Source organism: Delphinapterus leucas, chromosome 8, assembly GCF_059928025.1.
Source record: "Delphinapterus leucas isolate spDelLeu-1000000601 "Yukka" chromosome 8, BTC_Dleu_Yukka2, whole genome shotgun sequence".
Classification (NCBI taxonomy): domain Eukaryota; kingdom Metazoa; phylum Chordata; class Mammalia; order Artiodactyla; family Monodontidae; genus Delphinapterus; species Delphinapterus leucas.
The window spans coordinates 25,402,014-25,523,909 of record NC_143136.1 but is presented as its reverse complement, the minus strand read 5'-3'; the positions used below and the strand labels follow the sequence as shown (position 1 = coordinate 25,523,909).

At 33.9% G+C, this 121,896-nt stretch overlaps 1 protein-coding gene across 1 annotated transcript; it reads right to left on the bottom strand.

Moving 5' to 3' along the window:
- Window positions 1-267: 267 nt before the first annotated feature.
- LOC111171792 (receptor tyrosine-protein kinase erbB-4) lies at window positions 268-97,598 on the bottom strand. Its single transcript, XM_089915909.1, has 15 exons — window positions 97,544-97,598; window positions 93,449-93,567; window positions 90,600-90,741; window positions 86,725-86,838; window positions 86,475-86,601; window positions 81,592-81,665; window positions 80,643-80,733; window positions 78,369-78,568; window positions 63,350-63,482; window positions 58,060-58,153; window positions 51,696-51,850; window positions 12,191-12,323; window positions 7,853-7,975; window positions 3,154-3,252; window positions 268-318 (listed from the first exon to the last, which is right to left on the bottom strand). The coding sequence occupies exons 1-15, from the start codon at window positions 97,596-97,598 to the stop codon at window positions 268-270; spliced, it is 1,710 nt and encodes a 569-aa protein (XP_089772035.1).
- Window positions 97,599-121,896: the final 24,298 nt, after the last annotated feature.

Here is a 121,896-nt window from a genome sequence, read left to right as displayed (position 1 = left end):
TTTGCCACACTCTGCAGGTAGCATATGCAGGAGAATAAATGTCTTTCTCTCCCAGTTGCCCTCAACCAATGACTGACAGCTGGAGTCCTTTCATCATCTCCCTTACATTTTAAGGTGTACATTTTAAGGTGTAACTCTGAGGTGTACGTCCAATGGAAAGAAGCTCCAGTCACTCATGAAGGCAGATGACTTTACTGATTCTCCTGTCTCATTTCCATATTCCCTTACTGATGAGTCCCTCACCTCCAAAAGAAACTATCAATACTTTCACTCAAATCCTTGTCTCAGGGTCAGCTTCTGCTTCTGGAAGAGCCCAAACTAAGACATATGTCAAACATGACTTTTAACTTAATAACCCTGAGAATATTTGCAATTTCAACTCAATTCTTAGGTCCAAATTGCAAATAATTTTGCTAACACAGACCTTTTGTGGTTTGATATGTTATTTAAGCACTTATAATGATCTTCACACATAATAGATGAGGTAAAACTGTAGGTATGAAAAGTAGGTATATGTTTGTATTAAAGTTATACCAGCCTACTTAAAATACTGAATTCACCATTAATTTTTCCAGTTCAGCAGTATTTTAATTGTTGTGAAGCTATCCTAATGTTTTAAAAGTTGAGAAAATAGTAAGAAGTGTTTCTGCTTGATATTTATTGAAACTCTGCCAATAGCAGTTCATCAATCTGTTAATCTTCTAGCAGTTATTCACCAGGTAGGAAAGGTGCAGTCAAAATATTTTCCCTAATTTTTTTTTTTTCATTTTTAAGATCAGACTCTTTAGAGTCTGTTGGTCACCAGATCCATCAACCATCTAGGAAAATGATGCCTTTCATGGCTCAATCAGAGCCTCATCTAAATTTCAGCAGAAATCTGTAACTTCAAGCTGCCACCCCTACTCCTGTTTCCATGGGAATAGACTTCAGATGAGGGAAAAGAAAAAATGGACGGGGTTAGGAGCTTTCAAATAGTCATTCAAAATCATGATGAGGTTTTCAAAGCTTCTTTCCTAGGTGATTATTTTGTAGCCTCTTAACCCCTTTTTGCCAGTCTGTTTCCATGGAAATATGACAAAAATGGCTGTCCAAGCCTCCAGCAGAGATTATTAGCATTCTTGTGAATTTCAGCTTTGCCTGCTGTCTAGACTAGGCAAGATCTTTTACTATCAGTTTTACATATTAACTACACTGTTTCTACTCATTGTCTTTTTTCTTTATCATTTTTATTTCTTTGAAAGTTCCCTTCACAAATTTATACTTATGATCAAGATCAAATTGATCGTGACATCACTGAAAAAAGCTTGTTTTACATTTTAATATTTGAACCGGCTGTAGAGAGCGTCGGAAATTTTAGAGACCGGCAGAAGGAACATTATTTAGTTATTGGATTCAATGTCTGTTAGATAGGTGTTGATAGATATGCAGCAAGAATCATATTTAAAATATTTAGCAACTGTTAAGACACAGCACTGAAACCAAGTGGGACACTGTGGGCTCCTGGGATCTGGAGCCTTTCTGTTCAGCCTCAGTGACCTTCCCTGCGTTCCAAAGGGCAGGTTCAAACAGTTGGTAATCAGGGAAGGGAGGGGGTTCAGAGACAAGGAAGGAGCAGGCAAGAAACAATAGGGTCCCGAGATACAAATAACAATATCTTTGTGCTCTTTACAGAAAGAAAACCCCCAACAAATGGAAATTGTTAGCATTCTTCATTCCAGATTAAAGGAACCAGAAAAGCTCTTCAAGACACCAACTGAGGCCAGATTAAAGGAATGGAGGCCCTGCAACACACCCTAATCTTATCAGCAATCCCACCCTTGAACCACTGCTATAGAACTCCTCACTAACCTCACTAAACCCTCGGGGTTGGGACACACAGTTCTGAGGGCAAGAGCCTGCTTTGCCCCCCTCTGCCAGGCACAGCAATAAAGCTATTCTTCACCCAAACTCTGTCTCCGAGGTTCGAGTCGGCACTGGTGCACAGAGACAGAGCTTTCGGCATCTGCACCAACCAATCAGAGCAACAGGTTGGTCCCACTTAAATTATCAGCCCTATTGTGTAACAACCAATAAGTTGTTAAACTAAAAGTAGCCCTATATAAGATGAGTATAGCATTAGACCCAAATAAATTATCCAGCGCCGCAAACTGAGCTCCTATAAAACTTACAAAAGAGCGTACAAGAGAAAAGGATAGAAAAACATAGCAATTTGTCTTTTTAAAAATCAAAGTGCATATTCTTTTATATGAAGGTCATTTGAAAATCAAAATCATTCTTATTACTGAAGACATTATGCTAAAAGATAGAGAAAGAATACATATGGGTCTTTGACAGCACCTCTGGCGAGATATCTTGTGTTGAATGTGAAAAAATAACAGCATGCTACATACATAGTTTCATCTGTTGTACCTTCTGAAATTTGCTGAGCAGCTCAATCTACAATTATTGCTAGGAGAAATCTTAAAGTTCTGGTTGACCTTATAAAGTACTTTCATTCTTCAGAACTCTTATTATTCTACAGTTGGAGCATTTTACCTATAAGGTCTTGTCTTATGAATTTGAATTGAAAAAAACAAGTTTCAATGTGTAATTATCTGAGTTAGTGGGTTCCTAATTTAAATTTAACAGCAACTAACTCACTATCAAAACTAATCCTGATTGATGTTTTCAAGTAATATATCATAACAACAATAAAATAAAGCAGTCTGATTTTCCAAATCATCGTCACTACTCTCAAATGCAGTCTGGCATAGTAGTTAAACACATGGCCGTTGAGGGCAGGATTTGGTCAGCAAGCCAAATCTGGCTTTTAGCTTGCTTGTGTAAATAAAGTTTTACTGGAACACATTCATACCCATTCGCCATTCCTGTGTTTTTTTGTTTTTTGTTTTTTTTTTAATTGTCTATGGCTGCTTATCTACTAAAAGGAGAGAGTTGAGTAGTTGTCACAAAAACCACATTGCAGGAAAAGCCTGAATATTTATTCTCTGGTCTTTTAAGCAAAAGTTTGCTGACCCTTGCTTAAGCCTTTAATTATAAAATTATACCATTTCCAGAGAAGACACTTTGAAGTTGAAGTCTTTTTGTTTTTTAATTCTAAAAGCAGTCTATTAATAATGGATAAAAACGTGATTGCCTGCTGTCTGTACTTACATCCATAAACTCCACATTGGCTTTGGGACCAGTTGTTTCATTAAGAATCTTAATAGCCACAGGAATCTTCACTGTTTCTCCTTCAGGGACCCAAATACCCTTGGGAGGAAAAAAATCACATTAAATCTATGTTAAGACATACAACATTTAGACCAGAAACAAAATTTGATTAAACACTTGACCTATTAATACCTTAAAAAATAATTTAGAAGTTCCATATTTTGTCATTCAATCAACAAATGTTTTTCAAGCACATGTTATATGTTACAAATTACTCAGCAACTTTGTTTTCTGCTTTCATTACCTGAAGGTGGATCATATGTGTATTCTGCTTTCAAGGTGTTTACGCTATTATCAAGTTCAATTTGTGTACATGAAAAAGGCTTTGAATAGTAAAAAAAAAAAAAAAAGAAGAAGAAGAAAAAGAAAAAACGTTGAAATAATAATAATATTTGACTTGGATGATATCATCAACTTCTCACAACTTTGAGAAAGCTGTTTTGATTTTTGAACTTCAATTGTCTTATTTGTAGTTTAGAAGACTGGGGTAATTAATGTTGGAGGTTCTTTTCAGCTTTGATATTATCTAATTATTCTGCAACTAAAAATAAAATGAAATAAAAAAGCATATTCTTATGTATCAAAATTCAGATTGATTTAAGAATTAATTTTCTAAGGTTGATTGTTTAAGAATTAGTTTTCAGGGCTTCCCTGGGGGCACAGTGGTTGAGAGTCCGCCTGCTGATGCAGGGAACACGGGTTCATGCCCCGGTCCGGGAAGATCCCACATGCCGCGGAGCGGCTGGGCCCGTGAGCCATGGCCGCTGAGCCTGCGCGTCCGGAGCCTGTGCTCCGCAACGGGAGAGGCCACAACAGTGAGAGGCCCGTACTAGGGAGTATTGAGCACATATTAATTTGTCTATATTATTTAACATTCAAGGATTTTTATTATTTCTGAAGTAATATAAAATATTTATATTAGTCACTGAAAGTTCTCTCTTCCTCTAGAGACATAATTATATTCAAACAGGACCTGTGCATTGTGGGAAAGTATAAAGTTGGCAGGGTTTGGGTAAAGTACAACTTTAGCTAAATAACAGCATTTCTGAGTAAACAATTCAATCATCTGAATGAGGATAATGATACTGATAATACAGGGGTGCAGAGAATATACAAGAATTTTTTTTTTTAAGTGTATCGTCCCAAAGGAACACAGAAGCAGATATGAGGTTACATGTAAAAAAAAATCTCAAATTTTAATTTATTAGCCTTGACATCAAAAATGTCTTCTAAGGACAGTTTTAACATTAAAATGAAAGGAAGAAAAAAAAATAGTCTACTATTCCTGAGCAGAACACCTCCACTTCCTGTTTTTCTTAATATCAGCTGGTTGTAGTTATAAAGAAAATATTTTTAAAAGTTTTTCACTTAGTACTTCTATGCTAAGACATATGTATTTGTGTTATCCAAAGTGGTAATAATATAAGAGAAGACCTAAACACAAGAATTATTAAAAAGTCAAAATAATAAAGAAAAAAAGACCTTAACCTTTAGAAGGTGAATTTAAGGGTTATGTTCTTAGAGTGAATAGGGAAATCTATATGTCAAATGCAAAATAATAAGCCGAGTTCCCTGCAGTATATTTTTTTTGTAAATTATTAATGTAAAAATGAGAAAAAAAAAGCCCAAGACCCATTTTCTTTTTGATGGTACTAGGGTGGAGAACAGGCTTACCGTTATTTAAAAAAGTAACAACAGAGGGGGTTACCTTATAAAGATATAGCATCAATATTAAAATATTCCTAAAGTATACTTTTGAAATAAGAATATACATTCAGTGTGAATTAATTTGCATTGCTTTTTAAATTAGTATAGTCATTATTTTCCAGGCTCCATCAGACCACAGTTCAACTATGCTGATACCATGATATTGGTTCAAATCTTTTATGTTTAAACACAGTGTATCTTCAACCAGAAGGAAGCATTAACCAAGTAATTGGCTAAGCCAACTTGAATTTCTGTGGTCAAGAATAATTCTTTAAAGTTTAAGACAGTATGTCCTTGTAAGAACTAATATATTAATTAAAACTTAGGGTCAACAATATACACTGTAGGCATAAATTTAAACATACTTATGGAACTTTCAATAAGCTTTTAATAGAGGTAATTTCAATACATGTGCAACACTCTTGGACAATGGGCAAATAAGTGTTGTTAAAAATATTAATAAAGCTTTATTATTAAATAATAATAAAATATTATTAATATTTTACCTTCTGAGGTCACTAGATAATATTTAGTCTTGAGTTATATGGTATTCATGATTTAAAATAAAATTCAATTTCCAGACCGTATCATCTTTAAAAATACAACCATGACTATATGCAAGGTACATGCCAAGATTGAGTTACTTTTAAAATGGAAGTCCATTTTTTTCCTAGCACAATATAAATAGAGAAACAGATAGGATACATTGTGTCTCTTTAAACATAAAAAGGATTTGAAGACTAGAAGGTATCAAGTCAGCCTAGAATAGTTTATATTCAAATTAGGTACTCAGCTAATATATATTTTTTAAATTTTTATTGGAGTATAGTTGCTTTACAATGTTGTGTTAGTTTCTACCATACAGCAAAGTTAATCAGCTATACATATACATATATTCTCTCTTTTTTGGACTTTCTTCCCATTTAGGTCACCACAGAGCATTGAGTAGTGTTCCCTGTGCTATACAGTAGGTTCTCATTAGTTATCTATTTTACACATAATATCAATAGTGTATATATGTCAATTCCAATCTCCCAGTACATCCCACTCTCCTTTCCCCCTTGGTATTCATACGTTTATTCTCTACATCTGTGTCTTGTCTGTGTCTCTATCTCTGCTTTGTAAATAAGATTGTCTACACCAATATTTCTAGATTCCATATATATGCATTAATATACAATATGTTTTTCTCTTTCTGACTTACTTCATACTGTATGACAGTCTCTAGGTCCATCTACGTCTCTACAAATGACCCAATTTCATTCCTTTTTATGGCTGAATTCTCCATTGTATATGTACCACATCTTCCTTATCCATTTCTCTGTTGACGGACACTTAGGTTATTTCCATGTCCTGGCTACTGTAAATAGTGCTGCAATGAACACTGGGGTGCATGTGTCTTTTTGAATTATAGTTTTCTCTGGGTATATGCCCAGGAGTGGGATTGCTGGGTCACATAATAGTTCTATTTTTAGTTTTTAAAGGAACCTCCATACTGTTCTCCACAGTGGCTGTATCAAGTTACATTCCTAACAACAGGGCATGAGGGTTCCCTTTTCTCCACACCCTCTCCAGCATTTGTTGTTTGTAGATTTTTTGATGATGGCCATTCTGACCTGTGTGAGGTGATATCACATTGTAGTTTTGATCTGCATTCCTCTAATAATTAGTGATGTTGAGCATTTTTTCACGTGTTAGTTGGACATCTGTATGTCTTCTTTGGAGAAATGTCTATTTAGGTTTTCTGCCCATTTTTGGATTGGGTTGTTTGCTTTTTTGTTATTGAGCTGCATGAGATGTTTGTATATTTTGGAGATTAATCCTTTGTCAGTTGCTTCATTTGCAAATATTTTCTCCCATTCTGAGGGTTGCCTTTTTCATCTTGTTTATGGTTTCTTTTGCTGTGCAAAAGCTTTTAAGTTTAATGAGGTCCCATTTATTTTTGTTTTTATTCTCATTACTCTAGGAGGTGGGTCAAAAAACATCAGCTAATAATTCTGAATTTAATTGAACAAAATATGCAGAACAAGAGATTAAGAAACTTTTGCATTTTGACCATAGAATAAAAGTTTTATTTTAAAGAGATTACATTATTTTTGGAAAATTCAAGAGAGAAAATTAAGGTTTATATTCCAATTGTTAATAATTTCCATTAAATAAATCTGTCTGAAATATAAAAAAAATAACATTTTAAGATGTAAAGTTCTTAAGATCTGACATATTTTAGCCAACATATTTGTGAAAATGTAGGCTTGCATATAGCTTTGAGAAACTTGTTAAAGCAAATTTTGGGAATTGAAGTAATGGACATTACAAGAAGGATTTAGTACTATCCCAACAGAGCTTTTTATTCTTGTTGTTTACCATTAAAAATAAATTTCATCACAATTAACCTTGGGCCTGGCCTTTGAATTGGTTTTGTAATTAAGTTAAATAAGTAAACATGCAAATGCTATCATTCAAGCTCTCCCTTTCCAGAAATATCTCTCTTATTAAAAACCCATGTTGTCACCCTCTCCTTCTAGCTAACCTGAACTTAGAGAAAAGAAAGAAAAGCACATTGCCCAGGTCTCTCAGGGATCTCCTCCTGTGTAGGGGTAAAGGTAAATGGGTTGGATCTGGGTATTTTGGAAAAGAACAAATTTGTCAAAGGGAGATGATATCAAAAGGAACTCAGAAGGCATTCAGAGAATGAACAATATTTTGGCTTTGCATCCTTGTTTCCTGCTTTCTCATAACTGTATCCAACCCAGTTTAGTCAATAAAAATTAATGAATTCATTTGTTCAGCAACTTCTCAATACTATAAAGATTTCTCCTCTCTGAATATTAAAGAGGAAGTTAGGTTGGCTAGAACAATAACTTCGGCTATTATTTAAAACAAGTCTGAAACAAAACTGAAAATAACTGAGTATGTGTTATTTTCTACTTACTTTATAAACAGTTCCAAAAGCACCTGAACCAAGTACTTTTACTCTTTTGAGCTCAGTTTCTTTCAAAATACGTAGTTGAGCTTGATTAGGCGCCGTACCACTGGGTGTTAAGGGTTCTACCAACTACAAAGCAAAAAGAGTACAGGTTACACAACTTTTGATCCAACAATCAGTGTTCCTCTCTTTTTCTCTCTGGTTCACTTTCGCACACATAGAAAACACACACAAGACCACTTTTCCTTGACAAACAATATGTTTGTAAAATGGATCACTCACAATTCCTTCTGACCCTACCCTTTCTCTTCTCATGCTATTCACCTGGGTGAACACAAGTAACAAATGTGTACCTACCTTGAGGCATACTAGTCTAGGGGATTTTTTTCCCACTTTTTATAGAAATTTAGAGACTAATTAGGGGCTCTTAATTCTACTTTTTCATGCTCCTTCCTTTTGGAAAACTTCGTCTAAGACTTAAGAGATTTTACTTAATGCCAGTGTACTCTATCAAAGTTTTTTCTCATTTCAGGAAATTCGATACATAAAAATTAAATAAATACAATTTTTAAAAATTAAAAAAAGCTACCTTCTTATCATTTAATACCTAGCAGGGAAGTCAGGACAGACATGTCAGAAGAGAAGAAAACAAGTTAGCACAATGTCAATACACCAAGACAGTGTTTCTAAATCTTTCATGTACATATGAATTACCAGAGTTTTTTGTTAAAATGCAGATTCTGGTTCAGTAGATATGGATTTGTCGCTGAAATCTGCATTTTTACAGAACTCCAGGAGATTCCTCTTTATGATGATGGTCCTTGAACACATTTTAAGTAGCAAGGCCCTAGAGCACCTTCTAGGTTAAAAATTCTAAAATGCTATAAATTGATTCTAGATCATAAATGAATTCTATGAAATGCAGAGGAATAAAATAACCACTGGGGAGTGAGGTTTGCTTTTTGTGGCTCCTAAAAGGAGGAACACTTTAAAATTGGTCTTGAGATAATAAAAATGGATGGACATGGGGGATGACACTGCCACCAGGAAGAACAGTTTGGACACAGCATCAGGGAGAAGGACAGGTCTGAAGGGTGAGATTAGGGTGGGAAATACCAGTTCCTAAAGTGGGCTGGGTAGCCAAAAGGGGTAAAATTAGGCTGATAATTTTAGATGTCATAGTTTAGATGCCATTTCCAGAGAGGATGGGTAAGCAGAAGAAAGGTATGTAAATGTGCCAATTTCTTGACTATGTGAACACAAAAATGTAGACAGAAGAGAGACTCTGGGTACCAAAAAGTTTAAACTGTATGTTAAAATTTTAGAGTTTTAACTATGCTTGAGGAGAAAGGCAAGTCAGAGAAACAAGAGCTTTTTTAAAATTTATTTTTAAGTTAAATAAAAGAACTAAACTTTAAACACAGACAAATAGCTTGTTCTCCCTCAGCATAAGGAAATAATTAAGGCCTACTCCTACTCACATTGTCTTGAAAACCACCACAGTATTTCAAAATGTCTGTTTATAAGGCTAACTGCACTGCGGTCCTCAGCTTGGTTATTATTATCATGCTTCTGTGAACATCATGGTCTACTTAATTAGCTAAACAGAATCTTGAATGTAGGTAAAGTTTAGGGATGTTAGCAAGAATTTGGGAAAGGTGATAAGAATTATAATATTCTTAAGCTATTTTTTAACAGTCTGGCAACTAATACACTTTTATTTCAATTTCAAATTTATCCTGTAACAATGCATATAACTGCATTCAAGTCCCATAAATCTCAGAAAGAGTCACACAATTCTTTAACAAATCTGAAAAAAATCTCCTGCAGAGGATCCCATTCATTTGAATCCTGCTGTGCAGGATTTCTTTCATAGATTTTGATACACATACTATGTATACAGTAAGAAACTTTCATAAAAGTCTAAAAGTTATAAAACTTTACAATCATATACAAAAGTCATACAAAAATCATATGCAAGATTGGGGACTGGATTTCAGCAGTTTAGGCTAGATAGACTTAAAAATGTATATACATGTATTATATATAGGCATATACTGTGCAATAATTTCATATTTTGAAAACTTTACAATTCTACCCGCAATTTTATTAAGTATCATTCAATTTATTTCTACAAACACATTTTTTCCCCCAGGAATTTGAGTATTATACCATTAAAAGAGCACAGTTTTATTTTATGACCCAGTATGGTAGAAAGACAATTGAGTTTAAATTTGTGGGTTTGTATATCATTGTTGCCACTTACAGGCTTAGAACGCAATTTGCCTTTCCTGGCCCTTCATTTCACATCTGTGAAATTGGTATACCAATAATTATCTTAGAAGATTGTTAAAGGATGAAATGGTATATACATAGGTGGAAAACTCTGGAACATTACCTGCCATAATATAGGCACCAAATCTGTCACTCTTCAAGGGATAGGATTATATCTCATTAATACATTTCTAAATCACAGCATCTATCAAAGCATCAAGCTTATAGTGCATCTCAATAAGTGTATATTGAAAAAAAGATTTTCTACTTTTATGCATGCAACAGAAAAAAGACAATCTGGGTCAACATGATTTTGTGAAGCGTATCAATTTTAAAAATCTTCCAACAACATATCATGTTTTAACAAAGTTTTCACATCTGAGGCAGATTTCTAGCTTCAGTATTTAAGAATTTAAGTTGAACCTGTTAAAAATTCCTCTTCTATTTAGATGGTAGAAAATCACAGTTATTTACTTTTACTGAGAGAAAGATGAGAATTCAACAATTAGCTAATTTAGTCCTAAGCTATAACTTTCTATAAAAAATAGAATATGCTTATAAAACCAATCAGTATGTGTTTATTTAGTAATGAAATGCCAATTTGGAGGGCATTATTAGAAGCACCATATTAACAGCACAAAACAAAACAACTATTTTCATAGCAATGAGCTTTTCCTACACGTAGTTAAGAGACAGAATTTGTCTTCTATTTATTCAATCACCTAAATATGCACTGCTATTCCAAACCTTTAATTCCGTTCCAACTCTAGTTTATTTACTTCACTTTTCAGAATTCTTTCAGTGACTGCTCCAAGCTGTCCATAAGGGAGAATTCTACCTGTCTCCATCATCCTAGCTAACCTGAAAATATGCACAGCACATGGGCTGTGCCCAAACTTTTATTCATGTTCACATGTACAAGGCTGAAAGTGATCAAGTTGATCTTTTGTAACATCCAGCTCAAGTCGGAATCATTACTATGTTCACTCTGTGTATATAACTACCATTTTTATGCTTGAACGTGTCTACTGATAAGACAGCCCATTTAATTTCAGATAACTTCAATCATTAGAAGTATCTTCTTATATGTAACTGTATAGTAGCTTTCTGAAACTTTCAAATAATTCTATCCAGATTTAACTTTTGGGGGAAAAGAGCTAAAATTTAATTCATTATCAGTGTGAGAAACATATGAATGAATGAATATTCCCATTACTTTCAGTGTTAAGAGGAAAAGTCAAAATGTCACACTGACAGTGAGACAGAAAACAAATGCAAAGAAGGCAGACTGTCTCAGTACAGATTTGCTCTGAAATGTTCAGATAGGCATGGATACGTGTATCAGGAGAAAGAGGTAGGATTCGAGTTGAGAAGGATATGGTAACACATGGTCTTCTGCAATTGTTTTACCCCTATAACCTTTATGGTGAAAACGATCATCTTGCATGCTAGAGAATTCAGTGTGGCAATACAAAAGAAATTATAGTATTTTATGGATAATTTACATATTCACAATAACTAACATGCATAATATTAAATGCACCTCATAAATAGTGTGATAAGGCCTATGTGATTACAAAACTAAGCTTTATCCTGAAGCTCATCTTTTCACTGCTGCTATAATGAGATCAGTGGCTACCAATTTAATGGCCCTAATTAAAGCATAAATTGCTTGCCAATCTGGCTTTATTTTAAACCAGAAAAATTCTATTGTTTTCTAACATTTTTCTAGTTCTGCTACTGAGATATTCTCTGACTCAGATATTTTCTAGTTCTGCTACTTGTATATCCTAGAGCTTGTTAATGGACCCCTGTCTCCAAAAGAAACAGATCTGGCCCAATATGATAATTTCCTTGACCCCTGCTATTTGCCCTCTTCAAGCCATGAGCCTGCCTTGACTACACTTATATACTCTGATTTTCCATCAACTTTGCATACCATACTATAAAATATAAACCTTCAGCAGGAAATTGAATAGAATTTTCTCTTGGATTAAAAAACTAAGTATCTAAACCTTCTAAACCTAATGAAAATCCCTAACACTTGAAGAGAAGAAATGAACACCTCACCTCTGTTTCCAGGAATCTTCTTAAGGCTCTTTTCTTTTTGATGCTCTTCCTTCTAACATAAACTGCAAATGTTAGACCCACAATGACCATGATGAAGAGCCCGCCAATGACTCCGGCTGCAATTAGAGGAGTCCTGCCAACCAGAATGGAAAAGTAAAGAAAAAAGTATGAAGGGAGAAAAGACAGAGGAAGAGGAAAAAGCAGTTGGACAAGCCATTATCCACATATCACAAGTCTAGTCAATTAGAAGAAATGCAAATTAAAAGTGCATTAAAGCTTTCACAAAACTTTTCTCATGGTAAAAACTGTACCTGTTTTTTGTTTTGCTTTGTTTTTTAGTAATAAACCATGCACAGACAACTAATCTTTGGGGATGAGCAGCCACAACATGCCATTTGATGAAAAAATGTAAAATTTGATAACAAAATGAAGAATGTATGCCAAATTTTTGATATAGGATAATTTTAAATCATTTTAATTTTACTTTTATCTATAAAGAAGTAGAAATGCATTTAAATAGTATTGTTGTGGTTTATAATATTATTTTCAACGTCTTCTCTGAAGCAGGCTTTCTCAACAGTGGCACTATTGACATTTGGGGCTGGATACTTGTTCATTCTGGGGACTGTTTTTTGCATTTTAGGATGCTTAGCAGCATCCTTGGTCTCCATCCACTAGAAGCCAGCAACACCTCCATCCTCTAGTCATGGCTGTCTCCAGACATTGTCAAACGTCTGTCAAAATCACTGCCAGTTGAGAACTACTGTTCTAAACCAAAAATGAGTGGTCTGAGGACCTATGAACCCCACACCTCTGGTATATAGAGATATCAACAGAGAGATGCATTGACAAAAGTGCTATTTCAAACTCTGGCAAGGGCAACTTTGCTGGGACAAAGGGTACGAGAAAGATGAAGACTGGGTCAGATGGGTTTTCAGAGTTATGATGACTGGAGTAAGCATTATTATTAAAAGTATGAATAAGCATCATATACCCATGAAAGATGTCTACACACTAAGTATTAAATAAAAATATGTAAATAGTATTAAAAAGGGATTAGGAAGAAATTGACTGGAGATTTTTATTCTTAAAATGTTTCTCTAATATATTGTTAGCTAATGTATAATTTTGAAACTGATCACTTTTTGTTTTCCAAGATCAATTTTTGCTTGCTTGAAAAGTAATGTTTATGGTCTCAACTTCTTGTTCTGGAGTAGAGTAGTATCTGTAAGCTTTCTGTAGTCAGAGCCCTGAAATATATTAATTTCATATGCCATAGCAAGCCGTTCAGAGTAAAACACATAGGTGTTGACTATGAAGTCATGATAGATATCAAAACTAAAAAGTAACTCCCTGAATGCTCATGCTTTCCATAGTAAAGTGTTTTATATTTTATATTCCTATTTATAGAAGAACCTACTCTATACAGCTACCCTCCTTCAGAAAAAAAAAAAAATTACTTGTTCTTGAAAGGTAAACTTTTGCTCAAAGACAGATCGGAAATAACGAGAGGAGATGATCCTAAATAGAATTTTTAAATTTTAAAGAGCTCTGGGAAAAAATCTGGGTAACTTCTATAAATTAAGTCATGTCTTTTAAACATTATAACTGTTATATTATTGTCATATAAAACTGCAAAGAAACCTTAAAATGTAGTTCATCCTAAAGGTTGTTTCCTGACAGCTCAAAGTCCTACAGCATACTGAAATGTTGCTATAATTCAACTAGATTTTCCTAAATGGAATTTTCTAAAGACTTAAAAATCTATGCTGAGAAAATTAAACTAAAGTATGGAAACAAACTCATCATTGTGATGTGTTTTGGTGTGTGTAAGATCACATTTTTGGTATGCCAGTTATATGTATTTCAGAAAATATTTTAGTTTTCAACCCAAGGCATAATTTTCAGCTCAACTGCCTAACACATCCCTGAAAAGCCACTACTATAAAAAGAACTGTATTTTTGTTTCCTGAGCCCAATTTTTTATTGCAAAGGATTTATGTATGATTGAGAATAGTCCCCAGTATTTTTTTAATTGTGGATTTGAACTAAACTCTAAACTTCCTCTGCTTATCTATTTTTCAAAAGAATAAATGGTATGTATTTATGACAATATTTGTCAATGTCACTGTAAATTAAAAGAAAATTCTTTTTTTTTTCATTTTAAGAATGATCACTTCCAATAGAACAAAACAAGGTCCCTGACTCTATTTTTTTTTCATCTAATTTGGATGGATATCAGTTATCATATCATTACTACTTAGTTTAGTCATGGCAATGAAAATAAAACATTCAAAAACTCAATAGACAGTAATTTCTATGATTTTTCTAGTTAGCTTTTAGTTTTGATATTTTCCCTCAGCAGTTCCTTGGTTGACTTGCATTCCTCTAGCTTCTTTCTTCTTTTACCACTCTACAGGAATGATAAAGGTACAACCAACCTGAAGAAATAAAGAACTAGAGTTTCTGCATCTAAAACTAATAAATAAATGATTTTTTGGATATTTTAAGAGGCCAAACTCTTCTTATTCCAGAGAAAGTTACTCTTGAAAAAGAACATCAACCACAAGGAAGCAACCAATTAATCTGAAAAGGGACAATGTTCTATAAGAAAACTTGCTTTTTCTCTTTAATGAGTGAGTATCATGAAAAAAGGTACTGATCTTGATTAAGAAGACTTAATGTTCACAAAACCAGACATGAAATGAAATCCTGGCCTGGACTCTAGCATGGACAAGCCAACTGTACAGAAATTTTTTAGATAACTTGAGAAATTAGAATATGGATTAGATAGTAGACGAAATAAAAATGTGTTGGCATGTAAAGACATGGACCAGAAATTGAAAAGACTGAGTTACAAAACAGTAGGATTTAATCAGAAAAAAGTTCATATACACATACACGTATATGTGTGTAAAAAGATCTGGAAGAATGTACAATAAGACACTATGACTCTAGTGTTCTTATTTTTGTATTTTTACTTTTGGGCATTCTCTAATATTCTACAATATATTTATTTTCCCTTTGAAATAAAAGTTAATTAAATTTAAGAAAAATACAGAAAAAATAAATCATTGTCTAAAAGCTTAGTTTTACAATAATGGCCTTGTTTTCTTTCTTTATTTTTTTTTGAATGTTTACTTTGCATCTTTTCAATTAAGAATTCATTTTGCTATTCCCTGTCCACTTTTCTGATCTAAGTGCTTCTGCAGATATTTTTTATTCATTATAGCTTAATGTGTCTGAGACATTTAATTACCACTATGTTTCTTATAATTAACATTATGTTTTATAAGACCACTCTAATCTGAAGTTATACTACTTACACATTTCCTATGCCCCCTGCAGTTTTGATGATTCCTAGGTATTTGTAGGTGTAGGATAGATGCCCTTTTTTTTTTTTTTTTTTCCTGAGAGTTAATGCTTCACTCTTTATGAGGATCCTTTGGATAAAGGGATATAGCTACTTAAGTTGCTTTTTTAAATTACTGTATATCCCTCCTAGGTCTCATGCTGACTATTTCCAACTAGGCTATATTCCTGAAAGAGTGTGTTCCTCTTATATGTTAGTCAGAGTAGCCTCCAAGAGGCTGAAATGTGACACTATTAATGAAATCAAAACCAAGAGACCTCGAGTACTCTGTAATCCCTTATCTGTAACAGGATTATTATTTGTTTCCTATCTTTTACCTGTCCATTAAAAATCGCTGGGATCCCCTAAAGTATACAAGATAGGACATGACAAGTGATAAGTGCAAGCTTTTTCTAAAAGGATGCTATCAAGTGATATTTTACCTTATTCTGTGATTTAGAAATAGTATAATGAAACTGATATTGTCTACTCATAGAAACTGATATAATAAGGATTCTGAATCACAAATGAGCTTGACTAATTTATATAAAAGCATGTAACTTGGTTTTCACAATTTCATTCAGAAGTTCAGAGACAACACAATGCATTATAATCTACTGCCTTGAATGTAGTTACCTATTTTAAACAGTTATATATAGAAGAGTAGTGTCTTCCCAAACCATACTACTCATATAATAAGATGTATTCTTATTATTCATTACTCTGTTGAACCATGCTTTTCCTCACTGGAGAATATAAAATGTGAGAGAATCATGGAAGCTGATTTTATAAACATCGAAATATTTTCTTTCATTGATCTGTTTCCTTCCAGATAACAGATCACAAATAAAATATAGTACAGTCAATATAATTTATGATTAAAACTCAAATGGTTTTAAAACTATTCCATTATACCAGTTTTCATTTAATGTCAAGGGCAGGCTATTCTACAAAAAATGTGCAGTGGTATTTTCTTTAAAATTGTAAACGGTAAAACTGGTAGTTTGATTAATATAGTCACCAAATCTAAATCTATAGGATTCCTTTCTATGAATTTCACCAAATAAAATGATTTTAAATTTGTAATATAGGTATATTTTTCTTCATTTCTTAAATACAGAATAATTTTCGGTTACAGATAAAGGAATCAATCAGCAGCCCTATAACACACTGACAGTATAGTTTGTAACTCACGGTATTGACTTTAAATCAGAGACCTCCATTTTTAGAAGCTTCTAAAGTAAATAGTTTGAAGATGGGTCATCAGAAGTTGCTGGATCAGACTTAGGGCTGCTTCACTGCTTATCTATGGGCACTAAAGGTTAAGCTGATTTTTAAAAAATGTACACAGAAGTAAAAACAAAAAAGAAAAGCTGCAGGCTAGTCAGATAATTTTAACCAGACATTTTTGTATAAGAAAGTTTAAATAAAATTATAAAATAGTGCCTCTAACATTATTATTTTGTGTTTACCTTCAAATCTGCACGCTTTTTCCTTATAGTGCTGTATCATGCTGGAAAGATGTTTTCACATCAGACCAGTCAGAGCTTCAATTATGTTGTGCCTCCACTGGTTGTGAGCAGTGCCTCTATCAGATGACTCAGCTGAGATGCACATAAGTACATGCTTCACGTAAGGCAATGAAAAATAAATATAGCAGGAGCCAGCTAATCTTTCTTGGATTCCTGAGATCTGATACACTTGCCTCTAGATCCTGCCTAGTAGTATTCTTAAATCAAATACCTTTAAGCACTGGCAAATCATATGCCTCCTGTAGGCCAGGACAGTCTCAGTTTGTACCACTGTTAAGTACCAGTAGAACCCAATTCACTCTCAAAAGTGCCCTGTGAGCAATAAATCAAATGTTTATCCTTAAATAAACACTTAGCCCGAGTTAGAGAATCTAGGATACCTTAAGATAACAAGTCTTTACATATATATGTATAAATAAACAAACAAATACATACACATTCATACAGGACTATCTAAGTATTAACAAGTTTCACTTCCTGGCAAGGTAAATTAATTACTGCCTGTAATAAACCTATATATAACATAAATGGATGTTTCCTAAATTAGAGTCAGATGTGATGATTCTCTGTAATCTTATATTTTCTTTTAAAAATATAACTAGATAACATTGGCTATCATCTTGTACCCTATCTTCCCTCTGAAAATGTTACACTGACCATCAGACAAAAGCATGAGTATATCATGAACCAGAGGTTAAATGTATCCTCAGTAATATACTTCACGTTTCCTAATTTGCTCTTGCTATAAGAAAAATGTAGTTGATCAAAAACATTTTGACACTTTAGTGAAAGAAAATTCTTAGAATCAGTTGCCAACTGAGATAAATAATGCAACTTTGCAAACAGGGACATTTTCAATATTATATTAATTATGTAAGTAAGCAGTTTAAACATAGCAAAAGTGCTGTCCAAATAAGAGGAAAACAAGATTTGACTGCCATTAGGTACTCATGAGTTTTATGGCACATATAGTGTCACAAAAAAATTCGTTTCATTTTCAATGGGAAATAATCTAATTGAAATGAAAATGTCAAAGATTTTCTATCCTGATATAGAAATATCCCCTTTCATAGAGGTAAACCAGAGATTTATTTGGTCTTATATACTACACTTAAGTTCAAATAATTTAAATAGATTGACTATGGACTTTTGATTCTAATAATACTTGTATATTTTTAATTAAAATTTTCTTTTTACATATACTGCATATTTTCACAATAACTATGCAACGTTGAGCCTATAACCTCCGTTTTAAAAATAAAGAAATAGACTCAGAAAAGTTAAGATACTTAGACAAGGTCAAACATAAATAGTAATGCTAACATTTTACGTCTTGTAATCTCAAGTCCATCAGTTTTTCAGCTATATATGCTATCTTTCTAAAGATGATTCATTAGAATTTTTTTAGGGTAGATAAATACAATTCATTAGATTTTTCTTTAATACCTAAAACCTATAGTAGAGAATACAAAATAAACATAAATTTATTCAGGGGTTCTCATAAACTCTTTGATTTTGTATTTAGTTATTCTTAATATTGTAATTCTCATCAGACTATCATTTTAGCTGAATTGTTATGTTCACTGTGATTTAAGTCTATTAAATCTTTTATGCTCTTATTGAAGTTTATAAGTGATCTTATACTTCACTGAGTTTCATTTTATTTTTTCAGTGAGAAAACAGTTAAGAGGATTTGGGGGGCTTAAAAAAACACTGGATTTCCTTTAAGAAAAGCAAAATTAAGCAGTATCTGTCATTCTAGTGATAGTCCCTACTGCATTGTTACTCTGTTCAGTCTTCCCCAAAGCGGCTCAGATTTGAAACAAGAGACCTTGAAACACTAGGAAATATTGAAATTCCCCAGAAGACATTTTAAGGGTTACTGACTAGGGCAAGGAGAGCCACATTCATGTTTTTTTTTTTTTCCCTCGTGAAAACTGTGCTTATTCTGACCCAGAATTCCACCTGCTCTATAAATATGACACATCTTTTCTTTTTGAGCAAATGAAAGTGATGTGGGTCAGACTCTGAGGTAGACATGAGTTGACAGTTACAGGTTTTATCTGATGAGACCTAGAGTATTACAGTATGTCTCTCTCCTTTGATTAGGATTCACAATTCCTCTATTATACCTTAACTATGACCAGGAGTGTTGAGTACTGAAGCAAATGAATCAAAACATACTGCCCCTCTTCCTAACTAAATTTAAATATTTCTTGACTTGTCTTCATGTGTTTAAATAAATCTTTTTCCCCAATGTTTTTTCAATATGAAAATGTTACATATTATTCAATAACACAGTGTTACGAAGTATTTCAGAAGAGACATTACCATTAAACGAATATGTAAATATCATTTGGATTATTTTATGTCTAGAATTAGCTCGAGAAAAATTTCTAATAGTTTCATGGTAATTCCTTCTTTCTATTTGTAAGTAATATTTACACCTATCTACGGGTTTTTGTTTGTTTGTCACAATTTTAGGGAAAGCATACAAACCTGTACATTTGATTTTTGAGGCAACTATTCTCATGATTAAATACACCATCCTGAAGACACAAATAATCCACCTATGAATTTTACACTTATGAATTTTTTTCTGCTTTACTGAGGTATAATTGACAAATACCTATGAATTTCTACAAATGAAATACTGAAAGGGAATTAGATAAGGAAGAAATTCTCTGTTAACAGATCTTTGTAAGAGCTCAGATGAATTTTTAGTCCTCAGACTTGTGTGTGTGTGTGGTTTATACCTATTACACAATATCATTAATGTTTATATTAGTAGAACACTTTTAACATCATCTTTATAGATTGAATATATAAGTATGTTTAATGAAACAGAAAATTGTAAATATTTAATTACAAAATATATAATCCACTAAGTACTACTCCATTCTATTACCCATTCATTACATAGACGGTAATCTGAAGCAATATGCCTAAGGATTAAAAAATTGAAGATAAAAATCTGAAAATTTCAGTTGTGACCTACCAAAATTGTTCAGCATGCTAGGAATTAATTAATTTCACAATAGAGCAGAAAATATTACATAAATACTTCTCTATGAAGTAAAGTGGGGCACCATCCAGGCACTATTCTTTGCTCTCCTATGTTAAAAATTTTCTTCACCTCAAAATCTCCATTCATTCTAATCACTGTAATCTCACATATCTATGTTACTAACAGGTATTATAGACTATGGCAAATTGCATTTACCTTTATCTATCAAGTCACTACACCACACATTTGTGTCATGTTTACTGGGTACAATTACATAATACAGATTTAAGCAGTCCCATTTTGAGAGGATTCACAAACTAATTTTTTAAGTAATAGTTTTTTTTTATTTGACATACAAATACGTATATAAAGCATCTTTGATTTCTTTTAGTATGCTTTTAAGGCACCCCAATCCTTGCCTTAGACTAAAAACTTTTTTTTTTGATGAAATGTTTACACACAGGCAGTAAGAAAGTGTCCTTCTTGAAAGAAAAAAAAAACAACAACTCCTTTTCATTCAAATGATATGTTTTCTACTTATTTTGCCCTGCTGGTACCCTTATTTCCCTCTGAGGGCACTTCCAAGTGTTAATGGGGAGTTGGATGAAATGAGAAGGGAGGAGACTTTGAGAACAGGTACAGCTTCAGGGAAAATGCCAGGATTTTGGACATCCATGTGGGGTCACTGAACATTTCTTCCAGGATTAAAAAACAAAAGTGACTTTTACCAGGTGTTTTATATGTCTTATGTCAAATAATTCTTCTGACATGATTATTTATGTATGATGAATCTGAGGTAGGTTATATAACTTGCCCCAGGTCATAAGCATTCTAAGTGGAGAGTCAAGATTTGAATCTTGGCATGGTTTCCTCTAAAATCTTTTTTGCTTCCATTAACATATGAATATAAGAGTATATTAGGGGGGCTTCCCTGGTGGCGCAGTGGTTGAGAGTCCGCCTGTCGATGCAGGGGACACGGGTTCGTGCCCTGGTCCGGGAAGATCCCACGTGCCGCGGAGCCGCTGGGCCCGTGAGCCATGGCCGCTGAGCCTGCGCGTCCGGAGCCTGTGCTCCGCAACGGGAGAGGCCACAACAGTGAGAGGTCCGCGTACGGCAAAAAAAAAAAAGAGTGATTACTCTCCTAATATACTAGATAAACAGGCCATGAAGAGAAGATATTTTCAAGACTGGTTAGCTATTTTAATAGTGCTTATTGGTGGCAGTGAGGGACATAGTAGGGAAGCATAGAGGCTGAGGCAGAAAAGTATTTCCAGCAGCAGAAATGATTCAGTGTATAAACCTGATGGTGAAGACAGACAAAAGAGGAGTCAAAGATGGCTAGGCTCCCGTGTCTGCGTGAGTGGAAGGCTGATGACTCCATTCATGGACTTGAGAAATCAGGAGAAAGACATTTGGAAGGAGAAGCGTTGATTCTTTGGGGTCTATGGATTTGAGGAGCAGAACAATATACAGGTATATTGTTATCTTTTCATTATGCCTTCAAATTTCTGTGTCCCCTTGTTCCTCCTCTAATATCAAGACTTATACCTGTGTTGATTTTAATAGCTTCTCATTTTTAATTGAAGAGAGCCATGGATAACATAATGTCATTTCCTTTAAATTTTTCCAATACTTTCTTTTTTCTCTGGGAATGCTAGAAATGCAAAAGAAGAAAAAGCTTGGTTCAAGGGCTTTTATTCATTTGTTTTCTTTCCTCCCCCTCTCCCTTTGTTTTCCTAAGCAACTGTTATTTTTCAGTTTGATTTCTTTCATTAAGTTGAAGTCTGCTGTATCAATCTATTTTTGTTCTGACCTTTTGAGACCATTCATTTTTAAGTGTAACACAACTCTAAAATAGCTAATATATTTAGAAATCTTATTTGTACTATTGTACATGGAGCTGCTCTTCACATTGGGTAACACATGCTGAAAACCTGTGCCTTTTTAAGTCTATATGGATCTTTGTTAATTTTGAGTCCTAATGACATCCCCTTTATGGAGAATTTAAAGTTTGGCATTAAACTTAAAGAAAGTTCTGTAATTGAAAAAGATAGCTAAACATAATGATCTGAAAGAGGCCATTTCATACTTTTTATTTTATGATTTGGTAATTTTCATAGCAACAACCTTATGTTCATATATAAAGGGCTAAGTGCTAATAAACGGCCTCAATTTTATTGCCATCTCTGTGATCCAATTCATTCCATTTTGCTATCATATTTACAAGAGTATCTCCCCTTAGCACTACGTGTCTCTTTTATACACTCCCAAACTAAACTTAATTTAGTTGTTTATAATTATTCTCTCTCAGATTCTTTTCTATTTCTAGGTAAATTATAAGCCCTGTAAGGTTAGGGACTATTATTTCTACTTTTATATTGCCCTATACCTCCAGTAATATTCTCTAAGAAGATTCTCAATAATTATCATTAAATAAATCAAACAGCAAATAGGATACTTTAGGTGATAATATATTTAAGAAAGAATGCAATTATTTCACTTAAGACCTTTATAGTATTTGGAACAATTGTGAATTGCTCAATTCACTTGTGCTCTATTAATTATTGAACTAATTCCCATTACAATTTAGTTTCTCCACGAAATCAGTACTTGTCAAGGTCACTAATGGTTTCTTTATTGTCAAATTAGTCATTTCTTAGATCTAATCTTAACCAATCACTTAGTAACACATCATGTGAGTGATCACTTTCCCTTTCTTAAAACACTGGCTTTCCTTGAGTTTCTCCTCTATCTGGTCAGTCCTTTTCAGTCCTGTTATTTGCTTCCTCCTTATCTCCCTGACCTCTAGAGGTAGAAAGGTCCCAGGACTTAACCATTGGATTTCTTCTCTTCTCTATTTACATTTACTCCCTAGAGATGATATCCTCCATCTCTTTATCTATGTAGTGATAAGCAAATCTATATCTTTAGTCCAGACCTCCTCTCCTCTAAATTTATATTTTAATTTCAATTTCAATTGATGTCTCCACTTAGATAGCTAATATCTCAGTCTTAGAAATTCCAAAATAAACTTTGATTCCAACAACCTTCTCCTCCCAAAAGGTATTTCCTGCTCCTCCCTAAGTCTCTTATTTTGGCAAATGACAATTTTATCTTTCTGTGTTCTTTCACATTCCACACCTATTTAAGCTAAGAAAAAGCTTACAAACACATAATTAGATCCTTGCTCATTACTGTTCCTTTCTTCTCTACTTAAGTATAGTCTATCCCTTTGGGGGCAAATATTCTTTTATTTCTAATCTATAACATTTAGTTCTAATATATCCCATGCTATCTACTGGCTTACGGTTTAATTTAGCTCATCTAGGAGTTCTACAATAGCGTTGCAATTTTCAGGGTCTTATTTTCATGACCAATATGTAAATTTCAAAATAAAATTAGGGACATGTACATATTCAGAACTTAAAGGTAAAATAATGGAATTTCTATTTTTAAAAGTACAAATATAAGCCCTTTAAGTGCTGGAATTGTGTCACAGATGTCCTCATGTTTTTTGGAGGCTAGTTTGTCTCATGAAAAGAATCATTAAATAATTATTACACAAATAAATAACTGAATGCATACTTTACTTCTGTATTTAGATACTTTTCATCTTAAATCAACCCTTAAAAGCACATAAATATTTCAACAATTTCAGAGTTTCCTATATATTTTTAAACTTAACAAAAGTGTAATTGTAAAGAATTTCTAGTGAAAAGAAAATGGGAAAAGTTATTTCATGTTTCTTGAACTGAAGCTAATATGTGTTTAATATTTGCTTATTTCTGATTTTTAAGTAATAAGTAAAATAATATTTTCTCATAAAAGCAATGAAAATAATCCTTGGACCAGTTGTTATTTTTGTTTGCTTGTATTAGTTTAGTCTATCTCTCACCCTCACCATATACTGTGTCAAAGTTTCTGGTTGACTAACCCAACTGTCATTCTTAATCCCCTGCTCCCTAAAAACTCCAAATCTAGGGATTTTTAAAAAGCTCAACAACTTCCCCAGTCTCTCTACATCTTGATGTGAATATACAACAAATTTCTAGCCAATGAGAGAAAAGCAAATTTCAGCTAGAGGAATTCTGGGAAAGGAAAGGTACAGCTGATGAAATCTGTCCCTCCTCTTGTGTCCTCAGATGTAATGCTTAGAGCTGCAGCAGCCATCTTACTACCAAAACAGAAAGATAAGAAAATGACATGGATTCTGACCCCGATGTTACTGATCCATAGAACCAAAGGCAATAACAGCTCCCTCACTTCTAGACTTCTGTATTTTAAAGAATAACACATAAAACTATTTGTCGAAGCCACTAACATCAGGCTTAATTTCACTTGTAGCCCAAGTAAAGTCCTAACTGAAAAAGGAACTATGTCCAGATTTTCCAAGTTTAACTTCTTTTCTTGCATTGAACTATCATATGCATTATCTCTAGACAATCAGATTTTTAAAAACAAAAGATGAAACAGATGGCTCTTCCCTTTTTCAGGTAACATTTAATAACCCTGGTGCTTCTATTATGTTTGCTTAATTATCACAGTCTCTTGGTTATTTACCAGGCTTTACCTACATCAGCCTTGACTGAACACTCTTATTGGGGGTGGGGTGGGGAGGTGCCCTACACATCTACAAGTAACACTAAGTAGAAGTTAGTAAAACTTCTTCAAGAATGTAGTTTCTGAGTTGTGGAATTTAAATATGTTGTAATGGACAGCCTATTCATTGCCATCCATTTTCAAATAGTGATAAAATTCAAAAGTACTAAAATGTTTTCATAATTTACGAACCTCAAGCAAATATTGTACTGGAAAATCAATAAAGAGAACATGAAGAAAACAGAGCTCTTCATTAGCATTTAACTTGGCAAAACATGAATATCCAATTTTTCTAATTCCTGGGCCCATAGCAGATTGGAAGTAACCCAAAGGAAAAAAAAAATGATAGGGTGAAGCTGTTTCTGTCTATCTCTTTTAAAATACTCTGCAGAGGACTCAGAGAAAAGACAAACAAACCCTCCTTGCAGAGACTTTTGGTGACTGCGCTCCACTTTAAATAATGTTTTTAGCATAGAATGGATAGCTTTTATATACTAAGGGGAGGTCTATTGTGACCAAACTCACAAGAACACATTTTAGAGCATCTAACAATGTTTAACAATATAACTCCTTTTTGAACTTATATAAATGCCCAATCCCTAATTAGAACACATTTCTAATTATGGGGAATCCCATTTTTTTCTCAAGCAATTGCTTAGAAGATGTTATGATTCTGCAGATGTTCTGAATACAGATTTAGAGCCACCAGATAACATAAACAAAGAAAAAAAAATCAAACCTAAGTCAATTCAAATAACATTGAAATAATATAATAGCAAGACAACTTTACACTTTGCCTGAAACCATTTCATTTACATGCAAAAGAAACCATTCCTACTAAGGAAAAAAAAATCCACATCTACATGAACCAGATTCTCTTCCTTCCCAGCTAGAATATTAATTTTTCAATCTGTTGTCTATTATTTTTTTATTATTGAAATTATGTACACTATTAACATTAGGCTATATTTGATAGTATATACTGTTTTAGGCATCCAGGGATGAATATTTTAAAATTTCTTTCTCTTGTAAATGATCATGAAGGAAATCTAAAAGCGTACGAAGTTGACTATTAATTCCTTTTAAATGTCTTGACTGACGCATATCTACAAAATTTCTTCTTCTCAGTCTTTTAATTTTTCAGATTACATATCTTTATTTTTCCATGTGGGAAATTATCTAAGCAAATGGATCACCTTTACTTATAATCATGCCACCTGAGTTAATGCAAAATTTCAGTTTTTCTTAGGGCAAATAGAAGAACAAGGGATAGCAGTTAATAGGACTTAACTTCACTACCCAGCAGTGAGTTGGTGACTGGAAAACATTATCTCTTTGGGACCACTGATATAGTAGTACTTCAGTTTTTTGGCAAAATAGTCAAAAACAAACAAAACAATCTAATTTACAATCTATTTTAAACAATTTACAACAGTAAATTTAGGATGATATGCAACAGTCACCAACCTGTAACATTCATTCTAGTTATTCTTTATTATCAGGTAATGATGTCTTAGTAATTAAAAGAGAGCAAGAGGTAGAGAGAGAGAGGGAGGGAAAATAAAGGGAGAAGCCCTTTGAAGAAATCTAGAGTTAGTATTTTTTTAGAAAGGTTTAGGCATTGCTAGAACTAAGTTAATTTTTAAGTTTTACTAAATTATTTCAAAACTATATAGGATCAGAGTCATCTTATGAATTTTTAAACCATTAAAGATCCATTTATGTATATCTGTCCATCTAGGATTACTTAAAACCAATTTTTAAAAAATCAACAAACTTTGAAAGAAGGTTAATTAAGCTTATTTATCCATCAAGTCCTCTCTATAACATGATTGATGACACCATAAAGAAAGCAATACATTCATTAGAAGAAATTTTTAAATCAGGCAGTCCTTGGCAACTTTTGGTGAAATCTTTCAGCCATACTTTGATGGGACTCATCTAATTTTAGATAGGTATAAAAAATTATGATATCAAATTATATATAAATATAAATGAGACTGTAACTCAAATGTTTTCTAACTCAAATATTTGTAGTTTTATAATTTTTAATATATTGTCTATTTGATTTTTTGAATAATGATTAGCAAAATGAATGATAAATTGAGTATTTTCCATGTATTTTAATTTATGCCTAGCTAAACATATTTTTTATAATGCCAGATATACACATATATGTTATTTTATAATTTGTGAAAGACACAAATTTGGAACAATCTATCTTTCAATATAGGATTGGTGGTACATTAATGGTAGGGAAAACAATGCAACCATAAAAAGAAGCTATTGATCTGGAAGGCTGTTCATAATGTACTGTTAAGTTAGTAAGGTAAGTTGCTGAATAATGTGTGGTGTTCCCATATCTGTAAATAAATGAAACCCTTTGTTATTATATGTATGTATTAGTATATGAGTAAATGTGTAGAAGGATAAACATACATATATACATACATATCTCTATATTTAATACACTGAGCATGTTTTACTTTTGTAATTTTAAATATCATTTTTAAATATATTGAAGATAATAATTAATCTTTAAAAAACAGGAAGAAGAAAAGAAAAAGAGATACCTAAATCCCAGCTAGTTTGCTCTAACCATCAGGATGGTGAATTCTACCTTTACTGGCTTTAGATTTAAGAGAGGCTCGTGGCACAAATTGCCAAGACAAGAACCATGGTTTGAGGATAAATTTAGTTACATCAATACAATCAGACGCAAATATATTTTATTTGTAAGGGATTGTTCCTTACAACGTAATTCCTTACTTAAGAGCATTTCAAGGACACTGAAATAGGAAAAAATATTCCTGATTTCCTGATATACAAATGTTCTCTACCTGCACCATTGCACACAAAAAATTGCTGATGTTTGTGATAATGGTGTAATTTGGAGTAATTGTTATATATCAGCATTTTGCAATTATCACTACAGGTGCTGAAATCTGTTAATTTCTCAGAACACACACAGGGTGCTGTTAGATTCTGATTAAATATTTAACAGTCTTCTAATTTAACGAGTCCGGAGTCATTGATAGCAAACCACAACCTGTTATTTTCCATACAAAAATAAAAAAGGGTGACCTTCAGTTGGATACACATAGAGTAACACAGTGCAAATTATTGATGATCTGTGACTTAGCATCAGAATATTTTAAATGCAAAAATTAGCACAGTTTATATTTGAATTTTAAAATCTCAGACCATTACTCCCTTCACACATTCACACATACTAAAACATACCCTTCCTCCTTCTTGGTAAGATGGCTTCATCTAAAACTTCAGAGAAAATACAGAACATTAAACAGAAACTCCCTCAGCCTTTATCTATTCATCTATCTGAATCTTCTCTACCCTCTATTTCTCTCTCCTGATAAAATGATGACAGGTGTCTTTTTGTCTGCAAGTCTAATCCTTTCACATTTCCTTTGCTCCCTAATTCTTCTAGATTTTTCAGGAAATTCCTATAATTGATGATCTCTCTCTCCTGTGTCTCTACCCTTTCATTCTCTACAAGGCCTTCCAAAACAGACTCAAATTTCATCTATCTTCAATATATCCTTCTCTTGATATTATTCCCTCTCCAACTATTTCCCTAACTCTCTCCTTTTCTTCAAGTGTAAATTTCTCAAAATACATCAACACTAGTTCTCTGTATTTCACACTTCCTATTCATTTTTATTCCACCTGTATATTCCATAGCTGCACATTAAATTTCCTACTTAACATCACTTGGATCTACCAAAATCACCCCAAATTCAACCCATCCAAAAATACATTCATGAGTTTATTGCCGCCACACAGTGCCACATATAAGTTAATGTTACCAACATCCATCCAACTTTCCAAGTCAGAAACCTAGTAATAATTATGAAGTTTCTTCTCTTAATTACTTCATATCTAGTTAGTTATCAAGCCCTGTAAAAAATTTTAAATTCTTAATATTTGTTGAGTCTTCTCACTTCTTTCCATCTTCATCCAGCTTCCTGACTTCCAATTCCCTGCTTATTCACGTCCCATAGCTTCAACCTCCCACTCCCATTCATTGTAATATTTATGGCACTACCTCCAGAACTTTTATTTCAAGTACACTGCTTTCAGGCTAGCAGCTTCCCTTTTTTTAGTTCACCTAGGCTGTTATCTCTACTTCAACAATATTTGATAATATTGGGAACTTCAGGCCATTGACCCTAATGTGTTTTCATTGTACATTCAGCGTCCCTTATGTGCCGACTTCCCTCATTACTCAACTTAATTTTTATGACCTTTGTTATTATCATTTCTTTTTCATATAGCCTTAATTCATTGGTCTCTACCTCCTGGCTCTAGAAGATACCTGGCAAAACTCCAATCCTGGGTAAACACAAATTTCCAAGTACCCATGCCTACATGATCTAAACAATCATAACATGGCTGAATAAAACACGGCAAAGGGATCATTCTAATTTATACTATACATCTAGTATGAGCTCCTTCTATCTTTGGTGGACTATCAAATCTTCTCTTTCTTAAAAATTCCAATATTGCCTCCCCTACGCTAATCTAAAATGATGACCTCATCTTACATTTCATTTAAAAAGATGATAGGTTGTGAATTGCCCCATCTTCTTACCAGCAAATCCACTGTCTACCTGCCTATTTGCCTATAATCTCTAAATTCCTTCCAGTTACAATGGATGCACAGTTCCTGCTCCTTTCTATGGCCAACTTCTTCACTTGCATACTGAATTCCATCCCTTCTGATAACTAAAGAAAATTTTGCCTGCAGTTGTTCATTATCTCCTGAAATATTTTTTTGAATCATTCCCATCATCTTACAGATGTTATAATGTTTCCCAACTTAAGAAAAATAAACAAAAAAAAACTTTATCTTGATTTCATATTCTCTATTTGCAGCAAACACCTTTTGAAAGCTTTCTCTGTACAAGTTGTCTCTATTTCTGTCTCCCAGCCTCTTCTTGAGCCACTTCAAGTCTGCTCTAATCTTTTCAAGTTTCACCCATAACCTCCATCCTGTCAGATAAGATGGCCAATACTTCTTCTCTATCAGCATTAGTCTTAGTCTCACTGCCCTTCACCTAGTAACTTTCTTCACTTGGCTTCCAGAATTCATTTTTTTCCTGGTTTTCCTCCTACCCTCAATTTCTCTCTCTTAATCTCCTTTGTTATATTATATCCTTCTCCACTCTTCTGTCCCTTAAATGATGGAATATCCTAAGGCTCATTGCTAAGTTTTCATGTCCATCTGCATAGTCTGCCTGTGCAATCTCATCCAATGTTATGGATTTAAATATTACTGATGATTCAGACCCCTCTCTTGAGCTCCAGAGTGTTACAACTATCTGCCCATTCAGAATCTTCACTCAGATTTCAAGTAAGCATCTCAAGCTTATCACACTCCAAACAGAATTTTTTATTTTCCCCATAAAATTTGTCCCACTTCTTCTTGAGTCTTTGTCTCAGTTTATGACATCACCTCTCACCCAGTTAACTCAGATAAAAAAACCCAGGTGTCATCTGTAATATTTTTCTATTTTACCATCCCAACATCATCCAATCCATTTACAATTTTCCTCATAGTAAATAAAAATGCAAATAATTATAAAATGATATTAAATATTTTATATCTTTTACTGCACTGTAAATTTTATATTATGGATTGTGTTAATTTTTTTTTTCATTCCCTCCTCAGTGCCTGATGTGTAGTAATTATAATGAATATTTACTGGCTGGTTATTGTTAAGTAGCATATATAGAAGAGTGGGTTTTTTTCTTGTTTTATCATTTCAAAAAAACAAATAAAATATGGTATGTTTGATTGTATCAATAGTGGGAAGACTTTTTCTTAGCAGAAATCACGTTTTACCTTATCAAACAGAATCAAATGATACACAATCTGGGGATTCATGCTCTACATTTTGTACTCATTACGACTTTCAATCAACTTTGCCCCATCCCACAAATCTTACAGTATAAACTAGAGAGGAAAATCTAAAGAAAAAGCCTGCCAAAGCCCAGCACTATATTGTCTGTTATTTTATTGCTGAGTGTCCATAAAGCTTGGATTCTTATTTCCACCTTTGGTAAGTGAGTCTGGGGGTGGCAGCATTAATGAAACTAGTGTCAGGTCTGATGGAAGCAGTTCTCATATGGAACCACAGTACTTTTACCAAATCCATAGAGAATTTATAAATAACTGCCACTATAGAAAAGATTAAAAAAAAAAAACTTCACCTATGTTTATTCATAAATGTCTTAGATTTGTCACTAATGTATTAATATATAAAAAAGTAAAAATATATTTATATTTTGTTACCATCCTACACAATTATATGCTTAGAACATGGGAAATATTGATATATTCTCACCAAGCAGTGCCAGGTATATTGTTAGACTAAAATATGCTGTGTGAGGACAAGCATTATAAAATGCTATACATCGGAGGAAGGCTAAATAGGTAAAAGTCAGGACTAAGGGAAAGACCACTTGGGAACCAATCTAGTAGAAAGAAGGAAATGTGGTTTTTAGAATCAATCACACACAGTTGAGCTCAAATCTTTGCGCTTCCACTTACAAGCCAAGTGATTTTTTGTAAATTGCTTAATTACTCTGAACCTGTTTCATTTGTTAAATGATAATGGTGATAACTATTTTATATCATGAAAGTTAAATGTGATAGTGTAGTGCACCTGATAGACATATATTAGAATTTTGTTTTTTTAAGGATGGCAAAAAACAAGCTCTAAGTCTGAGATTTTGGAAAAAGCAACGCTATTCTAAGAAAGAAATAAGGACTGTTGTTTTGATTTTTCCGTTGTTCCTTTCTTTCTTATTGCATAGAACAATGGTGGCATTTACTCTGGGATTTGAACTTGGGATTTGAACACTAGGATTTGGGATCCAGAGGTTCAAGAAACAAACAACTTTGGAAATAGATTTTGCTTTTTTCATTTAAAAAAATCGTTGTTGTTTTTTTTCCCTTCAACAAGTAAACTTTTTATGGTAAGGGGTTTGTTATTGCTGTTTTATTTTTAATTCTCCTAAAAGTAACTATAATTATTCCATAAATGACTCAAGCATATGGAATGCTTTACTCTGGGCAGAGGAACAGAATGCTATGAAAACTGCAATGGCTACAGGCATTCGGTGTTTATTAGAGGTGGGTTTCCCTTTCCTGATCATCCTTTCATTGGTTATGAGTTACTGTGAAATTACTAAAATGAAATTATATCATTTTTGGTTTGAGGGGCGATGGTAGCAAAGAATGAAATCACTGTGAGGAATTTCGTTGGTAAATCAAACTGCTCTCTGTTAATTAGCTCCCACCTACATACATAGTATAAAAAATAATTGTATTTTTATGAAAGAATAATTAGGGAATGTGCTGAGGTTAATAAGAAAAAATCATGAAGAGAGCAATTTAAGTTAATATCTACATATCATTTTATGTAACCACATCACAGGAGGGGGTCCCAGTTAATTAGATTCCTTTAGTTAAATAGGAAATGTAAAAAAAGAAAAGATACTTAGGGTTTAAATCCAATGTATGCCTGAGTTATATGGGAAAATAATTTTGACTCTTTTCTGAATAGACATATATATATATATGTCAGGCATAAAAATAGAAACTTTGACCTATACCTAAGAAATGTTTCTGCTTAAGTATTGTTCATTTATGACATATAAAAATTGAAACAATATTTTAATAGAAATATTGGCTACAAAATGCAATTTTAAGAGAGTCTTTGCAATATAATTCCATGTCTCGGAGTGATTTTCAATTTAAAAAGTAGACAATACTCAGAATTCTGAATGCAGACCCAGATGATCATATTTTAGTCTTCTCTTGTAGAAGTTTATAAGATCTGTGGGCAAATATAAATCTACAGACATATGCAATGGGTACAGGCAAACAGATGTTTCTCCTTGGCTCTGTCTGACTCATCCCATCTGCGACCTATCAAAGACGGTAAAATAAATACCCTTTCGTGAACATGAAAAACCATTCCCTCCATCATTCTTATTGTGCTCAAAACTGTTACCAAAATATTCATAGGAAAAAGGCCTACTATCTCTCCATCTAGATATCACATTCTAGAATCAAAATCTGTGACCTCCAAGGTGAGGAGGTAAGAAAAAAAATTAGTTTCTGTTTATATTAAATTTTTATTCTATCCCTTTAAATATCTATCATAAATTCTATTTATATAACTGCATAGATGAGTGTGTGATGAAAGGTTTTCATTGGTAAGAGTATCCCAAGTTTTATGATAACAGCTCTAGAGTAGCGTTGTGCAACAGATATCTAATGCAAGCAAATGGCTATTTAAAATATTCTAATAGACGTATTCTTAAGAGATGAAATTAATTATGATAAAATTTTATTTAACCCATATGTCCAAAATTATTAGTATTTCAACATGTAATCAATGCAAAATTTTAATGAGATATTTTACATTCCTTTCTTCATACAATGTCTTTAAAATCTGGTGTACATTTTACAATTACAGCACATCTCAATTTGTTTTAACCATATTTAAAGTGCTCAATGAGCACATGTAGCTTATGGTTACCATATTGAATGGGGCAGGTCTAGAGCACTCTTGGGGAAGACTCACCCGTCTGACAAATAAATGGAAAGGCAATAAACTTGGAGTTAACATCAGGGCAGTTTGATCCTAATTATACTATGAGTTACTGCTCACAAATGGAGTATTGAACACCTGGAGCCAATGTGTACATTGAGACCTTACCTTATAGAAAATAATTATACAAAAGAACCCTGGTTTTAAATGTACAAAAGAACCCTGGTTTTAGTTGCCTAAGACAATACTTTAATTGCTTGCTTTTGGCTCTTTTTCAGACAAGCAAGCAATAAATTATTTGAAGGTAGCAAGACAAATTTCTCCCAGACTTAAAGGTGTTCTTATATGGCAAAGTTGCATAGGACACAGAAAATAAAATTCTTTTCTTGCAGGACAAGAAGAAATAAGAAAGGGAGCACTGAAAGTGCTATGGTAGTAAAGTGGGCAGAATTCAAAGATGGCCCACAGGATTCCAGCCTGTAGTGTATAAACATACATTCACTCAGTTATTCAATCAAATACTATTCTGGGTGTGCTATAAAAGGATTTTGCAGATGTAATTAAGGTCCCAAATTACTTGACCTTAAGGCTGGGAGACAATCAGGTGGGCCTGATCTAATCAAGGTGCCTTTGAATTTGGGTCTAGAGGTCAGAGAGGTAAAAATTAAAAGATTCAATAATGAGAAAACTGGCACACTGTTGCTATCTTTGAAGATGGAACAGGCTGCATGACAAGGAATGCCCAAGGCAAAGAATAAGCAATGAAACAAGAGTCACAGTCCTATAACTGCAAGGACCCAGATTCTGCCAACCACCTGAGTAAACTTGGAAAAGGACTCCAACCTCTGGGTGAGAACATAGCCTAGACAGCACCTTTATTTCAGCCTGGTGACATCCTAAGGAGAGAACCCCGCCATGTCTATACTTTTTTTTTTAACATCTTTATTGGAGTATAATTGCTTTACAGTGGTGTGTTAGTTTCTGCTTTATAACAGTGAACCAGCTATACATATACATATATCCCCATATCTCCTCCCTCTTGTGTCTCCCTCCCACCCTCCCTATCCCATCCCTCTAAGTGGTCACAGAGCACCGAGCTGATCTCCCTGTGCTATGCAGCTGCTTCCCACTAGCTATCTATATTACATTTGGTAGTGTATATATGTCCACACCACTCTCTCACTTCATCCCAGCTTACCCTTCCCCCTCTCCCTGTCCTCAAATCCATTCTCTACATCTGGGTCTTTATTTCTGTCTTACCCCAGGTTCTTCAGAACCTTTTTTTTTTTTGGATTCCATATATATGTGTTAGCATACAGTATTTGTTTTTCTCTTTCTGACTTACTTCACTCTGTATAACAGTCTCTAGGTCCATCCACCTCACTACCCTCAGAATGGGAGAAAATATTTGCAAACGAAGCAACTGACAAAGGATTAATCTCCAAAATATACAAGCAGCTCATGCAGCTCAATATCAAAAAAACAAACAACCCAATCCAAAAACGGACAGAAGACCTAAATAGACATGCCTGTACTTTTACTTATAGAACTGTGTTTTTGTTTGTATTTCTGTTTTTAAGCTGCTAAGTTTATGGTAATTTTTTATATGATAATAAAAAAACTTATATAGCAGTTGAACAATTCATTCACTTTACCTAACCACAAAGGTTTTTTTTTAATCCTTACCATTTTAGTTATCAAATATATAATCTAGATTTACAATATTTTGAATTTCAAAATAGGTTTTGAGGGCAAACTCTGATAGGTTTAGATGCTAAATTCACTAATACCTTCACACTGGAGAAGTTTAATACATTCACTGTTATATAATTATTCTGATGTTTTTTTCTATAAAACACTGAAATCATTTCACACACATACTAAGCATGATTTTAAGGATTAAATACCTGGAGTAGGTAAATGATCAAAGATATATGCTATATGTGGTAACCCTCATCATTCTATAGCATATTAAATTCCAAGATATTCAAACACTAGTATTTGGGTGCTGACTAGATGAGAAGGCATTACCTTAGGACTTCCAAAAATTTACTGATAACTTTTGTGTCAGATGTTAGTAAGGGACCAGGTCAAATGCCATTTTTTACAATATATACAAACATATATATATATATATATATATATATATATATAACTAGTTGTTTAACATATTTACGTCTTAGTCATTTGAAAACATGAAGTAACTTTTCTTTATTAGGAATTACTTGTTCATTTTGCCATCTCTTACTTTTTCACTTCCTTTGTACCTTGTCAATGTATCTCTCTATATACCAGCTACAGAAATGTTTGTAATGGGTTTATATTTTTAGTTGGTTGCAATTTAGACAGCTCTTAGTCTGAAAGATATTAGAAATAAAATATTATGAAATAAAATTTAATATTCTAGTCTACTAAAATCCCGAATAAAACTCCTGAGTGATATCGATGACATACTTATACCTCTAAATTGTACTCTATATGAAAACAATGCCAGGGGTTGAATATTGGAAAAACACATGCAAAGTACTTTTAAAACTGTAAATATCTGTCTAAAGAAAGGAGCCGAGGCTTCAGGAATATCTTTCATTTAACTGCTTCCATTTTTAATAAAACACATTGGATTGTCAGTAACGGATTTCAGTGAAGCTTGAGATATTCTGAGATAACTGACTGAAGGCAGTCCTGACATCATTCCAGCTGAGAAATTAATAATTACAAACACCATAATTTCTATGCTGTAGCAAGATGCTTATGGGAAAGAGTGAAAAAGGATTCATAATGGTTCCCTCGATCCACTGAATTTTTGCTCTGACACTTAACTAGTATAATAAACATCTTCCCAGTTCAATAATGCTATCTTTAGATTTTCTATTACAGTTCTAAAGTCAATGCTCTTAAAATCTCTTTTGACTTTCAACCTTAACTATGACTTCTGGTCACATTTTTACAGTCAGTGGTTTTGAGTTTAATATTAATGTTTCCAGGATCTGTAAAAGCTTTGTAACAATGTGTGGGCATTTTGGTATCATTATAAAAGCCACTCATGCAACCTTGTGCCACTAAATACTTTTGTTTAAAAGAACCACTTGAACTGTATGAACAGGAATTAACAACAACTGATCTGAGATGTTTTACTCTTGCCTTATGCTTCTTTGACAATTTTGGTATTTTATGCGTACTGGGAAGTGTGGGACCCAAATCAGCTGGAAAAGAAGAAATTCACACACTCTCCTTCACCTCTTCGAATGCTCTTTAATTCAAAAGTAAATTTAGTGTCTAGAACATGGTGGACTAAGGATAGACTTATAATAAAAAGCCTGTGTACTTTTATTTATTGTACTTAGGGATCATAACACAACTGTCACTCAAATAAGGTAACTATCTACAGGCAACTTTGACCGTTCGATTTGGACATAAGAATTAAGTTCCTTGGAGGCAAAACAAAGAAAAAGGATTGTGCCATTTGTGAAAGTGGTGCCAACAATATCACATCATCTCTCTCATATATCACACATGGGTCACACTGCTAAAGAATAAGCCGTTATGTGACCTCTTAGGTAATAACCGCTATATCGTAAAGTAAAAGTGTGACACAGGCATTAAAATGCGACAGGAATATAAAACGTTTCAAATATCTGGCTATATGAGATTTAGGGAGTTAAACTAAGTTCAATTACCTTATTTCATATTGTGAAGCATTCAGGATAATTGAGTTGAAACAAACAGCCAGATTAAAATGCTTGAACATATATCTAGTAGTTGTTATAATGTCTGTCACAAATTCAATAAAAATTATTAGTTTACAGTCTGAATTGCTAGCTAACAAAAAAATGCTTTGCCAAATAGAGACTTTGCTTGCTGAGATGAACAAGTTTAGTCTCTAATGGAGTAAGGATTTTAAAAAAGCTTTGGATATATGTTCGACAAAGAAACTAAAATAGAATCGAATCTAATACATTGTTTATCAGAATCTATATGAAAACAGCATATATGCAAGCTAAAATAAATCGCATACAAAAAATAATAATAATATTAATAATAAACTTTTTGAACATATTTCTTCATAAGATCCTTGATTGGGAAGGAAGAGCATCAAAGCTAAATGCTATTTTTAAGGCATTTATTTCAGATAAGGAAAGAATGGAGACGTTTCAAAATATCAAGTATTATTTTCACTATAAGTAGCATATTCTAGGAGGCTACAGGTAAAAACAAAATTCTATATTGTCCTATCCAATCTTCCTAGAAGAAATTCCAGCAGCAGCCTATAAGGTAAATCGAGTGTGGAAAACCAATTCACAAATTACAGGCTCGGGAAAGAATAACACTGCTTAGAAAATGAAAGTCGATCAAGACTGGAAACATTTCACCTGTTTTCATTTAAATCTTCAATTTCTTTTCCTGCTGGTTTAGGAAATAGAATATAGCATAATGGGGCAGTAGGGAGTATGAACTCTAAATATCTTGAAATGGCCACATTGACACGCTCAATGTAATTTTCTGTAACTAAAAAAAAAACTAGGCTTTGGATAATCTCCCAGTTAAAGCATGGTTTATGAAACTTAAAACACTATTTTATATGAAGTTTTGTCCTCCTATTATGTAACATTTATTTTAATCAATTCAGACAGAAGCTTAAAGAAAACTGTGATGGAATTTAAAAATGGAAAATGATCTGAATATTACTAGACTAGTCACCTGCTTTCAATTAAATATATACCCACCCCATTTCAGAGAGGTAAGCATTTACTGCAATACTAAGGACCTGAAAAAGGAGGTACCTGTTACTTTTACTTCTCACCCAATCCATGTCAAAATGCTCTATGGTCATAAATACTTTTCCAAAGTGTCCAAGCTAAATCTTTCATGTAAATTCCAAACAGCCTCTGGCAAGTCAATCAAATCTAACAAGTCAATACAATTGAAGAACAGAGTCACTTTGCTTTAAATTTAAGTTCAAAACAGGTATTAATTAAAGATATCTAGAGTTTTGTGAAAGGAACAATTAGTTACCTACTACCAATTCTTTGAGATCATTATACTTAGAAGTGTGATAAAAAACTTAAGTACTTAAAACCTGAGAAATTTTGATATGTTAATTCCATAGCCATTGAACTATTGGATTAATGCCCTGATATAAAATACTAATAGAACACAACATCATGAGATTTTTAAAAAGACTGTTTTGCTAATATTTCAACTAGAGTCATAAATATCACCAGTGAACATATACTAGATAATGGCTCCTTTGCGTTATCCCATTTAATCTTCACACCAATGTTCTGAGGTATAAGGATTCTCATTTTATATATTACCATTATTGTCCCCATTTTACAGATAAAAAATATTGTAGAGTCAACACTTGAACTCAGGCTTTCACATTCAAGAACCTCTGCTCTTTATGGTCACCTATTTATGACAAAACTCATCTGAATTAGGTGTATTAGTCTGAGACTATACGGAATGGCCTGGGAATCTATGCAAGCAAGAGGACTGAAAATTCCCAAACCACTTTTTTTAAATGTTGCAAATATTAAATCTATAAGATACACTATGATTTTGAGTTATATAACCTCAATTAGTATCACTGAAAACCACAAGTCACCCATCGCTATGGTTTTAACTCTTTCTCTGTCTCTGCATATGCCTCTGCCTATGACCTACTGCCATTGGTACCAGTGGCCCTCGCTATGACAGTGATTCTCAAGATGAAGAAAGAAATGTCCTCCCTTCCTTCAAAGGACTATCAAAGAGGTAGAGGGACACATCAGAGCTCCCTGGGTGACTCTGAGAGACTTCCCTCCCCCTAGAGGGATATGTTCCTCCACCCTCAACGTTTAAAATATTTGATATCTAGAGAAATAATAAGTAATAGCATTTAATGAGTGATTAATTTAAACCAGGCACTGTTTTATAGACTCATTCAATCTTCATAGCCAATTTATGAATGATATTAATATTCCTATTGTATAATGAAGAAAGTGAAGCTCAGATAATATAAGGAACTTCCCCAAGGTCACACATCTAAAAAATGGTAGAACCTGACTTTGAACTCAGGAAATTGAATTCCAAAGACAGCACACTTCACCACCATACTACATCGCCTCTCGTTAATTGGCTGTGATAATTATTAAAAAATCATCAAAACAAATGTGAAAACATGCTTCAAAGTGATAGTACGGTGACTCAACCAAAGACTCAAGGAGGAAAAAATACTTCATGTATATAGGAACAATCTAAAATAGACGCTAGCTTATAAAACTGCAGTTTGGACCTTAGGTTCTCTTTCCCTCCCTCTTTCTCTCTCTGTCTCTCTCTTATTGATTTTTTTCCCCATAATTTGACCTTGCTCTGAACGACTGTACTAACTGGTCTTGATTATGCCCAAATGCCAAAGTGCCACTGTTGTATAAGTCAATTAACTCTATCACATTCCTTTTTTTTTTAGAGTTTAATTCTCTATTTACTTCATTAAAATAATTTGTTAGTAAGACATATCACTCATTTGACTTAAAAACATTTAAAGGCAAAATACCATATAACTGAAAAAAAAAACTACAACTAAATTACATGACAGACGAATCTCATAAATATAATATTTAGCAAAAGAAGCCAGATGTAAAGAGGACATAGTGTATGATTCAATTTATACAAAGTACAAAAACAGGCAAACTGACCTATGTTGTTAGCATTCAAGGCAGTTGTTACCCTCAGAATGGAGCACAAGAAGTGTTTCTCGTTCTGATACTATTCTGTTTCTTGATCTGGCTGATGATTACATAAATGTTTCATTTGGAGAAATTCACTGAGCTTTACACTTATGTTTTATGTATTTTTACACTATATATGTTATATTTCAATCAAAACTTTACATGAAAAGGCAGTGCTTTATCCAAAACAGTTGCTTTGCTAATTGTAATTTAGTACTACTTTCTCTCTTCCAAAAGATACAATTAACTTGTTTCATAAAGAAAGCTAACAATATTTCCACATAACATTGTAAAGTTACTATTTTCCTAAATATGAGATGTTTTAAAAGTCAAATTTATTGAGGTATAATTTATATACAGTACAATTCATTTTTTTAAACTGAATGACCATTTTTGACAAGCCCATACATTTGTGCAACCGTCACCACTATCAAGATACAGAACAGTTCCTTCATCTCCTCAAATTTCCTTATGACCTTTTGTTGTCCAACTCATCTCCCACCTCCCAGTTCCTGGCAATACTGATCGACTTCTGTCTCCATAGTTCTTCCTTTCCAAGAATGCCTTATAAATGGAATCCTATACTATGTATTCTTTTAAGTCTAGCGTCTTTCATTTAGCTTAATGTTTTTATTTTTTAATAGACCTTTATTGGAGTATAATTGCTTCATAACATTGTGTTAGTTAATGTTGCATAACAAAGTGAATCAGCCATATGCATACACATGTCCCCATATTGCTTCCCTCTTGAGCCTCCCTCCCACCCTCCCTATCCCACCCCTCTAGGTTGTGGCAAAGCACCAAGCTGATCTCCTGTGCCATGCTGCTGCTTCCCACTAGCTAAATATTTTACATGGTAGTGTATATATGTCCCTGCTACTCTCACTTCGCCCCAGCTTTGCCCTCCCACCCCATGTCCTCAAGTCCATTTTCTATGTCTACCTCTTTATTCCTGCCCTGAAACTAGGTTCATCAGTACCATTTTTTTTTTTTTTAGATTCCATACATATGTGTTAGCACACAGTACTTGTTTTTCTCTTTCTGACTTACTTCACTCTGTATGACAGACTCTAGGTCCATCCACCTCACTACAAATAACTCAATTTCATTTCTTTTTATGGCTGAGTAATATTCCATTGTATATATGTGCCACATCTTCTTTATCCATTCATCTGTCGATGGACATTTAGGCTGGTACCATGTCCTGGCTATTGTAAATAGTGCTGCAATGAACATTGTGGTACATGTCTCTTTTTGAATTATGGTTTTCTTAGGATATATGTCCAGTAGTGGGATTGCTGGGTCATATGGTAGTTCTATTTTTAGTTTTTTAAGGACCTCCATACTTTTTCCCATAGTGGTTGTATCAATTTACATTCCCACTTATTTTTATATTCTTCCTAACCTATCTGTTAGTTTCCTAGTCTAATTTTATTTTTTACTTTGTTACTGCTTTTTGTTTTTTTTTCTTTTGCTGCCTCAGGCAGCTTGTGGGATATTGGTTCACGAGCCCGGGGTCAGGCCGAAGTTCCTGCACTGGAAGCTCCGAGTCTGAACGACTGGCCTCACAGAGAACCTCAGACCCCAGGGAATATTCATCGGAGTGAGGTCTCATGGATTTACTCATCTCAGCACCAAGACCCAGCTCTACCCAATAGCCTACAAACCCCAGTGTTGGAAGCCTCAGGCCAAACAACCAGTAAGACAGGAACACAATCTCACTCATTCAAAAAAAAAAAAAAATGAGATGGCAAAAAAATATGTCACAGATGAAGGAGCAAGGTAAAAACCTACAAGACCAAATAAATGAAGAGGAAATAGGCAGTCTACCTGAAAAAGAATTCAGAGTAATGATAGTAAAGAAGACCCAGAATCTTGGAAATGGAATGGAGGCATGGACTGAGAAAATACAAGAAATGTTTAACAAAAATCTAGATGAACTACAGAACAAACAAACAGAGATGAACAACACAATAACGGAAATGAAAAATACACTAGAAGGAATCAGTAACAGAATAACTGAGGCAGAAGAACTAATAAGTGAGCTGGAAGACAAAATGGTGGAAATAACTGCCAAGGAGCAGAATAAAGAAAAAGGAATGAAAAGAATTGAGGACAGTCTCAGAGACCTCTGGGACAACACTAAATGCACCAACATTTGAATTATAGGGGTCCCAGAAGAAGAAGAGAAAAAGAAAGGGTCTGAGAAAATAGTTGAAGAGATTATAGTGGAAAATTTCCCTAACATGGGAAAGGAAATAGTCACCCAAGTCCAGGAAGCACAGAGAGTCCCATACAGATAAACTCTAGGAAAAACACACCAAGACACATATTAATCAAACTAACAAAAATTAAATTCAAAGAAAAAATATTAAAAGCAGCGAGGGAAAAACAAAATATAACATACAAAGGAATCCCCATAAGGTTATCAGCTGATTTTTCAGCAGAAACTCTGCAAGCCAGAAGGGAGTGGCAGGATATAATTAAAGTGATGAAAGGGAAAAACCTACAACCAAGATTACTCTAACCAGCAAGGATCTCATTCAGATTCGATGAAGAAGTCATCAGACAAGCAAAAGATAAGAGAATTTAGCACCACCAAACCAGCTTTACAACAAATGCTAAAGAAACTTCTCTAGGTAGGAAACACAAGAGAAGAAAAAGACCCACAAAAACAAACCCAGAACAATTAAGAAAATGGTAAGAGGGACATGCATATCAATAATAACCTTAAATATAAATGGATTAAATGCCCCAACCAAAAGACACAGACCGGCTGAATGGATACAAAAACAAGACCCATATATATGCTGTCTACAAGAGACCCACTTCACACCTAGGGACACATACAGACTGAAAGTGAGGGGATGGAAAAAAGATATTCCATGCAAATGGAAATCAGAAGAAAGCTGGAGTAGCAATACTTGTATCAGGTAAAATGGACTTTAAAATAAAGACTGTTACAAGAGATAAGGAGGGACACTACATAATGATCAAAGGATCAATCCAAGAAGAAGATATAACAATTATAAATGCTTATGAACCCAACATAGGAGCATCTCAATACATAAGGCAAATGCTAACAACCATGAAAGGAGAAATCGACAGTAACACAATAATAGTAGGGGACTTTAATACACCACTTATACCAATGGACAGATCATCCAAACAGAAAATTAATAAGGAAACACAAGCTTTAAATGACACAATAGGCCAGATAGATCTAATTGATATTTATAGAACATTCCACCCAAAAGTGGCAGAATACACTTTCTTCTCAAGTGCACATGGAACATTCTCCAGGATAGATCACATCTGGGGTCACAAATCAAGACTCAGTAAATTTAAGAAAATTGATATTGTATCAAGCATCTTTTCTGCCCACAACGCTATGAGATTGGAAACCAATTACAGGAAAAAAACTGTAAAAAACACAAATACATGGAAGCTAAATAGTGTGCTACGAAATAACCAAGAGATCACTGAAGAAATCAAAGAAGAAATAAAAAAATACACAGAAACAAATGACAATGAAAATACGATGGCTCAAAACCTATGGGACACAGCAAAAGCATTTCTAAGAGGGACGTTTATAGCAATACAATCTTACATCAAGAAACAAGAAAAATCTCAAATAAACAATCTAACACTACACTTAGCTTAATGTTTTTGAGATCCATCCATGTTTTGTGTAAGTCAGCAGTTTGTTCCTTTCTGTTGCTGAGTAATGTTACAATGTATAGATATACCACAGTTAAAAAACATTTGAGTAATTTCCAGGTTCTGGTGATTTTGAATAAAACCACTACAAACATTTATGTATAGGTTTTTGTATAAACATTAGTGAAATATTTTGTTTTTTAATTCTAACTTGTAATTTCACCTGCACAAAATATTTTCTACACTGCCTTTAGCCTAGAGTAATTCTTATGCCTAGGGAATATACCAACCAGTTCAAAATAACATAAAATCAGAAATTGAATCAAGTAACAAGCACCTGCAAATTCTGCAAATTACACTCTTAAAAATATTTTTTGCAGTCATCTACATAATTAAGAACATAAATACTATTAAAGCTTTAGATTAATATTTAAAATATGTTTAAATTTTACAAAATTAAAAATCAATGATATTACTAATTTGGATTCTACAATCATAATGAAAAAGGAAGAAGAGGTAAGAAATGTGGCTTGAAAAGTAAAGGGTTACATGCCTCTTTCACAACTCCCTGATTTAACGTATTATAAATTTCACCCAACTGGTTAGTACTTTTTTATCCATGATAACTGGGAAAGGATTTGAGTGACAAAATGGAAACATGGTAGATGTTACCTAGCATGTTGTGGTAAAGTGGAATGGCCCGTCCAAAGGTAGTAAATGCAGTCATGACTAGTAGGACCGCTACACCTGCAGGCAATTACAGAACAGAAAACATCATTCTCCATTCACAGTGGCATGCACACACATGCACCAGCGCTCACACATGGAGCCTTGGAGGAAGAACATGGGAAGCAAGCACACCAAGTACCTATCCATCAGGCCGATGCAGTCTTCAATACTTGAGCCTATGCACCTGCAGAAGATCCAAATTTTAAAAATACAAGGAAAGAAAAATTAGTCATTTTTAAAAAGAAGATATAAGACAAATACCGATGGTGTCAAACTCTTAATTATTGTTAATAGACAATTTTTGAATATCATGAATTTAAAGCTAGTGAGAAGGTTATGTACTTGATGGATACCCAGAAATAAATTGTAAATACTACACAAATGGAATGCAAAGAAACAAGTCCACAGTAAAGGAAACTGTACTCTGTTTCTGTGGATAATTTCCAAGCACATATTGCTCATTTCTAATACTTTACATTCATTTGAATCATTGGTGATATTACGTCTTGATGAATAACTTGATATTTCAATGGCTATAATTGGTTTCATGTATACAGTTTCTTCTAAAAGGCTTTAAGCTGAAGTAAAAAACAGAATCAATAAAAAAGAAAACATGAGCTATTCAATATAATATAATAAACTGATGCTTAATACTCATTATTAAAGATTGATTTTAGCAGAAAATGAGTTAATGTGCTTTAACGTTATTCTCGTGGATACTTTACACAATCACATTATTCCATTCCTTGGTTGTGACTGTCTTTAAAACATACTTATCTTTAAACATGAATTCATTTAACAAGCAAATTAACTGGTTTCACCATACTGCAGTTTATCTTGGTACTTGCTTTTAAAAAAGCAGTGCCATAACAGTCAAGTGAAAACAGGTTTTTAAACTGCCATAATATCTAACTCAAACAATAAAAAATAAGTAAATACTCCCCAAGGAAATGAATAACTTGAGACTCAGGTAAGTAAAGAATCCACAGAGGTTAACATTTAAGTAAAATTATATAAGTACACAGAATTCTGATTTTGAAGTATTATAGAAATATTTCTTCCATCTACCAATAAATTTGAATTGTATTTCTTTCCCTTTTCTCTCATTAAACACATATAGCTGCAGTGCAGTATCAAGATTCCTTGTACAGCTATGATTTATTGAACAGTCTAATTCTTCTGGTAATATTTTTTCCAAATTCTAATTTCTAAAACTGAAAAAGAAGTTGAAGTTAAAATCATTATGTAATGAAGTAATAAGGTGCTCTTGTATAAGGCCAGACTGTCCATTATATCTTTAGAAAACTCTGTAACACGTAAATAAATATAACTATGTATAATACTAATTAAGTCACTATTTTCCTCCTTCATCAGTATCAGTTATAATATTCCTACTAGGTGGAAAATTATTTTTCTTTTGAGGATTGGCTTTGAGTGGCTTAGAAAAATATTAATGTACAGAAATACATGAAATACACTGTGAAAAAGGCTTTTAAAAAAAGCAAATAAGAAATTTAAATAAAAATATAGAGCACATAGCATTGAATTGGTTCCAAAATTCATAATCAAAACCATTTCTAAAAATAAAAAACAATTAGTATAAAAGTTTGCAAATTGTCTTACATGGTTTTCTTCTATTCCAAAGGACTTATTTTTTTCTAGTTTCCAGTTATACCTTCTTCAAAATGCTTTCTTAAAATACAGTAGTGCCATTTTTGTAAAATTAATAGTCTACTTCTTACTTCCAAATGATAATCTGAAAGCTATGGTTAGTTTGTAATCTGTATTTATTATAACCTTTGTAAGATAAATGTATTTGAAAGTAAGCTTTAACTTGAGGGGAAAGTTAAAGAGTGAATAATGAAAGATCTTCATTCATCCATTAAAAAAAAAAAACTCCGTCACATGCCTACTAAGTGTTCCTACTATTCTAGGAGCTGGGGGGAGAAAAAAGATGAATTAGACATTTTCCTATTTTTAATGAGCTCAAACTTTAATGAAGGAGACAGATGCATAAACATATGTGTATTGTACAATATGATAAATATAATGAGGAACACGAACCAGTGACTTAGGAGAGCGTGGAGGAGGGACACAGAGTTTCAGAAGGTTGGGGTCACACCCTCGGAGAAGTTAGAAAACTGAAGTTCAGAGTTCAGAGTCCTGATAACCAGGGTTGGGGTGGCAATAATTTCTAAGGGGTAAGAAACAGCAGGAGCAAAAGCATCGATCTGAGGAAGGGTAGAGAGTATACGAACAGCTACAAATAATTCTGAATAGTTAGAGAACAACATATGAGGCAACAGGGAGAAGGAAAAAAAGAAGCTAGATCACTAGAAAGGAACCAGAACTGAAGACTGTCTGCTTAGGAACAAACAATGGGAAACCACTGCAGGGTTTTAAAGAAGTTGTGAAATTGCTAGATGTGTGTTATACATTGATCTCTTTGCCCACTGAAGGCTAGTCAGCTGGGAGCCAGACAGATTCCTTTGGCACAGAGACTGTTTTAGTCTCTGTAAAAGATGATGAAGGATTAAACTAGGGAAACAGTAATTAGGATAGGGGCAGAGTTGGATTTAAGGAATACCTTGAAACGTATGCGGGAAAAAAAAAAACAAAAAAACAGTAGTTGGTGGCTGATTTGATGATGGAAGAGGAAAGATCAGAGGAGTTAAAGATGACTCATACTGAGAATAGTGGTACCATCAGTGAGAGAATGCAAGAGGAGGAATACCTTCCTCTGTGTGTGTGTGTGTTCCGGAAGCAGGCTTGATAGTTTCAGTCTTAGGTATCTAAAGTTTAGTGTGGTTTTCCTACATCTAGGTAGAAATGTTCCTCAGCATCTGGAAAGATGAGTCTGGTGGAGGGGACGGTGTGGGGGGAGGAGAGGGAAGCAGGAGGCACAGGTACAATGATCCAGTTTTGAAACATCATACAGGAGAAGGCTGAAATCATGTAAGTGGATGTGATGGCTGAAGAAGGATCTATAAAGTGAGAAAAGCAGAGACTGAGACTGAAACTCCAATAATTAGTAAATGACATAAGATGAGCTCATAAGCCAGAAACATAGGAAAATATGTTTGAGTAAAATCAATTAATTGCAGTGTCATGGAAGCCAAATCATGAAAAAACTTCAGGAAATGGATGATCATCAATCGTTGTCAAGTGCAAGAGAGGTCTATTCAAAGAACTACTAAGAGTATGTTAGTTGTCATAGTCAAGATCACTAGAATTTAGGTTGCTGTGAGTTGAGAAGCAAATTGCAAATAAGAGAATAGAAGCAAGGGAAAAGGGAAGAGCTACTGAGGGGGTGGGGTGTGAGGTCAAGAAAGTTTGTCTAGGAGATTTTGTAGGATATTTGAGATTTAAAGGTATTTATAAGTTGAGGATAAAACAAGAATGGAAGACAGAATAAGAGTGTGGTCCCATTTTTTGTAAATACAAATCACTGTGTATTTAAAGATGTATATTCTATTTCAACTCTTTGTACTTGACATAAGCAAATAATTAGCACATGCAATTTATGTAGATTCAGGAAAATCAAAGAATAATGGAAACATTAAACTTTTGAAGAGTCAAAATCCTAAATAAGAGACTGAATAAAGATGTGAAATAATACAAGTCTCTAGATAATTAGTGTTCTAAAGTAGAAACTTTACAGAAAGTTCAGAAAGAGAAACTGTAACATGTTAATATAATATATTAAAAAAACTGGAATTCCAAATATTGAGCTGTGTTTAACATTTGCTTGTACTTACTGATTTATGAACACCTTGATATACCCATACAAGTAACATAGTTGAGATATTTTGACAAAATCTTCTCTGAATTTTGAAATTAAAATGGAAAAATATTTTAAAATTTCATTACAGAAGTTATCGACAATAATTCCACAAGCAGCCCTTCTTTTGTTCTCTCCAGCAATGGAAATTCTTTCATTACATACAGTTAAAAATATAAAAAGAATTGATAAGAAAAATATTAAGGCATATAGAAAATTTAATAGTATCAAATCATGATTCTAATATTACTAAAAACTTTTAATGAATTTTTTAAAGATGCCCTATTAAAAATAAATATCCCAGGGCTTCCCTGGTGACGCAGTGGTTGAGAGTCCGCCTGCTGATGCAGGGGACACGGGTTCGTGCCCCGGTCCGGGAGGATCCCACATGCCGTGGAGCAGCTGGGCCCATGAGCCACGGCCACTGGGCCTGTGCGTCCGGAGCCTGTGCTCCGCAACGGGAGAGGCCACAGCAGTGAGAGGCCTGCTTACCGCAAAGAAGAAAAAAAAAAAAAAATCCCAGTTCACGTCTCCAAACAAAAATTAAATTGACATTCGTCATGGACGTAAGTGATATTAGTAAAGAAACTATGATCTTTGCCCTTACGACTACTCAACTGTACACTAAATTTAGTTTACATGTCCTCTTTTAAAATTTCTACCTTGCTAATTTCAAATATGAATATCATTTCTAAGTTTTAAATTCTTGCTAATCATTTCAAAATACAGGGGGATCTCTGATGAAAGGATATAAATTGTAAGAATAAAAATTCACTGGACTGTGACTTCCTAGTGATCAAGAGCTGTGTTTTGCTTATTTCTGAACTTAGCTATCACTGTATTTGATACACAACAGGTGTTCAATATAACAAAGTTGAAGAATGAATGAAATGAGAAAGGCTGCTAAAATAAAAGTTCTCTAGTCAAGGCAAGAAGAGACAATGTTATTTTTTTTTCCTCTAGGAATATTAGTGAGACTCTCCTGATAGGTACTAGCTAAATGGATCACCTATTTTAAAAACATCTAAAGAACTTATTAGAGTCAATACATCTAATGTACTTTTAGAGTGGTAAAAGGGCTTTTAAGGTATTACATGATAATTTTACTTTCAGATGATCATTAAACAGTATTCAAAGTAAGAACTTCCTTCTGAAAAATGATTTGAAAGACTATTTCCATTAACTTGGTTCTTGAATTATCCAGCTGACATAATATTGGCATATAAAAGAAAAGCTGTTTTCCAATGGAGTTGGCATGGTGAGCTCACGCTTACTGATAGGTCATTTATTATGTATGTTTAGGAATAAAAATAGTCACTTGTCCCATCATGCCTACTGCCCCTATGATCTTCCTAGGGAAAGATTCTATCTCTACATGCTCAATTTGAAAGGAAGGGACTGAATGCATAGAGCACCTCATTGCTTCATTGAAAGAATCTCAAAGCACAGTGTTGCACTGCAGTAGTGTACAGAGGAGGGCTTAAGCATTTAGAAATGCCCAAATCCTAAATTCCATTCTGAGGCTGAGGCCACAGAACTCTTAGGAAGTGAGTGAACCTGGACAATGCGGACGCTGTTAGAAAAAGGATGGCAGGAAGATAAATGGAAACAAAGACAAGAAACTGACAGGATTAAGTCAGTCATTACAGAATCCATTTACCTTAGAAGATGCCAGGGAGTACACTAGTCAAATTCTGTCTCACCATCATTCTGCACCAGTGAATTTAAAGTCATCATTTTATTTACTAGGGTTCCCAAGTGATCTGGTCAGGTTTGTTTCCTGTTACACCTTCATCCTCCCTTTTGGTTGACATCCAACTTTTGTTACTGTGGTAAATTGATCTATTTGTTGTCCCTCCTTCTACTTTCCCCCCACTATATATCTTTTCTTTTATTATACAATCATGATTTAAAAGGACTGAGAGGAAGACACACCAGCCATACATCCAGACTATGTACAGCTCTGTGATCTCACTTTCATTTCCCTAATGGCTTTGTTGTAATTAGATTTGCAAAAACAGCAAAAGGTCTCATTTTGAATGGCAACAGCTGTTGACATCAACATTACATTGAATAATGTTTGTTTAATTTTAGATGCAAAACAATAAAACCCTCTTGTGGATGATTATTTTAGCAGGCAACGTTTTCCCTTTCTGTTGCTGACCCTTCTGCTCCAGCAATACTAGTATCTTCATGAAATACCCTTAACTGAAGTGTGCCCAAAACTCGCCAGGGGAGCAGCTTATTCCTTCTAATTTCCTTGAAGCAGAGTGTCTATTTCAGTATCCTCAAACCAGTGAGGTGGCATTAGCTCTCCCAAGCTGCATTTGAATGGCAGCATATTACTTTACCTTTTGAGGATCTGCCACTTCACAGAGTGAATTAAGCTGATTTCTTGACCTGCAGGAAATTGTAGCAGCATCTGCAAATTGATGTCCTCCTGGCAGAAAATGATGTGGCTTGCTTAACTTCTTCAATATCCCCTAACAGCCAGCCCTTACTCTGGCAGAAAATCTCTTTATGGAATCTCATACTTTCCTGCCAGATCTAAAGCACCCAAGATGATTCTCCACAAGTGTCTCTGTGGGTTTGTATGTGTGTGTGCACATGTGTGTGGGCACTCACAAGGGAGAAGAGGTTTTTTGGACAGAAGGAGGACAGAGCATGTGAAACTGCCCTTGATTCTAAATTTATTCTCCTTCTACAGGAAAGAGAAGGAAAAGTCCTTATTAAAAGAGATTTGCTGTCTTTTAAAGAAATAGTTGTTGGGATTTGTTCAATGAAGTGACATTATTTCTTTTATAGTTCAGTGCTTTTCTTCTTTCTGTAATATGTCTTTGTTACTCAACTGTTATCAGTATCAAAAGTAGTCTAATTATTATTCATTTTACAATGCATCCTTTTGAAAAGTAGAAAAATGTGTACCCATCTTTGAATTGTCCTATATCGGTTGAAGAAACACTAGGTTGTAGGTTAACCTATAATAGAATCACCTTCACAAAATGTACTTGTATTTTTATTCAAATACATATCACTAGGTTCCTTTTTTTTTTCTTTTTTTTTTTTACCATCACTGCTTTTGCTTATATTTTGTTGAAGGAGTAATACAAGGCAGCATTTATCAAAAAGAGACCTTCACTTTAAGGTGATTGTAACAACAAAGAAACAGAAAATCTCTGTTAAAGATTTATTAAGCGTGAATCTCAAAAGTACAATTACTTGTCTTTTCTGATATCTTTAATCCTCAGTAAAATTTGGAAGAATTTCTACACTCCATACAAAGTATACCTGATACCAGCTTCATGAAGGTGTCAATAGAAGTTACAGGAAAATGTTCAACAGAACTATTTTAGAGGGTATAAATTCGATTCCATAAAGCATTCTTATAGAAAGGAGTTCTCTTAAAATCAACACATTATATAAACACGAATAGAATTTTGCATAAGAATATTATGTATTCAGTAGACTGTGTCAGGGATAAAATGCATGTATGCACCTCTTGATTAGTAATACACACATGATTAAGCTTTGGACCAGTAAAGTTGCTTACCCTTGGGTGCAGTTTGGATGGCATGGGTGGCACTCCCGATCCTGATCAGCATACTTGAAAATGAAACTGTTTGCCCCCTGTAAGCCATCTGGACATTTTTCCACACAGTTCGGGCCATCCTTAAAATGGGAGCACTTTGTACAGTTGTCAGGTCCCTGAAGTGTGAAAAAAAAAAATAGAGGAAGAAAAATGGGTGCCATTTCCTCTGGAATGTATTTATCTGGTTTAGTTACTGAGACTTCAGTGGGTGGCCAATCTTCCTCTCGAGAACTGAAGAGCATTTTCAGAAGTACAAATGGGGACGCTGCTATTGTAGCTTTCTGATCAGCAAAATTGCCCAGTGATTTTTCCAGAAGGACATCAGCATTTTCTTTCTGTCATTTATTCCTAGTGAGATTACAGTGCAACGATATTTGATAACAACACATTATTCCTGGAAATATTTTATCACAACCACTGGGAATATGTGAAAATTCTTACTAAGTAGTTAATGAAAATAAGGAAATGATAGGAACTAGGTAACACTGAATTTCATATACAAGTGAGACGTAAACTTTCCTTTGGTAGTACCATGACTATTTGAACAATTAATTTAAATTTTTTCTATAGTTGAGTTATCAGGAATTAGGTAGTTTAGGCAAATAAAGGTTAATTTCTAAGTTACTCTCCAACTCATATCAGCTTATGATAATGCTAAAAATCATATCATGTCTATTAATAGGGATTTTAGCAAATAACAGTACAATACTGAGAGCACAATAAAGGCACAATCTGATGAGCAAAAATCAAGAACTTGTACATACAAAAGAAAATTATATGGAAAAACTTATTCAAAAATGAAGGTGATATAAATACGAGCATGATAAATCTAAATAAAACTAACTCACTTCATATATTTATGTTTATAATTTATAATATCTAATATGTATAATTATAGTAAGCAGTAATGTGTAAACATAGTTAAATGTCATAACAAAAGTAAAAATCTTAAATTCATATTAAACATCTAAAAATTGTACCAAAAAAATGATTTGGACTTGGTGCTGGGGATAGTAAGCATGCAAGAAATGATAAGTAGTACATTCTCAAATCAAATTGAGAACATTTTGGTGAAAAATACTATTTCCTTAAAAGATGCCCATATATTTACACATTCAGGTGTTTTAAATAATGATATTACCTACTCAAAATTTACTTTTAGTTCTCCTTTTTGAACATCAAATTGTCTTAGGATTCCTCTTCTCTTTGACTACTTCTTGGAACTTCTTAACTTGACTCTTTTCTCCCCAAAATCTGCTTATATCCACATAGTTTAACAATTAGGACAGGTCACATTGAAGATAATTTAGATAAATAAGATATACTAAGTATAGAGGGAAATATTTAATATTATTAAGTTTATAATTATAAACAATGTGTATTTGGGAGACGAGCAAGCAAACATTTTACAGAGCTATTTATTAGACAGGGCGTGTGGGGATCAGTCTATTCACGAGAGTGTGTTACATCTCTCTATGGATGCTAATCCAAAAGTAGCCAGACATTGCAAGTGGTGATATAAGGCATCAGGAAATCAAGAAATATAATACTTTAAAATTTAAAGATAAAGGCAGCTAAGGAAGAATAGTAGCACAAAGAAGAAAGGGTAATCAGGAAGAGATTTCTGGAAATCCTGAGACTGGTGAGGTTCAATCAAACACCTATCTTACTATTTTGAAGGAAGATTTAGAGTATCTATCTATTATCTATCTATCTATCTATCTACCTATCTATCTAAACAGTTATAGGTATATCTAAATCTCATACTTCTAAATCTCATATATATATATTTGTTTATGTATATAAACATATGTGTATATATATGTATGTACATATATATGTGTGTATATATATACTTATTTATTCTGTGAAAGAGAATCCCTATTCAACCTGAAGAGTTTGCTGCTGGCAACTTATTTCCTACCAAAAAAGAATACTTCACATGTTTCCAGTTTTAACACCTGCTCATGGGTACTTAAGCACATAATACTGTCTATTATACAAAATCATTTACTGTGCAAGTATGCTCAGTGGTATAACATTGTACAAGACAAGAGACATGCTGATGTCTTCTTTCAGAACACAAGAATAAAACTTACTGTGAGTAAATTAGGCAGTGGTAGTCAGAATTAGGAATTATTTTTCTATAAAATACTTCTAATGTAAAATAATGTCCAGGTAAAATCAGAAGATGTAAAAAATTTATGAAACTAAAATTAAATTCACATTTAATCGTTAAGCAGACTTTAATAGGATAAATTTTTTTGTGCTTCCTTGTTTTTAAAGCATCTCTTAACTATTTAATTGTATTATCATGATATGAAATCAAATGTCCCGAGCTGACATAACTAAAAGATGTCCTGACAAATCTCAAAAGAAATGAAATGTCTGATTCTCTATCTCGTTTCCATAATAAAGAGATTTAAAGAAATACATGTTGTCTAATACTTAACTCTTTTATCATTATATTCCCAAAGCTTTTAAGAAGCTAGGTACAGCGAATGAACTGATAAATGCAACAACAGAAAAGAGAGATGAAGGCAACATTCTTCCTTATCTCTGATTTTAAGCTACCCTTGGACACAGTAATCCAGACAGAAAACTAAAGGATAGGCTAAATCCTGAGGGATACATTTCATTTTTTTTTCTCAGTGACAATTGATGTTTTTCTCTGGTAGCCGCTGTAAGAGAGAAAGCCACTATTCACCAGTATCCAATTCTCTTCCACTTCCAGCCTCACAGAATATGGAAATTCCCTCCCACTAGAGGGGAGGTGTGTGTCTCGCTTTGGACAATGAAATTAAGTAAAAGCAATTTATGAGACTGCCAGTGCTAAACTCTCCAGCCTTCTCTTTCCCAGCTGCCATGATGTGGGGATCCCATGTAGATGTAGAGATGCCATAACTTCAAAGCATCCTGGAATGCCAGACCACCACAGGGAGAGGGTCCTGCCTTAGAAAGTTCCCCAGACCTGCAGTGCACTTTACATGAAAAAGATTTAAACATTTTTCTGTAAGCTACTGCAATATGGGGGCTATTTGTTGTGGCAACAGAAGCTCTATTAACCTGGATTTAACAGCTATTTTAGCTTTAACAAAAATTGTGTTTCAAAAATCAGTTTCCCTCGCTCCCCAAAAATCAGTTCCCTTCTCCTATCCCCTCCCTTCTCTTGCTGTCTCTGTGGCTTATATTTTGGTCTCCTTTGACTTTTTCTGATGTCCTTTTCTTTTGTTCTTACATTCCCTCCCTTATTTTTCTTTTTTTTTTTTTTTTTTTTGCAGTATGCGGGCCTCTCACTGTTGTGGCCTCTCCCGTTGCAGAGCACAGGCTTCGGACGCGCAGGCTCAGCAGTCATGGCTCACGGGCCCCCAGCCGCTCTGCGGCATGTGGGATCTTCCCGGACCAGGGCACGAACCCGTGTCCCCTGCATCAGCAGGCGGACTCTCAACCACTGCGCCACCAGGGAAGCCCCCTTATCTTTCTTGATAGGACTATACAGTAATAGTGAAAGTGAGTCAGAAAAGATAAAATTGTAAAGAAAGAAAAGATAGAAAAGAAAAGAAAAAAAAAGAATAAAGTAAAGAAGACCAAGTGCAGACAGATGAGAATATAAAAGCAGAGGCTTGCTTTATTTCAAATCCACCCCTCTCAAGATTATCCTGAATGTCTGTCACATTTAAATAGGATAATACCATCCATTTTACATATGTATATTCCCAGAAAGCATTTTATCCTTATTACTTTACGGACATTGTTGCCTAGGGAAAAATAGTGAAATGAAAAGACTGTGAAATTTGGAGTCAGAACTTCTATAGTTGAGTCCCAGCTCCGCATCTTACTGACTTGCTGACTTTTGGAGTAACTTTCTAATCATTACCATGGGTTCAATTTCTTTATATTTTAAATGGAGAATGTGATAGTATGCTTCAGAGGTAATAGTGTTTGACAAATATAAATATTTATCAATTCTTATCATTAGGGAAACATTAACAGTTCAAGAAAATGAGATTTCAGCAGAATAAATCATAAGACCAGGTGTGGAAATTCCAGTTAGCTTTACGACTTCTTCCTCTATCTCATCACTGTGTCAGTCTCATGAAGAAGTTTCCTGAACCTCCTGGGTATCCTAAGTGATATATGCCGGTTACGTGGCACACAAAACCACTTCCGTCCTTAGTTTTGATAAACAACATGTAGACCCAGAAACAGGCATACACCTAATATAAATTGTAAAGGCTGAAAACAAGCAACCCCCTAGAGGGAGCAAAGTTTGGGCTATTGCTTGAGCTCAATCCTGGCAGTTTTTCAGATACCATAACCTAAAAGACACTGTGCTCTTACCTGCTTAGCATTTTAAGGCTTACTGATCAAGTCAGTTTTCTTGATTTCATGCTCTGATCTTCCACAAATGAGTGATTCAACTTTACGGAGTTTTTTCTACTTTTGACTTATTGCCTTCTCTAATCTCTAGACATACTCATTTACAATTTTAGCACTGAATAGTGATTTTAAGCATATGGCCCAACAATGTTGTCCTTACAGAATTAAAATGTCTTCACTAAAAACCTGTTTTTTCATTCTTTCTTGGTTATCAAGTAATTTTGAAAATTGCAAGAATATTAATTTTTAGGGCTTTTTAATGTGTATTTTTATAAACCGTCTCAATTATTTTAAGGAACAAAGGAATGATCAAATAGACTGTAAAAACAAAGAAATCAATAAGCTAGTTATTTACTAGCATACTTTTATACCATAGGAGGCAGCATAAGGAACTGAAAAAGACGGGACTACTCTTGTGGTTTGCCTTGTTCAAAGGAGATGGCCAAATTCTTGGTTATTGTAATTGTACATTTTCAAAGTCTCTTTCTCAGAAAGAGATTTTTTGTTTTTCATTCTATGATGTATGGTTCCTAAATATGCTGGTTTTTAGAGAAGTCTCATAGAGAGAGACAGCTCAACTTACTTTAACAAACCCATTATGGAATTTTACTTTCCTGTGTCTCCTGACATTCTTTACAGAGTCCACATTTCTCATGCTGCAGATTAATTGTATTTTAAATGACTATCCTTAGTGGAAAAAGAAAATAGCTGCATATGCCCTTAGCATACTTACTTGGAGATCATTACATATTAAATTGTCTTTTAGACTTTGGTTCTTCAGGCCAAATCACACCACTTCTTTTTCTCAGAGGTCTGGTTTTCCAAGCTTAATCATCCTTTGTGGTAGTCCTCTGAACTGTCCAAGTTTTCCACATCCTTCTTTAGAAGAAGTTCCAGAACAGCTCATTGGGGCCTAATGGAAGTTTGGAGGGCTCAATGATAATTTTTTTCTAAGATAATTAAGTGCTGAATAAGCACTCTGGTAGAAAAATTAATACTATTTAAATTTGAAATGAATCGTTATGAGCAGTGTTGAGCTCTTGGCTACACCCAAATGTTGGTCCCCAAGTTATTTACTGAATGATGACTTAATACACAAATAAACTGGAAATTTGTCTAAAGAAGGATGAATATGACACTTTGGAATGACAAACTCATACTGACCTCATTATTAAGAAAGATGGGAACCAAAGGAAGGTCTAGAAAATAATTATCATTTTCTCCACAAGACTAACTTCAAACTATATAAATGTCAACTTATCCATAAAGACTTTCCTGATCCCATAGCCCCTCCTTCAATCATCATAGTTCAGTTTTTCTCTCGGCCATGGTACTTATCACACAGCTTTAGATTTTAGTTTCTGAGTGCTTGTTTTCCTCCTTTTTTTCAATTTTCCTTCATAATGCCATTATAGTTAAATGATTAAACACAGGTACAAATGTGTTACAGTTTACCTCAAACACAACATAAACTTTCACATTTACGTATCTTTACATGTTTCCTCATTTCAGATTCTTCTTCAAAGCATAGCTGAAACATCACTTTTCTTTGGCTTTCCTTGGTGTCTCAATTTCCATCTCAAAGATTTAGTTTCTCCCTCAAATGTATTCATATAACAATTTATACATATTTTATCAATTATTTTGCTTCAATAATTATTTGTGTATCTCTCTTTTCAGCCCTGTGCAGTCTTCAAGGACAACTCCATATCTTCTTTTTAAATACATTATCTGGGACATAAATATTTAAGAAACTGAAGTTTTAAATACTTTATCTCTACTACTAAGCTGTAAGCCTCTTGAGGGGAGAATGTTGAATGTGATTCCCCATAGCATGCTGTAAATACCTATTCAATGGATGGATAAGTGATAAAGCAATGACTTGACAGACATTCATACATGAAACTAAATAAGCCAACACAACCGTACATGTCTTCAGGCTTACCGGTCCATGGCATGTGAGGATGCCATCTTCCATCTTCTCACACTGGGGGTCACACTCCACACAGATGGAGCCATTCTCAAACTCCCGAAATTCACTGTGAAAACATCAGCAGTATGAGGCAGTGTAAGCAAACAAGCTGTCAACTTAACAAATGAAGTAACATCTGCTAAAAGTCCTGTTGGCAAAGTAAATTCTAGAGTTTGTTTCTCTAAGTGCCAGGAGCATCAGAATCATTTCCCTGTACATTAATGAGTAAGTTCTCCATTAGGAGAAAAGATAAACTGCAGCCAGATGGCTCTCCTGGCCTTCCATTGGGTTCAACGACAGACTCATTCAGGAAACCTCTCTCTTGTGAGAGAGATTCCAGCAGTCTCAAAAAAAAAAAAAAAAGGAAAGAAAAAAAAGGATGACTCTTTTGATGACACAGCAGAACCATTTCTGCTATTTTAAGTAAGTCTGTGCCTGTTTGTCTCTATACAAAATTTTACTCTTGGCTGAAGGCTTATTTTTTAAACTTTGACAGAACTATTGTATTTTTCTTGTTGCTAAGTTACATGAATGTTCCCCATCCTTGTCCTTCAAATCCCAAGATTCTTCCATTTATTTTTAGTGAAACTTCAAAAAATACTTTGATTTCTTTTCTTCTTTTAAAATATCTTTCTTGGAGAATTAGAAAAAATATCTTTTTTATGGTAGATTTTATTTTCTGAGATTATTGATCTAATATAACATCTTTTTCAGTTTAAATTCTTTTTGAAGAATTCTATATGATATAAAATAAAAAATAGTTGAATGGTAACATTCTAAAACTTTCTAATTAAAATGTGGGAGGATGGTCATCACTTCCCCAAACCTTACATTTTGTGGCTATTTGAATATTAAATTTACCAGTATATAAGTTCTCCAATTAATATCTATCCTAAAAGTTTTCATTTCAATAATTGGGTATCAGTCATGTACAATATGTTTAAAACACACTATTTCCACTAATGTGTGAGAGGATGAGGTACTGGGTATAAACAATTTAGAATTTCAGTTATGAGTCATTAACAAAACGACTAAATATTTATAGCTACTTCATTATTTTGTGCCTTTGTATCATGAGTGACCATTCCAAACTAATAGCATTGCAAATATGGCAATTATGGATTAACTAGGTGATAAATTCAAATTTATTTTTCCCTGGAGTGAAATAATCACTCTTTTTTCATAGTGAACTATCTTATTTGGTTATTATAAAGCCTTAATAGATGATTGAAATCCAAAGGGTGGGCTATATTTTCTGTTGGTTAGATTAAGATTACATATATTTCAAGGTAAAATAATGGTTTGGTTTTCAAAATAAATAGCATAAATCTATGGTTTATTTATGTATGAATGTACATATTTAGTTACAAGGATTTTGCACTCAAAGTGAAGTGTTGGTTTGCTATGGATTAACTTTTTATGAATTTTCTTGAGTTTAACATCTTAGTTACATAAAAAAGTTTTTATTTTGCATGTTTCATCAACAAGTGATATAAAGTATTCAATAGAGGAAATCTTCAGAATATGAAAGTCAAAATGACCTGGTATTGGGGTGGGGGTTGGTAATGGGGTGGTAGCTAAATTGTAAAGAGCATAAAAAGCATTATGTGTAAGTGAAATTATATGATATTTACAGCACACCCTGCAATCGTCAGCAAAGCAGTTTCTGAAAACAGCTTCTTGGGTGACTAAAGAGTTAGGATACTAAATGAAGGTAATAATTTTTATGGTACTAAAACATGGGTCATGCTTTCCTTTCTCTTCTCCAAAACTCCCTTCCCCATACACAGAGTTGAGGAGTAAAATGAATATGTCATAAAAAATCATGGAGGCGGGCTTCCCTGGTGGCGCAGTGGTTGAGAGTCCGCCTGCTGATGCAGGGGACATGGGCTCATGCCGCGGTCCGGGAAGATCCCACATGCCGCGGAGCGGCTGGGCCCGTGAGCCATGGCCGCTGGGCCTGCGCGTCCAGAGCCTGTGCTCCGCAACGGGAGAGGCCGCGACAGTGAGAGGCCCGCGTACCGCAAAAAAAAAAAAAAAAAATCATGGAGGCAACCTAGCTGCCTTCTCTTTTATAGAGTAGACTTCTATCTGTGTGGTTTCTGGCTCTCTTCCTTTCTGCTCTCAGAACAGATCCTCCTTGCAATTTATTTATTGTCACTGTCTCCATCATTGCCTTTTTTCTTCCCTGTTCCCTAGTGATTCTGCTGTGACTTTGCCAGAGATCCCCTTTCACTTGAATCTGATACAAAAATTCACATTCTAGTGAGAATGAGCTTTGTGTTTTTGCTGCTGTATATTTCTCACAGTTTTGTTGTGTGTGTGCTACCTTAGCCAATCCTGTGATCTAGAGCAAATACTTTGGATTTGGTTCGTGTTCCCAGCACCAAGATTAATATTGCTGTCTTACATCCCTTAACTTCTCTAGACCTCATTCCCTAAATATCCTCTGAAAAAGGAAAAGAAGGGTGTTTTGATGAGAGCTTGTGAATATTAAACATAAAAATGCCTACAAAGATCTTAGACTGGCACTCTTTCTGATGTTTCTCTGTTGTTATTAAAGTTTCAGAAGCATTTAACCATGTTGCCAGATAAGAAAAAAAAATTAAAATTGCATTGCAATTAGTTTTCTTGTTCATTTTGAATACTTGGGCATTGTAGTTAGGAGTTGCAAAAATATAGTGACTTATATGATCTGGATTTGAGTGCTAACAGCCAGGATTAACTGATTTTTCTTTTCCCCCTTCAAAAAATCCTCTTTTTAGGATTTATTCTTTAATGATAGTCAAACTATTTTCATATATAAATAAGTTCCCTGATTTTGGTAAATGTCCTATTTGTATTTATTTTCAGCAGTGTATAAAGTGACTGTTCTACCTAACTATTTAATGAGCTCAGATTAATAGACACAAAAAGGAAATGATGATAATTGTTTTAACAGTAGGAATTCGAATAAAAATTTGCTCAGTTGATAATCACAATCATTATTATTATTATACTATAATATGATATAATAATAATCACATCATTATTATTCCCATTTTCCATGTAAGAAAACAGAGTTTAGGACAATTAGGTTATTTATCGGTGGATGGACAAGGTTATTTATCGGTGGATGGACATTTCAAGTAGGAAGTGATTAAGTTAGAATTTGAATTCATGTTTCCTCAAAGACTGTCTTACCTGCCAGGCAAAGTTGGAAGTAATTTGGCAATACCACAAGATTGGAGGTGGGGACATCTACCATTGGGTAGGCAAGAATTACATCAGATATTTATAAGATACTTTCATTTATTATCTTTTAAACTAAACCTTGTGCATGATTTCCTAGGACCCCATTACTGCTGCAAAACTACATTAAGAACTTTATATTTCTTTAATATGTTTGATTTAATGATTTGGAAAATGTTAAGCTTTCAAAAACAACAGGATAATCTGTGTTGTTTATTTAGGGGACCAGTATTTTTCCTTTGCTTAGCTTTCATTGTTTCACAAAAATGAGACAGAGGGTAGTGTATACATCCACATATACATCAATTTCATATTTCTGACAAGTTTAAAACTGAAATATTAAAGAAAAACAATGGCATCTGTAAAGAAACAGGATGAAAATCAGACATCCTGAGTTCTAGGGTTGGTTTGGTGCTTTTACAATGTTACGACTTTGGTCAACACTTAATTTTCCCACTTCTCACTGTTTATAAGATGCTTCTGTTTGATAAAATGATTTCTATAATCTATTCCTTCCTTAGAAACGCACATACATATTCAATAAACTTTTAATGTAACACAGTGGAATTAAGGTCTATCAGTTCCATTTTAGTGGCATCAATTGCCACACACACAGAGAATCATATCTGATCTGATGTATTTTATGTACAGGAAATATCTTTCTTTCATAATAATGTGAACAAGCATTAATACAGTTCAATTCAATGAGACAAGTAGCAAATAATTTGCTATTCATTATCAAATGTATGAGTTGATGTGTTTTACAAATTTTCAAGTTGAAATTTTCCTGATAAAACTATTAAACCCTTTTTTCAGTAATGCTTTTATTGAGAGATAATTCATATACCATGACATTCACCTATTGAAAGTGCACAATTTAATGCATATTTTAGTATATTCACAGAGTTGTGCAAATGGCATCACCATTTCAAACTATTAAATTCCGATTTAATATTGTTTTTATACTTAAACTTCTAATTTTAATTTCAATCTTTTTTCCCCCTAAATTCATGGAGGGAATTGGTTTGGTCATCTTTCAAAGAAGACACATATCTATATTATTAAGATCCATAGATTTTTATTCTTTAATGTAAAATACAAAAATAAAATGTTATCTGGGATCATGGAAACGGTTGTTAAAATGGGACAATTCATGAGGCAGAAGAAGAAACAACTTCAAAACTACCCTTTTACAAAAATGTTGAAAATCCTTTCAGTGAGAAATATAGGAAAATTTGACTCAGGGACAGTACTAAAAACTGCATTATCACACTAATGAAGGACAACTGTGATGCATGAAATGGTACGTTAGGATAAAGTGATTTTATGAGTATATGAAATGCCATGCAACAAGGTATATACTAAGTTTTATTGTTGTCAATTTGATTATTGTAGTACTATAGATAAAATTTTAAATACGTGATGTAAAATATAGCTTAGGTTATTTTTAGAAAGTGACAGAACACTTTCAAAAACCTTTTCAACTAGCAACTACAAAGGTAATTTCTCTATAGGGCTAAGCAGTTGTCTGAGACATAGAAATGTGTGTTGTTCCTAATACACAATCAAATAGACACGCAACCTAAATGGAAAAAAAAAATCAAAAGTTAACACAGTCATTCCAGGTGAAGATTAATAGGAACGCATGAGAAAAAAACCAAGATGGTTGAGACACTGAGGAGGAAATATTACTTATCACAATGTCCTTTATAAAGAAAATAGAAATACATTTTTCAATTTTGCATAAGCATAAATTACTATAATTTATTAAGAATTATCTATTTTGGTACACATTTTTAAATATGTACATAATAGTCAATATGCATTTTGACTTACCTTGTTCATTCAAATAAAATGATTTCCCCTTAAAAGAATTCTTTTATATGTTTTCTCCTTTATGCAACAAAAACTCTCCTTAAAAATCTTGGCCAGCATAAACATTCTGAAATTTTACCCTTTTATTATCATTTTAATATCTGAACAAATCAGTACCTCAAAGCTCATGAGATAGAGACATTATAAGATGCCTTACCCGTCATAGAGGTTACAAGACTCTATGCAGGTCCTTCCCCTGCTGAAGCGACGGCACGACAGGCACTGGTCTGGCCCAGGTCCCCAACACCCATCGTTTGAACAGAGATGGTTGCACACCATTCCTTCAGCAGCTGAAAAACACATCAAAATCAAGGGGAAATAAAACAGAAGCCTGCGTCCAAACTTACCATTTTAATATGAATCTTCCTAAGTAAAGCTATTTCTGAAGGAGTGAGAGAGATCTGTGGCAGATAACTTTGCTTGCCTACTTAGTCACCATGGCCCACTTTATCTTCCACTTCTTTCATATTGCAGAGCCCCAGTCACTGTGTGTGTAGCACCATTGCATTTTTCATAAAAGTGAACAAATATCAGTTGCCTATATCAAAACTCTAGGGAGAAGTAGTGACAGAAATTAACCTTCCAATTAAGGTAAGGAACAAAACACACCTTTCTAAAGCCAACCCTTTGCTCCACTAACACACCACACCTTTTGACGTCAATTCCATGTGAGAACTTCATGCAGAAACAGAACAAGTGATATTTGTCATAAAACAAAAGACATCAAAAGGGGAAAAGAAAGAAAAAAGAAGAATATATGAAATGTAAGAAGGGGGAAAAGAAATGGAAATAAAATACAAGTTTCTTACAGACCTCTGGTACACTGCAACTAAGATTACCTTGATATTTGAGTCAAATTGGCACAAGTAAGAAAAAAGTTTTGAAATAATTTTAAACAAAGTGTGGTGGTTATTTATGAGGAGGTATAGAGATTACAGTAGTAACAAAGGTCTTTAGTCTTATCTCTATATTTTTTGTTGATGGGAGAAGTGCCAAAGAATATGAGGCCATGTTTTAAAACTGCCACTTAAGGTTTACCATTTCTGTTCCCTTTTATATCAAATAATGCTTATTCAGTGTATTATTATTTATACTGAAAAACATAATTTTACTGAACGGATAGCTATTGAATAAGAAGGGCCTATAAAGACTTCAAATGTTATTCTGGGTGTCTGAAAAGTGATTTGAGATGTCTGAAACCCAATTATATGTGGTTTTCATAAAATATTAATAAGTTCTCAGAAGATGAAAACATCAAAATCCTGTTTATCTTCCCATTAGTTACCAACTGTATTTATTAAGGGATGCAAATTGTTATGATAAGAGCATTTGTGAGATGGGATGGAATAGCAATAACTATGCACTTGTAATTTAAAGAGGGATCATATCTGTGAAAGTTACCTTCTCTAACAAATGCCTGAGAAAGTGAATTACCAGCATCCGTGATGCTGATTAGTTTTTAAACAAGGAAACAAAATCTCCCAATTCATGTATTCTTTCTCCTATATTCTGGAGCCTTAAAGAGGACCCTATGTTAAACTGTATAAAATTCTTTCTCAAGGCAGACATAGACCTATCAAGATATCTTTTTAATTTATGAATACTTAATTGAATAATGTCTTCCAATATAGTTTAAGAGAGAAACCTTGTGTGTATGTGTGTGTGTGTGTATGCTTAATAGTTTTATTGAAGTATACATGACATATACTGCTCATACATAAAGTATACAATTTGATGTTTTGACAGATGCCTGAAATCATGAGCTATATGTATTCAATCCAGGCAATGAATGTATCCATTATCTCCAAATGATTCCTCATGACCTATGTAATCCCTTCCCCCCCCACCCCATTCCCCTCAGACAGCCATTGGCCGGCTTTCTGTTACTCAATACCCATTAGTTTACATTCCCTAGAATTTTATGTAAGTAGAAATATACAGTATATACTCTCTTTTTATGTAGTTTCTTTAACTCTGCATAATTATTTTGAGATTTATACATGTTGCTGTATCAATATTCATGCATTTTTCTTACTGAGAATATTCCATTGCATGGATATGCCACATTTTTTAAACCAATCACCTATTGCTAGACATTCAGACTGTTTCCCATTTGGGGCTATTAAAAATTAAGTTACAAAAAAAAAATTAAGTTACAGTGAACATCCATTTACAAGTCTTTGTATGGACATACACTTTCATTTCCTTTGGACAGAAATGGCTGGATAATATGATAAGTACAGGGTTAACTTTTTAAGAAACTGTCAAATTGTTTTTCAAAGTAGTTGTACCATTTTACATTCCCAACAGCCATAAACTCAACTCAGGAGCTGAAGTTTCCTCATATCTTTATCAATACTTGGTATGGTCAGCCTGTTTAATTTTAACCTTCCTAATATTATGTAGCGGTATCTCATTGTGGATTTGATTTGCATTTAAATGATTAAAGATGTTGAACATTTTTTAATGTGTTTATTTGCTATCCATATATCTTGTTTGGTGAAGTGCCACCAAATCTTCTGCCCATTTTATATTGGATTGATTGTTTTCTTACTATTAAGCATTGAGAGTTCTTTACAGATTCTGCAAGTACTGTTTCCTTGTCTTAGCCTTGCCTTTTTGTTCCTTTAACACTGTCTTTTGAAAAGTAGAAGTTTTAAATTTTGGTGAAGTCCAATTTATCAATTTTATCTTTTATAAATCGTGCTTTGGGCATCATATCTAAGAAATTTTTGCCTAACCCCAAGGTAACAAAAGTTTTGTCTGCTGTTATCTTTTAGAAGCATTATGAGTTTTGGTTCATATGGTCTATGGTCTATTTTAAGTTAGCTTGCATATTATACTGTATTAGTTAGGGTTTTCCAGAAAAACAGAATAAATAGGACCTTTTTATCTATATCTACATATTTTATATAATTTGTTATAAAGAATTGGCTCACAATTATAGAGGCTGGGAATTCCCTTGTCTGCCATCTACAAACTGAAGACCCAGGGAAGTCCATGGTACAGTTTAATCTGAGTCCAAAGGCCTAAGGACCAAAAGCACAGATGGTTTAAGTCCCAGTCCAAGGGCAGAAGTAGATTGATGTACCAGTTCAGGAGTCAGGCAGAGAGAGTGAATACGTTCTATTCTGGCCTTCAATGAATTAGATGATGCCTATCCACTTTGCTTCACACAGTCTACCAATTCCAATGCTAATCTCATCCAGAAATACCCTGCAGACATATTCACAAGTAATGTTTAACCAAATACCTGGGCTCTCCATGACCCAGTAAAGTTGACACATAAAATTCACCAACACAGGTACTAGGTAAGGATCTATTCCTTTTTTTCTTTTCTTTTTTTGCATGTAGATACCCAATTTTTCCAGGACCATTTGTTGAAAATACAATCCTTGGGCTTCCCTGGTGGCACAGCGGTTGAGAGTCCGCCTGCTGATGCAGGGGACACGGGTTCGTGCCCCGGTCCAGGAAGATCCCACATGAGGCGGAGCGGCTGGGCCCGTGAGCCATGGCCGCTAAGCCTGCGCGTCCAGAGCCTGTGCTCCACAACGGGAGAGGCCACAACAGTGAGAGGCCCGCGTACCGCAAAAAAAAAAAAAAAAAAGAAAATACAATCCTTTTGCCAGTAAATTGCCTTTGCATATTTGTTTAAAATCAGTTGTCCACATACTTGTAGGTTTATTCATAGTTCTCCACTCTTGTGTTGATCTATTTATCTATCCAGGTATATTTTCTCACCTTTAATCTATATGTGTTTTTATAGTTGAAGTTTGTGTCTTGTAGGCAGCATATAGTTGGGTATTGCTTTTTTAATCTAATCTGACAATCTCTGCCTTTAATTAGGGTATTTAACCACTTACATTTATTATGACAATTTTGGTTAAAATCATTGACCTTACTGTTTGTCCAATCTGTCCTCTTCCCATTTTCCTCTTTTCATGACATATTTTGGAAAACCAAATTTTTTATGACAACTACACAGTCTTTATTATTCCATCCATATTTACTTTTAAAATTCAAAGTGGAATTACTTGCTGTTTCTTGTTCATAGACAAACGTATTCATATAAGATTTCACAAAAATGCCCCCAAATAGCCTCCAAGAACCCCACAAAACTTTATTGAAAATTATAGTTCCTTTTATTCTGTTTTAGCTTATTTACTTTATAGTTATCATCCTAAATAACAGATAAATGTAATTTTAAAAGATAATCTGAGGGAATAGTGACTATATAGAGCATTTTCCTGTAATAAGGATTGTTGTTCTCATATTATTAATTATTCTAGGTAACTCATAAAGTTTGTGGACTTTGCTTAATTATGATTCTCTCCATGTCTTAATCATTAAATTGAAATACCATATATCATAACTATTTTTCTCTTCTTTTGTGGAAACTCTTCAAAAGTTGAATGATTTGATGTTCTACTTGGGAAAGGCTGACAGTTTATCTGTTACACCGATTTTGAACTAATAGCAAGAGTTCTTTCCTCTGATTCATTCATAATGCAGAGAAAGAGGGTTCTCTCACTGTACAAAATCAGTCAGTAGAAATGAAATCTTAACATAGGTCTCATATCACTGATTCCTAGATGTATAAATGACTTCCCATTAATTTATAAAGATGTAAGGAGTAAGAAAGAGAGTTCAATCAAGCTGATTGAATATAATGTGTAAAATCAAATTTTCATATGTACATTTAGTACATTTATATACAATTTTTATATATACTTGTTTATGTGATAAACAATTATCAGAAGAAAGCTTGAAGAGGGAAAAAAAATCAAAAGTTATATTATTAAAAGCAACTTGTAAAGGCAAGTAGAGTATATTCAAAATCATACTGCACAGTATCATGAATCTCTGACTGCTTGTATTCATCACTTTCCTGTCCTTGTAGAAAATATAATCAATGCCTCAAATTCTTTGTATATCAACTTCTGTCTAAGACCCTCACATTTGTTTTCAGTTTCTTCCTTTAGGATGTTGACAAGCCATCAGTACACCCTTGTACTGCCCATTTCATGATAGTCCATCAACTTCTTGATCTATTTATTTCACCAACTCACATTGATTTTTTTCAGGTGTGAAAGCCTCTCACTCTTGTCCCTTCTCCCTTAATTTTCTGTTATCTGCTTTGACATTAGTTGAAAAAGAGAGTATTGGCTTCACACAAACTCCTACCTTCTTTTCTGCTGCCTACTACCTTCCTTAGTCTGTATTCAGATGCTCAATTTCAGAGCAGTTTTGCATCAGGGAAACAGTACCTATTGGAGGAAAGCAATAATACAAACAGGAAACCATAATAATTACTTTCTTCTCACTCTTTCCAAATGACTAGATGATGGTATTCAAGGCTGGTTGATCATTTTCTGCAGAGTGAAAACATGGGAAGTGTCTCCACAAAAGGCCAAGGAAAATACTTCTTTGAAGTTCTTGAGAGAAAAGAAGTTTTCAATCAGTACCAAGAATTCAACCGCTCTCTGACCTCCCAGAGTGATAGTCCCATAGGAAGGAGTAGAAGGGCCTATTCAATGGCTTACAGTTTGAAACACCATTATAAAGCTCTCTAAAGAAACTTTAGCAATGTAGTTGTTAGGCAACCTTTAACTTCTCTTTTTTTCTGGAAGCTGTAAAATTGTTTTTTCTTTATCTCATCTGAATTATACCTATTAAATTATGTCTATTAAAAATTTGGAGAGATAATAATGTGCTTAGTATTTCGACCTTTACAGAGAATATTGAACTTGCTTTCGTTAAAATAGAGGCAAGCTTAAATAATGGATCTTGCTACTTGTGCTGCATGTGTGAAAGTAAATGGATTAGCTCAAAATATTGAAATGAAGTACCTGTCTACAAGCACAAAGGCAGAAAAAGTATCTTCTCTTTCATTGTACAAGACTACCTACGTATGCTGTTTGCATTAGTTACCATATGTAGAGGCATGGGTTTGACTTGGAATTTGGACAGATACCATTAATCTTTTTCTATAAAGCCTGAAAAATATGATTTAGTTGTAACAGTTCAGTTTTTCTGATCAGGTCAACATAGGTTCAAATCCTTACGCTATGACTAGCCATGCAGCCTTGGGCAATTATTTACATATTACTTATGTGTAAAGTAAATAATCTACCTTTCTGGGTTATGATGAAGATTAGACATCATATTAGTAGTATACAATGCAGGGTTACTCACCTAACTAAGCCCTCAATAAACATACTTAAGAGAAATGTGGAAACATACAAGTATATCCATGTGTTTACTTTTAGAAGTATTTGTTGAGAAACTACTTAGTTTATACTGGACAATGCTAAGAAATGGGGATATGATGGAAATATAAAATAAAATACATATTGTCTCTATGTAGGGATTACAGTCCAGTTAGGAAGACAGCATTAGATAAATAATCATTTATATTGTATAATATATATTTTTTTGAGAGAAAATATAACAGTTGTCCTAACCTAATGGGTAGGTAGCATTAGGTCAGTCCACAGAAAGAGGGACAACAATGTGAGATGAGAAGGATAAATAGGAATTATTAAGCAAAGAGGGCTAGGGGAAATTGGGGATTACAAGTCTAATCAAGAGAGTCTGACCAGTGAATAAGATCAGGTGCTTTCACAGAACCGACTGCACATGAGCATTGAGTGGGAAAGTAATATCTGACGAACTAGTGAGGTGAAAAATGGCCAGATTATGTAGGACCTAGTGACCATTTAAAGGGTTTTCTGCTTTGTCCAAAGAGTTGTGGGAAACTGATGAAGGATTTTAAGCAGGAGAGTTAGGATCTTATTCTTAAAATATCACTCCAATTGCTTTGAAGGGACTGACTTAAAAACATGTTTGAACAGTTGGTGGCAGAGAGAAAATAGTGAACTGTTCAGAGATAGGCATATGACCCAAGCAGGGTCAACTTTCCACAATACAGATGCTGGGAGAGAGAAAGTAGAGCTATTTTACCTGTACTTATAAACTTCGTGAATTCTCCAAGCCAAGGCCAAACATTTTTAATGAAGAAAGAGAGCTGGCCTAAGAAGAAAGCAGAATCGGGCAATGTCGAAGGACTGAGTCCAGGTGATGTTGTTTAACCCCTAGATCCATCTGTGCCTGAAGGAATATCCCTTGCAATTCTCAGTTCTGTGAGCTGATATGCTCTCTTGTTTGCTTTTATTTTCTATTTCTTTTTTGCCTTTTAATTATGCTTATTATTTTCTTTGTTATATGAAAAGACTTAAAGCTTATACAGTTATGGCCAAGTTTTATTTTTTCCAACTTTATTGAGACAAAGTTACTTCTAACATTGTTTAAATTTAAGGTATACAATGTGATTTGAAACACATATATATTATAAAGTGTTTATCACAATAAGTTCAGTTAATACCTCCTTCACCTCATGTAATTACCATTTTGTTATTGTGGTGGTGGTGAAAACATTAAACCTCTATGCTCATAGCAATGTTCAAGTATAAGATAGAGTTTTGTTAACTATATTTCCTATGCTGTACCTTAGATGCCCAGAACTTATTCATCCTATAACTTAAAGTTTGTGCACTCTGATCTGCATCACCCCATTTCCCCCACTCCTCAGACCCTGAAAACCACCATTCTACTCTCTGTTTCTACGAGTTTGATGTGTTTAGATTCCACATGAAAGTGATATCATACAGTATGTGTCATTCTCTGTCTAACTTAACTCACTTAGCATAATGTCTTGAAGGTCAACCTATGTTGCTGCATATGGCAGGATTTTCTTCTTTTTTATGGCTGAATAATATTCTAGTGTGTGTGTATGCATATACACGCACATGTGTATATATGACACATATTCTTTATCCATTCATCTGTTGACAGACACATTGTTTCCATATATTGGCTATTGTGAATAATGCTGCAGTGAACATCAGGATGCAGAGAAGTGGGATTGCTAGATCATATGGTAATTCTATTTTTAATTTTTTGAGGAATCTCCATACTGTTTTCCATCATGGCTGCTTCAATTTACATTCCCACCAACAGTGCACCAGAGGTCCCTTTTCTCTATACCCTCACCAGCGCTTGCTATCTCTTCTCTTTTTGATAATAGCCATTCTAACAGATGTGAGGTGACATCTCATTGTGGTTTCATTTTGTATTTCCCTGACGGTTAGTGATGTTGAGCACCTTTTCATGTACTTGATGGCATTTGTATGTCTTCTTTAGAGAAATGTCTATTCGCATCCTCTGCCCATTTTTTAACCAGATTGTTTGTTTGTTTGTTTTGTTACTGAGTTGCATGAGTTCCTTATATAACTTGGGTATTAATGCCTTATTAGATATCTGATTTGAAAATATTTTCTCCCATTCCGTGGGTTGGCTTTTCCTTTTTGTTGCTTCTGCTTTTGGTGTCATATCCATAAAGTCATTACCAAGACCAATGTCAAGGAACTCACCTTCAATGTTTCTTCTAAGAATATTGTGGTTTTGGTCTTATGTTTAAGTCCTTAATCCTTTTTTTTTTTAACATCTTTATTGGAGTATAATTGTTTTACAATGGTGTGTTACTTTCTGCTTTGTAACAGAATCAACTATACAGATACATATATCCCCATATCTCCTCCCTCTTGCATCTCCCTCCCACCCTCCCTATCCCTTTGCATTCATTTTATGAGTGGCATAGGACAGGGGTCCACTTTCTTTCTTTTGCATGTGAATATCCATGTTTTCCCAACATCATTTTCAAGAACTATCTTTGCCCCATTGAATATTCTTGTCTCCCTTATCAAATATTAATTGAACTTATTTGTGGATTTATTTCTGGGTTCTTCATTCTGCTCCACTGGCCTATGTGCCTGTTTTTATGCCAGTACCATACTGTTTTAATTACTATGGCTTCCAAACATTGGGGATATTATTCAATTTTCTGGACATCTGTATATTCATCTGCAAAATGGTGATAATTACACTTTACAGGGTGGTGGTGATGATTAAATTAAACTATACAGGTTGAGTCTGGCACTTTTTCTCTACTTAGCTAAATATTGCAGACACCTAAAATCAGTGAGAAGAAATGGATTATTCAGTAAATTATGTCAATATCTCAGCCAAATTAAGATTTTTTAAAATTATGCTGTACCAAAACTTCTAGATGGATTAAAAATTTCAATATAGTTTTAAAGTACTAGAAGAAAAAAGATAGACTATGCCAAGATCATAAACATAAAAAAGAGAATGATGTATCCATTTAACTAGATAAAAACATAAAATGTTTGTCTATCAAAAGACAAAATTTTTAAAAATTGCATATAGAAGGAAACTTATACACAACATATTTAAGACACAAAAATTTAATGGATTTAATTTATGATGAGTGTTTTCAAATCCAGAATTAAAAAATGGATAAAGCTTATAACTATGTAATATACAAAAAATAAATAGAAAGGATCAATCAACACATAAAAAGAGGCTCAATGTCAACTAAAAAATATAAATTTAAAAGACTTCTTTTTCATATTTCTCATCACCAAAATTTAAATCCATGGATAATATCAAGTGTTGTAAAGAGTAGTGGAAAATATTCCTTATCAAACATTGTTTAGGACAAGTGTAAACTAATCTAGTATTTTTGAAAGATGACATAGCAATATATACCAAAATTTATTATATATAACCTAATTTCACAGAAATTCTACTTTTAAGCGTTTAGCCCAAGGAAATGATTGCATAGTACAAAATTTTTTATGAACTAAGATTCACACTATGGCAGTACTGATATGAAAAATAGAAAATAAATGAAATTACCATTAATATGGCACTTATTCAATAAATATTTTTATACACAGCTTACTTGAAATTATATCAAGCATCTTTTAGGACCAAAATGCTGTGAGAATGAAAATCAATTACAGGAAAAAAAAACTGTAATAAAACACAAATACATTGAGGCTAAACAGTGCACTACTAAATAACCAACAGATAACTGAAGAAATCAAAGAAGAAATTTAAAAAATACATAGAAAAAAATGACAATGAAAACACAACTGCCCAATACGTATGGGACACAGCAAAAGCAGTTCTAAGAGGGAAATTTATAGCAATTCATTGTCACCTCAAGAAACAAAAAAATCTCAAATAAACACTTTAACCCTACACTTAAAACCACTAGAGAAAGAAGAACAAGAAAACCCAAAGTCAGTCAAAGCAAAGAAATCATAAAGATCAGAGTAGAAATAATTGAAATAGAAATGAGGAAAACAATAGCAAAGATCAATAAAACTAAAAGCTGGTTCTTTGAGAAGATAAACAAAATTGATAAATCCTTAGCCAGACTCATCAAGAAAAAGAGGGAGAGGACACAAATCAATAAAATTAGAAATGAAAAAGGAGAAATCACAACTGACACTGCAGGAATACAAAGGATTATAAGTGACTACTGCAAACCAGTATATGCCAATAAAATGGACAACCCCGAAGAAATGGAAAAATTCTTGGAAAGGTAAAATTTTCCAAGACTGAACCAGAAAGAATTAGAAAAAATAAACAGACTTATCACAAGCAATGAAATTGAAACCATAAATAAAAATCTTCCAACAATCAAAAGTCTAGGACCAGATGGCTTCACAGGCAAATTCTATCAAACATTTAGAAAAGAGCTAACACCCATTCTTCTCAAATTCTTCAAAAGAATTGCAGAGGGAGAAACACTCTCAAATTCATTCTATGAAGCCACCATCACCCTGATACCAAAACCAGAAAAAGGATACACAAAAAAAGAAAATTAGAGACCAATATCACTGATGAACATAGATGCAAAAATCCTGAACAAAATACTAGCAAACAGAATCCAGCAGCACATTGAAAGGATCATACATCATGATGAAGTGGGATTTATCCCAGGGATGCAAGGATTCTTCAGTATATGTAAATCAATCAATGTGATTCACCACATTAACAAATTAAGGAATAAAACACATATCATCATCTCAATAGATGCAAAAAAAGCTTTCAACAAAATTCAACACACATTTATGATAAAAACTCTCCAGAAAATGGGCAGAGAGGGAACCTACCTCAACATAATAAAGGCCATAGGGCTTCCCTGGTGGCACAGTGGTTAAGAATCCATCTGCCAATGCAGGGGACACAGGTTCAAGCCCTGGCCTGTGAAGATCCCACGTGCTGCGGAGCAACTAAGCCCATGAGCCACAACTACTGAGCCGGCGCTCTAGAGCCCACGAGCCACAACTACTGAAGCCTGTGCACCTAGAGCTCATGCCCCGCAACAAGAGAAGCCACTGCAATGAGGAGCCCGCGCAACAAAATGAAGAGTAGCCCCTGCTCGCCACAACTAGAGAAAGCCCGGGTGCAGCAACAAAGACCCAACGCAGCCAAAAAAATAAATAAATAAATTTAATTTAAAAATAAATAAAAAATAAATAAGGGCCATATATGACAAACCCACAGCAAGCATCATACTCAATGATGCAAAACTGAAAGCACTCCCTCTAAGATCACGAACAAGACAAGGATGTCCACTCTTGCCACTCTTATTCAACACAGTTTTGGAAGTCCTAGCCATGGCAATCAGGGAAGAAAGAAGAATAAAAGGAATACAAATTGGAAAAGAAGAAGTAAAACAGTCACTCTTTGCATATGACATGATACTATACATAGAGAATCCTAAAGATGCCACCAGAAAACTACTAGAACTAATCAATGAATTTGGTAAGGTTGCAGGATACAAAATTAATGCACAGAAATCTGTTGCATTCCTCCACCAATAGTGAAAAATCAGAAAGAGAAATTAAGGAAACACTCCCATATACTACTGCAACAAAAAGAATAAAATACCTAGGAATAAACCTGCCTGAGGAGGCGAAAGACTTGTACTCAGTAAACTATAAAACACTGATGAAAGAAATCAAAGATGACAAAAACAGATGGAGAAATATACCATGTTCTTGGATTGGAAGAATCAATATTGTGAAAATGACAATATTATCCAAAGCAATCTACAGATTCAATGCAATCCCTATCAAACTACCAATGGCATTCTTCACAGAATTAGAACAAAAAATTTTACAATTTGTCCATTGTTTTGTTTTCTAACAATGATAAAAGCACTATTATAATTAAAAAATAAAATTATTTCAATTTGAAAGGTAATTATGAATATAGTTTCTCTCATTTTTATGTTGGTTTTAAGTGTATATGTGCAAATATTTAAAAAATAAAGATGTCTGAGTTCAAATGTAATTCAGATTACAAAGGTTTGTTGTATTTATCTCTTCACTGTTTATATTCTGGTGTTAAAAATTTATGCTTAACTATTTAAAGAAACTTCAAATACTTTTATAAACCTGCTATAAAACTCCTTCCAACCAGCACTGTTTTGTCCCTACAACAACCATACAAATAAAGGAGGTAGAAAATGTTCCAGCTTTTCATGTCCTAGAGTTTCTCTCAATCTCAATCTCTTCAAACCATAAAGACATCTGTATGTCTACTTTGAAAATTTTGACTTAAAAGAGTAAGATTGCTCAAGCTATGGTCACACTTTATAGATGAGGTGAGGTTTTTCTTTTATTGTCATTGCTGTTTTAAATCATGTTGAACTCCAAAAAACACTTAAAAATCAAGGTTGATTTTTCTTTTAAGCTACCAAGCCAATATACAGATTTAGATGAGAGTATTTTATGGTGACTGTGTGTTTGCGTTTATGCGTGTGAATGCATGTGTAAGTGTCCGAGGGTTGTGTACATGTGTATGTGTTGTGTGAGCATATGAATACACACCTTATGCTGTACGTCTGTGTATCCATATGTCTTGTAATGAATATGTGTGTGTGCTCATATATGTCTTGTGTGTGGTATATTAAGAAAGAATGTCTAAAAATGCAATATTTAAGTACATTTAAAATGAAGCAAATATTTGTTTTCCTCTTTGCAGATAACACTGTGGATGATGAAATGGCCTTAATCACATGTGGGCAGTCATTGTAGGTTCAGTGTAAACATCAGCAGCACATCTGAAGCCAAGTTTATAGGATAATTACATTTCTGAAAATGCAGGATCCAATGTACTATGAGATCGAAACCCAAATTTTGATAAATGGATTTCATGCAAAAATTGTTTACTCTAAGATGTTAAAAATGAAAAATTATATGCTTAATATTAAATTATAGCACCACAAAATTGCTTTCTTCTAATTGCTTCATTTCTTCCTGAAACTGTAAAGTCAACTATAAAATATGTTCATGGTTTGAAAAGTGGATCAACCTCCAAGAGACCTAACACTGAAAGTTGAAGAAAATGTTAGATTTTTAATTTATTAATATTATTTATCTTCTTTTGTTTTTTTCAAAATTTTAGAAGTCTTAAAGAGATATGGAATAATTACATACATTTTTCCTATCTTGCTTTTTCACATTTAATTTCTTTCCACATTTTCTTTTCCCATTTGCTTTTTATTCAGGTTTACAAAAGGTAAAAGAAGGGATTTGTGAAATGATTAAATGAGTTAAAGAAAAAGAATGTTTTTCTCTCATTCTTTTATTGTTTCTTAGTTTTTTTTGTTTTTTTTTGTCTTCATACCTAAATCTTACCTTTAAAAGGTAGAGGTACTATTGTTTTATTTTCATTTTGTTTCATTTTTTGAAGTGAAAGAAAAGGAGAGTATAACCCTAACTTAGGGAAATATTTATAAGTTAGTGTTGAAAAAGTTTCTATTTTACTTCCATGAATAATCTGCTTTGTCTGGGGCATGTACAAACACAAATATAGTATTGTGAGATAAGAAGCTTAAGTAGAAAAAAAAAAAAAGCAAGCTTTCTGTCAGGTTTCAGAAATGTATAAAACCAAGGAAACAATCTAGGCTCAATGAAAGGATAAATCTCATTCAATGTGGACATGCATATTTTGATATATAACAATATTTTATATTTCTTGATTCTATGAGGAACAGAAGAATATATAAGAACTTAAGTTCACTCAAAACAGGAATCTCATGTTGCAATAGGTCTCTTTTCTCTGGAAAATAATTTTCAGGATCCAAAAGAGCTAAAATGTGAATTCCTCACAAATTATAAGCTATATTTTGTAAAAATTGCTAGCCTGAGCTGCCTTAAACCCTTTCTGGTACAAGGTGGGGTATAAATTAATTAATTAGTTCATGGACTACTTGGTAAATTTAAATCATGTTGGCCTCTTAAGAGTTTACATTTTTTAAGAAGTCCTATACTATTCATTCACATACTTAATGAACTTAATCATTATGTATGTATACCCTTGTGATTGTTCCAATGGTGAGATTAAAGAAGCAAGAAGACTTCCTAAGAGCAAAATGTTTCTTAAGAAATGTGACTTTTAAAAGGACTGACTTATCATGACCACAACAAGAATATACATTTGTAAACAGATTCTTTGAATTCTAAGTCATTTTATTTTGTATTTATTATAAGTAAGTCACTACTATATGCATAGTAGTAGCACTTATAGGATGCAGAATAAAGTAATACCCAGGACAAAAACAGGGAAGAATTAAGTATTAATCATTGGAGTATCAAAGTATAAGATGGGAATGACTTAGTTATATACTCATGAAAACATTATTTGCTTCTGTGTAACAAAGAAGTGATGGAATGGATTAAAAAGTAGTAAAATACATGAAAAAAGAGATCACTCCATGCCTACAAAAACACATTGATGAAATGAAGTTTAGCAAACTACTGGAACAGCATTTTTACACATTTCAGAAGAACACGTCTTTTTTTTTTTTTTCACCACTCCTAAATGGCAAATACTTTGTTATTCTATGTTATCAAATTCTCTGAAGCAAAAAATAAACAGAAAATTTAATAGAGTGGATTTCCATAAATTGATTGGATCCAAGGAATTACCCAGGATGCTTATTAAACATTTAGATTCCCAGGCTCCACTTACACCTATTGAATCTAAATCTCCACAGAAGGGTTCTTATGATTAGGCAAGATTTGAGAACACGAAATACATTATAAAAACATGCAATGTATTATAAAAAGTTACCCATTTGATTATTTTATACCAACCTTTTTTAAGGGTTGAGAAAAAGATGACAACAATTCTGACCCACCACTATGTTTAACTGTTTGGTCCAATGTAGAATGAGAAAAATAATGTTTAAAGTTTCTAGATTTTTAATGTTTGGGTAATGTACTTACTACAGTTTTCAGCTTTCCTGTTGTCCCGGATCACTATTCTCTGGTTGATTGTGCTGAAGAGCGTTGTCCAGTTAATGGTATGATAATAACACAGGTTGCTGTTGTCAGTGATATAGATGTTTCCTGCACTGATTTCCTTCAGGGATTGGAATTGCAGAGAAGTGATGCCCTGTTGCTTGAGGATAAGCAAGGAAAGGCCACTAAAGAGAGGGGAGAGGAAAAAAATGGAACAGTAATAATTGTTTTCTGGCCATGACATGCATTCTTTAAGTAAAATAAGGATGTCATATCTTACTCCAAAAAGAATGTTAATAGAGTGTAAAAAAGATTGAATTAATAAATCTGAGATACAAATACTATTTTTTTTTTTTCGGTACACGGGCCTCTCACTGCTGTGGCCTCTCCCGTCGTGGAGCACAGGCTCCGGATGCGCAGGCCCAGCGGCCATGGCTCACGGGCCCAGCCGCTCCGCGGCATGTGGGATCCTCCCGGACCAGGGCACGAACCCGTGTCCCCTGCATCGGCAGGCGGACTCTCAACCACTGTGCCACCAGGGAAGCCCACAAATACTATTTCTTTACATGCTATATGCTGTTTTAAAAGTAATCACTTGAACCCCCCCAAAAAAGCCCATCTTTTATAATTATGAATATCAATGATATCTCTGTCTCTGTCTATATATGTACCACTGACGTATCTGCTCACTGCCTTCCCTCCTAACCCCTGAATCTTAAGGTCCTCAAGAATTAAATCCTGTATTAAGACTAAATAATTAAATAAATGTTTATGGGGTGACTGTTCATCTACCCAAAGTAAGACATTAATTCAGCTCTAACTATTTAATAGATTTAGACACACTTTCAGAAGTAAATATCTCAGAGAATGACCATATTTAGCTTTAATTTATACCTCAGAAACCAAAGCGTTAATTGTAATACTTGAAAAATGTATAAGGATAGGAGATGTTAAAAATTAAAGAGAAGAATAAAATTAAACTAAAATTAAAAAAGATACTCAGAAGGCTTGGACAAGTGAGAAAGCATCTCTAAAAGTTAAATAACAACTACACTGTAGAAACAAATTATCATTTCAAGGATGTTGTTTTCTCAACATAGTCCACTTTGTAATTAAATTATTTGTCCATTTTCTAAAGACTAAATGTGTTTCCCACATTTCAATCAACTTATGAACATTATTTTATATTTTGGAAATCAAAACTGTCCTCTAAATTTGCTTTGCTTTTAGTACTCAGATTTTTTTTCATGTTTTATATATACACATGCATGGAGAACTATAATATACAGATATATAACGTGTATGTGTACCCAAATGGGATGTAATTCACTCTCTCAAATCTTTGTTCCCATCATAACCATCCTTAGTTGTTGATTACAATGTGAGCATAATAACGCCTTGACTTAGATTTATAACACTTTATTCAATTGGTTCCATATAGCACTTGAATAGATGATATCTCTCAACTATCCTTTTTATTAAGCACTTTTCCCCTTTACATGTTAGAACCTCTTACAGATATACCTGTTTTAATAGCAAAATTCAATGGACTTCCTGTGAACCATTATTATAGAATATTTAACGACAGTATTGACTTTAGGCATCTTTCAGATTTAAGTAGAAAAATTATCAAGGTCTCTTTATATAAATAGACTTTTAACGGTTCATAAACAATAATTTTGTGCAGATGAAATCTGAAGTAAAATAAAAACAGTGGCTTAATAAATATTAAAACATACATTTTTCTTATGTGAATAAAAATATTGACATTAGAACTTTAGAACAGTATCCTTCTGAGCCCTGATTATCTGTCCATTATTAACCAGCACTGCATGTAGCATAGTGGACCAAATTCTAAAATATCAGCGCTGTGATACTTTGTTCAAATGATAGCTCCAGAGACAAAACGAGAACCTCCTGGAAAAACAGCATTTGTATCCCATACACCGAAGTCATTACAAAGTCATTCAAGTCTATCTTTTAATTATGATAACATATGATCAAAAAGAAGGTTCAGTTTTATGGTTCACATCATGTACTCCACAACTGCCAAACACTAAAATTACTTTAAGTGACAGGCAGTTGATAAATCAAGTTGTATACTTTAAAGCACAATCAGGGGTATTTTTCATTGAGTTTTCCTTTAAAATTTAAAGTGGAAAACCAATATTTCTAGAATCAGTAAATCAATGAGTCTGATGGCTATGACATAATGTACACATGATTCAGAGACCTGTAACTTTGAATATATACACCTACCTATAGAGTACTCTTCCACCAATGGTCACCAGGTTAGAAAAAACACTGAAGTCAGTCATGTTTGGGGGCCATGATTGTATGTTCAAGAAACCTACAAAAGATAAGGGCAGTAAAATAATTCAGAATATCATTGTCTCAGTAACAGTGTTTAATACCAATTATTCTTAAAATATGATGAAAATGGGAGGTAAGGAGAAGGTAGCAAATATTCCTATTTTTGCACCATTCTGTATCATATTTCTTCTTCCAATATTCAGTGTCTTACCCAAAGTTTCTGGGCTACAATACTCAATAGATGATGAATGTCAAAATAATGAACACCAAGAATATATACATACAGAATCATATAAGTGTATGGTTTAAAGATTTAAATGATTCTTAATTTAATTTATTCTTCTAAATGGAAAAATTATTTAGTCTAACTAGACAAAGAGTTTAATTTCTCTGAAATCTTTTGCCACCTTATCTGTACATTTACAACATCAGCAGTCTGTCTTGCATTCTAAGACATTTATGTATATAACTAAGCCTCCTTATTTGATTTTACATTCTTTGATAGCAAACCCATGTCTGATTCATGTCTATGGGCCCCATATCATCTACTATGACAGCTCTGAACATATCAGGTCCTCAATAAACATGTACTAAATGAATCCTACCTGCTACCCATCCTCAATAGTACTTGTGAAAAGTAAATAGAAACACATTGATTCAAAGATCCACTGACATTTGCAAAAACAGTAACATCAAAATTTCAAGGATTTTTTTTTTAATTCCACAGATTTCAAAATGTGCACAGATGCTAAGGAACTAAGACACCCATCATTTAAAATAATATGTGTTTTCAAAACTAGAGTTTGCTTTGAAAATTCCAATACTATGTAATATTTTTAACAAAAGACTAAAATTCACATAGTTCATAGCACAACAAGCTCACTTTAAAAATTACCTGTTATCTCTCGGACTGTCCGAAACACGTTCAGTTTCTCTGGGTCTATGGCTTCAATTGCATTGTAAGGGTCCCTAGGGAAAAAAAAAAAAAAAAATGAAGCCGAACTTAAAATTAGATAAAGGGGTAAAAATATGAGAAATGTGACAAAAATTATTTCATTCCAATTGAATTTTAATTAGCAATAGGAAGGTTAGCAATGTTTTATCCAGATTTTCTATGCTAGATGTGGAAGGGGATTAAAAGGTACTTTCAGGAAATTTTGATGACACAGATTATGAGTTCTTCATTGAAGGCTATTCTAGATCCAGAGGAACGGTTCAATTTGACTATCCTGAATAAATCTCCAAATATAGCAATTCCACTCACTAACCACTTTATTTTGCCTTTAAAAGTTTATTCTCAATTGGAAAAATATACACTGCAAATAAATTATGTTATGGTGAGAATAATTGCCTTTTGGGTTCCTCAAAGCATACTAAATTGCTAACAGAACCTGTAATTTCATAAGAAAGGTGAAAACAAATACAGGAAGTAAACTTTTTTATTTTTCTGTATTTTCACATTTATCTATCAGGGCAATCTTGTTCCTATCTGTTTATTTATGTTCACTTTCATATGACAGGAACTATTTGCTTCCCTCTGTATGAATCATACTAACATTTGAAAATAAAATTTACCACAAATTTAACAATACTCAAAACGTGTTGTAAATTTTGGGGATTTTTAAAAATACAATCTCCTAATGCATAAATATATTTTTTGTAATTAATGTTATTGATACATAAATGCCCTGTCTTTACAAAAATTAATATAAAATACCTTTAAAATTAAATATTTAATGGAATTGTTCAGAAGTTTTCATCTTAGGAAACTATTTTTCATTTATAACATCCTGCCCATACAAAATAATTACATTCTTGAATATTAAGCCAAATATAAACATAATATTAAACATTTCTCAGTAATTCAAGCAATACTTTCAGATTTTCTTAAGTAATATTTAGTAGTTTTTCTAGGTTTTATTACTTTAAAATGTGCTCTGTGCTATTCTGGGCAAGTAGAAACCTTATATTAATATATACTCTTCAGAGAAAAATTAAATTCCATTCACTGGTCATTTCTCCAAGAGAGATCAAACATTCTAAAAACAAGGAATTAGGCTCTTTTAGCAGTTTGTATCCACCTTTAGCAATCAACTGAATTTTATCCTTGTACTGGATATCTGTTGTTTTACCAGTCTCTGAGAACCTTCTTTTTCACATGGGGAATAAACACTAGGATACATGATCCATTGGAGGCTATCAGTCAATGTACTCCACAATCCCCTGACCAACAGATAAGCATATGGCCTTTCTTCTAAGAATCTGATTCTGAATCCACCGGCATTTATTCATCCTGGCATTAGAGCCTTGAAAACATTCTCTATTAGTTCAGCAACCTTGATCTCTGGAACCACCTTTTACTGGCTCTCTCTGCTTGATTCATCAGCATATTTTCTATACTGTGAACCATCTCATATCTTTTAAAAGAAAAAAAAAATCTTGCTTGATGAAATTACTGCTTCAAACTGAGAAAAACTAAGAAGTTTAATCAATACATTGTGCTACTAGTTTAACATGGCGTGTTATAGAAGGCTTGGAAACACTATAAATGAGTGTCCCCATAATTCACACATAAACAATTAAGATTTTCCTTAATGTGACATGAATATCTTTCAAAAGCTTAAAGTCTAAATTGATATTCTAGCAAACTTGCTCTATTTGTAACTGAAGATATATAGAATGAATATCTATGCTTTCAGTGAAAATGGAGCCACAAAATTAGGTTCATCATGAGGGAAAATTCTGGTTGCTATCATTTTCTAATGTGCAAAGATGTCTGCATGCACATGAAATATCAGCTCTGCAGTAGTAGAATGAACTTTCAACATTTGTTCTTTGATGAAAAGCAGTGTCTAGAATAGCTCTAGCCATATAATCAAATATTCCTGCTTTACTGAGAAACACTCAAAGTTCAGGTCAAGCACACAATAATGGGGTCAGTCCAAACCTTTACTGAGAACACTTCCAGGTTGCCACGAATGAAATGAATTCTGGACTGTTCACATGAAGCCCAGCGGACCACAGAAATTTTATATACTTAATTTTAGAGATTCAGGACTCTCATAAAATAAATTGACAGAATCCCACTTACCAACTTAAAAGTACCCCTAGGGCGTTCCACCCTACAGCCACTTGAAATCCATAGATTTTAAAATTGAGAACTTTCCTAGCTAAATTCAGGACCATGAAAAAAAACATTATGTCCACCCTGTTATTGTGTTGGGTGATCCAAAATAAAGCTCAGGAGAAAGAGAGAGAAACATATTTTCACAATTCCATAGAAATCACGTTATTTTTTTCACCAAGCTCATTATCTGTTTCCCATTGTCTATCATCATTACAGTCTGTCATCTAAGTACTTTCTTGTTTGTGTCACACTGTGACACAGCATGAACATGCTTATTTGGTGAGCATTTTATTGCTCTAAGCATATTCACAGGGACATTATTAGACATGACAAGACATGAAAGGGGATCCTATGATAACCCTGAACGCTGAATTTTGTCTGCAGTTCCCATTCTAAATAAGGAAATAAGAATGCCTAGTTTATTTCTAGCAATGGTGGTATCATGCTATAAACTGAACATTGATCTCTTTTATATGTTAACATTTTAGTTGACAACTTCACAGTAAATTTATTTTTTGCAGAAATTTGTTTTTGAAAAGTACACCCTTACTTAATTATGGGTTTTTCATTTCTGTTAGTTTAAAGAAATACCCTAGCTATTTTAATCAAACCATACATCCTATTAAAAACTAGATAGTAGAAGATTTAGGGTAATGGAAATTAAGTGAAGTAAAAAATTTTGTTAATTTACTGAAAGCTTTGTTAATAATACCTCATGTTATTCATCTTTAAAATCTCTCTCTTTGTCCATATGCACACACATATTACATACATGAATACACATATGCCTACACATAAGTGTCTGAGACCTACTCAATTAACTTTATATTAATACTTTCCTAAAATGAAAGGGAAAGGCTTCAGAATATGTTTCATGTTGGCATGAGACTAGGAGTGAGGAACATATCATATTTCACATATATATTTGTCCTGGAAAATGCCTTATATATTATGCTAAAGACACAATAATATTAATTATAATGTTAAATTTAAGTGCTATAAATAAGGACAAATAATAATCGTCTGAACTAGGAAGTATGACATCGTAAAGTAAGGATTGCCATGAAAATAACTTTGTCTTTATTTGGTTTCCAGTAGTCTATGAGATATTATCTGTTGCACTATATGCTGTGCTATATACTAGATATAGTCACTGAGATTTTCCTCTTGAAGTGCCTTTTTCTCCTTTTTATTAACTTTCTTTTGTTTCGGGGGTTTAGCGATTTTTAACTTCTATTTTTGTTACTTTTCAATCTCTCTCTTTATCTCTCTCTCTCTCCCCTTTCCCTCCTTTACTCCTTCCCTTCCCCCACCTTTTTCTTTCTTTTTTATACCATTTATTAAGGTTTACTGTATGCCAGGCACTGGGCTGAACACTTAAAAAAATGTATATTTTGTTTTATTTTGAATCTCCACAACAACCAGAGGATGTAGGTATTTATTATTAACCCAGTTCTCAACTTTACATTGGAGTTGTTTGACATGGAAGCCACACAGCTCAATACAGATTGTCCATGGTGGAGCCGACTGAATGTGTCCCATCTCAAAATGGTAGTACCACCCATCTCCAATAGGTTGTTGCCATGTAAACTAAGAGTAATCACATGCACATTTTTTTTTAAAGAGACGTTAAAAATCTGGATCTTATTTTAAAAAAACAAAACAACAAGAAACACCTCTTAGACCAAATATAACAGAAAGTGAATACATACTATTACAGTTTCTGGCACAGATCCATATTAAAAGCTATATTTTAAAGTAAAGAAATGCTTTATGTACTAAGACCTATGGTAATTTATCTGAATGGAAAGAAACGCTTTGTTCTATTTCTCTTGTTGTTCCTATTTGACGTATTTATTCATAATGTGTTAAATTGTTTTGCTTCTAGAAATGATATATGTTTAGAGTAATCTTTTGAATTGAAATATGTGAGTGATATTTTTTATCTGTAGCCCGTAGCACTAATATTTAGGGATTAAGTAGTGATATATACAAATAGATAAAATATAAAGTAAAAATATTGATATTTTCATTACAGTTGAAAGGATGCAAACTTGGTCATTTTCCCAGTTAAAAACAGCAGGTGGTTCTGTAATGAAGGGGCCCAGAAAATGTTACAATTTTTATTGCTAAAATGAAATTCATTTAATAGATTTATCACTAACTTCCCAAGTCTAAAACAGAAAAAGATACAGCAAGGCAAAGAAAATACCTGAAAGCTCAGAATTTCAACTTACTGATTTGTTTTCTGTGAGATGCATTAATTTATGTTGTTTTGAACTAATTGGTTAGGAATTTGAATGAAATTCCCCACTTTGTCCACTGATACTGTTTCCCTAAACATATCCACAAATGTGCCAAGCTTACTGAAATCTATGGATTTGAGGAAAATGTCCTGTAAATACATCTTAGCTTATATATAAATCTATATTTTTAAATCTAAGTTGTCACCAAATTCATAATCTGGAGGTACCCCCAAAATTTGGTTTACTATCACTGCTGGTGAAATCTGGCATTTGACTTTGTTGGAGGAAAGCATTAATGTGTAGTGCAACTCTGTGTCAAAAGGAATCAAACAGACAAAACTAAAGAATCTCTTAAGCTTTGTCTGCACTTCGTAAAACAATTTTCCACAAAAATGTAATACTGACCCATGAATACCAGTGACTAGGAAGATCAAATTCCCATTGATTTTGGTGCAGTTTATGAATTTGTCAATGTTACTAGAATCCACGGTCTGAGCTGACATCAATGATCCTGTGCCAATGCCATCACAAGCTGTGGAAACAAGATGCACAATTAGAGAGCTGAGAAAATTTTTCTTTAGTCAATAAATTATTGCATTTGTATTATAAAATAACAGTATTTTTTCATTATAAAATGAAAAAAAAATATCATCACCTTTTGGGCAAATGTCAGTACAAGGTTTACACATTTTAATCCCATTTTCTTCTACTTCCATCTTGGAACTAGGGCAGGCACGCACACAGGAACTGGAATCGACCACGAAGTTATCTGATAAAAAAAAAGGTAAAATTAACAATAATGTTGAGGTTCAGCAAAAGATTTTAAAACAAGATATTTTAGGGTTTGAAAATTATTTTCATTTGAAAATGATAGTATGTATATTTCTTTCCCTAAAACAACTCTGTCTAAATATCTCCACCTGAAATAGCATCTACGAACACCTACATTCAAATCTAAGGGCAGTGTGTGTTAACAACAACTGGTACTTGCTTGACTACTGCTCCACATTCTGAATTGCCCCCAAGATAGTGAATTTCTTTTATAGACTTAGGAAACTGCATGACATTTAGTTTGTGTTTTTCAGTAGTTCCACTTCATTTCATGTCATGATGCAAGTTTGAAGTCTAAAAATACTTCAAGTTACATGAAGCACAAATGAAGCTGAAGTTAAACTGCCTTGGATGAAGGGAGTGCACTTCATATCCAAGAAGAAATGTTTAAAATGTGTTCATCTTTCATTGGAGTGCCGTAGAAACTGTCCCATAGTTTTACACGAAGAAACAAAATGAAATTTGAAAGGGCAGTACTTTAGGAAAGGTATATTAACTAAACCAGGAACATCTAATTACCTGACATGGTGAAATGTTTAGGAATCCAGTGGTCTGGAATATACCAGAACATTCCCTCCCAAAAATAAGGACAAATTTTTGCATCTAGGGCCTCCCACGATAAAGGGAAAACACAATACCTGCTAGGCTGCTTTGGGTTTTGAAGGCAGCATCCTTCCATGTTTGGAAAAACTGCTTCTGGCCCAACATTCAGTAGTCTAGAAGGCTTCCGACATTGAAGGGGGCCCAGAGCAGGAAAGGCACATGATGCAGGTCCAGGCTGGGGTACAAGCAATTCTGCTACTTGGATCACAAAACCCAAGAGGCTCTATGACATTAGAAGTATCTCTGGCGGGAAGATATGCCACGTGGAGTTATGGCAAGTCCCGACCGGGAAATCCCAGCTGAGACCTCTAGGAATTATACACCATTTAATAAACAACTCCTGACATACTTCTGGGTCCTGGCAGAGACAGACTACCTAACCATGAGTCACGGATTGATCTTGTAGCCAGAGTTGCCCAACATACACAAGGTTTTGTTAAAAACCATCATAATGTTGAGCAGGTCCAACAGCAATCCATTGTAAGATGGAAGCAGTACATTTGGGATTGATGTGAGCAGGGGTAGACGCACAAGTAAACTGCATAAGCAGGTGGTCCAAATCCCCACGTCATCCACCACTGTGCTGGCACCTTTCACTAAGCTCATACCCATGGCTGCATGGGGACCAAGAGAGGGCACGTATGACAAGCTGACAGAGGAAGACAAAAACTAAGCTTGGGGTGTGGGTGCAAGCAGCTGAAAATGGATGGCAGCTGCCCTGCAGCCTCAGTCAGGAGTGGACTTGAAATATAGTGGCAAGGAAAAATCCCACCAATGCGCATAGTTCTGGGTAGTGCAAATGATCCTTTACTTTGTGGGGAATAAATAGGAGTTTAGAATAAATATGAACTCATGAGCAGTGGCTTGCCCTAGGAGAAGAAGTACTGGAAAATCTGGAATTGGGATTGAAGGGAGTCTGGGGTAGAGGCATATATATAAATCCATGAGAGTGGATATAAAGTGTGAAGATCTTTGTATTCCAAGTTAATATCCACTAGAGGGCATCCACCACAAAAGAGACACTTTGCTGAGACTGCATCACAGCCTGATCTCGCTTCATTTCCTTCCCTCATGGGTCTTGATTCTGAGAACACTTCTTAAACAACCATAGTCTCTGTCTCAGGGGAACCCAACCTGCAACAGGTATAAACATCCTTTCTGCAAGGTCTTTAGGGATACCTCGTATTTAAAAACTTCCACAGGTCTGCAGCAATTTATGCCAAGTGAAATTTTTAAAAAAGGTTACAAATATCTTCGGTTAGGTTCAGATTTTGCAGTCAAATTAGTTTCAAAAAATATTTGTTGTTTAGGGTTTCTGAATTTCAGAATTCTAAATTAGGAATTGTAGACCAGTATTTAGAAACTGAACATCTTTGTTTTTCTAAGACAGCTACAGTTTAGCAAACCATGCATTATGATCAAGGTCCCTCAAAGATTTGAATTTTACATAGATAAAAAATGAAGTTCTTTAAATTAATCTGTAATTGGATAGACCTAAACTAATCCATGAAAGGAAGTTTATGAGTTACCATATCTATGGTAACTGGGCATTTAATTTCAAAAAACAGTCCGAAGTATTTAGCCCCTTGTCATAACTTAGGAGTTGAGAGGCTTCAGATGAGACACTACAAAGGATGTAATAAAGAAAAGGAAAATTCCCTAGCTCAGGTTTTTCTGGTCTTCCACTCCAGCCCAAGCCTTGGGCCTCAACCCCAGGGCCTGAATAAAAAGGAAAGCACCAAAAATTTCAAAAAAGCATGGTTTTGACTATCTTTGGGGCAAGCCACCATAATATGAAGTAGTAGAGCAGGAGGACATTTGCGTAAGAAACCAAAGAAATTCATCATCTAGCCACATTCTACAATACTCTCAAGCCCCGTATTTTGCAAGATAGTAGACGGGGAAATATAGGGTTACTTCAGATGAGAAGTTGTTAGATCAAAAACATAACTTTGGATATAAAATTGTTTAAGACGGAAAAAATCTCTTCTATCCTAGAGTTAGTGTGTCTGTGATTTTAAAATGGTAAGTTAGAGCCATATTAAATATATATATATATATATATATATATATACACTCATAATTATTCTTTTAATCAATATAAAATATTTAATAATAAAGGCTGGAATCATCATTGCTTTCAAAGACTTGTTTTTACATACTATTCCTCTGAACCCTATCCCCTATCCCTTTGATCTTTATAATGTATCTGGGAAAGAGAGAGGGTACATATGATTATCCACATTTTAAAGAAGAGGAAATAGAAAACTAAATAGTTTATCTAAAATCACACGACTAATAAGTGGGCAAAGCTATAACCGAAGCCACTCTAATACCATGTCCCTTACACTTCATACTTCATCACGTGGACAAAGCAAAACAGGAACAAAAACACAGTATCTGTGTGCTGTAGAATGTAAAGTCTTCTTTTAATTGAGTATGTGGATAAAAGTAGTGGTTCTTTTTAGCCTTCCAGTAAGTAAAACATTGAAGAACTGTCTCATTGGTCTTTTCAAGCAAAGAAACTGATTTGAACAGGTATTGAGATATATACTATTCTTGATGAAAGCTAAATTGGTCATTTTGTATCCCCAGGATGAATTGTCAATTTGGTAAAGGCCCCTTAACATGCCCTTTATATCCACTGTTATTGTTTAACATTGGATTTGATGTTAAAACTACAATGCTATATATTCTATTACAAATAAATAATAAGAAATAATTTTAGGTGAAAATGCATTGTTATTAGAGCAGATCTCTTTCATTACATAGCTTGCTGCTACTTAACTAATCACTTTTCTGAGGAACAAAATCGTGCGCAAAACCATTGACATATAGTGAAAATATTGAGTTTAGAAGTCAATGAATGACACTGTACTATAACTTCAAACATGCCACTACTTTGCTGAGACTAGGAACCAATCACTTCAGTTTTTTGAATTTTAATTTTCTTATTTGTGAAATGATAATAATAGTACCAATTCTCAAGTAATTCACAATATTGTCACAATTTTGAAATTCAATAAACTTACATGAAATTCCTCCGTTTTTAAATGATGAGCTAATTGATTTGGCTCTTCTTATCCTGTTACTTACGTGGGCACTTCTTGACACAAAATGCTCCATAGGTGTATTTTGCATTGAAGTTATGCTCCAGTTGAAAGGTTGTTGGATTGTAGACAAAAGTTTGTGGACACTGAGTAACACATGCTCCACTATCATTGAAGTTCATGCAGGCCTGCAACACAGCAAAGATTAATTTTGTTTTAAAAATAACCTTCATAATACTTGTTAAAGGGACACTGCTACAACAGTTCTGTGATAGGTTGTATTGTTTACTCAGCGTACATCAATTTCATAAAAACTGGAAAATCTGATAACTTCCTAGTTGTAAGGGCTTATTTTTTAACTTTGCATTTGTTTTGTACTTCTCAATTTTACAAAACTGTTTTTCTAATGTCAGTAAATACACCATCTACAGTTATTGATGTTCTAATTGCTTGGTATCTATCCATTGATTTCTAAACTGAGAATTGGTTTAAATTATTAAAGTTAGATAATAGTGAAAACTTATTTAAGCTTACCCTTATCCAAAGGGTTTATGTTGAGTCTTAGAGTCTCGCAGTGACAACTAAATCTCCATTTGTACAGGCTAGACTTTCCTTAAAGCTGGTTTGGAGAGTTCAGTGCCTTAAGTGATATGGTAAGTCCATTCATCACCATCGTATAGTGAGAAAATGTGATGGTCATTCAAACTGGACTTAAAGAAAAGTCTCTGGCAGGTGACTAGTCAAGTGTAAATGTAGGGGGTACGATGCCAAAATGTAAAGAAGTAGCTATACTTAGCCCATAATTAAATAACATGATACCATTTCCTAATGGTCTTTTTCATAATGTTATACCATTTACTAAAAGTCACCAGTTCAAATAAATTTGTTTCTGCTGACATATATTTGTATTGAGACCTCAATTTGTTAATATGTTCAAATGCATTTGAGAATGATTAAAAACAATTGTACCACCTAAGAGTTAGGTATTTGATATGAAAAGAGAACATATGTATAAGTACATAAAAACATGTGATTAGCAAAATAGGGGATGAACTAATTATCTTAATTTAACAATTTAAACATTCATAGGAATAATTTAGGCCTTGGAAGGCAAGCTAATGTGAACTCAAGCTATATTTTACATATCATCATATATTGTACGTATGCTTATTAATAAGCACTAATTTATTCTGTTTCCTCAAAACATTTTCTGAATCAATTGTTGTTTTAGCAAGCACTTTATCACAAACATGACAATTCCCTGATGATGGTCTACGAGGTGCATAATCAGAACGAGATTCACTGATAATACATTATTCACTAAGATGACACTCTCCAGGAAGAATCTATTAAAAACCAATCTAGGAAACTCAGTAAGTTTTAATTTATGGGTATAAAACTTCATGTGTCCTCATAATTGCTTTACTAACACATTTTATACAGTGTTGTGCACAGATTGCTTGGCAACAAATGGACATAAGCCAGAGAAATCAAACAAGTTTACCTTCCAGACAGTATACAATACAACATAACTTACACCAAAGTCTTGGTCTGGTATTCTTGAACATTCTGTACTAAATGCCAAAGTGGAATCACTGGACCACTCCATAAAAGTAATGAAATGAGAATTCTGAAGCTCCCTCAGCACTCTGCTTATTGTGATAATGGAACCATGAAAAAAATGCAGTGAAGATTCTAAGTGAAAGTTAACATCAATTGTTGGTGTTTATTGTTGCTACTGTTTTGAAATTACTGTTTTGAAACACTTGTTCAGCAACTTCCAGATCAAGCTTCAATCCCACGTCTGGTGATAGGCAAGGGAAAGGGTCTCAGTTCAAGATCTGCTGAGCATCTTCTGTATACTTTTAACATTTTTCTTCTCTTTCCTTCTTCCTCCCTACTCATTTCTGCAATACACACTTTTGTTTCACTATAAAATTAGGATAGACAAATTAAGTTTCTTGCGACATTAAGAAAAGAAATTACTATATATCTACATCATAAGAGCTATAATCTATAATTTGCTTATTTCCAGAATTAAGTGCCAAATTGAAAAAAAGACTCAGTTCTAAATATATCTGTGTATTCTCTGGATATTTGAGAGGGGAAAAAAAAAACAAAATAAATTCCTGTGTGCAATTTTAGCAACAAAAATAGTTTATTATTTTATGATTTTTAGCTTAAAATGAAACTAATGCTCTGTGTGTATGAAATTTCATCAACTATAGCTCACAGAATTGTCTGCATGTATTCAAAAGAATAGAAAGACCTTTATCAAGGATATCAAAATGTAATTAAAAAGTGACCCCTACAAGCTATAAATATTACTTTTGAGGACATAAAAGTGTCCTCTTCTAAAAAAAAAATCATACAGATTAGCATATAAATTGCTTTAATGTGCATTTGTAAATCTTATAAATCTTGAATAATATTAGCTTGTAAACAATATAAACTGTAAAACAGTTAAATTCACAAATTTGTGTGATTTAATCTTGAAATTTATATTTGAGAAATAAAATGCAAGTGCCCCCACTCAGAAGACTCGACTCAACGATGCAACAACACACATAGGTAATCACCGTAAATTCTGGAAGGATGCTGTTAGCTTTTTAAAAGATATCTCAATATGTTCTCCTTCATGTTGTCCAATAAACCTCACTCATAATATAAATTGTAATCAGAAAGACATAATTCGTTTAGTAGAACAGAGCAATCCTAGTTAATTAATAGCCACCCAGTGAAGGAATGACTTCTAGGAAGTCAGAGCATCTTTCTTAATCCTAAAATGGCAAAATTTGATCTTATCTTAATAAGATATTAAAGACTCAATGTGCCTGAGTCAAATCAGGATGGAGGGGAGGACCAGAGAGCGAAAGGGGCAGCTGCCAGACTTACAAAGCAGTCGGTATCCTTAGGTCCCGAGCATCCTCCAGCACATTCTCGGTGACAGCAGTCACTAACGTAGGGTCCGTAGCACCTGCCATCACACTGTTCTGCACAGACAGTCCTTGTCACTGCAGAAGACAGAGATAGGTGCTCATCAAAGTCAGCCACCAAGAGAAACTTCTAAGGGGATTTGGAGTAGCTGAGAAAAGTTGAGCCCTGGAGAAACAATGTACTCAACTGTCATTGACTCAGCTCAGCAAACATTTACTGAAGGAAGTCTGCAATTGATCAAAATTACTGTAAAACCCAAAATTACTGCAAAATTAAAACCCTTCAAAATTAATACACAAATTTGTTTTCTATATTCTTTCCTGTTCCAGCAAATACTTAAAGGCTTTACAAAACTCACACAACTTAGCAAGAAAGAATCAAATTTAGAACAACTGAATGCGACATTTTGGCAGGCCGTGAAGGATGGAGTCAGCAGCGAAGTCAACTTACAGTATGCACAGTGAGGGCCTGCAGCGGGAGGTGTCCCCAGGAGTGAGTGCAACATTTTTGGTAGTCAACGCAGAAAGGGGAACAGAAACTTTTACATGATTCACATTGTATCATTCCTATCAGATACATCGATGCTAGATAGGTGATAAAATGCATATGTGACTGACAAATAAATAGGTAGGTAGGCAGGTAGACAAAGAGAGATAGATAATGGATCTGTAGTAGCACAACTGTTTCTATTCCTGAGATTTAAGTGAAATTTCTTCTAAGATTTCTGAAAAAGGAGGGACTTGTGTAAGGAAGAGTGTAACACCACAGGAGGAAGGAAAGGATGGAGGAGGGAAAGAAAGAAGGAGGAAAGGAAGAGAGGGAGGGAGAGAGATATATTCATAACAAACACAACAAAAACTTCTATTAGTTTTTTCTTATAACATCCTTCAATCCAAGCTGACAGCAGTATGTCAAGGTATACACTGGACATCAAAATTATAGCATTGAGGGACACATTTCCGCTTATCACACTTATTGCAAAGATATATTTTAAAAGTATTTAGAGAAATGAATTTTACAGCATATGTGTAGCACATCATTTCTTTGCTTCTGTATTTCCACTTCACCCTTGTTTCTTCCCACCTCTTTGAGTTCTTCAAAGCTTCCTTCACTGCTATCATAGCAAGACACCACTCTAGTGTTCCTCAGAGCTGGTCTTCACAATTTTCTTTGGTCTAAGGGCTCATATACCTGGATGAAATCATTCATCTCTGCTTTGCATACTACCTATAGGTAGATAACATCAGATCCAGATCTGAATTCTCTATTGAGATGCAATATGTATTTCTAGGTGTCTACAAAAGTTCTCATTTAAATGTACAAAATGGAATGTATCATTTCCCCACCTCCACCATCAAGTATATCTCTCTTATTTGTTCCCTTACCTCAATTAATGATAGTACCAACCATCCAGTAGCTCAATTAAAATTTGGGGACATGTTTTCTATTTCTCCTTTCCCCTCACCCTCACTTCTCATACCTAATAAAAATCCCAAATACTAGCAATAGATATTTTTCATTACTGTCTCTCCTCTCTACTCCAACTTTGTTCTGAGACTTAGCTCTAAATTATTACATAGCCTTCTAAAAGATTTCTCAGATCACAATCCTCTATGCCACTCTAAAAGTAATGATTGGAAAATATGGGCAACTGCATATAAATCAGTGTTGTTTCACAGTATGAAGCTTACTTCCCATCTCTGCACTAGAGGAGTAAACCCTTAGCAAGGAATAAAAGTCCTCTATCAATTGACCATCATTTCTACCAGCATCTCTCACTACTCTCATTGTGATCTTCACATCCAAACAGAGAAATACCACTTGTGGTCCCCAGTTCCTTTCATGGTACTCAACTGTAATTTTCACTGCCTTTTCACAATGCATTCCTTCATGAGGAAAAGAACCCTATCTGCCTTCTCTGTCTAGCAAATACTCATTCATAAGATCCACTTAAGGTGCCATTTTGCTCTGAAACCTTTTCAGACACATCTCCACCCTGAGTTAATCTGACACACTTGCTTCTGAGCAAGTAAACAGATGAATTAAATCTACTCATTAACTCTTCATATTCACACATGTGCTTTACATTAACATTCCTATCTTTTAACCAATTGTTATATTTATTTAGATGTCCTAATTAGTAATTAATACCATATAAAGGAAACACTTTTAATAGACACTTTTGGAAAGAACAGATTCAAATATAATTCCTCTCTTCCAGATTCAACGAGGCTCTTTTGATGTATTAAGAGTTGCTCATTGAAATGGCAGACATATGTTAATTAATCAAATTACTAGATTTGAAATCAGTGTTATCACAGGACAGTCTACTAATTTGCTTTTAGTTGACAGGCTTTGTTCAGCTGGAAAATAGCATGAAGTAAGAGAGCAATCATATCCTATAAATCATATCATGTTTTAATCCTAGACATATATGTCTAAGTGTTAATTTCTCTTTTTAACTCTATGGTGATTTAAGGTAACTATACAAAATGTTTCAATTTCTCTTTATTTATATACTTTGGTCTTTCCTACCAAATGAGGAAATTAATGTATATAGTATTTAAAGAAATAACCATGATTTTATTTTTATAAATTATTTATTAAATGTTCATAAGATAATGTCTCTCATTGAGTACACTATTTAAATATAAAAACAATATGTTAGAAAAAGAATCTAACGTAGTACAACCTTAGGTTCAATAATTATTATACTGTGAACTTTTAAAACATGTATTCAAATTATTCAATCATATGTGTTGTCAACTATAAATTTTTCAAAATAGCAATTTCTTCCATACAGTGGTCACCTATCTCACATTTTCTCAGGACATTTTGATGTTAGAGATGCCATTCCATTTCAGGAACATGCAAAGAAACATCCTTCTAAGGCATTATTTTTTAAAATTTTGATTTACGACATTAAAAGGGAATTCTGGGATTTGTTTCAAAAGCAGTCTACAATTATATTTTTTCAAAAGGTAAGATACATTTAACACTAAAAAATCACTATTTGTTATCATAGTTTTCACACACCTAAAGTTCAGTAAGCATGAACCGTATTTAGAAATCTTTGCTTGACAGATAATAAGTAAGCAAAAGAACAAAGCAATAAGCTTAATCTCTAAATAATGATGAGACACTGTTAAGAAACATTTCTTCACATTGTTATGAGTTTTGTTTCCAGAAAGAAAACTTTCCCTTTGTACAGTCTGTTTAATGGCACTTGCTGATTAATAAGCATTACTTAATATGAATTAAACACATCAAACTATAGTCATATTTTATTATGACGAAAACACAAAACAAAAAACAGGTCCTGAAATCAATCAGATAATTCACTTAGCCTCCATGGGAACATTAACTTATAATTGCTTTGGTTATTTTAATTTCCATCCTTGCTTGACTATTATTTCATTAGAATTTTTTTCCCCTATATTTATTATCTTTTCTAAATTGCTTCATTGGGTACATTACAATATCTGGGTTGAATTTTTACTAGCTTGTTCTTCAGTGGTACATCACTAACTCTGATTGCTTAACATAAAAGATAAAACCTGGGAAATTAAAATGCTTATTATATTAGGGTCAGTAAATTTGAAATTGGAAATGGGGATTCATTCAAAACATCCATGAGAATCAGATGGATATTGGGTCCTTAACATTTAAGGAACCAAGCATTCTGTAGTAGTAAGAGGATGCTGCTGAGAGAATATCTATCATCTCAAAAAAACTAAAGTATCTATAAGTAGATTTATTACATCAGCATTTCACTAATAAAAACAAGGGCTTAATTACTTCTTAAAATATAATAGTAACTACCCTTAAAGTTACTCCCTTAGAAGAAATTAATTTTATTTGAAGAACTTTAGCAATTTACTAATCAAATATTTACTGTTACTTCTTATGAGTTACAAAAGGAAAATGAACATTCATAAATGATGCAAAACAGAGCATTGACATCACGGTGACTAAACAAAAGGATCTCTGCCCATTAAAAAACAAATGATGTAAATTTAGGCAAAGTCTTTGCGTTTTCTTCCTACATTTTACACCCGGCCCCCTTTTTCCTCCCTCCCATCCATTCCTCCTTCATCATCTCCTCCATCTTCGCACCCTCAGTGCCTTCTGCTTCTCTTCACTTCCTCTACCCCGTGGCTCTGAACCAGGCTTTCTACGATCACTGAACAGGATTCTTGCATCAGTGAAAATTTTGATTTAGTTGATAATCAGTGGGGCCCAAGATTTTCCATTCTAATGAACTCCCAGGTTATGTCACTGCCTACTAGTCCACAGACCTCATTTGGAGTAGCAGGATATAGAGTGCTTAAAAAAAAAAAATGCCTGGGAATCACCTAATTCCTATTAAATCAAAATTACATGCCATGTTCTAGGATTTGATACTTTTAATAAGCTCCCCAGGTGATTTCCAATATGCAGTCTAGAGCTGAAAACAATTATTCTATCCAGTGAAAATGGGAAAAACTCTAGGTTATTTCCAGCATTTGATTGATTGACTAACTAATTATTCTTTGTCTGAGATTTAATCACACTGACTGTCCTCTTCCTTTAATTTCCTATTGGTGTTGTTAAGCCCTCTATCACTAATAGGGAGATTAAGCAAACACAACTGATGTGCAAGCAGGTAGGAAAATGTGGGAAGAAAAAGACCTAAAGTGGGAACAGAAATATTGCTTGGCTAATTCTGAAGGCAAAACTTTCAGATAAGTAAGACAGTCAGAAAACTGTTCCTTTCTCTTACCCAGCAGCTGTTTATGTGACAAGTATCCTGAGCAGCCCCCAATTACATTGCTAAGCATATTTTAAAGCATGCTTATTTTTATTTCATTCTATTTCAGTTAGTATTCAATGACCTGCACCTCTATGATGCCTAGATTACTTCTGTTTATTGACCAAATTTCGACAAACTGTGTACGTGAAACACATTGTGTCCATTAAATAGATGGTACTTCAGTGGAATGGTTTTAGTGTTAGGCTGTTTTCAGTTACAAACTTGGAGGTTTGAGCAAGAAGAAAAATGCTTGGGTTAAAGCAAAGGTGATTTGGGTTGGATGTGAAGAACTTATTGACTATTAGAGTGATAAAAACACTGTAATGAGACACTGAATGGGTTTCTTGAGTCTTTATTTGTCAGTATTTAAGGGAAATATCTTCTGAATGCTTTAGACCTCCACTAAATTAAAGACAGCGGGCTTGATGAAATGCTCTCTAGAGGTACCCTCTAGTTCTACAATCTAATATTTACTCCTATGAGTCGTGAAATTGTGACCGCTCCCTGCCCCCGCAAAATGAACGTTTTGGGTTTTGTTACATGCTTCTAGAAAGCTACTATCATCAGAATCGACTTTAAATGAAGCAAATAAAGCTCATAGACCATTCAAGAATATTACTTCCAGAGCATGCTGAAATGTGTAGAAAATCAGGTCTAATGACACTAACACTGAACTATATACCACTATTAATTTTCCCAGGGGAGAATAATTGGACACATCTGTGTGTCCAGTGCCTGATAGACTGTAAGAATTACATAGAAAGATACCTGGTCCTCTTCCTACTTTCTGATTCAATAAGTCTAGGGAAGGGGCCAGAAAATTCATTTTTTTATTGGGAGCCCCAAGGTTTTCAGCCTTTATAAACCAATATTTTAATACCTCTCCTCTAAGATACTCTCTCCTTCTTATTGTGTGGCTACTGCAGGAAGGGTAAAGCATTTATTTAGACGGGAAGGCAGAGATGGAGATAGGTCTTAAACTGTACTGTTGCTTCCTATCTCACATTAGATCACAGAATAATTGACAATAATTGTTGCTGCACAGAGTCAAGCCTCAGGATACATAAAGACTATATCCTGATCTGGACAGGGAAGGAATTTTGAATTTTAATAATTTAATATTTTATTAATTATTTTAACCAGTAGCATAAGGCCTAATGCATTGAAAAAAAGGCTAAGTAGAATTATAAAAACATATCTGGGCTTTCTAAACTACCACAGTTATACCCATTTTCACATCACAGAAGAAAATATAACATCATCTTTTACTTCTAATTAGTCTGGTGATAGCTACTCCAAAGGAAGTGACCATTCATACCATAAGGTGAACACCCCTACAAGTATTATAATGGTTTAATCTTATATGCAATAACTGCTACAGTTCACCTGAAAAACATGGCAGATACCTGCAAAGCCCTTGCTGAAACTGACATTCAGAGTCAGTTAGTAAAAGTATGCCTAAATTTGGCAGCTACTAATCAGGTTTGACCCTTGTCCCAGTTAATTCCCTGGTGACCCATGGGCTATGACATGATAATATTGCTAGTTATGTCATATAGGAAAGGAATCTTGTCTAATCTATTCTTCATCAACAGCTGCTTTATTCATTTATTTAATGAATTTTTATTCAAACTATTTTTAAAAGACATGCTCAGTGGTTCATTAAGGGACCTTAAAGCTGATTTTAAACTACCCTCTTGGCCACCAGGGAAATTCTCCCTTATTAACAGGCTATTAACATCAGCAAAGTTTATGAGCCAGGATTAAAAAAAACAAAAACAAAAATAATATTGCCCTATTACATGAACTATAAAAGTATTCTTGAGGGTGAGTGTGAGTTTTTGCATAATCTTTCCAAGACTATATATACAGATTCCAAGATAATAAGGGAAGTGTATGAATTGGCATAATGAAACCATAAATAGTATTTAAAAATATATCTTTACATTAGAATTGATGGCTACACCTTACATACACAAATAAATGATATACTGGAAATAAAGTGATTAAAAAATGGAATTATCTTATCATGGATGTGTTACAAACCAAAAAATGAGGAAAAGTTGACATTCAACTTTTCCAAATCACCTTGCATTATAGCAGACCAAACGTCTCTATATCCAGACTTGATGAAAATGAACACACACACACACACACGCACATGCACACACACACACACACACACACACATACACAGACACAATCTGTTTTGCTTACCCTAGTTCCCCATCCAGAATATCAATAGACTGAAATAAAGACAATCTCTCCTACCCAGTATATATCTGGATGAGTTTCCTTCTGAAATTGGCCAAAAAAAAAGCCAATTTTGTAATGAAAATAATCAGAAAATATTAAAATGGAAAAGGAAATATTAAAACAGAAAAATTGAGCAAAGACTATGAATAGAAAGTTTAAGAAAAAAATAGAAATGCTCAATAATTATGTAAAAAAGACATTTGACTTCAGCTATAATCCAGTAACTATAAATTAAATCAGGGATATGTTGTGTACATAATTCTTAAATGAAAAAGAAAATATCTAGTTTACATGCAGGTTAAAAATTGAGCAAACTATTGGTGTGTATCAAAATTGATACAAGATTTTTGAAGACTAATTTGCTGCTAACAAATTTGTGTATGTAAATTCACATGTGACCAAGCAGTTTTATTTCTAGCAATCTGACACAGAAAAATGTGTACATATGGACAGATATGTATTTAAAATGCTCACTGGTTGTAATTGAGACTAATAGAATGTAATCTAATGTCCACTAAGAAGGAATTTGTTAAGTAAATTACAGGTCACCCAGAACTTGGGAAACTCCTGCAGGACTAAATAAAGAATGAAGTTAATCACAATCTGCTGAAATGAAAGGATTTTGAAAATATAATGTACAATGAAATAAAAGTGATAGAAGAGTAAATATAGTGTACTCATTTTTGTAAAACAAAATCCCAGAATTTATATACACTTATGTGAATAAATATATACATGAATGTACACATATATACCAAACATTACCATAAAGTAATCACTTTATGGAAAAATGTAGGTTGGGGGTAATGGTGCTCATTGATGGGCATACATTTTCACTTTTAATTCTATACATTTGAGTTTGACAAAAATTTTTCTAAAGAAAACTATAATATGAAATAATCTATGCATTTGGCAGAGCAAGTTAATTATCCCAGTGTTACAGATGAAGAGATTAACATTTAAAAAATATTTAACTAGGGCTTCCCTGGTGGCGCAGTGGTTGAGAGTCTGCCTGTCGATGCAGGGGACATGGGTTCATGCCCCAGTCCAGGAAGATCCCACATGCCACGGAGTGGCTGGGCCCGTGAGCCATGGTCGCTAAGCCTGCGCGTCCAGAGACTGTGCTCTGCAATGGGAGAGGCCACAACAGTGAGAGGCCTGCGTACCACAAATAAAAAACAAAAAAAAAATTAACTAGCTTATCCTAGATCACATGATTTATTATAAAGTAGGGTCTTAAATTCATTTCCAGAATTGTATATATCTTCCTTAATATGTTTACATTAAAGAGCCACAAACAATAGGTGTCTAAAGACCAAATGGGGTGAGGGTGGGAGGAACATAGTTCCAAAAACTGTTTAAAATACAACATGGGAGAAGGAACTAAGATGGTGTAGTAGAAGGACGTGCTCTCACTCCCTCTTGCGAGAACACCAGAATCACATCTAGCTGCTGGACAATCATTAACAGGAAGACACTGGAACTCACCAAAAAACATAACCCACAACCAAAGACAAAAGAGAAGCCACAGTGAGATGGTAGGAGGGGTGCAATCACAGTAAAATCAAATCCCATAACTGGTGGGTCGGTGACTCACAGACTGAAGAACACTTATACCACAGAAGTCCACCCACTGGAGTGAAGGTTCTGAGCCCCAAGTCAGGCTTACCAACCTGGGGGTCTAGCAAAGGGAGGAGGAATTCCTAGAGAATCAGACTTTGAAGGCTTGTGGGAATTGATTGCAAGACTTCGACAGGACTGGGGGAAACAGAGACTCCACTCTTGGAGGGCACACACAAAGTAGTGGTGCATTGGGACCCAGGAGAAGGAGCAGTGACCCCAGGGGAGACTGAACCAGACCTACCTGCTAGTGTTGGAGGGTCTCCTGTAGAGGCAGGGGGTGGGGGGCTGTGGCTCACCATGGGGACAAGGACATTGGCAGCAGAAGTTTTGGGAAGTACTCCTTGGCATGAGCCCTCCCAGAGTCGGTCATTAGCCCCGCCAAAGAGCCCAGGTAGGCTCCAGTGTTGGGTTGCCTCAGGCCAAACAACCAACAGGGAGGGAACCCAGCCCCACCCATCAACAGTCAAGTGGACTAAAGTTTTACTGAGCTCTGCCCACCAGAGCAAGTCAGCTCTACCCACCACCAGTCACTCCCATCAAGCCTCTTAGATAGCCTCAACCACCAGAGGGCAGACAGCAGAAGCAAGACTACAATCCTGCAGCCTATGGAACAAAAACCACATTCAAAGAAAGACACACAAGATGAAAAAGCAGAGGGCTATGTACTAGATGGGCTATGTACAAGATGAAGAAACAAGATAAAACCCCAGAAAAACAACTAAATGAAGTGGAAATAGGCAACCTTTCAGAAAAAGAATTCAGAATAACGACAGTGAAGACGATCCAGGACCTTGGAAAAAGAATGGAGACAAAGATCAAGAAGATGCAAGAAATGTTTAACAAAGACCTAGAAGAATTAAAGAACAAACAGAGATGAACAATATAATAAGTGAAATGAAGTGAAGTGAAATGAAATAAGTGAAGGAATCAATAGCAGAATAACTGAGGCAGAAGAACAGATAAGTGACCTGGAACACAGAATGGTGGAATTCACTGTTGCAGAACAGAATAAAGAAAGAAGAATGAAAAGAAATGAAGACAGCCTAAGAGACTTCTGGGATAACATTAAACACAACAACATTCACATTATAGGGGTCCCAGAGGGAGAAGACAGAGAGAAAGGACCCGAGAAAATATTTGAAGAGATTATAGTTGAAAACTTCCCGAACATGGGAAAGGAAATAGCCACTCAAGTCCAGGAAGCGCAGCAAGTCCCATACAGGAAAAACCCAAGGAGAAACATGCCGAGACACATAGTAATTAAATGGGCAAAATATTAAAGGCAAAGAAAAATTACTGAAAGCAGCAAGGGCAAAACGAAAAATAACAAACAAGGGAAATCTCATATGGCTAACAGCTGATTTCTCAGCACAAACTCTACAAGCCAGAAGGGAGTGGCATGATATACTTAAAGTGATGAAAGGGAAGAACCTACAGCCAAGATCACTCTACCCAGCAAGGATCTCATTCAGATTCGATGGAGAAATCAAAAGCTTTACAGACAAGCAAAAGCTAAGAGAATTCAGCACCACCAAACCAGCTCTACGACAAATGCTAAAGGAACTTCTCTAAGTGGGAAACACAGGAGAAGAAAAGGACCTACAAAAACAAACCAAAAACAATTAAGAAAATGGTCATAGGAACATACATATAGATAATTACCTTAAACGTGAATGGATTAAATGCTCCAAACAAAAGACACAGGCTTGCTGAATGGATACAAAAACAAGACCCATATGTATGCTGTCTATAAGAGACCCACTTCAGGACTAGGGACACATACAGACTGAAAGTGAGGGGATGGAAAAAGATATTCCATGGAAATCAAAAGAAAGCTGGAGTAGCAATACTCATATCAGATAAAATAGACTTTAAAATAAAGAATGTTACAAGAGACAAGGAAGGACAGTACATAATGATCAACGGATCAATGCAAGAAGACATAAAAATTCTAAATATATATGCACCCAACATAGGAGCACCTCAATATATAAGTCAACTGCTAACAGCTATAAAAGAGGAAATCGACAGTAACACAATAATAGTGGGGGACTTTAACACCTTACTTACATCAATGGGCAGATCATCCAAAATGAAAATAAATAAGGAAACAGAAGCTTTAAATGACACAATAGAGCAGATAGACTTAATTGATATTTATAGGACATTCCATCCAAAAACAGCAGATTAGACTTTCTTCTCAAGTGCGCATGGAACATTCTCCAGGATAGATCACATCTTGGGTCACAAATCAAGCCTCAGTAAATTTAAGAAAATTGAAATCATATCAAGTATCTTTTCTGACCACAACACTATGAGATTAGAAAAGAATTACAGGGATAAAAAACGTAAATAACACAAACACATGGAGGCTAAACAATATGTTATGAAATAACCAAGAAATCACTGAAGAAATCAAAGAGGAAATCAAAAAATACCTAGAGAAAAATGACAATGAAAACACGATGATCCAAAACCTATGGGAGGCAGAAAAAGCAGTTCTAAGAGGGAAGTTTATAGCTATACAAGCCTACCTCAAGAAACAAGAAAAATCTCAAGTAAACAATCTAATCTTACACCTAAAGGAACTAGAGAGGAAGAACAAACAAAACCCAAAGTTAGCAGAAGGAAAGAAATCATAAAGATCAGAGCAGAAATAAATGAAACAGAAACAAAGAAAACAATAGCAAAGATCAATAAAACTCAAAGCTGGTTCTTTGAGAAGGTAAACAAAATTGATAAACCATTAGCCAGACTCATCAAGCAAAAGAGGGAGAGGACTCAAATCAATAAACTTAGAAATGAAAAAGGAGAAGTTACAAGACACCACAGAAATACAAAGCATCCTAAGAGACCACTACAGGCAACTCTATGCCAATAAAATGGACAACCTGGAAGAAAAGGACAAATTCTTAGAAAGGTATAACCTTCCAGACTGAACCAGGAAGAAACAGAAAATTTGAACAGACCAATCACAAATAATGAAATTGAAACTGTGATTAAAAATCTTCCAACAAACCAAAGTCCAGGACCAGATGGCTTCACAGGTGAATTCTATCAAACATTTAGAGAAGGGCTAACATCTATCCTTCTCAAACTCTTCCAAAAAATTGCACAGGAAGGAACACTCCCAAACTCATTCTATGAGGCCACCATCACCCTGATACCAAAAACAGACAAAGATACTCGAAAAAAGAAATATACAGACCAATATCACTGATGAATACAGATGCAAAAATCCTCAACAAAATGCTAGCAAACAGAACCCAACAACACATTAAAAGGATCATACACCATGATCAACTGGGATTTATCCCAGGGATGCAAGGATTCTTCAACATATGCAAATCAATCAATGTGATACACCGTATTAACAAATTGAAGAATACAAACCATATGATCATCTCAATAGATGCAGAAAAAGCTTTTGACAAAATTCAACACCCATTTATGACAAAAACTCTCCAGAAAGTGGGCATAGAGGGAACTTACCTCAACACAATAAAGGCCATATACGACAAACCCACAGCAAACATCATTCTCAATGGTGAAAAACTGAAAACATTTCCTCTAAGATCAGGAATGAGACAAGGATGTCCACTCTCACCCCTATTATTCAACATAGTTTTGGAAGTCCTAGCCATGGCAATCAGAGAAGAAAAAGAAATAAAAGGAATACAAATTGGAAAAGAAGAAGTAAAACTGTCACTGTTTGCAGATGACATGATACTATACAAAGAGAACCCTAAAAATGCCACCAGGAAACTCCTAGAACTAATCAATTAATTTGGTAAAGTTGCAGGATACAAAAGTAATGCACAGAAATCTCTTGCATTCCTATTCACTAACGATGAAAAATCAGAAAGAGAAATTAAGGAAACACTCCCATTTACCATTGCAACAAAAAGAATAAAATACCTAGGAATAAACCTACCTAGGGAGACAAAAGACCTGTATGCAGAAAACTATGACACTGATGAAAGAAATTAAAGATTATACCAACAGATGGAGAGATATACCATGTTCTTGGATTGGAAGAATCAATATTGTGAAAATGACTATACTAACCAAAGCAATCTACAGATTCAATGCAATCCCTATCAAATTACCAATGGAATTTTTTACGGAACTAGAACAAATCCTCTTAAAATTTGTATAGAGACACAAAAGACCCCAAATAGTCAAAGCAGTGTTGAGGGAAAGAAACGGAGCTGGAGGAATCAGACTCCCTGAATTCAGACTATACTACAAAGCTACAGTAATCAAGACAATATGGTACTGGCACAAAAACAGAAATATAGATCAATGGAACAAGACAGAAAGCCCAGAGATAAACCCACACACCTATGGTCAACTAATCTATGACAAAGGAGGCAAGGATATACAATGGAGAAAAGACAGACTCTTCAGTAATTGGTGCTGGGAAAACTGGACAGCTACATGTAAAAGAATCAAATTAGAACACTCCCTAACACCATACACAAAAATAAACTCAAAATGGATTAGAGACCTATATGTAAGACCAGACACTACAAAACTCTTAGAGGAAAACATAGGAAGAACACTCTTTGACATAAATCACAGCAAGATCTTTTTTGATCCACCTCCTAGAGTAATGGAAATAAAAATAAATAAACAAATGGGACCTAATGAAACTTCAAAGCTTTTGTACAGCAAAGGAAACCATAAACAAGACGAAAAGACAACCCTCAGAATGAGAGAAAATATTTGCAAATGAATCAACGGACAAAGGATTAATCTCCAAAATATATAAACAGCTCATGCAGCTCAATATTAAAGAAACAAACAACCCAAGCCAAAAAATGGGCAGAAGACCTAAATAGACATTTCTCCAAAGACATACAGATGGCCAGGAAGCACATGAAAAGTTGGTCAACATCACTAATTATTAGAGAAATGCAAATCAAAACTACAATGAAGTATCACCTCACACCAGTTAGAAGGGGCATCATCAGAAAATCTACAAACAACAAATGCTGGAGATGGTGTGGAGAAAAGGGAACCCTCTTGCACTTTTGGTGGGAATGTAAACTGATGCATCCACTATGGAGAACACTATGGAGGTTCCTTAAAAAACTAAAAATAGAACTACCATATGATCCAGCAATCCCACTACTAGGCATATACCCAGAGAAAACCATAATTCAAAAAGACACATGCACCCCAATGTTCATTGCAGCACTGTTTACAATAGCCAGATCATGGAAGCAACCTAAATGCCCATCGACAGACGAATGGATAAAGAAGATGTGGTACATATATACAATGGAATATTACTCAGCCATATAAAGGAACGAAACTGAGTCATTTGTTGAGACATGGATGGATCTAGAGACTGTCATACAGAGTGAAGTAAGTCAGAAAGAGAAAAACAAATATCATATGTTAATGTATCTATGTGGAACCTAGAAAAATGGTACAGATGAACCAGTTTGCAGGGCAGAAGTTGAGACACAGATGTAGAGAACAAATGTATGGACACCAAGGGGGGAAAACCGTGGTGGGGTGGGGATGGTGGTGAGCTGAATTGGGCGATTGGGATTGACATGTATACACTGATGTGTATAAAATTGATAACTAATAAAAACGTGCAGTATAAACAAACAAACAAAAAAACAACTAATACTAAACTTTCTTTGGGTTATTTGTATGAAATATGTTAATATAAATGTTTCAGACATTACATGAAATTTCTAAAAATCTTATATGTTCTGGTATAATGTTATACGTCATAATTCTACTTATTACTTTAAAATGTGTATCTCAGAAATAACTTAATTTTCTTGTCAAGTGCATTATTATGCACTTTCATCAAATCTTTAACCGTGGTCATTTTTAAGTCTTTTGTCATTTACAGACAGTTCTGTGTGTACTCTGATGCTTTTGCAAAAATGCTCCTATAAAAGGGTTTCATCTTCAAGGAATTCATGGAAAAGACTTTGACAAGTACAGGTTTCTGGTAACTGACTATACTGCTGAACTGAATGAATAACCATTTTCAGAACTCTAATGGAAAACTGATGAATTCATAAAAGTGCTAACAAAAGATCAAGATAAAAAAAATTAATTACATGGGACTGAGTGAACTGATGAGGATGATTATAATTTTTGTGACTTCCTGTTTGAATAATAAAAAAAAAAAATCCCACAAGGACTCAGAGGAAAAAAATATACAAATCAATTTTCACTGCAAAGTAAAAGAGCTGTTACAGTGGAGGATTCCTAGACTGAATGTCAATATTATGACACAGTATGAGTGTGTTTCATGTTTGGTAATTGCAATCACTGTTCCTTTTGTTGTGGTCATCCATTTACAATGCTTGGTGTCAGTTCACTTATCTCTTGTAAAAATAAAATACAGTCTGTGTGTGTGTGTGTGTGTGTGTGTGTGTGTGAAAATAAATAAAAAATAAATTTAAAAAAAGGTTCCAGCCATAAGATAAATAAGTACTAGAGATGTACTGTACAACATGATAAAGATAATTAACGCTGCTGTACTATACATATGAAAGTTGTTAAGAGAGTAATCCTAAGAGTTCTCATCATAAGGAAAAAAATTTTTTTTCCTTATTTCTTTAATTTTGTATTGATATGGGATGATGGATGCTCACTAAACTTATCATGATCATCATTTCATGATGTATATAAGTCCTATCACTATGCTGGACACCTAAACTTATACAGTACTGTATGTCATTCATATCTCAATACAACTGGAAAAAAAATTAAATTCTAAAAAAAAAAATAGAACATGGGATAACTAAAATGATCTACACATAACTGCTTTACACTCTTGAAAAATAATTAGTTCTATAGTCATTTTAAGTAACAACACAATTACAAATGATGAGTAATGAAGACTAAGATATTTTTCAAATACTCTTCAAATTTATAGCAAAAGCCATAGAAATAAGATTATTTTATATTTAGCATTTTATAGACACTTATATATGATTGAATTTAACCTACTGGTTTTAAAGAGGAGAAAACTGAGGCCCAGATAGGGCCAACATTCAAGTCCATGTCTCAGTAATAACAGAATTTTAAAGTGGAACTACCTAAAATAGTTACACCAAAAACACATGCTTCAAGCATATACAAAAGAATGTTTTCAAAATATTACTTTTATTCTCATAGAATGTATGTTTGAGTTTATTTTTTTTTAAAGGATAATCACGCCTGCCTAAAAGTTAAATGATGTTCCTTTTCGGTGTTTTTCTAACCTTTTTTTTTTTCATCACAATTTATAGTACAATTTTACATCATGGCTCAGTACACATATCCATGATGAAAAGTTTTAAGGCATTATATTGACCCTAATTATGTGCAAAGCATTTTGATACTGCCTTTCTATTCTATTGTAATCTGGTTTATTTTATACTAATCTATTCTATTTCAATAAAAATTTAATGTTGGTCAGGGTCCACAGAAATGACTTTACAATCCACTAACGAGTTACAACCAGTGATTGGAGAGTACTATTCAATTGTATGGACAAAGGTCAAAATAGAAAATTAGGGAACTAATCTTAGTGCTTCTTTTATATACGTGCAGCAAATTGGCCTTCTAATGAATTCAGGAACGTAAAGCCACTGGACATGAATTTTCTTTTTCTGAGGTTTTATGATCCCAGAGGCTACGGAAATCATTGCACAACAGTGCCTGCCACAGTGCTTTCCCTCCGGAGTTGCACCACTGAGACTGGTGATTCCCAGAAGTTTGTGTTTTACATTCCCATCGTCACAATGAAAATTTGGGGTAGTTAAGTCTGATTTTGTCCTACATGGCAGTGTGTTAAACTGTGGGCCAGTATAAAACACATTTGGGATTCTCTTTGAGTAAAATTTTTATAGAAAATAATATATCTATAGATATTTAAAGCTTTTATGTATTATTAATATATCACTAAAAATTATCATCTCTCTGATATAGACAAAACTTTGGACATCCCCGAAAATTACAAAAAGAGTCATAATAAAAAGAGCATAATTTTTTGTTGTTCCTTCCTTTTTTAAAATTCTGAAATTACATAAGCAATACATGTTTTTAGAGAAATATGTCACTATAAATATGCAAAATTTTAAAAATATTTTATTACCACATCAATAACCAATGTCAATTTTGGGGTGTCTATATGCTGACCTCCCTGTTATAGCTCCATGGTAGTGTGACAGTTAAAAGAGCATAAAATACACATCCATAAGTAATTCACTGGGTGTATATCAAAAGAACTGAAAGCAGGGTCTAGAAGAGATTTGTATGTTCATGTTCACAGAAGCACTATTCACTATAGCCAAGAGGTGGAAGCAACCCAAAGGTCCATCAGCAGATGAACGAATAAACAAAATGCGATAAATACAAAAAAAAATAATAATTCAAGACAGTAACTGCGATTGCTTCTCTCTGTATATTTTTAATCCTCACAAGGAATTATCATTCTTTTTAACTTTGACAATCTAATTATGAAAATAATTAGTTTCTTTAAAAAATTATGTAATTGTTTATAAGTGAAGAAAAACATTTTTTACAAATTTCTTGTGAAAAATTTTAATTCTCTTAAATTTTATTAAAATACTTTATTTTAAAAATACAAGGGGTAAGACAGGAATAAAGACGCAGACCTACTGGAGAACGGACTTGAGGATATGGGGAGGGGGAAGGGTGAGCTCTGACAGGGCGAGAGAGAGTCATGGACATATACACACTAACAAACGTAGTAAGGTAGATAGCTAGGGGGAAGCAGCCGCAAGGCACAGGGATATTAGCTCGGTGCTTTGTGACAGCCTGGAGGGGTGGGATAGGGAGAGTGGGAGGGAGGGAGACGCAAGAGGGAAGACATATGGGAACATATGTATATGTATAACTGATTCACTTTGTTATAAAGCAGAAACTAACACACCATTGTAAAGCAATTATACCCCAATAAAGATGTTTTAAAAAAAAATAAATAAATAAATTTCAAAAATAAATAAATAAATAAATAAATAAAAATACAAAAAACTCTAATATAATTAAAATAATCTTTTTCTTCTTTTAAAATTTCTACCTTTTATGTCATGTTTAAAAAAAAAAAGACGCAGATGGTAGAGAATAGACTTGAGGACATGGGGAGGGGGAAGGGTAGGCTGGGACGAAGTGAGAGAGTGGCACTGACATATATACACTACCAAATGTAAAATAGATAGCTAGTGGGAAGCAGCCACATAGCACAGGGAGATCAGCTCTGGGCTTTGTGACCACCTAGAGGGGTGGGATAGGGAGGGTGGGAGGGAGACGCAAGAGGGAGGGGATATGGGGATATATGTATACGTATAGCTGATTCACTCTGTTATACAGCAGAAACTAACACAACATTGTAAAGCAATTATACTCCAATAAAGATGTTAAAAAAATAAAAAATAAAATGACAAGTCAAGCTTTAATGGTGATAAAAGGGGGGGAAAAGTCATCATGTCATAGCTTTTACCTACATTTTTCTAGTATTTTCAGTTATTTCATGCTTTTTTAACTTTTCATCTACAATCTATTTCATGCTTTTGTAACTTTTCGTCTACAATCTATTTCATGCTTTTTAAACTTTTAGTCTACAATTCATCTATAATCTATAGTCTTTCTGATGCCTTTTAAACTTTTAATGTACAATTCATCTCATGTTTTGTTTTATGGTGGGGATCTAACTTTATTTTTTCCATACTGTGAACCATTTGTTCTAACACTATTTATTGAATAATCTATACATTTGCCATTAAAAAATGTTAACTTCATAAAAACCAAATTACCATATAGACTTTAGACTCTATCCAAACTTTCTATTACATTCCATTGAGCCAATTCCATTCTGAACTAATACCATACTGCTTTAATACTTATTACTTTTTAACATTTTAATACTTGGGGAGTGTCCTTCCACATAGTTATTCCTTTTAAATGTCTGGCTATTTTATTAAATGTATTTTCCAGGAATACTTTAGATTATTTTTGTTCAATTAAAAACAAAACGAAACATTGGGAATTGACTGAAGATGGTTAAATGCATAGCTTAATTTTAGAACAACTGACATTTTCATCATTTGAGTCTTCTCATCTTGCAGTGTGGTAATTCTTCATTCATTTAAGTTTTCTGTTATGTCTTGGTAAAATACTGTGGTTTGATTTTTATTTTAAATTATCTGTAATTACCTGTAAGTGTCAGAGTCCGTCTTTCTGTCTCTCACCTCCACCCCTCCCCTAGTCAATGAAATTAAATACACCTTAAGTACATGCAACATCCTCACTGTATAGAAAAATAATCTCCCTGGGTAACAGTTATTTGAGTTCAAGAAGTATTCAAATCAGAACAAAACCTGAGTTATTCTTAGAGTCATAATGCTCTATCATCTCCTTTAAAGCAAACTTCATGGGCAAAAGGACTTTGGATAAACCAAAAATAACCATTATCAGTGAGGTAGTAACACGTGAAAATTATGTTTCCAGTTTATCTTTTATAACTTCATGATGAATTAATATAGTGACTATTTCTCTTGGAAATATCTATGTTAATGTACAGAAGCATCCATGATACCATTATAAACTGTCAAATTTAATGCATAAAATTGATATTGACTTGAGAAATGGAGTATGTCTGATATTTAGGAAATTCACATTTATTCTAATATAATGAGTAAAAATGTTACTTGACATAAGCACAATTGACGAGTATCCAGTATCCCCTTCTTTTCTTCCTCATCCCCATGCCAGTTACTTAATTCTTCCTCCAGTTGAACCAATTAAGTCAATAAATAGATGATACATCTCAGATTAATGCAAAGCAGAACTCTAAGGAGGATATTTTTCTCCAGGCTTGCGCAACTCCCTAACCATGAGAGTGGTATGCAAGTGCTTGCTTTTCTGAGAATGACATCTCACACTTCTTTTTTCCACTCCTGTAGCAAACAGTGAGTATGAGTGTTCTGTTCATCAAATGACACTCTCATATCACATGTAGATAATTTTGAACTCTTCTATAGTCAAAGATAGTATTATAATGACAGTCAACTCTTTTGCTGCAAAACATTCAGAATAAATTATCATTACTACCATAATAACAAAATTCTTCTAATCGTAATATTTTCAGATATTTCTGACTTTTCTTCTCAATGTACTCTCAATAATCCTTCAAATGTGGAGCACTCACTCTGATCTCACTGCTAGGTTACCTACTTCTACCCAACCCACAGTCTGCACTCCTGTGGTGTAAGTGCCTGACATTAGGCTTTTGATTGTCAAGGCATCCATTTCAAAGACATCCATCTCAAATGAACATATTGCCAGCTGCATGACACAGCTGCTAGTAAAACACCTAGAAAAGAAGCCAGACTGCCCCCACTCATGAAGTTCCCCTTTCAGAAAGCTCTAAGTAACCTAGATAACTAATGTTTTAAGTGACCCTGCTTTTTCCATTCCCACACCTGAATTCCTGCTCTTATATTTTAAATTTGCCAATAAAGAGTGAATCTGTGAAACCCTAGGTACCCCACTCTCAACTGTAATACAGGAAGAGCCCCAGGTTCATACTTTGTCTTTCTCTCTACCCGTGACCTCACCGTGTAGCCATTGAGCCTGCCATACCTCCAAGACCTGTGAGTGACAACCCTTGCTTTTTCAAAGTTCCCTAATGGTTGTTGCTGAGGTGTGTCTTGAAATCATAATAAGAACCACAAGGACTCATCCAGCCACAGGGTTGACTCTGGTCCAGAAAATGTCTGTGGGTACTCCCCTCAAGTAGTAGGGGGCCAGGTGAGTTCCTCAGGCATTCCTAGTAGACAGCATCACTATCAATAGGCTAAAACTGCCACAAAACAATTCTCCCAAACTATCTGTACATAAATCTGTGTCTATGACTATGCCTGTATCATCTATATCTACGGCTAACAAACACGCACATGCATACACACGCAAATATCCTAACCATGCAAAAAAGCATGAACAAAAATCATCTTTTTTCAAACTTTTCATTTTGTAGATGAGGGAACTTAGGGAAACTGAGTTAGTTTAAAGCTAGGACTACATCTCTCTTGATGCCCTCAGTTCAGTATTCTTTTTGACCTTTTCAAACATCCCTCGGCTTTGTCTTGTACCAGAGCATTTCCAGAGAACAGGCACAATTTTATATACTTTCTTTATACCCCTTGAGCCTTTAGCATAGCATTAGATGATATTTCCTGAGTCACGTTAAACAGTATTTTACAGAGCATTTCAAATAACTTATCTCCTATAGTTAAAATGAACATCCCTTTAAATCTGAGAAAGATCATCAAATTACAACAAATATTATCAACTTATATCAAAATGAACAGCATATTAGGAGAGATTTTTCTCTCATTTTCCACAAGGATATTTTTGAGTCACTTTTGGAAATGTTTTAGATGGGCATAATTTTAGAAATGTATGCAAATGAGTCTATCGTAGTGCTTCCCTTAATTTTACAATATCTCCAGAAACTACAAATCCAAAAAAAGGAAAAAAAAAGGAAATAATTGAAATCAATAAGAAAGCTTATGGAGACATGCAAAGTTATTAGTAAAATACAAAGGTTTTAATTAAAGATGTTGGCTTTTAACAAAGGCTTGCTGTTATCCTGATTGATCGAGCCTGCTGGCTCAGCGCTTTCTCTTTTCCCCATTAGCTCCCACTTGCTTTTCTCTGCTCTAATTGGATATTTACTACATTGGCACCTTCTTTTTAAACAGGGTTTGTTCCACAAAGATTGTAAATACGATTACACTTTAGCAAACTGTATCTGTAAGCATGTATGTAAGTATAATTAGTATATTATTTTCATAATTTGTCATTTTGGTTTTGCAATCTATAGGAAACTTTTGGAAATTTCATGGAAAAAAGTATAATTTAGTTTCAAGTTGCTACATTTTCTTGCTGAAATTTTGAGGAACAAAAATATATAATTATTTTCTTAGGTTTTAATATTCACTTCAAAGAAGTTCCAGATATATTTTAGAATGAATAAAAGTAGATACAGATATAGATATATAGATATTTCTAAACTTTGCTCTAGAACTGAATAGAATCCATAAGCCAGACCAAGTTTTTTTTCCTTTTATGAAACTGAAATTTTTAATATATTACAACTACTGGAAGTAATTTTCTGTGTGCACAAGCATAATAAATTAATGAGAAAAATGCTAAATAATTTCTAATTTTTTCCTAGCATGTTCTATAATGTCTGTATAGAAACAGTAAATAACATAAAGTGTTGTTTGGAACAAGTTTTTACTTTGCCAATATAGTAGTACCCTCCATTCACAATTATCTACAACAGAACAAATACACTGCTTGTATTAATTTCAATGCTACTTTATTTTTAATTAAAAAAAAGATTTTGAGATAACCTAGCTAGGAAGAATACTTTAGAAGCAAAGGGTAAATTCCCCAGAAGTTTTCTTTTTGTTAAAATAATGCCTTAGCTTCAATCAATTTAATGAACATTTCAGTGGTCAGAAGACATCTGTTTACTCCAGTAATTGAAACATGCATTTCCTCATTAATTTATCTTTTTTGATGTGACACTTTGATTTAAGAGACAAACAATTTTTTAACCTATTGTCAGGTGCACTTTATTTTTCAATTAGTTTCTAAGCAAGAAATGTTACTTATAAAGCAACTAGAAGACTGAAGAATAGATTGAGTGGTAATCAGCTGAGAAAATTTTAGTTATACAACCAGCAGTTAAAGACAATTATAACTACTTTAACACACAATGTGTAAGGTTGGGGGAATCAAACTGTAATATTTTGATACAAGCTCCCCATATCCTCTAAAACGCAGTTCCTAACTGAGATGACAAAAGGAACGTGTAAAATGAAACAACTACCCAGGCTGATAATAGGAGGCTGGAGAAAGCTGGCCTGATATTGTGCTTAAAGATAAAAAAGGATATGCAGCATTTACTTTATATGAGATGTGTGTTTCATATATCTTGCAGGGACAGAGATAACTTCTTTCCTTTAATCATTATTATTTATTTCTTAAAGCTTAGTCTCTCTCACACCTAAACCTACGAGCTCAAACCTAGGACTCAGTTCTTATGAATAGAGAGAGTTGTCATTCTTACCAGTAAGCCTGCTAAATAATACTACTATAAGCTTCAGACTTCACACAGCAGATAGGTTTGTCTCCCCTGACACGAGTACATTAATCCACTGAATCAATTTACTTAAGCTGTGCTGTGGAGCAATGCGGACACGATTTAACTGAGCTTAAAAGCACTTTCAAGTTTGAGTCACGGCTCCATGTATAATGCAGGCCCACAGTATTCCGTCATAAGTTCTATTATGACCTTTTGCAACTATGTGAGAAATATTTCTGTTAGGTTTATAGAGTCATGATGATCTAACATCAAAAAGGATTTAAAAAGAATGAATTTAAGTTATTTTAGAAAATCAGACTCATGAGTAAAACAGTAAGAAGGGAACAGCTGGCTAGATTCTACCAGCACAATGAACTTGCTTTAATATTTATAAAATTCTTTAGGTTGTCTAAGTTTGTTTTTTTTTTCTTTTTTTTAGGAGTTTGTTTAGAAAAACATTTTAATTTTTGGATCATTTTAGAAAAAAACTTTTTAAAAATAGCTGCTGGCTCCAGAGTTTACAGTCTGAACATTATGAAATGCTATAGAGGAAAATGATACACTTACATTATTCAACGTGCAATCAAAGCTAACTGTAGCAACCAGTACACAGAAGAAGCTGCAACATGTTACCAAATTTTACTAAAAATTTATAAAGTTTTTATAGTTATGCATGGTGAACTGTTGACCATAGCATTGGGAAGAAAAATTTTCCTCTACCCTTCTAGATTCTTCTGGCTGGCCTACGAATTATATTGACATGAATCAGATTAAAAGGAGAAAATCAAACAAAAGTTCAATAACATGTATACACTGGAGAAATCCAACAAAACTGAATAACTCGCCAAAATGGCTGAAACTCTCACCTTAACTACCATCTTCAGCTAAAAACAAAAGAGGATGTTGGGCAAAGGTGTTTGGGACTTCAAAGGGGAGGAAGCCAACTGACATGGAGAGAGAAAAGCAAAGGTTTGGTACACAAATGTTTGCGGGGCTATGCAAAGGCACTGGGACTCAGAGAGGAATATTAACAAACAGCCTTTGCTAAGTTCCCCCTCATCTACCACATCTAGTTCACACTATAGTTACCTGTGGTGATAGTTCCCTCCCTGGAACAGGTCCTCTAACTACACTCTTTTAGGCAGTTAGGGGGAAGGTTCCTTCTGAGTCTTTCAGGCCTTAAAAATAATCAGCTTAAATTAATCCTCATGCCAAAGAGACACATATTAGGGTGTCAAATTTTGTTCCCCTGGAATAGTAAGCTGTCAATTTATTCATGCTCTCTTTCCATTTCATGAAATCTATTAAAAACAAAACACAAAACTTCTTCCTCATTTCTTCTTTTTAAAACTTCTGACACCCCTACAGACCTGCTCTCAAGCTTACCATCGTTGTCACCAGCATTTTTCCTTTCCCGTATCTCTGTTCAGAGATGTTTTCATTCTGATCATCACTCTTTGCTTCATTTTACCGTAGCAAGTCATTCATTATCATGGACTTGCTCTCCTAGAACCTGAAGCATTTGTCTTTATGGTGACTCCTCACCGTTTAGTGACACAGAGGGTCATTCCTGGCATACTTGCTTTTTTAGGAGGAAACACCTGTGGGAGGATGTCAGCATTGATATAATGTGGTGAATGAAATGTATTCTTAATGTCAGTTTCCTTAGCTAAGGTGTGGCGCTTCTAAATATTTTACCTTTCTTCCCTAATATATGCAAAATCTCCAAGAGTAATTATCCATAAAAATAAGGAAATACTTGGCAAATCATGAAGTTGAATACCTCCAGAGAAGCCCTCAGTGAAGTGAACTTATTTCAGTCATAAGGAAAGACATCATTTGTAAGTAATGATATAAGATCATGTCTTTCAGATCCTAAGATGTACTTTTGTATGGTCAGTCAACAAAAAAAGCAGAATATTTTCAAAAACTTGCCCAGACTGTTTTCTGATTTTTAAAAAGTTCAATCAGGGTTCAGAGATAAGTGCATCTGAAGTGGGCCTAAGGATAATATATTTTAACTAACAGAAGGGCTATCAGCAATGTAAAGGAAGCCTGGAAAATTTACATTTCTTTGGAAAAATGTTCAGTCATGGATGTTACATCTCCATGGACTCTCTGGAGGTCTAATATCTCTATGGAATCTCTCATGAGGTCTAATTCTCAAAATTTCTAATCGTATTTCTAAAATTCATGTCTTACAATAAGTACATCTTTGAGTACTTCCAAAATACAATGTGCCTCTGGATGTTGGACTTTTTAAATATGGATATGTAATTTACCTTTCAAGTATCTCAAACAAGGAGAGAGAGAACAGGAGCAAATGTCAAGGGCAAGCAGCCTCCACTTCACTCCAGGGTTTTTGCCTTTTTATTCCCCAGCCATCTATGTCAGTAGCCTTCACAGGTGGAACTGGCCTGCAGGAGCTTTGCTTCCACATCCATTCATTGTTTTAAGTTGGATTAAGTTTTCTAGGAGTATCTACTTTATCTTATTATAACATTAGCTATTATTTATTAGGCCCTTAGTATATGCCAAAACATTTTTAAGCATTTCAACCACATTATTGTATTGAATTTGATTACAAAATAGCAGCCCTCTGAGGTAAGTGTAATATCTCCATTTTATAGATATGGTAACTGAGGTTTAGAAAAATTAAATCACTTTCTCATGATAGAAAGTGGAAACAGCTGAGATTTGTATCATCTGGCTTATTATAAATCCAGTGGCCTTGCCCACTAAACTGCTGTGCAATATTGTATACAGGAAACAGTACTATCCTTAGATTCAGGACACTTAAGTTAAAATCCCAGGTATCAGCTGTGTAAATTTAACAGCTCCCACAATCATTTCCTCAGCTTACATTTCCCCAATTGTGAAATGAGGCTAATGAAAACTGTCCTCGTAAACTAACAGGAATATTGTGAAAATAAATTTTTAAATGGAAATGTTTTATAAACCATAAAGATCCATGCAAATGAATACTACTCTAAAATTTGGATTTGCACATAGCAGATACAAGTAAATGTTTACTGAATTTAGACTCTGTGGAATAGGCATGGTGACCATTAAGCCAATTTTATGTTATTATAGTAAGTTTAATTTCTACACTGGAAAATTAGGTGAATTTAATGACTGCATGGCTGATGATTTGATAGCATGAGCTATGGCTTGATGACTTTCTTAGTCAAGACTTCCTCCCACCCCCACTTGGTGGCAAGTAGCAAAAGTAATTTCAACGTACTAGAACATTGTGTTTCTTAAGGTTCCTAACAAAAAAAAATGCATTTGGACCTCAGGAAGACCAGAGAATCAGGGACCAGGGACCTCAGGAAGAACCAGGGACCTCAGGAAGACAAGAGAACCAGAGAACTTCTTCTCAGGAAGACCAGAGAACCAGAAAGTAGAAACTGTCAAAAACTGTTACTCTCTCTCTCCAATTCTCCTTTGCCTCTGCATGGCTGATTTATCCTTCTGTGTCATGAAGGACTGGTTATTTCTGCTTCTCATTAATACACATTTTCTCCAATATCATAGTGAATGCGCTTCACACAGTAATCTAATCTTACTTTAGAATCCTACTTAAAATTCTTGTCAAAACATTGTTGCCATAAAACATTGTTTCTATTAAATAAGTTAAGTCTATACTTTAATCCAACAGTATAACAGATGTCCACAATATCTAATATTTGTATGTTCAAATTTTTAATATTTTCTATGTCTTCTATGCTAAAAAAAGAAATACATTTCAAATAGCCTCCACATTGTTTTCCATTTATTATTTCAGCTGTTATTATAGCAGGAAGAAAAGTCTTTACCATTTATATAGACCATTTTGTATTTCCTTTTTAAAGAAAACATTTATCCTTAAGATTAGTGAAAGTTCAGTGCTGATTTAAGTATCAGATGACTTTAAGAATGCTGAAAACATTAGATATTTGTCTTTATGTTTAGTATACTTTGTTTTTAAATGTCTTAGCAGTGATTATCATCCCTCATACTTATTTTAATGACTAATACAAGAAACAATATACACTAAGGGTGAGATACATTTTGTGATTTAATAGTGAATCTATATTTATAATTCACATAGTTTATATCTCTGTACCTGGAACACAGTGGGTACACAGTACACTCTTCCTTTCTTTTTTCTTTCTCCAGTGAATGAATAGTGATGTAACTATTTGGGAAAAGTACTGAGATATTCAGTTAACCTGAAATTCAGTTAATTATCATTTTGTATACATTTGGTTTTCCTACTTCCTCTGATGTACAGACTCTGAAGTCATGGTTAATAGCAACACATTTGTGTTGCTATCATTAATCCAGAATCCACAAAGAAATATAGGAAACAACTACATATTACATTTAATTTGAAAGCTTTGAGATTAGGCAGTTTACTTAGATAGAATCAATCTACCACAAGGAGGCAAAAGCTCATTTTCATGTTTCTGATAACCAGAAGTGTGAAAAGCATCAATTATTAAAATTACTTGACAATTTCAAGGCTATGTCTTTTCACTGCTGAACACTTACAAGTCTGGCAATGATTTTCTGTGGGTCCCCAGCATCGGCCAGTGCAGGACTTATGGCAACGTCCACCTGTAGAACAGCAGAAAGCACATGTGTATTATAATCTTTCACTCTGACTAGGAGTTAAGACCTCAAAGGAAACATTCTTGCCCCTTTATGAGGATTTTTAATTCACACTAGAGTTGAAACATAGCTCATAAAGTGCCCATTTAAGTAGCAAAATCTGAATGTCAAATACATGTGAAGCAGAAATACAATCTCTTGATATTCAAAATCCTCTCATCTCATTTTATAAGAAAAGGAAATACAGAATCTGTAAATGTTCCTACATAGTCAGAAGTAAATATTTACATGAAATAAGTTTCACTTCAACTATTGAATATTTTTATTCTATTGATCTATATCCTACTTGATATAATTTCAAAAGTTCAGGGCTTACTGATACCAACAGATGTTAAGGATTAAATCAATAGTTAAAAAAGAAATTGAAGTCTATGAAAACAAGAATATATTACAAACATGATAAACCGTCAGAAAAAAAAGGTTTTATATATAATTTAGATTATCTATTTTTTGTCAAAGGTCTATTGTGTCTTTTTAAATTTTTTTATTGAAATATAGTTGATTGACAATGTTAGTTTCAGGTGTACAGCAAAGAGATTCAGTTATACAAATATATGTATATATATACACATATGTATGTATGTGTGTGCATATATATATATATATATATATATATATATATATAGTCTTTTTTTACATTCTCTTCCATTATAGGTTGTTACAAGATATTGAGTATAGTTCCCTGCACTATACAGTAGGTCCTTGTTGGATATCTATTTTATATACAGTAGTATGTATATTTTAATCCCAAACTCCTAATTTAACCCTCCCCCTCTTTCCCCTTGGGTAACCATAAGTTTACACTTTTTAACAATTTCTTTATTGAAGTATACTTGATGTACAATATTAATAAGTTTCAGGTGTACATCACAATGATTCACAATTTTTAAAGGTTATATTCCACTTATAGTTATGACATAATATTAGCTATATTCC

Excerpts from the sequence above, each read along its gene's own strand:
- LOC111171792 (XM_089915909.1), bottom strand. The coding sequence starts at position 97,598 with ATGGAGGAGATGATGAAGGAGGAATGGATGGGAGGGAGGAAAAAGGGG. Across the intron at positions 93,568-97,543 it reads GAGGAAAAAGGGGGCCGGGT|TGACAAGGACTGTCTGTGCA; the intron begins GTAAAATGTAGG and ends TGTCTTCTGCAG. Across the intron at positions 86,839-90,599 it reads TTGTGTCAAGAAGTGCCCAC|ATAACTTCGTGGTCGATTCC; the intron begins GTAAGTAACAGG and ends TTTTTTTATCAG.